Source organism: Aricia agestis, chromosome 19 (genome assembly GCF_905147365.1).
Source record: "Aricia agestis chromosome 19, ilAriAges1.1, whole genome shotgun sequence".
NCBI classification, from domain to species: Eukaryota; Metazoa; Arthropoda; class Insecta; order Lepidoptera; family Lycaenidae; genus Aricia; species Aricia agestis.
The window spans coordinates 4,882,349-5,025,195 of record NC_056424.1 but is presented as its reverse complement, the minus strand read 5'-3'; the positions used below and the strand labels follow the sequence as shown (position 1 = coordinate 5,025,195).

At 36.8% G+C, this 142,847-nt stretch overlaps 4 protein-coding genes across 5 annotated transcripts; 1 reads left to right on the top strand and 3 right to left on the bottom strand.

Annotated features, from left to right (window-relative positions):
* Positions 1-35,395: 35,395 nt before the first annotated feature.
* On the bottom strand, positions 35,396-43,065 carry LOC121736406 (collagenase-like). Its single transcript, XM_042127576.1, has 5 exons — positions 42,780-43,065; positions 41,765-42,032; positions 37,964-38,062; positions 36,438-36,634; positions 35,396-35,555 (listed from the first exon to the last, which is right to left on the bottom strand). Exons 1-5 carry the CDS (start codon positions 42,981-42,983, stop codon positions 35,451-35,453), a joined length of 873 nt encoding a protein of 290 aa, XP_041983510.1. The 5' UTR covers positions 42,984-43,065; the 3' UTR covers positions 35,396-35,450.
* Positions 43,066-51,853: 8,788 nt separating this feature from the next.
* Positions 51,854-54,517, top strand: LOC121736408 (collagenase-like). The gene is made up of 5 exons (XM_042127580.1): positions 51,854-52,176; positions 52,610-52,877; positions 53,413-53,511; positions 53,755-53,948; positions 54,350-54,517. Exons 1-5 carry the CDS (start codon positions 51,994-51,996, stop codon positions 54,452-54,454), a joined length of 849 nt encoding a protein of 282 aa, XP_041983514.1. The 5' UTR covers positions 51,854-51,993; the 3' UTR covers positions 54,455-54,517.
* LOC121736407 (Kv channel-interacting protein 4-like) lies at positions 52,684-113,222 on the bottom strand. 2 transcript variants are annotated; one of them, XM_042127579.1, is made up of 8 exons: positions 113,139-113,222; positions 69,167-69,303; positions 68,379-68,448; positions 67,092-67,162; positions 64,820-65,032; positions 64,046-64,410; positions 63,644-63,729; positions 52,684-52,694 (listed from the first exon to the last, which is right to left on the bottom strand). In XM_042127579.1, exons 1-6 carry the CDS (start codon positions 113,140-113,142, stop codon positions 64,300-64,302), a joined length of 606 nt encoding a protein of 201 aa, XP_041983513.1. In that variant the 5' UTR covers positions 113,143-113,222; the 3' UTR covers positions 52,684-52,694; positions 63,644-63,729; positions 64,046-64,299. The 2 variants fall into 2 exon arrangements, with proteins under 2 accessions (XP_041983513.1, XP_041983512.1); XM_042127578.1 differs by lacking the exon at positions 52,684-52,694 and adding an exon at positions 62,925-63,274 and having other exon boundaries at positions 63,648-63,729.
* On the bottom strand, positions 54,555-56,793 carry LOC121736405 (putative uncharacterized protein MYH16). Its single transcript, XM_042127575.1, has 4 exons — positions 56,753-56,793; positions 56,015-56,251; positions 55,047-55,830; positions 54,555-55,008 (listed from the first exon to the last, which is right to left on the bottom strand). The coding sequence occupies exons 1-4, from the start codon at positions 56,772-56,774 to the stop codon at positions 55,002-55,004; spliced, it is 1,050 nt and encodes a 349-aa protein (XP_041983509.1). The 5' UTR covers positions 56,775-56,793; the 3' UTR covers positions 54,555-55,001.
* Positions 113,223-142,847: the final 29,625 nt, after the last annotated feature.

The following is a 142,847-nucleotide window of genomic DNA, read 5'->3' as shown; positions in this document are numbered from 1 at the left end:
ATGCCCATTTTAGTTAGAGACTTTTGCGATTGTTGCAAGTGCTGGTTAGTCACAAATCAAGAAGTTGAAGGTTGAAAAGACACCCTATATATTTAGATTGTATAAAATAATGGTCCAAGAATAGAGCCTTGGGGTACTCCGATTGAAAAAACCCAATTTAGGGCCCGATTCGACCAAACTTGAAGTTACACGAGTATAACTATCACTTATAATACCACAAGAGCTTCAAAATTATCGGGTATTTCCCGATAGGGTAAAACTTGACGACTTTATTTGTTTGCAGGGAACCTTGAGGGAAATGCCAGATAATTTTGAAGCTCGTGTGGTATTCGGGGGATTATTTTTCCGTCCCAAATGTCGGCCAATAGAATTAGAATTTGTTTTTTATACATAGCAACTACCAGAGAAAATTTTCAAAAAATTATCAGTATAATACCATGTAGGTTGTACCACGTGACGTCGAATGGTGCAATTCTATTGGTCGATATTTGGGTCGGAAAAATAATCATGAGAATAATTTTACTCCTTTAATTTACTCTAGGATATTATCGTTTCCATTTTACCAAGTTACTCAAAGAGTATGAAATAAAATGACAATTATACGAGTAGTTCACAATGACACCGACCGTGACAGTTGACACCCTGTTGTGCAACTATTCTCAGTTTAATATTTACTCCACCAAAATAGCCCGTGTAAATATTACTCCCGTGTAATTACCTTATTCTTGGATTAGAAGTTGGAAAAACACAAAACCAGATTACTCTTAGATTAGGATAAAATTTTACTCCAGTTTGGTCGAATCCGCCCTTAATGAAAATGTTGTTTTATACCTTGGGATCACCCATGAAAGCAATGGCTATTATATGCTCAATTTTCTTATTAATCACCCCGTCTCTACTTACTAACAGGGAAGAAAAGAGAGGTGAAATGCAAAGAGAGTGTCACTGAGATAGACAGTTTGTCTGTCTGTTATGTGTTGGGTGTAAAAAGTCATGAATGTGTTAAGCAAGAAGATGTTGTAACGTATGGCAACAGAAATCGCGCGAAATGTGTTTCTACATACTGTAAATACTAGGGAAAATACTAGCTACGTAATAATACTGTTAATAATACTGTTTATTATAACTAGGTTTTGCCCGCCGCTTCGCCCGCGTGGAAATTGGAATTCTGAGAACGACATAGTTTTAGGAAAGAAAGATATATTTTTATCCATAAAATATAGCCTATGTCGCTCAGGAACATACTCAGCTATCGGTATTAAATTTTTTTTGGAATCGAACTGGGTAGTTTCAGAGATTACCTTCTACAAACAAAAAAAAAATATCTCTTTACTAGCTGTCCCTGCAAACGTTTCTTTGCCATATAAAGTATTTCGCCCGTATTATTTTATTGAAGTGACTAAATAAGTATGTCACCATGGCAACGTCCATCGCTATCCCGTCGCACAAACAATGGTCGCCGTCAGTCTCGAGTTGTAATAATTTACTATTATTTATTCAACAAATGCACTTATCAATATAAAAAGTACCCAGTAGCCGATTCTCAGACCCACTGAACATACATATAAAATTTGGTTAAAATTAAGAGTACGCGGCCTAACATTGTGATTTGTGACACGAGAATTTTATATATAAGATTATGTTAGTGTAGATAACTATGAAGTCCACATAATACAACGTTATTAACTGTGTCGATTCCCAATGTTGCTCTGTTGAATTTATAATATTTTAGTGTAATTTCCAAAATTTTCTAGCGACCATCCCTTTCTTCCTAAAATTTTAAGACCAAAAATCATTGAGACATCTTAAGGAGTACGGACCAAACACAGCACCAAAAGCACACACAACACCAAATTTATCATTTGGTGGCTAGTCACGACCGGAATTGACCGGTATTTTGAGCAGGAGCAGTTATATTTTGCTAATTGAACAAAACCAGGGATAATATCGATAATATAAATTTCATTAGAGCAGAATCGAAATGAAAATGGTCTTTTGGAAATTTATGTGTATGGCGTTTCTAACGAACAGGTTCACGGGGCAGCTGCCCCCCCCCCCCCCGCCTCCCTAGAAAATAAAATAAATGTCAATTTTCCTGGCAAGAGATCTTTTAAAGAGATAAGTACGCCAATGTTATATTGTCACTTTTATAAATATGTCTTAATTTTGTACCTACTTAAAGAGAATAAATAAATTAAATGAATAAAAACGTGTTACCTACTCAGCGCAAAATGAAGCATTGGAAACAAAATATCTTTTCAGTCAGATTAATAACAGTCAATTTTCAGAGTTTTTTTGTTTCAATAAGTATACCAGACCGACCATCTTCTCTAAACAGGTATGCTGCTATTCTTCGTTTAAATTCTACTGCACCCGCGTTCCCTCTTAATAAACTTCTAAAAGTAGGCATTTCATTGCTACCCAAAGCAATCCCACATACTTTTTTTTTTTTATGAAATAAAGGGGCAAACGAGCAAACGGGTCACCTGATGGAAAGCAACTTTCGTCGCCCATGGACACTCGCAGCATCAGAAGAGCTGCAGGTGCGTTGCCGGCCTTTTAGAGGGAATAGGGTAATAAAGGAGGGTAGGGATGGAAGGGAAGGGAAGGGAATAGGAGAGGGTAGGGAAGGGAATAGGGTAGTGGATTGGGCCTCCGGTAAACTCACTCACTCGGCGAAACACAGCGCAGGCGCTGTTTCACACCGGTTTTCTGTGAGAACGTGGTATTTCTCCGGTCGAGCCGGCCCATTCGTGCCGAAGCATGGCTCTCCCACGTATACTGAATGCAAACCATCATTTTTCCATATTACAGTCACTTTCCATCCCAACCGCTGGGTGAAATTAACAACTGAATGGGTACCCGAAGACGGACGACGCAGCCGTGGCCGGCCACAGGAGCTAGAGGCATACCAGCCGGGTAATGGCGGGCTGGCCAACGGTGGCGCAGGAGCGGGAAAAAAGACCCTAGGGGAGGCCTTTGCCCAGCAGTGGAACAGCATAGGCTAATTAAAAAAATCGGCCAAGTGCGAGTCGGACTCGCGCACGAAGAATTCCGTACTGTTATTGAGCAAAAGTTGGCAAAAAATTGAATTTTTGTATGGGACCCTTAAATATTTCTTGTATTTTAATTTTTTATTAATTATTAAAGTACAAATTAGTCTACTAGAATCAAAAACCGCAATATCCAATAAAATCATTATTGGACATTGCGGTTTTTGATCTAGTAGACTCAAATATACTTACTTAAAGAATATTGTGTGTATTTCAAGTACCTAGGTAACTAGTAACTACTACCATTATTAATTACGAGCAAAAAAGGCTTGACGCGGGAGAGCCATGCTTCGGCACGAATGCGCCGGCTCGCCCGGAGAAATACCACGTTTTCACAGAAAACCGGCGTGAAGCAGCGCTTGCACTGTGTTTCGCCGAGTGAGTGAGTTTACCGGAGGCCCAATCCCCTATCCTATTCCCTTCCCTACCCTCCCCTATTCCCTTCCCTTCCCATCTTCTATTACCCTATTCCCTCTTAAAAGGCCGGCGAAGCACCTGCAGCTCTTCTGATGCTGCGAGTGTCCATGGGCAACGGAAGTCGCTTTCCATCAGGTGACCCGTTTGCTCGTTTGCCCTTTTATGTCATTAAAAAAAAGCCAAAAAATCACTTTGCTTCACAAATTTGTTGTATGAGAGCCGCCTTTAAATATTTATTTTATTTTTAAGTATTTGTTGTTATAGCGGCTACAGAAATACACAATCTGTGAACATTTCAGAAGTCTAGCTATATCGGTTCTTGAGATACAGCCTGGATACGGACGGACGGACAGACGGACAGACATCGAAGTTTCAGTAATAGGGTCAGTAATAGGGTAGTAATAGGGTACCTTTGGGTACGGAACCCTAAAAACAGACACTTTCAATAACTCACGGCTCATTGATTTCACTACAGCGCGGTTGAAATATTAACGATTTAAACATGCGAAATGCACATAAAACAACAATTTGCGGCAAGGTTGCATCACAATGGGTACAGCCGTACAGGTAGGTTATCACGCTGGCCTTGGCCGGTGACTCATGAAATAGCGTTTACTCGTACGCCTGTGACACAATATAAATGTGCACAGTAGACCATCTGCATACTATCAGGCGCACGCACACATTAGCGTGATTTCAGACACCAAATTTATCATTTGGTGGCTAGTCACGACCGGAATTGACCGGTATTTTGAGCAGGAGCAGTTATATTTTGCTAATTGAACAAAACCAGGGATAATATCGATAATATAAATTTCATTAGAGCAGAATCGAAATGAAAATGGTCTTTTGGAAATTTATGTGTATGGCGTTTCTAACGAACAGGTTCACGGGGCAGCTGCCCCCCCCCCCCCCCCCGCCTCCCTAGAAAATAAAATAAATGTCAATTTTCCTGGCAAGAGATCTTTTAAAGAGATAAGTACGCCAATGTTATATTGTCACTTTTATAAATATGTCTTAATTTTGTACCTACTTAAAGAGAATAAATAAATTAAATGAATAAAAACGTGTTACCTACTCAGCGCAAAATGAAGCATTGGAAACAAAATATCTTTTCAGTCAGATTAATAACAGTCAATTTTCAGAGTTTTTTTGTTTCAATAAGTATACCAGACCGACCATCTTCTCTAAACAGGTATGCTGCTATTCTTCGTTTAAATTCTACTGCACCCGCGTTCCCTCTTAATAAACTTCTAAAAGTAGGCATTTCATTGCTACCCAAAGCAATCCCACATACTTTTTTTTTTTTATGAAATAAAGGGGCAAACGAGCAAACGGGTCACCTGATGGAAAGCAACTTTCGTCGCCCATGGACACTCGCAGCATCAGAAGAGCTGCAGGTGCGTTGCCGGCCTTTTAGAGGGAATAGGGTAATAAAGGAGGGTAGGGATGGAAGGGAAGGGAAGGGAATAGGAGAGGGTAGGGAAGGGAATAGGGTAGTGGATTGGGCCTCCGGTAAACTCACTCACTCGGCGAAACACAGCGCAGGCGCTGTTTCACACCGGTTTTCTGTGAGAACGTGGTATTTCTCCGGTCGAGCCGGCCCATTCGTGCCGAAGCATGGCTCTCCCACGTATACTGAATGCAAACCATCATTTTTCCATATTACAGTCACTTTCCATCCCAACCGCTGGGTGAAATTAACAACTGAATGGGTACCCGAAGACGGACGACGCAGCCGTGGCCGGCCACAGGAGCTAGAGGCATACCAGCCGGGTAATGGCGGGCTGGCCAACGGTGGCGCAGGAGCGGGAAAAAAGACCCTAGGGGAGGCCTTTGCCCAGCAGTGGAACAGCATAGGCTAATTAAAAAAATCGGCCAAGTGCGAGTCGGACTCGCGCACGAAGAATTCCGTACTGTTATTGAGCAAAAGTTGGCAAAAAATTGAATTTTTGTATGGGACCCTTAAATATTTCTTGTATTTTAATTTTTTATTAATTATTAAAGTACAAATTAGTCTACTAGAATCAAAAACCGCAATATCCAATAAAATCATTATTGGACATTGCGGTTTTTGATCTAGTAGACTCAAATATACTTACTTAAAGAATATTGTGTGTATTTCAAGTACCTAGGTAACTAGTAACTACTACCATTATTAATTACGAGCAAAAAAGGCTTGACGCGGGAGAGCCATGCTTCGGCACGAATGCGCCGGCTCGCCCGGAGAAATACCACGTTTTCACAGAAAACCGGCGTGAAGCAGCGCTTGCACTGTGTTTCGCCGAGTGAGTGAGTTTACCGGAGGCCCAATCCCCTATCCTATTCCCTTCCCTACCCTCCCCTATTCCCTTCCCTTCCCATCTTCTATTACCCTATTCCCTCTTAAAAGGCCGGCAAAGCACCTGCAGCTCTTCTGATGCTGCGAGTGTCCATGGGCAACGGAAGTCGCTTTCCATCAGGTGACCCGTTTGCTCGTTTGCCCTTTTATGTCATTAAAAAAAAGCCAAAAAATCACTTTGCTTCACAAATTTGTTGTATGAGAGCCGCCTTTAAATATTTATTTTATTTTTAAGTATTTGTTGTTATAGCGGCTACAGAAATACACAATCTGTGAACATTTCAGAAGTCTAGCTATATCGGTTCTTGAGATACAGCCTGGATACGGACGGACGGACAGACGGACAGACATCGAAGTTTCAGTAATAGGGTCAGTAATAGGGTAGTAATAGGGTACCTTTGGGTACGGAACCCTAAAAACAGACACTTTCAATAACTCACGGCTCATTGATTTCACTACAGCGCGGTTGAAATATTAACGATTTAAACATGCGAAATGCACATAAAACAACAATTTGCGGCAAGGTTGCATCACAATGGGTACAGCCGTACAGGTAGGTTATCACGCTGGCCTTGGCCGGTGACTCATGAAATAGCGTTTACTCGTACGCCTGTGACACAATATAAATGTGCACAGTAGACCATCTGCATACTATCAGGCGCACGCACACATTAGCGTGATTTCAGATAACTGAAAGGAGCAAAAAGTTTATCGTGACAACGCTCGCGTTAACTTTTATCAGAGTTGAGCGTATTTTATCTCCAACACACGTGTAAGTAACTAAACTGTATGGCATTATATTCCTTCAATCGGGGATTCTTGGAAATGCTATTGTATTATATTGTTGTCGCGATCACAGGTGCTCTTATGGGACTTGAAGGAATATTGTGGTGTAATTATCATCATCAGCTTTTCAGCGTATCGGAAGTGCCTCCAAGTATTTTTACTATGTCGTAATCTTAAAAAAGTCATTTCACGTTATTACAGCAGCTTTTACTATTAATGAGATCTAGGATACCACGAGATTAATAATTATTTGAGAAATAGTAGCTTAAATCGGGATTTTAGGCTCTGGACGTGAGGCTACTATGCTAAATTTGATTGATCTCCGTTCAGTGATTTGGGAGCTAAAAATTCTACTACGGGTGTGTTGCACCAGAGGCGTGGTTAAAGTTAGTTATGGTCAAATTTATGGTTATAGTTACGGCTAACTTTAACTTTAACCTTAACTTTGACCACAGATTTTGACAGATGACAGCTGGTCCTATAAATGAACGTAGGCGGGGGCGCTGCTGGCCTTTACCAGAACTGTCAAAAATGGCGTTTTTGTACGATAACAGCGTTAGTTCCTTTTATCGCCACGTGCATTTAAAGCCTTGTCAAGCTCTATGGTTATGGTTAAATATGTCGTCCATTTTTTACTTTAACCAAAGTTTTGATATTTTGCATTGTAGTTAAAGTTATAGTTAAAATTACAGTTATAGTTAAAATAAGTTGGTGCAATCCACTCTTAAACATTGAAATAATATATATATTGTTACCTCTTTTATAATGTTTCCTATAACAGGTCTACTGGAAGAAATTCTAATTTGGAATAAGTAGTACTTTTGTACTAAAATGTATCTCTAGTTTTAAGTTTTCTATGAAAAACTGGTGATGTGTACATAAATTGTTAAATAAATAAAATAAATAATATCCATAACATAATCAGCTTGATAATGCTGATCATGATGAAAAGTATACACTGATAACCCATTTAGATAAGCATCCCTTTATAACTATATACTTTTACTGTTGACTTGGGAACTACCTTAGGTAGTGATGCCCATGCAGGTATGAAGTGTCACTGGAAAGAGGAAAGAGTCTACATAAGTTTAAATACAGAAAACACAAGAAAATCTTTTGAAAAAAATGAAGTTACTAATATTACAATTTACAACGATTAGGTTGTTTACGTTTTACCTTTGATTTTTTTTATTGTAAGGATCACCTGTTGCTAAGCCAATGATTAGTCTCATAGTCACTTGATTGATGTGACGTGATGTGATTTAAACTCAAAGTTTAAAGTTTAAATGCTTGATCAAAATCAATTAAAAATGAATAATTTCATGAGTAGATATAATTGCTTATTGTTATTCTACCTAAAAGTCTAGTCATAATCACTTTAGGAATTCCAAATTAGATTACATACTAGTAATCTAATTTGGAATTACAAAACGTAGCTGCTATTCTGTACTCTGCAGCTAGTTGTCAACTGATAACAATGGATAATAGTGACTATAAAATGTTTGCTGTGGTAACTATTTGTTATCACCTCATGTATTTCTTAGCCTTTTTCAGTGTCATATTTTTCCGCAATTATCATTATCATTGACTGGATACAGATCCAGTCAATGATAAGAGACGTCTTCTGTCTTAAGTCTCAAGTACGAGTCGGACTCGAGCACGGAGGGTTTCGTACCGGTATAGAGTGAAAGTAGACAAAAAATTGTGTATTTTATATGGCCCCCCTTAAATGTTTACTTTATTTCAATTTTATTAAAGTACAAATATAATTAAGGATTTTGTGAAAATTTCAAGTGCCTAACTGTTACCATTATTGATTACGAGCAAAAAAGGCCAAAAAAATGACGTTTCTTGTATGGGAGCCCCTCTTAAATATTAACTTTATTTAATTTGTACTATTTGTTGTTATAGCGGCAACAGATATACCTACAAAATCTGCGAAAATTTTAGAAGTCTAGCTCTATAGCTTGGCTTCTGAAATTTTCACAGATTCTGAAAATTTCGCAGACCGCTATCGGTCCTTGAGATACAGCCTGATGACAGACAGACGGACAGACATCAAAGTCTTAGTAATAGGGTCCCGTTTTTACCCTTTGGGTACGGAACTCTAAAAATGTTTCAGAAATAAAAATCCCACAAAAACCAGTTCTTGTAAAATGTTGCCGAGACGACCACATAAGGTTTACCCTGTGAAAAAGATATTCGGAGCAAAGCTCGGTCAAATAGCTAATCAGATATTAACTGTCAACGAACTTCAGCTAAGCGCACGGTGGAGTACTATCACTCATCAAGGTGATGAAGATGATAGTAACGTTGGATGGATGGAACAGCAGAAAGATACATCAGGTAAGTATTTATGTAACCTGGAGGTATAAGTCCGAATAATTCCTCGGAGTAGGTACTCCCCAAATGTAGGTAATGTTTATTGGATAGTATCAACAAAATCACTTGATTTAATAAAATGCGTATACTTATATACGTGGGAGAGCCATGCTTCGGCACGAATGGGCCGGCTCGACCGGATAAATACCACGTTCTCACAGAAAACCGGCGTGAAACAGCGCTTGCGCTGTGTTTCGCCGAGTGAGTGAGTTCACCGGAGGCTCAATCCCCTAACCCCTACCCTATTCTCTTCCCTACCCTCAACTACTCCCTTCCCTTCCCTTCCCTACCCTCCCCTATTACCCTATTCCCTCTTAAAAGGCCGGCAACGCACCTGCAGCTCTTCTGATGCTGTGAGTGTCCATGGGCGACGGAAGTTGCTTTCCATCAGGTGACCCGTTTGCTCGTTTGCCCCCTTATTTCATAAAAAAAAAAAACTTATATATAACTATTCTTCATTACGCTTTAAGTCCTGAGTAGCTGAAATAGGAAATATAAGTTGCCAGTCGTTCACATTAACTAAATCCCTCTTTGGCCCGAATCTTCATAAGGTTGAGTAATTAATGAGCAGAATTGATATACAGGGTGTAAGAAAAACAAGTGATAATACTTTAGGGTGTGTACGTGTTCCTTGTAGAGAGTTCACTGTGAAAGTAGCAGCGCTGAAAGACCAAAATTTTTTTTCACTTTTGTATGGGGAAACTCGTGACGCTCGGGCCCTTGCCCATACAAAAGTGAAAAAAAATGTTCGTCTTTCAGAGCTGCTACTTTCACAGTAAACTCTCTACAAGGAACATGTACACACCCTAAAGTATTATCACTAGTTTTTGTTACACACTGTAGAATTTACTGAAAAAATAAAAAGTACGGTATCTTGAAAAGAGAGAGAAAAGAAATAGATGAATAGGGTTGAATAAAAGTGATAAAATGTTGCCCTAATAAAAAAAAAACATTTAATTCAGACTTTACATTAGTATTTCCTTCATTCATAGATATTACTGTGATATCATAATATAACATTGTTAATTGTGATATCATCAGCTAAAATAATATACAATATTATGTTTTGTTATGTTTTGCTAATTCGCAACTTGCGTACGGTACGTAGCTTTAAAGATTTTATGTTAAAAATAACATTTTAATATTTTTGCTGATTCCAACTGAATAGATAAACAACTAAATTCTGTTTTATTTTTATTGCAATGTTTATAAGTTCAGTTAAAATGTTTGTAATTTTGCTTACATTTTAAAGTATTGATAATTACAATGCAATAATAAAATATTTTATTCCTTTATCAGCCATTATAAATGTTAACAATAAATTGTGTTAACGATGCGGAAATATTAACAAAAGTAAACTGTTCCGTGAGAAACATTTTTTCTTTTTAAATATTTTATCTAGTCTAAAAGCCGAATTTAACGTTACTTTGATTAGAATGAAAAAGAGACAAGTCACTTTTTTATTATCTTAACTTAATTTTAGTAAGTGGTAGTAGTTGCATCTTTGTTTTCAATCAAATTATTTAGATTTTTACATTTATTTCTCGGTGTAGATCATAAAGTAATATATACCTATCGGAACCGGACCCGGAACCGGATTCCGATAGGTATATTAACTTTATGGTGTAGATAAAACGTCATGTCAACTCCACACTGAGCATAAATAGGAATTATTCGTCTATGTTTGCTCATGATCATCGATTGTACTGATTATACTATCATAGAAGTTGATTTATAAGCAGATGGTTTATGTAATTTGGTCGTGTTGTGTCAAACCCAGACGACAGATCACAGATTACATTGCTGCAGCGGCAGCGGCTCTAGAAACTAGTAAGGGCGCGTTCAGACGTGCGCGTTTTCTGCGCGTACTCGGTGTTTGTGAAAATGTATGAAAATAAGCCTTATGTAATTAGCATATAACCGCAAACTGCTATAACCTTTGGGACAACACGCGACGCCCGTTGAATCCGCGCGCCCAGTAAACGCGCAGACAACGCGTGCGTCTGAACGCGCGCTAAAGCACGGCCGCGCCGCGCCGCGGCGGTGCCGCTGCAATACTCATCCTTGTATTTCTATTTGCCCTTACACAAGGCGCCGCTGCCGCTGCGGCGTGTGTGTAAACAGCCTAACATTAATCGACCAAATTACGTAGTAAGGCCCGGGACACATAAACATGATACGACGTCGTGTCGCGCCACGATGCGGCGTCGTTTCACGATACGACGTCGCGTCGTGGGAATCTACGACGAGCATCGTAAAAAAACTACGTCGCGATATCGTGACGTGCCACGATACACGGCATGACGTCGCGTCGTAGAAACTCGTGATGCCTCAGGGTGAATTGTCGCAGTTTAATTTCTTTGAAATTGGAATAACAACTGTGGCACTGACACAGGAACGCATCGTGAGTTTCTACGACACGACGCCGTGCCGTGTATCGTGGCACGTTACTATGTCGCGACGTAGTTTTTATGATGCTCGTCTAAGATTCCCACGACGCGACGTCGCATCGTGAAACGACGCCGCATCGTGGCACGACACGACGTCGTATCGTGTTTTTGTGTTCCGGCCCTAACGTCAACTGCTTATGAATCAATTTATGCAATGCTGCATTCTATACGAAGCAGATTCATGTTGGGAATCATTCATGTGCACAGTGAATCAAATCCAACTTGAATCCTTTTATTTCTACAAGAAACCTTGTGAAGTCGGAACCCGCATTCATATAGCCAAAAGTCTGTATCTATAACGATACTAGACCCAATTTCACCAACCTCTGTTTGTTAAATCCTAACAAGGCATTACTTAACGGACCTTGGAAAATTAAACAGACTGTTAAAATACTTATGTCCCACAGTAAAAATTTAACAGCGGATTAGTAAATGCAATGTTAAGTGAACAACGAGTGAACAACTATCAATTCGTTCATTCTTGTTATAAGGCGACGAAATTGCAATGTACAAGATTAATACGACATGTTTGCTGCAATGTGTCACTTTCTTCCATAGTAGTATAATAGTAGATAATGCGACCAAATTAAAATATCACTGATCGCATACATTTGTTACACTACAATAGTTCTTTTTAATTTACCAGGTTAATAATTATGATCTGTCAAAGCTGAAAACATGAATCATTATACAAACTTTTATTTACTTATTTCGGTTTGGTACAAGTTAGTATATTTGCAATGTCAAGGAAAATCCGAAGGCTGAATTTTTGGCAAAGTGAAAATAAATAATTTCAGTACTTAAGGAGCGCCTCGGCCTCGAGGAACGTTTCAGGCTCTGTGATTGGTTGGCTGTCAAAATTTGGACCAATCACAGAGGCGAACCGCGTCTTGAGGCCGAGGCGCTTCTTAAGTACTGACTAAAAATACGGGCCTTAATCTACCAAGTGTTTCCTCCTATACCTTCCTACCCGGAATTTAGTTTTTTCTGTATTTTGTCTGTGACCTTTAGCTAACTGTAAGGTTAAATGGCGATTACTCATTGATGACGACAGTGGTACTCGGTAGCCAAGAGAGAAATCTTATAGCCAAATCAATAAAAATAGTAAAAAAACAAAAATAAAATTCTTACATTTTTTTTCGTCGGTGGTAAAAATTTACAGAATTTACTAGACATAGCTCTGTACCTAGTCTGTACTTTTACCAGCTATCAGACAGCACTAGGTCACAGGTGTCCTACAGCACGAATTAGCTGGACTGACTGTAGAGCTATTACGGGCTACGGCGTGAGGGAAACTCCTACCAAGCAAGCACAAGTGTACCAGCAATGCTCTTGTAATTCATCTGCAGGAGTAGCATGGTCACTATAGAAACGGTTTCTTTCTACGGATGAATAGACAAAGTGACAGTTAGATAGTGGAAATCCGCCATTTTGTCGTTTAAATCTGTCAGTATATCGATTCTTCCGTAGAAAGAAACCGTTTCTATGATGTCCATGCTACGCCTGCTGGTACTGCAAATGGTAAAGAAACTAGTTTGGTGCTTTCGAGGCATTCATTGAAGTGTTTATTACAGTGGTATATATTTTTAAAATAGTTTCTGTTTTATAAAATTGACACGGATGAAAACGAAAAATGTTTTATCTCTGAGTTAGAAACTTACTTTTGGCAACTAGCACGACGACGAGAACTTTACAAATGAAAAACGTTATTTTTCAGTGCGTTTACTTTTAATCTTAATCCTTAAATAAATTACAAAAAATCGTTTACCAACTACAATAAAAAATATTATAGACATTACAAAATACTTAATAATTCGCCAAGGCCTACTTATAATGTACTAGCATCCACACTAGTACAAATATACAACAGGTTTATTTGATATTTAACGCAGTCAGCAGTGAATTGTGACTTTACAAGGTCTAGCTTCATTCATAATATTACCGGTGTCATGATTTTATCGTGAATCATCATCATGTGGCATAATGGGCTTGTAGTCTAGAAGAATCAACCTTAAAGCACAGATCACTTATCTATTTCTACCACAGACATAGATCAAGATAGATACCGCATGTCGCTCCATTTGCATTAGTATGAAAACGAGCGTGCCACTTGTTTACTACTCACTGTGACGTACCGATGATAAGAAACGTGTCCATTATCAAGGTCAATGTTTCTATTTGAATTTCTATAGCTCAATGCAGCACTTTTAGACATTAAGCATTTTTAAAATTCCGATTGACGTCCGATAGCAGACTAAAGAACAGACTTTCGGAAGACGAGCATTGCTCGTCGTTTGGGAACGCGATATGGCACGCGAAGTACATACACATGCGGTTATATCTATCTTAATCTATGTCTGTGATTACTACGTAACTTATTGGTAAAAGTAACTGTTGATATGCTTCTTCAGCATATTTATATCAAAATTAATATTTTGACCTCTGCAACAGCTAACAGGTAACAACTTAAGGTCAATTCGAGATGATAGAGATGAAGGTAGATGCATTTCTTTTGCACTGAAGTAACATACTTCAATTGCGTGAGACGTCTTGCAAATCTGACAAATCCATACAAATTTCGAAATGCATCTACGCGTCGCGTTGCGGTCTGAATTGACCCTAAGAGCCAGTCTACGCGGCGCTGCCGTTGCGTTGTTTTACATACAAATAACCAAGCACAGCCTTGAACACACAGCGCGCTGCGTTGCCGCAACGCACACATGTAACATGACCGACAGCAGCCCCCGAGACGAAGCGGGAGGGGATGTTGACGTTAAGACTGCTTCGTAATAACGCTGCGATGACGCAGCGTCCGTGTGGCCGGCTACGCGTCTAACGGCAGCACTGCGTCGACGCAACGCCGTGTGGCCGTGGAGATTATTTACTCAACACGTGTTTATGCAGTTTTGTGCCTCACCTCGTGAGTTAGTGCCTGTTCAGACACAGCGGGAACCGCGCGGTTAAACCGCTCGCAGCTTGTTACAAAGGCGTTGTCTTACAGCGTTCACACTATTAGTACGGGAGCCCTAGAACATTTTTTTTTATTACTATCAAGCAAATTTTTTGTAAGTAGCATTTTGATAAGACGAAAAACATTTTTATTTGCGAAAAATCCCGAAAATCTACCACTAAACAAAAAAAAGTTCTAGGGCTCCCGTACTATATCCGTTCGGTTTCTAAACTGCAAACGCGCAGTTCCTGCGCTGTCGCTGCGCGCTGTCTGAACAAGCACTAAGACCATAATATTTTTTTACAAAATATCGTACACGCAGTGAAAAAAGTTTAATAATCAGCAGACAACACATGCAAACAATGATGAAATGAGTAGCGTCATCGCACTGTGTGCTCAGCTGATAAGAGAGCGCTGCTGAAGTGACTGATAACATTATATTTCAGCTTTTAATGGATTTTTTTTTTTATTTAACATAGTATTCTTTTTCATCACTTTGATATTAGCGTAAACTAAGCTGTTATAATGCTACCAAAATACTAATTGAGTAAATTAGAGTTTAATTATTGTATAACAATTACATAATTATTATTATTGTCGTCGAACATACAAACAAAATTCTGCAGCCGAACATAAAACCTCCTCCTTTTTTGGAAGTTGGCTAAAAAGCAATTAAAGTGAAATATAATATGTTCAAAACTAGTATGGTCTAAATCATTTTGTGAAAACTGACCAAGGAGGTTTTCAAAAGTTAGAATACATTTTTTGGTATTTTTTCACACTTGTACAGCTATGAATTGTATTGCGTATTAATTATTACTAGAGATCGCCCTATGGTCGAAATTCGACCTTAGTTTCAACGACATTAGGACTACTACCTATATTTTGTAAAAAATATTGACTTTATCATTTTTTTTTTCAACTTTTGTCTCTGGGACTTAGCTGATCTCAGACTGGCCGTGTAAGCATTGTCTAATAGTATCTTAGATTCGATAAAAAAAAACAATAATCCATTTTCAATTTGTCAACTTCAGTCAACTTGTTGTCAACAGCATAAACTTGAACAGACTTCAACCATAAATAAAAGAGTATAATTCGTATTTATAGGCTTGTCATTCAAAAATCTGTCATTTCTCATGTGTGTGTGTTGTTGTGTGTGTTATGTTTTATTTGTTAAAAAAATGTATGATAAAAGCTTAATTTCAAAATAATATTAGCTCGATGCACTCCTTCACCATATAAACTAATATTAATATTATGATGATGATAATAATAATTTAGCATTTCCGGACCAAAAAAAAAAGGTACTAGGTAAATAATAACTAGGTTTTTTCATTAATACGAAAACAGTAGAGTGTTATAAGTTCGAGCAAGCATATCACCTGATGGGAAGAAATTAACGTTGACTAACAATACTTCATATTCAGGTAATTGCTTTTTCAAATTACTCAACAGACGTGGAAGATTTATATTAAACATTAAAATAAACTAAGTTTTACAGTTAATAAACTATTTCACTACCGTGGGAGTCTCGCAACAATGGCGTTATTACAAGTATTCAGATCGTTACAAGCTAAGTGGTATCTTCCTATGTGACCGAGGTTTTATTAAATTCCGGGGTCTCTTAGGGTCTATACAGATGGATCGCATTTCAACTGCAATCCAACCGCAAATTGCAGTTCAAGTGTAGTTTGAGTGCAGTTGACACGACTGCAATAGATCTGCAAACCAAACGCGCAATCGGATTGCAGTTCAGTTTCACGCGTTGTTCGTCAATAGATAAAATAAATATGTCGAGATTTGATTCCATGCGCGGGAGAGCGGAGCGTGCGGGCGGGTGGGATGGTGCAGTTTGGATGCAGTCGGTATGCAGTTCACACGACTGCACGCTAACTGGAAATGAACTGCAACCCGACTGCGCGTTTGGTTTGCAGTTCACACAGATTTTGTTCTGAGCATAATATTAATGTATAGATTTTCAGGTTATCCTGCTTATTTTAGTTGACGCGTGCACTCAGTGATAATATATAGACCGAAGTTTAATATTATATTATATACTTACCAATATTAAGTATATATGCGGAAGTGTCTCTATCTGGGGGTCACAGCCAACATCTTTTCATTATCGCTTCGTTAAATAGAATCGCCGATCAAGATGTATGGAATTGACATAAGCGTTCGTCAATATGACATTGACGTTCGACTCGTCTATGTCAATTCCATACATTTTGTTCGGCGGTTCTATGTCGAAGCGAAAACGTAAAGATCCGCCACCCCACTGTTATCTTTACGCCAAAACCACTGAATCGATTTTGCTGAAATTTCGTATGGACATACTTTGAGCCCCGGGAATGGACATAGTGATACTTTTTATTCCCGGAATAAAAATGTACTGTTCCTACACGCTGAACAATTTTTGGTCCGTTGGTGGGCTGTTGGTAGTTCAAGTCGGGGGTCGCGGGTTCGAATCCCGCCGACGCGACGGAACAAAAAAGTTTTCAAAGTTCCTTGGTCGTGGATGTGTATTAAATATGTGTATCAACATCGACATCAATACAATTTTTGTGCTGCAGAAGCAAGCTATACGCTCAATTTATAAAATGTCAGCTTTTAAATCTCTGAGAGAAAAGTTTAAAGAAATTGGTATTCTAACTATTGCTTCTCAATACATTTTGGATAATGTATTGTATGTTAGAAAGAATTTAACTAAATTTAAAACTAAAAGTGATAGTCACGGTAGAAACACTAGAAATAGGCACAAGCTGGAAATACCAGTGATCAGACTTAGCAAAATAAGTAAATCTTTTAAAGGACAATGTATACGCCTTTACAATAAAATCCCGGAAAACGTTCAAAATCTATCAATTAATAAATTTAAAAAAGTAATTAAAGAACGTTTGTGTGCCAAAGCCTACTATACGGTCAAAGATTTCCTAAACGATAGCACATCTTGAGAGTAGGATGGCTGCTTGCAAGGCTGCTTCTACATTTATTATATGTGACTTACAATTGTGTATTCATATTGTATAGATTAAGTTATTTACATTGTAAATTTTATTTTTTTAAAAGACATATTTTCCACTTTTTTACTAAAAAGTGGCCCCGTGCGAGTTTCTTACGCCGGTTCTTCTCGCCGGGTTAGTCCCCGAACCGGTGGTAGGCAACAGCCTACCACCGGTTCGGGGACTTGGAGGACGGGGACTTGGGGACGGGGACTGTAGTTCAACGTTCTGAAAATATTTGATTCAAATTTATTCAGAAATAAAACAATTTTTATTTATTTATTTATTTTTATCATAATTATAATAAAAATCTTAAAAATATTATGTATTATGTATAATATAAAAGTATTAAATATATTTCCGTTGGTATCCGTAACACAAGTCCTTCAGGTACTTACCACGGGGCCAGACTGACGTGGTGTGAAGCGTTTAAAAAAACGAATGATAAAGATTTGTACTTGTTCTATTCCTATGAATTAACGCCTCCGTGGTCAGTGTAGTGGTACAGAGCGCGGCTCTTGACTCGGAGGTCGTGGGTTCGAATCCCGCGTTGGAAACATGTTATTTCCAAGTTTGGTTAGGACAATGTAGGCTGATCACCTGATTGTCTGACAAGTAAGATGATCCATGCGTCGGATGGGCATGTAAAAAATCGGTCCTGCGCCTGATCTCTCGCCGGTCGTGTCGGTCTTCCGTCCCACTGGGTTATGAGAGTAAAGGAATAGAGAGTGCTCTTGTGTACTGCGCACACACTTGGGCACTATAAAATTACTCTTGCGTAGCTGGCCTAGTATCAATGAAACCCACCGTCACCCAAATCGGTGTGGGAGCTATTATTATTATTCCTATTAATTAATAAAACGGGGCCGAGCTTTGTTGATACTGAAATATGTTAACAACTGCTCCCAGAACAGAAGTCAGTTGAAGTCTTTTATATGAGACATCATGCGCCTTAGAGTATCTTTAAGGAATGGGTTTTGATTTCAACAAGTACTTAGCAATAAAAATATTAGGCCCCATAACAATATCTGTATCTGTACCCGATTTCTTGAGAACTAGTCCCGTCGGTGTCATTTTTATAATGCGCAGGTGTGTACGCACTAAAACATTAAAGCTTTCTGATCCTTTACTCTCATATCCCTTATCTATACTATCTATACTTCTATACTATATAATATTATAAAGAGGTAAACTTTGTTTGTTTGTTTGTTTAATTGTAATGAATAGGCTCAAAAACTACGGGACCGATTTTAAAAATTCTTTCACCATTCGAAAGCTACATTATTTACGAGTAACATAGGCTACTTTTTATTTTGGAAAATATAGGGTTCCGTAAGATATTTTAGTTTTTCGGAAACAACCAGAAAATGTACTTATTTTGCGTACGCTGCCTAAACTATAGAAGATAGAACCATACAATGTTCTAAGTAAATGTAGATCTTATAAGTATCTACAAAAATGTCCGCGACACACTATACATATCTATGTCAAGTGAGGCACAACAATCCCTTTTTTAATTTAAAAATCTTGTTTTTTTTTGGACTACATTTAAACGCATTTATTTTACTCATGCTAATAATCCTTATTAAAATAAATTATTTCATCATTAAGTACATTTTATATAGATAATATTTGATCTTTAAATGATTAAAATTAGACGTTTGGTTTAGAAGTTATGGCGAAATTAAAATATTACGATAGTGGGCGTCACCAAGACGAGGGTGCGCGTGCGGGAGGAAGACAATCTGTACAGTGTGCAGCCTGGCGACCGTTATAATGAATATAAATCAAAACTGCCGATTGCTGAATCGATTTTAATCATTTTTTCAGTGGCTATTTATATTTTATACCCGTGCGAAGCCGGGGCGGGTCGCTAGTCTACATATATAAATGAGTAGCATAATCCAATAATCCTCACACATTATAATAACTACGATTTTTTTTTTTTTTTTTTTTTTTTTTTTCGAAAGGGTCTAAGCTACTGGTCTGGTTAAGACCATAGTAGTTTAATCGTGGCTATAACTAGTCTGTTGCTAGTTGGTTTGGAAATAAACAATGAGGGGGGCCTGGCCCCCTCCCCTAAAGTCACACGTGTGACATTCTAGACGGGCAATATTGGGGAAAGCTACGAAAATAAGCTATTTTTATCTGACGTGGGGACACGGGTCCCTCCTGCTCTTAAGGGGTCCGACCCCTTACTCACTCTCAGACGAGTGAGGCTGCTCGCGCGCGGTAGCACAAACTAGCTGCGTACGAGTTATCGCGGTAGATGAGCTCAAGTTATTAATGTTATTGCTTAAAAGAGGGCCGTCCCTCTCCCCTTCCGAGTCCGGTTGGGGTGACATACGCGTGTATGTTCTAATGTCAAAGTAATTGGTAGAGCTCTCTACGACAATGTCGCGGTCGCGGTCATGATTTAGGTGTGTTCCTATGCTATCCGCATGCGAACTCGAACCCGGGATCGAGCTCGGCATCGGATTTCGGTCGGTCTGTCTGTTTGTCATTCGGGTCGTGTTAAGTCCTCGGGGAAGGCGCCGGCGTCGTCCCCGGTGCAGTACTAACCACGCGGGTGAGTGTGATTTGTGTTTACGTAACTGTACACAGTACGTTACGTATTCTGTGATGGGGTCTACAGGGTCGGCTAAGATATGCTTAGGCCGTCTGAAGGGGTATCGGAATGATGCGTCATGTTCGTAGTCCACAGCCTTACGAATGAGCGGATTGGGATGTACTTTGCCTTTCTCAAAGAATCTCTCTGAGAGTTCTTTGATATAGGCTTTGATAGTGATAAGCTCGCAGTCTCTATGCAAGTCGATGTTTCGCATGTAGCGGGGGGCACCTGTTGCCATGCGCAAAAAACGGTTTTGTACTCGTTGCAATTGGTTCATCTGATTGTCACTTATGTGTGCGAAAGAGACGCACGCATAAGTGAGTATCGTTCTTATACATGTTTTGTATAAGGTGAGCTTATGCATTAAGGACATTTTGCTACTTGCGTTGAGTAAAGGATATAATTTGTATAATACAAATTTCGCTTTACGTACGGTATTCGATATATGGTTCGTGAATGACATCGACTTGTTTAGTACTACTCCTAAGTATTTGACAGCCGTGACTTCGGGAATTAATTTTCCGTGCAGACTAATAGGTTGCATTTTCTTACGTTTTAGTCCGTTAAATAATATAGCGTGACTTTTGTCGGGGTTTAGTTCAATTCTCCATTTAGCGAACCATTTACCGAGTTCGGTAACTGCTTCTTGGAGTTTTTTGGACGCGAAAGCTATTTGGCGATGAGCAAAGAAAAGGGCCGTGTCGTCCGCGAATAGCGCTTTTTGTACTCGAGGGTGGGTGGGCAAATCGGACGTGTAGAGATTGTAGAGGGTCGGGGAGAGAACCGAGCCCTGCGGTACTCCAGCTTCTAGATCTCTAAGTGAAGACAGAATGCCTTCGACTCTAAAACGAAATTTACGGTTTTTGAGGTAGTTACTTATTATTATAACAAGACTATCGGGAATGCCGAGTTTAAAAAGTTTATAGATTAGCCCATTGTGCCAAATTTTGTCGAATGCTTTTGCGACATCAAAGAAAACAGCGCAAGTCGGTTTCCTATTGTTCTTTTGTTCTAATATGTACTCCGTTAGGCGGTGTACCTGAGCGGGACAGCTGTGGAATTCGCGGAATGCGAATTGTTCATCAGGTAAGAGTTTTTTATCAACTATGACGTCTTTTAGGCGTCGTAGTATAACTCTTTCGTAAATTTTACCGAGGCAACTAATTAAACTAATTGGTCTGTAACTACTTGGTTCCGTCCGGAGTTTACCCGGTTTGTGGATACCTATTATTATAGCTACTTTCCAAATATCTGGGAATGAACATCCTAGTAAAAGGGCGTTAAAGATGCTCACGAGTAATTCAATTATAGTGGAAGGTAGTAATTTAAGGGTTTTATTTGAGATACCGTCCAGGCCTGGGGCCTTTCTGGAATTCAAATCTTTAATAATATCTTTGATTTCCTCCGCATCCACCGGCCTGAGGGGCTCTGAAGGTGGGGCCATGAGTCGGCTTTCTACCTCGGTATTGACTAGATTAACATGATCGGGGTCAGTTGGGAGAGTACTAGGTCGGCACTGATTTTCTATGGTGTCGGCCAAGCATTCGGCTTTTTCGATATCCTCCAGTGCAGGAGGACGATTTGATCTGTTTAATGGAGGCATATCGCTCTCCGTATCTTTTTTGAGGGACTTCGCGAGCGGCCAGTAGGCCGTGTGAGACGGTTCGAGTTCGCTAAGAAGTCGATCCCACCTCTCGGCTTTGTGTTGTTTGATTTTATATTTAACTTCCCTCTCGTAGTGACGGAGGGCCCTCCTCCAGTCTTCCGATGGGTAGCGATCGTATGTGCGTTTAGCCGCGTTACGGAGTCTGATGGACTCTTTTATATCATCTGGGAGAGGCCAGCGATTCTCATGAATCGTTGGCATTTCCCTAGAAGATTTTTCGATGTTCTCTACCAGATGATCAGTCAAGTGGAGAGAGGCCTCAAGCGCCACTTTAGAGTTTTCTATGAAATCGGGAATGAGATCGAGGTGACTCGATTGAAGGTTTTTTAGGTTATCTCCTAGTAATTTATAATCAATTATCTTTTTAGTACTAGCAGCGAGTTGGTTAGAATTGCCTAGCGCAATTTTAACTGGTCTGTGGTCCGAGTTAAGCTCGTGGATTGTTTCCAAAGAGATGTTGAGGTTAATGTTTTTAATTAATGCGATATCAATAACACTAGGGCTATGAGTAAGGTTGTTACTACGGCTAGCAGTGTCGTAGCGAGTGGGGTCGTTAGAGGCTAAAATTGCAAAATTTAAGGAGTCGCTTAAGGCGATTAATCTAATGCCATTCGTATTTGAGATGACATTGCCCCACTCTGTGTGTTTGCAGTTTAGGTCGCCGGCAATGATGACGGCGTTGCCTAAGTTAAATAGCGATCCTAATTCGCTAGAAGTTATGGGCATTTTGCTGGCTAAATAGGCAGATACTATTATGATGGGTTGATGGTCTGTCATGCTAATGTGACAAATAGAAGTTTCTAAATTAGTTAGGGATGGGGGTTCTAGGGGAACACAGTGCAATGATTTTTTGTAATAAATCATTGTGCCACCGAGTTGGGATCGGGTTCTGTCATTTCTAACTATTTTATAGTTAGCTATTTTGGGGCTTTTTCTACTAGGCTTAAGGAACGTCTCCTGAACTAGTAAAATATCGACATTGTGGTTTAAGACGAATTCGCGGATTTCGTCTATATTATTATGTATGCCGTTTGTATTAAACGTAACTACCTGTAGGGAGCGCGGTTTTAACCTTCCGGTGGAATCCATTAGTTAAACGATAGTGATAATTGGAGAGAATTGATCCTGCGGATCAAGTCGTTGTAAGTCGACAGACAGGCGGATAATTGTGAAATAGTCCTAGCCGTCCGTAGTCCGTAAGAGAAATCGGCTACCTCTGACGGGTTTATGAGGCTTAGGAAATCGGTCACGTAGCCTAGGTCGTCTCCGTAATTGGAGGTTATATTCGCGGGGGGAGTGGACTTTTTCGCGGGGGGCGCGGGTTTTGCCACGGGTGATGCTGGCTTTGTCGCAGGGGGCGCGGGTTTTCTCGCGGAGGGCGCGGGTTTTTGCGCGGCGGTGGGCTGGGCCCTGTTGGGGGGCACGGGAACGTTATTAGGGGTACTAGTGCTGTTCACCCAAGGTGATTTAGTGGGAAGCGGAGCAGGGATAAATCTCTGCTTTGTTTTATCCTTATTGTTTATCTTTGTTTGAGGCGCAATTCGTCTCTTTACTTTGGGTGCTTTTACACACCCTCTGTAATTAGCCGGATGGCCTTGTGTTTTGCATAGCACACAGCTGGGAGGTTCGGACTCCTCAGCTGGTGCTTTGCGTGGGCAGTCAGAGGTGCCGTGGTCTCCGAGGCACTTGACACAGCGCGGTCGGGCTTGGCAGTTTCGCGCGGAGTGCCCATAAAGTTGGCACCTGTGGCATTGGCCAGGGGTTCCTCTTTTACGGGGGGGTTCCACGCGTATGCCGGTTATGTTACATACGGCGCGTATGTTAAAAATTTCCTTACCCTCGGGGGTAAGGGGGAGAATCACTAGTACCATGTTGTACACGTGTTTTTTGACGGGGTGGTACATCCTGTGTACCTCAGTCGCGGGGTAACCTTGGGCTATTAGGTCTTCAAGTACATCCTTTTCGGTGATGAACTTGTCGACACCTACTATGACGACGCGGAGGACACGTTCGTCCTCTAAGGCATAGGTGTGGTAACCTATGTTTTTTCCGCGGAGGAACGCAGTAAGGAGGCGATGGTCCTGAGGTGTTTGGACCTGGACCTTTATCCCGGTCGGAGTTGTAGTAGCCGACGAGTAACGGAGCTTTTTCTCGTTTATCGCGGCGGAAATGATGTTCCATTTCTCTTTCTCCTGTACTATGACAGGAGGAGGCATTTTGGGCGCGGGTTCCGTCTCGGAAGACAGAGGGGCCTGAGACGGAACTATTTGCGAGGCCTGCGAGGCCTGTGATGCCTGAGGGGCGATCGGGGGGCGAGTGGGGGACGCGGCACTACTAGTCTGCACGGACGTCGCGGGTAGCTCGGGCCTAGGGGCCGGTTTAGTCTTTCTAGACTTTGGTTTTCCGGCCTGTTTAGTCGGGGAGGATAAGACTGGAGAGGAAGAGCCTTCGGCGCGCTTTCTCTTCTTCGTCTTTTTACTGATGACCGTTGTGAAGTCACCTTCACCAGGGTCAGTCTCTTGCTCCGAGCAAGACATCTCAGAAGGAGACGAGTAGGTAAGTCGGGGGACCGCTGACTCTACGGAAGTCACGGCAGTGTCACAGTTGGGAGACGCGGGGAAATCAGCATCGTGACTTCTCACGAAGTTGTCCCACCTTTTCGCGGCGTCGGGGTACTCTACTTTGAGGAATGATAAAAATTTATCAATCATGTCGGCCATGATGTCGGTCGGTCAGTCTGCTCTTAAAGGAGAATTTTCGAGAGGGTACAACCCCGCCCGGCGACCGGGAGGGGAGGTGTGTAAAGAGGTACGAACCTCGTATAGTGTACCTAGTTTTCGTGTCACCGAACTTACGATGTGTTCCAGGCGGTCGGGAAACACACACAAGAACACTCACAACACTAGCACTCGGGCGCTGGCGAGCAAGGCGCGACGCGACCTACGGCGGTAAGCGCGGGCGAGGGCCGACACTCGGGCGAGGCGAACTAGCGCCGGCGCAGAGTTCGCTCGATCGCGGACACACTAAAATCGAGAAAACTTCGTGGCGCGGACGTGATCGCGAAATCGCAACAAGCACAAAGTGTGCCGAGCGAGAGCGCGCTGTCTATAGAAAAAGACAGCACCACAGTCGCCTAGCAGCGTGCACTTGAGCGGGAAACGCGTGCTCATCGGACGGGATCCGAGAGCAGACTGAATAACTACGAGTATTATGTAAATAAGAAGGAAGTAATTTATTACTTACGGTAAGACTTGAGCTACCGCGAACGTAATCTTAGCTGGGATATACAGATTGATAAGATACAGCGTGATAAAAAATTACTAATTAGTCATATTTTATTATTATAATAATTGAAGACGTGAGTGGAAGAACCAGGTAAATATCAGTAAAAAAAATGCCGTTTTTTGCATAAATGGGGCCGGAAAATGATTTGAAGTAAAAAAATATGGCGAGCTGATGATGAAGTAGGTAAGATACAAGGTTTGTTCATATTATAAAGGAGAAAAATAAATGTCCGTATAATATAAAGTTGGGTTAGGCTAGGTTCGCCAAAGGTCGATAGAAGAACTTTTAACAAATGGATCAGGGGGGAGGACGCCAACTATTTCGTAGCTGAGAGATCATAAATAGGTTTAAAAAACATGTTAATAGGTAAGCAGCATGCGACCTAAGAGCCAGAAAGATACTGCAGCTTACGATGAAGTTATAAGGGGAGCTCCTAAGACTCTTATACTACACATATTGAGGAAACATAGGACAGGCTGGTTCTTTTGAACATTTAAAACAACCTATCTCGGGTACTACAGTGTGTGAAGTGTGATAACTTAGCTCGAGGAATCCATATTACTTATTAATATTATAAATGCGAAAGTGTGTCTGTCTGTCTGTTACCGCCTCGACCCAAACCGCTGAACCAATTTTGCTGAAATTTGACATGGGGATACTTTGAGTCCCGGGAAAGGACATGGGATACTTTTTATCCCGGAAAAATGTACGGTTCCCGCGCGATAAACGAGTTTTGGCGCAACGGAATTGCGGGCGTCATCCAATATTCTAATAAATCAACCACGATGGCTGGATTTTTTTTTCTTAGTTCTCTCAATACATTTTTACTAAGTATATCTTCTTGGACGTACTGAGAAAGCATCTAAATGCATCTTAGTCATTTAAGAACAATAATCTACCTTCTGATGCTGCAAGTGTCCATGGGCGACGGAAGTTGCTTTCCATCAGGTGACCCGTTTGCTCGTTTGCCCCCTTATTACATAAAAAAAAATTATATACTATAACCTAATAACTTTAACTCAGTAACTTAAGAACTTGAAAAAAAATTGTACACATGATGAAAATTCTAGCAACAGCATTTAAAAGAGCTAATATCTGATAGTTTACATAATAATTATATTAAACATTGTTTCGAAGAGTGAAAGTCGGAGAAACTTGTATTATGATAGAAAAATTTAAATCGGAATTTACCTACTTTCGATGTCTTTCGTACTTGAGGTCATATTGTACTCTTTTATTTGCATCAACTGCACTACTTAATTTTACTATTTTCAGTAAAATAACAGAGAAAGAAAATACAAAATAAAATATAAAAGGGATAGAAAAAATAGCAAGATAAACTAATTATTAAAAAAAAAAAAGATATGTAAACGTACCTCAGTTCTATTTATTTATGAAGATGATGAGGATATTATTAATTATTCTTATTCTTTAATTTTTTTTTGTTTTTTTTTATGAAATAAGGGGGCAAACGAGCAAACGGGTCACCTGATGGAAAGCAACTTCCGTCGCCCATGGACACTCGCAGCATCAGAAGAGCTGCAAGTACTTTTAAGAGGGAATAGGGTAATAGGGGAGGGTAGGGAAGGGAAGGGAAGGGAAGAGAATAGGGTAGGGGTTAGGGGATTGGGCCTCCGGTAAACTCACTCACTCGGCGAAACACAGCGCAAGCGCTGTTTCACGCCGGTTTTCTGTGAGAGCGTGGTATTTATCCGGATAAACCAGCTAAATACCACGTTCTGTGAGAACGTGGTATTTAGCCGGCTCGGCCGGCTCAACCGGTCGAGCCGGCCCATTCGTGCCGAAGCATGGCTCTCCCACGTATGAAATTTTATGAAATTTACTTGAACAAGAACAAACGCGTGCCATTAATCATTATCTAAGTGAATCTCTGTATATTGGAATTTGAAATGAAAAAAAAGGCATATCTGTCGCTCTATATCCTACGCTTCCTAGCAATAATGTATAAATATTAAATATATACCCTCGAAGAAATTGATTTATAGATAGATGGCAGACTTAATGTAAGCCATACACGCTACGGTCTACCGGAGAGGTCACGTATGCAGTTAAGCCTGGGCAAATGTTACTCGAAAGAATTGATTTTCGATTTTGCGCCAGTCGCCTGCGCAGGCTCAAAAAACTACACACACATACGTTCCGGTCTACTTGCGCAGGCATACCTGCACAGGTGGACCTCTCCGGTAGACCGTAGCGTTTATGACAGCCATAAGTCATTTAGTCAGGTTATGTCAATTCAATATTGGCCGTGATCTGCGCTGGGTTTGACATAACGCGACCAAATTACGCATATCCACAATCTGCCTATGAATCGGCTTCTCTGATAGTAATACTCCCCCACACCGATTTCAGTGACGGTGGCCAGTTTCATTGAAACCAGGCCAGGTATGCAGGAGTAATTTTATAGTGCTCAAGTGTGTGCGCAGTACACAAGAGCACTCTCTATTCCTTTACTCTCATAACCCAGTGGGACGGACGACCGACACGACTGGCGAGAGATCAGGCGCAGGACCGACTTTTTACATGCCCATCCGACGCATGGATCATCTTACTTGTCAGACAATCAGGTGATCAGCCTGCATTGTCCTAACCAAACTTGGAAATGATATGTTTCCAACGCGGGAATCGACCCCACGACCTCCGAGTCGAGAGCCACGCTCTTAACCACTAGACCACGGAGGCGTTCTGATATTACATAGTTTTTAACACAATTCATTCGTACAATAGAAACCGGCGGATTTGTATTCGGCACGAGGACGGCTCCCGGACGCGGGGGAAACCGCAGGACGCTATATGTTCGACACGCTTGTAGCAACTCTCTACGCGGTGTGCGCATGCGCATAGCAGTAGCGGACGCTGTAGCGGGCGCTGAAACAATTAGCGGAGAGAAAGAATAAATTATAGATTACTACGACGTATTAGGTGAGTAAATTGTGGAGAACACCCTGTTATTTAATGTTTTTTTGAAGCCAAAGCACTTCGCCTTTAATTTCATGCGAAGTAATTTACGCAAAGTCTATTAAGTATTTAAAATATTTTCCCTGAAGACTCGAAGAGTTCATTATGTAATATCAACTCTTAGAGGATCGCTAAAGTGGATCGTAGTTTATAGTTTATTGTCTTGCTAGCTACCATTTGAAATATTCTACACTATTTTTGGAAAGACAAAATGTTAATTGCATAGGAACCGTCGCATCGCTTTCGCTTTTTCGTCCGCGTCTCTTGTCCAAGAGACTACGGCCTTACAAATGTTTTGGTATGCACAAAACAAATTTCCTTAGCCAGTGAAATGTTTATTTACATTTTCTTCCAATTTAGCTTTATATTGGCTGTTTCTACGCCATTTAAAGTTGCTATAAGTACAGTAAATAACTTTTTGGCTGACTTGCGTCAGTTTAACAGGTTATATATAATTTGAACTATGTAGTTGAAACATTAATTTAAAATCGATTAAATGTGCAATCGTTAAGGTCGATTCAGTAATTAATATTGACGTAAAACTGCTATCAAACAATTAGGCACAGTAGTACAAAGTGCTACTCAAGGCACCTTGATTTGAATATGATAAAGTATTTTGTTTGATGTAATTCGTCATGACTAATGAGTCATGAGTTCATGAGTCATAATCACTAACACCAGTTTTAAACAACACGTCTTATAATACCTTTTAAAAATAAAACAATTTTGCGAATTGCACTTTTATCACAATAAAAATATGTAGTTGAGTAAAGCAGGGTAGAGTAAGAACAAATTCGCTTTATATTTATCTACTTTACTATATATTTTTTATTTTTTTATTTAAATCAGACTACGTAGGCCCATAAAATATATTCCTTAATGACTAACATACATAAAATTTATATATACTTAACAACTAAACTTTATCACGAATTAACGGCGACGTGACGGGCGCTTCATTCCGGAGTCTCCCCCGGAACCTTCGGTAGACCACACCAGTCGGCCCTCCTCATCGTGCCTCCTGCTCTCTTCCTGGCCAGGTTGAGAAGACTTAGCCTTGTGGCTCTTCGTAGCTTTGCGACTCTCCGAAGCCTTACGGATCTCATTCTCCCCATTTTTTATAATTATAAGGCTATATTATAGGCTGCTTTATCTTGCTCCAGCCTGCCCTGCTGATAGAGTAGATATACTCTTTTTTTTTATGAAATAAGGGGGCAAACGAGCAAACGGGTCACCTGATGGAAAGCAACTTCCGTCGCCCATGGACACTCGCAGCATCAGTAGAGCTGCAGGTGCGTTGCCGGCCTTTTAAGAGGGAATAGGGTAATAGGAGAGGGTAGGGATGGGAAGGGAATTGGGGAGGGTAGGGAAGGGAATAGGGTAGGGGATTGGGCCTCCGGTAAACTCACTCACTCGGCGAAACACAGCGCTAGCGCTGTTTCACGCCGGTTTTCTGTGAGAACGTGGTATTTCTCCGGTCGAGCCGACCCATTCGTGCCGAAGCATGGCTCTCCCACGTATAAAAATTCTGCTATATCCTGTTTTATCCTACTGTATAATGTTATACCCTAGGGGAGAACATGAAAGTAGACTACTGCCCTGCCCTACCGTGCAAGCCATGATCAAACTATTGTCTACTTTGGTGAATTGTTGAAATGTCTTGGCCGTGACACTACCGTACCGTACTAGCACACCGCACAGCAGCGCACGATAGCGTTCAAGGACCTCTAATTACTACTTTGACAAGTAAGGATGTAAAGAAACAAAATGTTGCACAAGATGGTGCACAGCTGATTTTGAGTTTGACCAAGATTTTTAAAGTGTAAAGAATTGAAGAACACGATAAGTAACAGTAAAAAATTGCCTTTTTTGTATAAAAGGAGGCTTTAGGGCCCTAAAAAGGGATTTGAAATTAAAAACTGTGCATTTTATGTGTAGCCAGATATATTATCCAGGTGATAAATTAGATCTGTGGTGTGGTGTGTGTGGTATCACGCATTTCCTGCAGTCCTACCTTCAGGAGCAGGAACACCGTTGGGGTTTTTAGTGGGTAGTCCCGGGTGCGCCTACCGTCCGCCCCGGGAGTCCCACATACCTCGGTGGTCTCCATTCCCCCAAAGCAAAAAAAAGGGATGAAAGAGATAAGTTACAAGCTTTGTTGAAATTATAAGGAAAAAAATGGGTATGTCTGTATTTTACAAAATGTTAGTTATCGTGTTGGCTCACGTCTTCAATAATTATGAATATCGGTCCACAAATGGTGAAGGCCAAGAAGATCGTTGAACACACACAAAAACAGACGAACACATAACCTCCTCCTTTTTGGAAATCGGTTAAAAACCTACTCTAGGAGTAGACGCTTGATGTGACAGTGTAGCCAGAAACGTACTATGTCTATACTTTTAATGTGTAATTGAGTAGTCCGTTGTGTTAGTACGGTGCGGTGATTATGTTAACGAGCGCACGGTTCCCATGGACATTATGCGGCACGTGACTAATTGCGGTACTGTCTATTTACAGTTATTTTACCTTTGACAGGACCTTTTTGCCGTAGATATATGAGTGACTATCGTAGAAGAGGCCGCCTCCGCTCTGCCGACGTAAATGTCCCGCCGCGCCCGCGTTGCAGACGCTCCCGTTTGGCCGAAGCTTTATTTAGCTAAGTTTCCACAGACCAGCAGCTTACGAGTTACGATACCATGCGATAATCGAAATTAAGTGATCACGATCTATGGTACACGGTACACCGTACGAGAAAAGGTTATATATAATATCTCTTTCAAAAATAGTCGATTCGTTAATTACGTGGGAGAGCCATGCTTCGGCACGAATGGGCCGGCTTGACCGGAGAAATACCACGTTCTCACAGAAAACCGGCGTGAAACAGCGCTTGCGCTGTGTTTCGCCGAGTGAGTGAGTTTACCGGAGGCCCAGTCCCCTACCCTATTCCCTTCCCTACCCTCCCCTATTCCCTTCCCTTCCCATCCCTACCCTCCCCTATTACCCTATTCCCTCTTAAAAGGCCGGCAACGCACCTGCAGCTCTTCTGATGCTGTGAGTGTCCATGGGCGACGGAAGTTGCTTTCCATCAGGTGACCCGTTTGCTCGTTTGCCCCCTTATTTCATTAAAAAATATATTATTATAATGATTAAGAAATGAAAAAACTAAAAAAATAGTTAGAAATTCAGCATAAGTTACTGACAAACCGAGGATCTCTGTGGTTCAGTTATCTAGCAGGTCGAGTCGAGGGTCGCGAGTTTAAATCCCGAGAGAATAAAAAGTTTGACAAATAATATGATAAAATCTTAAATATATAAAAATTGTGTAAAAGTAATAAACATAATATGCTCTTCGAGAATTTACCACGGAGCCAGACTGACTAGATTTAAAGTTACATAGATACCTGGCTCCTGGGTTTAAAGTGACACAGATATTATTATAAATCTACTAAGGACTCGTTTAGTAGTGATGGTACTGTAGTAGTCATAAATTGCTATTAGTTGGCCTTGTACAGCTTGTACAGTCGAGCACAAAGACGCACGCCGCCTACCCACACCGCAGTTCCCATCACTCAATACCAGCCTTTGTATAGCTTCGATGTACACCCAAATCACAGTATAACTTAAACTACAGTACTCCTACAAATAAAGTTATTTGTGCATCATAACCATACTTAGCATTATAAATGCGAAACTGACGACCTCTGTGACTCAGTGGGTGAGTGCGTTGGTAGCTCAAGCCAAGCTCAATCAGGTTCGAATCCCGCCGACGGAACAAAAAGTTTTCAATGTTCCCGGGTCTGGATGTGTATTAAATATGTGTATAATATAATAAAAATCTTAAATATACAGGGTGCAATTAAACCTACCTGCCAAATTTTTTTGGGGCTTATGTATCATTAGGTGAGTCCATTAAACCAAAAAAAATGGGGTGTTAATTTTTTTACAATAACATATTTTATCCCAAAAAAAAATCGATGCACAATGGTCACTTCATAAGTTCATAATAATTACGATATTGCGACCGAGCTAGTACATCGCGCCGCACAGATATCCAGTCGAGACCGGTTATGTAATGCGGGGGTGACGCGCGGGGTGGGAGGCGGGAGGCCCGCCGCGGTCGCCGGCGACCGTTTAGTACAACGCGCGTAGTTGTATAGCTAACACGTAATTATTTTGTTTGTCACGGCCCCCCCGGCCCCCGCGCTTTAATTAGTGTCTGTTACAATGTACCCTAACCACGATCGAGTGTTATGAAATGTGGAGGCATAGGTGGAGGTGCTACATTTTGAGTGGCGAAAGTTTACGCGGAACCTAGAGACTGTACGAGCAAGAAAGCGTTCCTCGTCTTCGTAACAGCTGATTGATGATTCTCGAATGCAGCAGCTGTACCCTGAATCTGAATCGCGAGACAATCAAATACTCGGATTATGGACAGTTCGCACTTCGCAACACCTGCACACGTATAGCCAGCCTCGAAGACATGCCTCTGACGAGGTTAAAAGTGACAAAGTTGTGCTTAACAAACTTTTAAAGTCTTAAAGACAATGTAAAAACGCGCTAGACTCTGCTTAGAGCAAAACGGATTGCAGTTTGAACTCGTTTGAACTATGTTAAGTGTGGACAAGATGGAAGTAAATAAGATTTAGAGGTGTTAGTATAATTAGTTGTACTGTGTACATAAGTTAATTGAATATTTTAAATACGCCTAAATGCAAAGGATGTGTTTTAGATTTATTATAAATTTCTAAAGTGCTTATTTTTCGTAATTAAAAAGTTGTAATTTTCGATTCTTTTAATGTGTATCAATTAATTTTATTCTAAACATACCTGTCTACGTCCTTTACATTTGACGGTCTTAAGTTCGTCAAAGTATGGAGGGAAAATTCGCAACTTATGATAATAACAAGAATGCAGTGACGGATTGGCCCTTAATCAAATTAAGCAATTGCCTAGAGCATCACGTCTGAGGGGGCACCAGAAGAGTAAAGGTTCAAAGACCGATTCTAGTTGAGATACGGATAGGGGGCCCCACAGGCATGGATTGCTTAGGGCATCAAGTAGTCTTAATCCGTCACTGCAAGAATGTCAATAGAAGGGCGGGGCAGGGCCGGGCCGCGCATGTGTCCATATTTTGTGGTGTTTGGTAGGATAACTTTCGGAGGCTATTTCTCAAAATTTTAGTGCTGAGTGATTATAAAAGAAGAAATACGTGTATTTTTATTTTTAACAAGGATCACTATATCCAAATTTGGCAGGAAGGTTAAATTGCACCCTGTATGTATAGTATAAAATTATTAAATATATTTCCGTTGTCTGGTACCTGTAACACAACTCCTTTAGGTACTTAGCACGGGCCAGACTGACGTGGTGTGAAGCGTCCAAAGATTTTATTATTATTATTATTATAGTGTGTCTGTCTGTCTGTCTGTTACCTCTTCATGCCTGAACCGCTGAACTGATTTGCTGGGTATGAAGATACTTAAGGTCCCGGGAAAGGACATAAGATACTTTTTTTTCCCGGAAAAATGTACGGTTCCCGCGCTATAAACGAATATTGGCGCAATGGAGTTGCAGGCGTCATCTAGTCATTTATATAGATCCAGTGTCTTAGTCTGTAATGTGACGTATCCAATATGCCGGACAAAGACAAGCATATATAAAAAGATATAAATATAATATACAATAGATCATAGAAATATTTACGCTGCCTTTATAAACATTGTAGAGGCGCGTATTTTCGTCCATGTCTGATATGCCGGAGAAGTTGCTTGACAGTCAGTTGCTTTTTGGTGGGGTCCGGATACTGTAGGAAAATTTTTACGAGGTCCAGAAAAATTATACTTGTCCTATCACCTGTGTAGCTTAAAATATTTACTATTTTAATTAATAAAAGTATACGTATACCTTATCTATATATTAATTGATACTTGGTTTACATTACAATATTTGGCGGTCCGAGATTCGCCCTTTCGCGGTCCGCATACGGACCGCGGTCCGCCTGTTGCCTACCGCTGCTCTAGGATCTTCTTATCAGTAGGGAGTAAAATATATTTTAATGTAAAATATAATTTTGTAACACTTAACACATTGAAATTGTAAAAGAATTTAACATAACTACATTATGAGAATCTCGAGAATCGAACAGTTCATTCAAATTAATTTATGAATTAGGTTGTATTTAAATTTCTTAACTCACATATTTTATTACCAACTAACTCAAATATTGCAGTAAGAAAAATATCAAATACACACACACATTCATAGTTAGGGCCGCACTACACCGGAATGGCAGCGGCGAGGCGAGCATTTTCAGTGTCATGTGATTTTAAACTTTATCTTCATTGTTATAATACATAGTATAGAGCGGCCACGGGCAGCAGCCAGACTTCTTAAGCGATACTATGTATTACACTAATGAAGATAAAGTTTTAAATCGTATGACACTGAAAGTGCTCGCCTCGCCGCCGCGCCGCTGCCATTCCGGTGTAGCGCGGCCCTTAGGCCCTTTTCACATGCATACGGTTGCGGCACTTGCGGCACGGTCGCCGTGCCGTACAAAGTAAAAATGTATGCGCTACTTAGCCGTGCCATGTGAAGGCTGTCTAAGTAGCTCATACATTTCAACTTTGTACGGCACGGCGACCGTGCCGCAACCGTATGCATATGAAAAGGGCCTTAGTGCCATAGTCGATAAAAGGTACCGTGCTCCTGGGAAAACTTTAAACACAATCTTGCATAATTTCAATATTGCGATTCTTATTTTACCACGACTTGATGTATTCAAATTAAATAATCGTTTTAACATTTACGATTATGTGTGCTTCTTATTGCCAGAATAATATCACATAAAATATAGGGAATTTAATGATGCACACAATCTATAATATAAAAATGAGTGCTGAATGTGTTGTTAAGCGCAAAACTCGAAAACGGTTGGACCGATTTCGCTAATTCTTTTTTAAAAATATTCCTTGAAGTACGATAATGGTTCTTACGGAGAGAAAAATTCTAAAAAAGAAAATTACCTGAAAAAGTCTAAAAACAACACTTTTCTATACTCCCATACAAAAGATTTTGTGATAATACTTAAAAGTCAAATATATAAAAATGGATGTTCAATTATGTTAGTAACGCTAAAACTCGAAAACGGCTGCACGGGTTGGGCTAATTTTAGTCTTAAAATATTCGTAGAAGTCCAGGGAAGGTTTTAAAGTGACACGAAGTTCACCGGGACAGCTAGTATTTAGATAAAATAAATATAAAATAACTAAATCATGACGCCGATCCATACCAAATTTCAGCAAAATCGGTTTAGCGATTTGGGCGTGAAGAGGTAACGTAACAGACAGATTTATAATATTAGTATGGATTAATTTAAGAAATGAAAGTTTCAGAAAGTAAAGAAAATATATTTTACGTATTATTACAGAAAGTTCCTGAAGTATAATATAAATAGTATAATATATTCCATTTACAGATCATAATAAATTAGTTGTCAGTGCCCAGTGGTGGTGATGATGATGGTTTAGATTCTCGCGTTGATCCAGGTGGCGAAGCTGCTGACCCTGGCGTAGCCGGCCGGTAAGCCCGTCTGACAACCTTGGGCTGCCACGAACGACGTTACTCCGATCTGGAAAAAAAATTAAATCAATATTATGTAGGTCTGACATCACTGACCTCCATTATACAAGTACCCTGGACATATTATGATACCCTTTGAAATGACAGCTATTTTTTGTGCCTATTTGAAGCGGAATCAGCGCCCCCAATGCAGGAGAAGAGAACTAAATCTGACGTAATTTACAAATGGCCGCTTAATCGCTATTGGTTGTAGAAACCACAGATTAGGGTTTGAAAAAGTTGGGTATCATAGGTCCAGCGTACTTGTTTATTGGAGGTCCGTGTCTTAACTTAAAAACTATCCAACGACACCCCACACGATGGGGTGGACGCGAAAAAAAAATCATCCCCGCTTGATGTGTAGGGAAGGTGCCTACCATAAAAAAAATATTTTTTAAGATTTCATGTAAGTACCATTTTGTCGGCATCATTAATATGTGCATTCATGCCAAATTACAGCTTTGTAGGTCCTATAGTTTCTGAGCAAAACCGCGGACAGATAGACAGACAGACAGATGGACAGACGGACGGACATACCGAAATTAGGGTTCCTTGTTGACTACGGAACCCTAAAAAATGGATTGTTGTTTTTTTTATTAAATCTGAAATAGTCAATACTTCAAACGGGGAGCCAAAAGAAGAAGAATTTCGACCATTGGGCGTTCTCTCTATCAATATGATTAACAGGACATTACGAGTTAATACTAATAAACTCCTGAAGTTCAAATAACTAGTTGCTCTACCTTATTCTCGACCTTTGAGGAAATAGTTGGCATCAGCCAATTAATTCCTCAAAGGTACCAAATACAGATGGTTTACTGGAATCACCTATTTCGCTACTACACAGGTTTAAGACGCAGCCTCCATGCTTCTCTCTCTCTCTCTTACTTACCAGGTATCTAACCCCGCTGAAGGTCAGCGCGAGCGGTCCACCAGAGTCGCCCGAGCAGGTGCCGGCACCAGCAAATCCGCTGGTGCAGAGAGTTGAGCCAATGACAACCTGCATGCCGTAGATGGCCTGGCACTCCCAGTTGGCGATCACCACCAGGTTCGCTTCCCTCAGCTCCTGGTTGTTGGCGCCAGCGGCGGCTGGAAATTGATAGGAAAATAATATTAGTCACAGTAACCGTATTAAGCTTGTTGTGAAATTGAATATCAACATCGTGCGATAAATATCTACTTAATACCAATCACAGTGACCAAGTAAGATTCTGGTAGAATGTAGAGTTGCCCAAAAAGGTATCGCTATTGAATACCAAATATGTAAATTGTAAAGCATAATATTATAAGATCAAATTAAGGCCCTGTATTCCCAAAACCGGACGATTTTCATCATTTAAAAGTGACAGTAGACACAAAAATATAGTACTTAATTTAAATTCTGAAAAAAATATATGTGTTAGTTAAGGATCTAACACAGTAGAATTTATATTCCATTACACAATATCATGAACTTCACTCGATAGAAAAAAATCCCAAACTTACCTCTTTTTTTAACGAATTTTCCATACTATGTCCAAATTATTTGGAATTTTCAGATTATTTTTGCACTGAATTAAAGACAAAGAATATATCTAGGGCGATTCGTTCTTTTGACTCGATTTGATTGATGTATAAAAAAACGACGATCAAAAAACTATAAAATAGCAGGCGCAAAGTGTGTGACTGAAAGCGTACCAGCCGAACCTTTGCGCCTGCTATTTTATAGTTTTTAGAATTTAAATACTATATTTTTGTGTCTACTGTCACTTTTAAATCTTGAAAATCGTCCGTTTTTGGGAATACAGGCCCTTAACATTGGTTCGTTGCGTTGCTGTTCTTCGCCGTAGTCTCATCACAACAGCGCTTTACATATTGTTTTTTCCTATGATAACATTGATGCCTTACATCGTTGGACGCGATGTTTTGACGAAACTTTGGTCATGGTACGGATGGGCAGCACTCCCAGTCATACAGCTCGTATGGTTGTGCTGTCACCGTCTAGTATTGTGTTTGCATCGTAAAGTTAATATACCTAGCGGAATAGAGAAACAAAGGCCTGAGCAAAAGAGATGTCACTATCAGTAACACTGCGTGGTAAAAAGAGACGTGTGATACATGACAGCAGCACTCTTTTTTTGACGTCCAGTCGGCACTTTACACAATTAACTATTTAATTAACAATTTAATCTCATAGAAATCATGTTCAATCATGCTTGTGTAAATGTATACGTACACATATTTTTACACACAGATGAAACCAATTTCGGTTACGTTACGGTTCGGTCGAGATTGTTGCTCTATTCCGCTAGGTATATTAACTTTATGGTTTGCGTCGTCAGATGCAGATGTTGCAAATCGGCGAACTGGTAGTTTGCTCTTAAATAAGCCCAGGCTTTAAGGATAATTTATTATTGTAATTGGCTGGGTGAACCATACCATCGCTGGTCCTGCCGAAGCCCGCAGCTTGCGCCCAGTTGCCTTCGAATGTCATGTACAGCAGCAAACCAGATGGCAGGTCAATTTTGTTGATTGTGTCTGTAATTTTATAATAAAGTTTTGTGGTTATAGTGTAAATGTGCCTGAGAATATAATAATAATAATATCTAATAATATAATAATATCTATGGACGCTTCACACCACGTCAGTCCGGCCCCGTGGTAAGTACCTGAAGGACTTGTGTTACGGGTACCAGACAGCGGAAATATATTTAATACTTTTATGTTAAACATATATTTAAGATTTTTATCATATGATACCTATGATACACATATTTAATACACATCCATGACCCAGGAACTTAGAAAAACTTTTTATTCCGTCGGCGGGATCCGCCGGCTTGAGCTACCAACAGCCCACCCACAGAGCCACAGAGGTCGTCGAAATAATATATTACAAGAAAAAGAACTACTTATACCAAAAGAGAACAAATTACAAAGGATTTAATACAGTTTATGCAATAAGTGGAAGCTGTCCACGTCATCATTATAATCATTACGCTAAGATTCGCATCCACACAATTTTTATGGATAAAAGTTATCCTTCGTCCTTTTTCGGTGCTTAAAGTATCTAATTTCGGTGCTTAAAGTATTCCAAATTTCATCAACACAGCCAAACAAACACTGTGTGGTTATTAATAGTCGTGACTGTACATCAGAGAAGTTGATTCCTATGCAAATCGGGGACCTAATAGACCTGGATCCCAGAAGGATAAGACATAACTTACTCTCTGATGGATGTAACCAAAGGTTATTAGTAGTGCCTCGTGTACTTAGAATACCTGCGAATTTGTGTAGCTCTAAGTGTGACACCTGGTCAGGTACCAGGAACCAAAGTGGACTAAAAATGAGTCTTACTTTACTTATTTTCAAATGGCTAATATTTATATATAATTTGTAGATTATTGTTCTGAACTAGTATCATGTAGTGTAAGACACTTTTCAATGACGAAAACTATTGCCAGACGTTTTAAAAATAACTTTGTTGCTATTTTTTTTTCAAAGGCATTATTTTTATTTTATAAATTAATATACTTAACACCTTAGAAAACAATACGATATTGCAAGAATGTATTTTCTACTAGCTGTTGCCCGCGACTTTGTCCGTGTCAGCATACTGCATAGTATAATAACAAAGATGGACAATTTTCCCCTGTTTCCTTACTCAAAGGGTAAAAACGGGACCCGATAATAAAGATATTTCAGCCTGTCCGTCTGTCTGTTTGTCCATATCCAGACTGTACCTCCCCTTTCTAACGTGTAGTAAATATTATTAAAGTATGGATACAATTGAGTATTTTTGGTCATATACCTAGTCAAGTGCCTACCTAGTACCATCGAGGAAGTTGATTCCTATGCAATTGACAGACCAACGTTATTTGGTCGAATATGTCATTTCAATGTTAATTGTGATCTGTCAGCTGGGTTTGACGTAACGCAACCAAATTGGATTTGCATAGGAATCAACTTCTCTGATAGTACCTAGTAGCCTAGTAAGTACAAAATATTAAATACACTAAGCTGTGCAGTGTACACACTGTCCAACATAAGTCGCGGACACGACCTTGAGCGGTCGGACTTCCGAACAGAATCTGACTGGATGTTTTTGCGTCTGCGAACGTCCGGCTGACGGATGCGGCTTAACAATGTGGTTAAGCCGCATCCGTTAGCCGCGAATCGCGACTCATGGATGCGTCCGATAATTTGTTTTTAGCTTAAGGCGACACCTTGATAATTTGGATGTAGGCTGTAGCGATATCGATTTTTCTCAGCAATGACTAAAGCTAAGAAATTAAAGTTCATTGTCAGTATTCATCATGTCTTTGTCTTTGAATTACCCATAGCATAACACGATTGGTCAACTTTTATAACACAGAATAATCAATCAAAAAGACCTCTGTAAAAAAAGGGATTCCTATTTTGCCAACAGAGGAGAGTGATTAAAGCTTCCAAAATTTTTACATATTATATTGGTTCAAGCATACACTTTAATTTACCCATAGCTTATATGAAATGTATTTATAGTTTTTAAATTACGCGACAAAAACCATTTTGTCACTTACGCCCTTTCCATTTTTTGCTGTTCCATTGCTTGTTTACTATGAGAGACCGGCCCAGCCGCAATACAAAACAAGCAATCTAAAACGTATCCAACACGGTTTTTTACTTTAACGCGGTGTTACCTTAGCTCAGGGTTTTTCAAACTTTCGGATCCACGAACCCCTGTTACAATTTCCAGGTAACAGCGAACCCCTTACTAACTAATGAGAACACATAAAGTGCCAAAAGAGTGCCGCGCGTGCCTGCTAGTTATCAAGCCAACATTACGTGAATCTTGTCGCGAACCCCCGCCGTCGAATGGCAAACCCCTAGGGGTTCACGAACCCCACTTTGAGAAACCTTGCCTTAGCTGATGACGACACGGATGATGACTGAAACAGGCAGTGTCGTGATTGGATGAACGATGAAAATTAAAATTATTTTCATCGTTCAGATTACGATGAATAAATACTTGCAGTTAATTATTATAATCATAGTAAAATATATTCTTTTATCTGATATATTTTATACAAAAAATAAAATGCCTTATAAAACGAAATAGCTCCAAATAGCTTTACTGTTATATAAATTTACTTCAATATTTATTAATTGAGAGATAACACCCGCAATTTCATTTCGCACGGGATAAAAGTATCATATTTCCTAAAACGTAAAGTATTTCCGTACCAAATTTCAGCAAAGTTGGTTAAGCGGTTTGTGCGTGAAGAGGTTACAAACAGACAGACAGACATTTTTACACAATTATGAGTGAGTGAGTGAGAGTGAGTATAGCTCCATGTAGAGCTTCACAAATTCGAAGGTATTCTAAGTACTTATGTACTACTGAGAATCTAAGGTTTCATCCATATTGTGATAGTAAGTTGTCTTATCGCTCTTGGATCTGGGTCTAACAGGTAGGCACTTGACTAGGTATATGACCAAAAAATACTCAATTGTATCCATAGTTTAATAATATTCACTACACGTTAGAAAGGGGAGGTACTATATGGACAGAGAGACAGACGGACAGGCTGAAATATCTTTGTTATCGGGTCCCGTTTTTACCCTTTGAGTAAGGAAACAGGGGAAAATTGTCCATCTTTGTTATTATACTATGCAGTATGCTGACACGGACAAAGTCGCGGGCAACAGCTAGTAGAAAATAAATTCTTGCAATATCGTATTGTTTTCTAAGGTGTTATATTAATTTATAAAATAAAAATAATGCCTTTGAAAAAAAAATAGCAACAAAGTTATTTTTAAAACGTCTGGCAATAGTTTTGGTCATTGAAAAGTGTCTTACACTACATGATACTAGTTCAGAACAATAATCTACATATATATATAAATATTAGCCATTTGAAAATAAGTAAAGTAAGACTCATTTTTAGTCCACTTTGGTTCCTGGTACCTGACCAGGTGTCACACTTGGAGCTACACAAATTCGCAGGTATTCTAAGTACACGAGGCACTACTAATAACCTATGGTTTCATCCATCAGAGAGTAAGTTATGTCTTATCCTTCTGGGATCCAGGTCTATAAGTAGTTTGGTCGCGTTACGTCAAACCCAGCTGACAGATCACAATGAACAGTGAATAGACATATTCGACCAAATAACGTTGGTCTGTCAATTGCATAGGAATCAACTTCCTCGATGGTACACTTTCGCATTACAATAGCATCAAAAAATATCAGCTTACTGGAATACGCCACCCATGGGATGGTAATGATGGCGACATCACTGTTCAAGTTGTTAGCGTTATAGCTGGCGTGCAACTCCACGTTAGTGGTAGTGACCCTGGTGCCACCGCTGAACAGGTTCAACGACCCCAGCACCACCTCCACCGATCGACCCTGGAAGCTGTTGGTCCTCCAGCAGTGGGCGGCCGTCACCAACTTCGTGTTGCTGAGCAGACTCGACCCACACATGGATACCTGGCCTGTCGTTAGAGTGACGAGTAGCCCCCCCTGGGAAAAGAAACACGTACCATTACATATTTTTACTATTTTGTTTTCTAAAGGAAGAATTTTGAGGTACGGATTCTTAAATGACGAATACGGATAACTTTCAGTAGCCACTTGTTTGCCATGTTTTCGATAAATTCTCAAGTATACTGAGTGCTAAATATTATGAGGGCCTGTTTCACCACTTCCTGATAAGTGCCGAATAGGCTATCCATCACCTAACTTGACATATGAAGTATGGAGAATCAGTCAAAAAAGCTATTAATAGCCTGTTCGCCACTTTATCAGAAAGTGGTGAAACAGGCCCTTAGTCTCTGTGTTGGTAAAAGAGTGGATACTTAGTCGAATACAGAAAGTTATTGAGGCCTTTTGTAGGGCTACTATCAGGTAATAATCATGAGTGTTGATCAATCACCAGCCTTAATTCGAAGGCTGACCATAGACAAGTGTATAGTTAGCCTAACAAATATAAAAAAAATTAGCTGACCCGGCGAACTTCGTATCGCCTAACAGTCGATTCTTTAACTTTTATGTGGGAGTATAGAAAAGTGTTGTTTTTAGACTTTTTCAGGATTTTTTTTTTAGAATTTTTCTCTCCGTAAGAACCATCCTCGTACTTCAAGGAATATTTAAAAAAAAATTAGCGAAATCGGTCCAACCGTTCTCGAGTTTTGCGCTTAGCAAGACATTCAGCGACTCGTTTTTATATTATAGATTATAGTGACATAATTTTTGATTGAATATACTTACAAGATGAGGATGAGCGCCTAGAGCAGATAGCTGGCCGCCAACAATCCTCGCTCCATCGAAGTCTCTCGCCTCCTCGGCTGCCTTGATCCTGGCCGCTTCAGGTATACCGATCAGCTCATGGTAGTTAGTCAAGATGGACTCCACAGCCAGCTGAGGAGCCGCGGCCACCACACCCATACAAACGAACAACAGCAGGCACTTCATTTTAGCAAGTTACTTGTATATGCACGTCGATTCTACTTATAATAAGTTTTATCGTAATGATTATATCGTGTAGATTATTGGATTAATTTATAATACTAATCAATAAAATTAATTAATGAGATTTGAGAATACGTAGAAAACTACTTAGTCTCAAATCCCATGATAGTGCCAATTTTGTTGCTGGTGTTTTTGTGTTTTATCACCAAGACTCTAGAGAGATTAGATTTATAATGCAGTATTTGTAATTAGCTTTGTCCACACTGTGCCTTTTTTTGTTTATCAGGGGCATGCGTTATAGTACTTGTACTATTATCTATTCTGTGGTTATAGCGCAGTCAACATCGCACGTGTAGTGAGGCGTGCCCGCGACGCTATGACACTTTTCTTTCCAACGCGGTTGGATTTTGACGCATTCAATTATTGAATATGCCAAACGAAAGTTGAATAAAAAGACGATGACGAAAATACAAATACAAATACAAATATTAATTGGCCAAAAAACAGAAATTAACATAATATGCGATAATGGATCCCCACACTAGGCGAGCCAAATTTAAGATGAAATTGCATAGTGTGGACATAACTATTGATCTTTAAAATATGATCTAACCAAACTAATCCTTAAAGACTTGTAAAAGTCCCGTAAGTATAGAATTATCGTAAAAACTAAAAGTAGCCGCGTTAAAAAGTTAAGTACTTTAGATTTCCATTTTTCTTTAAGAAATGCCCCAGCGTCATGAATTTGCCCATACAATTAAAAGAGGAACTCTTTCAGTGCTGCTATTTCAACAGTAAACTCTATACAAGGGAGGCAAGGGACATAATATTATATACGCACTGTATAATATTTATCTTAGTGCTGCCATCTAGCGTCATACAATATCCGCTGTGTGTTAGTGTATTATTAGACACTTTAGTTTTGCCATCTACCACTAGATGGCAGGCGAGTCGTTGTAGATCGCACTATAGAAGTTACTTTCATATTAATATAAGTATCCTCATTCATTTGAATAAACTTTAGTTTTGCCATCTACCACTAGATGGCAGGCGAGTCGTCGTAGATCGCACTATAGGAGTTACTTCTATATTAATATAAGTATTCTCATACATTTGAATAAAAAACTTGATCCGTACTCAAACCCGAGTTTCATTGACACACCTATAGGCACCTATACGAGTTTGTACATGGTCCTATCGGAGCCGGATGTCAATCGCGAAGTGCCGCGTAATTGTTTTTTGAGAAAACTACTTGCGGGCAGTGGATCGCTGTCGCAAACGCAAGTAACAGGAGCCAGCCGAGGCTAAGCGCAGCATCGGCGAGCTTCAGACCGTGTCTTCGGGTGGAAGGCGCTGGTCAGGTCACGGTGGGCGGAGCCTGCCCATCATCAACACAAGCTTCTGGCGCGGGAAGTGACCCGCGGAGGTGCCTCAGAACAACTGCTGCAGGAGCGGATCAGCGGGTACTGAGTTCCGAGGGAATTTAGGGCTTCCCTCCCTCGGTACATCACCAAGTGCGTGTGATTAGTGAGTGATAGTGTGTGTTCGCTATAATTGGATTGATCCCGTATCTGGACAACTGTAAGTACTTTCAACCTTATAACTTAAAGGAAAATAACTTTGAAGAATTTCAAGCAAAATAAGAAACTTATAAAAACTTTAATATCGTGGACTTAGAATATGTTGTGAATTTTGGACTTTAAAAATTTGTGTTAATTTTAACTTAGGTACTTAACTTTCACGTAGTATTTAGACTTAGAATAATTTTCAATAAAACGGAGGTACGGGGAACCTATGCCCGATTTTTAAAACAATAAAATTACTTAGAAAAATTTCGTGAAAATTTGTACAACAAGATAAAAACACTTAGAATATTTTTATAAAAATTTGTAATACTCTTGATAAAAGATCTAAAGTTAATTTTCACTTACCTTTTAATTTTTAAACATGGAAAACATTATTAGCTTTCAAGAAGACTTGTACCAACGCATGGTAAAGGCAAAAACTAATTTTAAGAAATCGCCGAAAGAGCGCATTACCAAAGAATATGTAGATGGTAGATTAGAAATTCTTGAACAGTTGTGGTTTGAATTTTTGTCTGGTCACAAAGACTTAATGAGAAATTATCCAGCCAAAGATGTCAAAAGCTCAATTTATGTTACCAATGATTTTTATGATAAGGCTGAAGAATTTTATTTAGAGTATAAGTGTGATCTCAAAACTTTATGCAAAAAATTTGAATCAAAGGTAACAGTTAAGGGTAATGAATCGATATCTTCAAATAAAACGCATGCAAACTATCCACAAATAAACATACCTTATTTTTCTGGAAATTACCAAGAGTGGACATCGTTCAAATCTCTCTTCAAGTCTCTTGTTATAAACAACGAATGTTTTGATGAGATTCAAAAGCTTCACTACCTCAAATGTTACCTCAAAGGAGAAGCTGAACAATTAATTAAACATGTAGCTATTGAAGAGGGAAGCTTTGAGCGTTGTTGGCTAATGGTGAATGAACGATACAACGACAAAAAGTGGATGTGTCATCACGTTCTTAAAAGACTTTTGAGTCAAGGAAACCTCACCACCGAGTCCAGTAGTGGGCTTAAGGAACTTGTAGACACTACAAATGAATGTATGGCTTCTCTGGCAAGTTTAGGTATTAAAGTTGACACGTGGGATGTAATTGTAATACATCTTATCAATCTGAAGTTAGACCCAGAAACGCGACGTCAGTGGGAGTTTTACTGTACCGCAAAAACTACTTCTGACGAATTGCCCACTTATAAACTTTTTGAAGGTTTCCTCAAAGAACGGTTTTCAGCTATTAACCGATTGTCACAATCAAGTAATAAACCTTCTAATATTACTACTAAAATAAAGTCTTTACATATTTCTAATACTGTAACTTGTGTCCTCTGTAAAGACTACCACAGAATTAACCAATGTACGCAGTTCCATAAAGCGTCAGTTGACACACGCCGCAAAATCGTCACTGACAATAACTTGTGCTTTAATTGCTTGGGTAATGGTCACTCTGTCAAAGAATGCCGCAGCAAGGTGAAATGTCGGGTGTGCAAACGAGCACATAACTCTCTTTTACACCCTAAGGGTGACAACAACGGAAACAATGAAGCAAGTGAGAGTGTTGCCGCGTCTAATGATACTTCCACGCAATTAGTCTCATGTGTTTCATCTAGCAAATGTACTTATCAGCAAGTATTACTTGCAACAGCTTTAGTTAAAGCATCTTCCCGAAGCGGAGAAAACTTTATATTACGAGCCTTAATCGATCAAGGATCGCAGTCTTCATTCATAACCGAATCGGCTGTACAATTCCTAGGACTGAAGAAGATATCAGCTGAGGGACAAATATCATGCTTGGGTGGCAGTGCAACCATCGTCTCCAAAGCAACAGTTAATATTCAGCTCCAGTCTCTATATGACCCCTATTTTACAATAACAGTACGGGCATACGTGATTAACAAATGTATCACGTCCTTTCTACCCAGCAAAAAGGTAGACACTATACAGTGGGATGAACTACATTCCCTTAATTTAGCTGATCCGGAGTATAATATTCCGAACAAGATCGACATCCTTTTGGGCGCAGAAGTGCATGCGCAGATAATTAAAGACGGCCTCAAAAAGGGACCGCTTGGCACACCTTTGGCTCAAGCAACAAGCTTGGGATGGATCTTATCAGGTGTAGTGAACGGTAATGCTAAACCGAGTGGGCAATTTACATCACTACATTGTTGTACTCGCTCGGACGATAACAACAATCTCTTAAAGAAATTTTGGGAAATTGAATCAGATATTCAAATGCCAAAGGAACGTCTATTTACTCACGATGAACAACGATGTGAAGAATACTTTGCGAAGACAACACGTAGAGATCCAGATGGTCGCTATGTCGTTCGTCTTCCGTTCAAGAACCAGAATCCTCAAGTAACATCTTCACTGGAAATTGCAGAGAAAAGGCTGAAATCACTAGAACACAAATTAAATAAAGATAAAACATTACAAACCAAATATAATGAAGTAATAAATGAATATCTCATTCTTAATCATATGGAACTTATACCTGAAACAGAAATCAACAATGAAAATGCCGTTTACTTACCACATCACGCGGTCGTGAGAGATGATAAAACGACTACAAAGGTGAGAGTTGTTTTCGACGCGTCCTGCAAAGGAAAAAATAACAAATCACTGAATGATCACCTCCTAGTAGGACCGACAATCCAACCAGAACTTAGACATATCATCATGAAGTGGCGCACGGCACCCATATGTCTTTCAGCTGACATTATTAAGATGTTTAGGCAAGTGAAGATGGATGAACGGGACAATAATTATCAAAGAATCCTATGGAGAAAAAATCCTTATGAGAAAATAAACCATTATAGACTTACCAGAGTTACTTTCGGTACAGCTTCTGCACCTTACCTGGCTGTAAAGGCACTCCAGCAAGTAGCGCGTGACCACGAAGAAGAATATCCTATAGCAGCTCAGAAAACATTAAATGATTTCTACGTAGACGATTTTATGAGTGGAGTTCAAAATGTGAACGAAGGTATTAAGCTGTTTAAGGAAATGAATGAGTTACTAGGTAAGGCGGGTTTCAAACTACAAAAATGGATAAGCAACAATGAAAAACTTAATGAACTAATGGAAGGAAAGGATGGGACGACAGGAAAGGGAAAGGATAAGGAAATAAAAGAAGATGAACTAGTAAAAATAATGGGACTTACCTTTGACCGAAGCGAAGACGCGTTCCGTTTCGTAGTAAACCTCCCGACGCTGCAGGAACCTGTAACAAAAAGAAAAATTATATCGGACATAGCACGTTTTTATGACCCGCTAGGGTGGGTTGGACCTAACATATTATTAGCCAAGATAATGATACAAAAGCTGTGGCTCGCAGGTATTGACTGGGACGAAGTCGCCCCAGACAATTTACTAAAAGAATGGTTAACTTACCGTAGTGAACAAATTAAATTGACTAAAATACGTGTACCAAGATGGTTGGGGACATCTAAAGCTGATCGCGAAGTTGAGCTGCATGGTTTTTGCGACGCATCTAAATCAGCGTACGCAGCAGTGGTGTACATTCGAACTTTGGATCCTGAAGGCAAGGTTAACGTCTCATTAGTTACAGCAAAATCGAGAGTCGCACCTGTGAAGCAAGTCTCAATACCGAGACTTGAATTATGCGGTGCAGTCATGGTAACTAGATTGTTAATCGAAGTAGCAACCATACTAAATATTGCAAAACCCAACTTGCACGCCTGGACGGACTCAAATGTCGTTCTGGCATGGTTAAATAAACATCCCAGCAAGTGGAGTGTGTTTGTAGCAAATAGGGTATCAGAAATTTTAACAAACTTAGACCCGCCCAATTGGTCGCACGTTAGCTCTAAACATAACCCAGCTGACTGCGCCTCTCGCGGTCTAAGCCCAGCTGAATTGATTAACAATTGGCCAATATGGTACAGCGGACCAGAATTTTTAACTAAACCAACCATTGCCTACAATAAACCTAACAAATTAGAAACTGATTTAGAGATTGTTCAAGCTCACTGTACTACGTTAGACGATAATGCTTTACTAAATAGATTCTCTACTTTAACAAAGGCAAAAAGAGTACTAGCCTATTGCATGCGGTTCATCAATAACACTAAGAAAACTACTACTAAAAACGCTACTACTTACCTTACAACTACAGAATTAAATGAAGCCTTAAACATTTACATTAAAAACTGTCAATTAAGCTACTTTAGTGAAGAAATAAAGAAAATTAAATTAAAACAAGACTTACCCAAAAGCTCCAATATAAAATCACTTACGCCATATTTGGATGAACACGGTATTTTGAGAGTAGGAGGACGATTACATCAATCAGATTTGTTAACATTCACGCGAAAACATCCCATCATTATACCTAAAAACTGTCGCCTTGCTCAACTCATTGTGACTGATGCCCACAAAAACTCTCTTCATGGAGGACCGCAAGCCACTTTATGTCTCGTTCAGACGAGATATTGGATCATTGGTGGCAAACAGATGGCAAAATCTCATTACCGTTCATGTGTCATATGTGTCAAAAACGCCGCCATCTCAAAAACACCTTTGATGGGTCAACTACCTACAGCTAGGATCACTCCATCTCGACCGTTCAGCCACAGTGGACTGGACTACGCAGGCCCAATCCAAATAAGAATGAGCAAAGGCAGAGGCAATCGATCGTACAAAGGATATATCGCTTTGTTTATTTGTATGGCAACAAGGGCCATTCATTTAGAAGTTGTAAGTGACCTAACATCAGAAGGCTTCTTACAGGCTTTCAAGAGATTTGTAGCCAGACGTGGCCATTGTTCAAATCTTTGGAGCGACAATGGCACGAATTTTATTGGAGCATCAACTGAGCTCAAAAAACATTATATAGCTGAGCAGAAGCAGCTGCTCACAGAAGTTGCCGAAGCATTAGCAGTCACTAATTGTGAATGGCATTTTATACCCCCCCATTCCCCCAACTTTGGAGGTTTGTGGGAGGCAGGTGTAAAATCGGTAAAGTACCACTTGAAAAGAATCGTTGGCAACTCCACCCTAACCTACGAGGAGATGGCAACGGTCCTTGCTCAAGTGGAAGCATGTCTGAACTCTCGTCCGTTGTCGGTGATCAAAGACGATCCAGACACCATTTTGACACCCGGACATTTTCTCATCGGAGAACCACTGGTAACAGTTCCTAATCAGAACCTAGAGACATTAAATGTAAGTTCATTAAGGAGGTGGCAACACGCTCAACGTATGCTTCAGGCTTTTTGGCGACAATGGTCGCAAGAATACCTCACCAAATTTTTAGTGCGATATAAAGCGAATTCAGCGTCCATTCACCAATTCAAAGTTGGTGACACTGTTATCATTAAGGAAGATAACATGCCTCCCTGTCGCTGGCTTTATGGCAGAGTGACTGTCACTCATCCTGGCAAAGACAATATAGTACGTGTAGTTACTCTTCGAACGAAGTCAGGTTATCTTAAGAGACCTACTTCAAAACTTTGTATACTTCCCATTGCGGAATAAATATTATGTACCCATAAAATTGTTCTCATGGTTTAAAATAAGAAAATGTAGATACCTACTTTTATACAGTCCATTTACTTGTTTGATATGTAACACTATGACAATCTAAAGTGTATTTTTAAAATAGACTTGTAATTTTTATTTCAAAATTTATAAGTCCAAAGGTCTTACTTAAAACTTTGGCCTTGGTGGGCGGCATGTATAATATTTATCTTAGTGCTGCCATCTAGCGTCATACAATATCCGCTGTGTGTTAGTGTATTATTAGACACTTTAGTTTTGCCATCTACCACTAGATGGCAGGCGAGTCGTTGTAGATCGCACTATAGAAGTTACTTTCATATTAATATAAGTATCCTCATTCATTTGAATAAACTTTAGTTTTGCCATCTACCACTAGATGGCAGGCGAGTCGTCGTAGATCGCACTATAGGAGTTACTTCTATATTAATATAAGTATTCTCATACATTTGAATAAAAAACTTGATCCGTACTCAAACCCGAGTTTCATTGACACACCTATAGGCACCTATACGAGTTTGTACACGCACCCTAAAGTATTGTCACTTAGTTTGGTTACACCCTATATAATGATTGTTATTACGGACAGTTTAACTACTATTTATTTAAAAAACAAGTATAGTAAACTGAGTATCAACATCAAGTAGCACGTGTAAAATTATTTACAACTACCGGAAAATTAATTGTTAAAATACTTAGATAATATTAAATTGATTATTGATTTTAGTAACAGATAAAGATAAGCCCTTAAGGTCAGTGCGTTATCACCTATGGTATTTGACCTTCAATATTATTATATAGGTGTACGGTAAATTTTTTTAAATAGGTACGGTATAATGATTTAATATTTATTGGTTCTGTAACAAATAATAATTTTAAGCAAAAAAAACTGACTTCAAACATTATTTCCTTTTCATGGGACCACCTGAGAAGTATCATCTTTTCAAGAAGAGAATAGGATACTAATTCTCAGAAGAATTATCAAAATCGGATCACAAAGGGTGAAGTTATCCGCGAACACAACAAACATAATATTAAGGTATATGGTCGAATATAGAAACTTCCTCCTTTTAATCAATCAATCAAAAATAATAATTGGGAAAAAAAAAATACTAAAAATCGGTTTAACCAAGTATATATCCAAGTATTTTTATAGTTATAGCACCGTAATATTTTTCAAAATATTATTATAATAATCTGTTACATAATATCGATAATATCAATATTTTGCAAGGATTAAATCGTTATTATCTTCATTATAAGAATGCATATTCGATTTCACTTTTAAAATCCAGCAGCTAAAATGTAATCAATCATTTTCAGTATTTATTAATCCACCATCCGTTGTTACGGAGGAATGCTATATTTACCTTAATTATAATTATTTGACGTCAATATTTATTATTATATTTTTTTAATTTTGCATGTCATATTTTGTCAACATAAAATGTATATAGAATGGGAGCCCTTTTTTGTGATTACTAACAAGCTGATTTTTTGTAAGTAGCTTCATTTTGATAAGACGAACAACATTTTTATTTTCGAAAAATCTTGAAAGTGGTAGCTAATAGAGATAAAAAGAATTTCATACTTTGACTTGATGGTCCTAAAATATGGATTGTTTTATTTGTAGGACAATGTTACTCTTAAATTATATTACTAATAACCTATCAATATACAAAAAATTAGCTTGTTAGAGTTCCGTTTTAGGGTTCAGTAGTCAACCAAGTTTTGTTGATTACAGAACCCTATAGATAGGAAAAGGGATCTCAAATCCTTCACCTTGGCCCACCTGCCCTTCGAATAGGGATTACATTAATTTATAACATCGATAAGTTTACTATTATAAATACTTAATCGAAAATGTTCTTCATAATCAATCTGAGATTTACCTAACAAGATGCTAAGGCTAGTAATTCTGCTTCCACTAGTTCTAGCTTACGAGCCTATTATAAGTAACTACCATGAAGAGGTAGGAATTAAAGAAGCAGAGAAGATCAGGGCATATGAAGAAGCAGTAGACTTCGATGGTGGAAGAATTGTGGGTGGCACTCCAGCGGCAGTCGGCACTTATCCACATTTGGTAAGGTTTTCAAACTATTTATAATCATAATCATCATAATCATCATCATCATCAAAAAAATCAAGAGCTGAAAGAACAAAAATTCCTGGCAAACATATTCTACCTTTGTTAACTTTGTTTGAATGGAGAATATTTAGTACTGCTAATGAGTACGACCGTCTTGAGACAGATTTAACATGAACAATTTTGAGATCCTATTAAAGTGTTTTTAAGATTAGTTACCTAGCGATGTCGATATTTTTGAAATAGGAAATGCAGTGCTAGGAATGTGGTGTGAACAAAATATGACAAAATAAGAATTTTGCTTTGTTAAAAAAGCTTAAAAAAAAAAGACTACAATTTTTTAAGAAAGAAAACCATTTAGTTATTTGCTGTTGCAATCAACTAAGCTTTAATTAATTTACATCATGATTAATTTTAAAATGATTTGCAGGGTGGTCTAGTAATAATCTTAACAAATGGGGCTACCTCAGTCTGCGGATCATCTCTGCTTTCCAACACGAAATTGGTGACAGCAGCTCACTGCTGGCGTGACTCGAGGAACCAGGCAAGGCAGTTCACAGTAGTCCTGGGTTCAGCCAGGTTGTTCAGTGGGGGACAGAGAATCACCACCAGCAATGTCCAGGTCCATGCAGGGTACAATACCAACACCCTTAACAATGATGTGGCTATGATCACTATATCCTGGGTTGCGTTTACTAGTAAGTTACATTTTATTTACATCTTTAGGGTGGAGTCAAACCAAACGAGCGTAATTTGTGAGTTGTGAGTCGCAGAATTTCGGCTGGCAGTATTTCTGCTGCATTCAGTTTCATACAAAAATCCTATTTCACACGAGCATAATTATTTGAGTCATTTGTATGAAAAGATATTATATTTACGGGACCGTAATTCTGCGACTCATGACTCACAAAATTACGCTCGTTTGGCTTCACCCTTAGATATTGGTAATTTTAGATCATAGAGTGCTGAAAATGAAATGAAAAAAGTTTTATTTCTACACAAAGTAGACTTTACTGAAAGAGTTTTCAGTAAAGTCTACGATGCCTACCATCGGATGCTTAAAATGTTACATTATACTTTATAGTAATTGATAAAAAACATTGATAATTATAACTGGTTTACATTCTTTTCAAGATATAATGGCGTTATTTATTTGTAGGCTTATTTCAGTCACGTTTTTAGGTATTATCATGATTCATGTTATCTTATTGATTTAATTGGAATTATTTTCAGATATTATCCAGTCAATCTCGTTGCCATCAGGCGCTTTACTGAGCAACAACTTTGTTGGATCTCGAGTACAAGCGGCTGGATATGGAAAAACAAGTGATGGTAAGGACTGACTACAGACAGAAGGTGTCCAAAAATATTTTGGGGCTTTAAATATTCACCACCGACTACACGTTTTGATATAAACTAAAAAATGCGTCATTACGTGATTAAACTTTAAATATAAAATCGTTTAAAGATATAAGATAAGATTTCTACGAAGTCTAGTAATTACCTGGTTGGGCTTAATTACCTGACTGCCAGGAGGGTTATTTATATTTTTGTATTTGAAACCTTGTTTTACAGCTGCAGGAATATCCAACAACCAAGTGCAGAGCCACGTGACCCTGCAGGTGATCACTAATGCCGCGTGCCAACAAACCTTCGGCTCCTCTATCGTGATTGGTTCCACTCTATGTACCAGTGGTGCTGGCGGCATGAGCACATGTAGCGGAGATTCTGGCGGACCTCTGTCTATTAATAGCGGCGGAAGAGTCTTGGTAAATAAAAAAAATATTTTTTATTGCTACAAGCAATCATTAATGATTGCTTGTAGCTTGCGGTCTGATATTGCCGCTTAAGCGGATATATCCATAAGGATACCTGGGCCTCTATCATGAGCTCTTAAATCCATTCTCTTTACGTCCTTATACTGACTATATAAGGACGTAAAGTGAATGGATTTAAGAGCTCATAATAGGCCCCCTGAATTAGGTACAGATGCATTGCTGGTTTTAGACGCTATATTGTTAAAGTTGTTGCTATTTTATTTTTAATATTAACAAACGTAACTTCTGTGCTATCGTGATTTCTCACTAGTCAGCCTAGTTCTTATTTGACTTTATAAACTAAAGAACCTCATAATATAGATAGATTTATAACTATGTTTGTGTGTATACAGGTTGGCATCACATCATTTGGATCACCCCGTGGCTGCCAGGCTGGTTTACCCGCAGGTTTTGCGAGAGTCACATCATTCGTCGATTGGATTAGATCTCGTTTATAGTTTGTAACCGTACATAATAAATTAGTTTTATTTTATTATGTGTTTAATTATTTGTTATGTCATTTGAAATTTATAGGTATATATAATTAAAAAGAAACAGTTTTAAGCATGATTTCTATTTATTAATGCAATCGTCTAGTAAATGGTCATGAAGGATACAGGTCATAAAGCGAAGTGGAAGAAGAGATTTCGAACTCCATCTTTATGTTTCTTATTATTGTCATATTTTTCGTAAAAATGCAAACTTTTGCCCACCCTTACCAAGCCTATATTTCCCATCAAACTATCGCCATCCTCAACACTGTCTTTTTGATCATATTTCGATTTTTTGTCTCTAGAATCCAATACATTTTTTAAACCATCTAAATATTTGACATTTGATTTAACTTCTTGTGATTTTTTTTGTTTCGTTTTTAATTCATGTAAATGATTATTTTCAACAAGACTTTCTTCGTTAGATTCTGACTCTTCATCATTGTGCTCTAATTTTTCTCTATGTTTTTCGTTTTCTGCAACATAATTGTCATGCAAATGTGACAAAACATTTTTATTCTTGACTTCATGAGAATTTTCATCGTGAGAGTCTTTAAGAGTATTTAAGCCACTTTTTTGTAAATTACTATTTTCACCACTAGCTTTATTAGATTCTGAACTTTCATTACTCGAATTCAGGTCCCTCGAATTATTGATATTTACTTCATGCTTTTGTTTCTCCATGTGTCCTCTGTGTGAAATACTTTTTTCTAGCGAGTCTTTGATTCCATCTTTATCTATGACCGTTTTATGAGAATTAACTTCGCCAGAATCTACATTCTTGGAATGAAGTCCACTTTTTTGTAATTTATTTTCTTCAACACTATCATTTACATCAGACTCCGAGCTTTTATCCTTTGAATCCAAAATATCTATCAAATCTTCTTCTAAACTTTTTTTATGCTTTACTTTATCTTTATGTACGACTAATTTTTTTCTCATTAGAAAATTGTTCTCATTAGAATCATCATATTTAGTATTTAAGACACTTTGTTGAATATCTTTTATTTCTTCCTTGTTTAGCGAGACTACATTACTGTTTTCTTCAGATATTTCGTCAGAGCTTGCGATGCTTAAGGATTCCAGATTTTTCAATTTGTTACTACTTGTTTGATTCAAATGTTTTTCTAAATCTTCAGAGTCTACATGCTTTAAATTTTTATCTTTCGCTAATCCTGAAGAGTGATGCTTAACGTGATTTAGTTTTTTGGTATCTTCTGAGCTTGCACTTGTCAAATACACGTTTTCTTGTTCATCAAAACTCAAGTGTTTTACATGCTTCTGATTTTTTACATCTTGAGAACTTATATGTTTTGAATGATGATGTTCCGGATGATTTTCACCTGTAAGAAATAAACATTTAGACAAAGCTTCAATGATATTTCTTAAAGCACCATCTAGATAAGAATAAAAGATCTAATATTAGAGAAAAATTACTGCGAAAAACTTCTTTGCCAGTCAGAATATAAAATTTTATGAAAATTTTATAGATTTTGTATGAAATTGTGAATTATATTATTCCCTTACCCTTATTATGTGACTTGGCAAGTATGATCGCAACATGTGACTTTTGTATTAATTTTTTCAAGGCGTGTATCTTTTCATCACTCTGGTTGTGAGCTTTAGATTCTAGTTCTTGTTTTCTCAGGATCGGAATGAGAATATCTGCCAGGTCCTCTCCAGCTAGTGTGTCCTGCACTTCCGGTGCGTCATGATGATGACGAACTCGAGACGCAGCTACTTGCAGCAGTATCGGTAGAAGATCTGGAAAAAAAACGTGTGGCACTCGGGGACTGCCGCGGTAAAGCAATTGCATAACAATTTTTATCAACTTATTCAATTATAATTCGCATACGTCAGTTACAGTGTGACTAGACGTATGCGAATTATCATACGCACACAAACACCGTGCCGAAGTCTTGCAATCCCGCACCGACCGTCACAGCGCTGTGGCAGCAGTCGGAGTGGGGTGTGTTAGGTTTTTTCGTAACGGAATTTCTAGATTCGGACGCCGTGCTCAAAGCCCGCGATAAAAGCTATGCAATAGCTTAAAATAACAAACTCAAGATGATAAGTAGTAGGAAATTATATAAATATTGTTACGCAACACGGTTTATAAATAAAGTTAAAGATAAATTAATGAATAAATTGATAATAAATGAATGAATTTAAATTAATGAATGAAAATTAATTATTTAATTAATTATTATATACTATATTTTGAGGAAAATTAAAAAATATAAGATTGACTAAGGAATAACTTACACAATGCCAGCGCCAGCGCCATGTTTTGTGGACATGATGACTTCCCGCCTATTTATACGTTAAGTTTTGTTCATTATAGAAAAGTTTAATCAAGGCATAACGAATATGCATTACAGATTAATCCAATCATCGCAAAATTGAAAATGATTTACAGATAAAGAACAGAATAAATAGTAAAATTTTAGCTTTGACTACAAGAAGATACCTACATCTTATATTTTTATATCTTTAGCTCTCGGGGTATTTTCTGTTTAGTAATAAGGCGGACGTTTGCTTTTTAACCGACTTCAAAAGAGGAGTAGGTTCTGTGTCCGGCTGCATATTATGATTTTATTGAGTTTAAGTAATTTTTTTTCAGGGAGCCCTAGAACAATTTTTTTTGATTACTAACAAGCAAATTCTTGTGAGTAGCTTCATTTTGATGAGACAAACAACTTTTTTATTTGCGAAAAATGTTGAAAGTGGTAGCTAACAGAGATAGATAGGATTTCATACTTTGATTTGATGGTCCTAAAATATGTATTGTTCTATTTGTAGGAGTATATGTGAGTAACAATTAATTATTATATTATAACTATTAACCTACCAATATACAAAAAATCTGCTGGTTAGGGTTCCGTTTTAGGGTACCGTAGTCAACCAAATTTTGTTGATTACAGAACCCAGATTGGTAGGTTAATAGTTATATAATTTAAAAGTTACATTGTCGTACAAATAGAACAATCCATATTTAAGGACCATCAAATCAAAGTATGAAATCCTTTCTATCTCTGTTAGAACTCACTTTCAAGATTTTTCGCGGATAAAAATGTTTTTGTCTTATCAAAATGAAGCTAGGTACTCACAAAAAATTTGCTTGTTAGTAATAAAAAAAAATGTTCTAGGGCTCCCGTACTATTATATTCTATTGTCCAAATTACGAGGTTAGTCAATCTTTGAAATCTTGACATGCATGTGACTCGCATCCTAGAGCCGTAGTATGTAACAGATTAGTATAATCTAATACAGTTCTACTGTATTAGATATTATATTATATACTCGACTAACCGATGAAGGCCAGATAATCGAGTTTTTACTATAGTTAGGGCCTCTTTCTCCACTTCCTGATAAGTGTCAGATAGGCTATCCACAACGTATTTGACAGGTTCTCCATACTCTGTCTGTTAAGTGGTGGATAGCCTATCCGGCACTTATCAGGAAGTGGTGAAACAGCCCTTAAGTTTAGGAAATCAAAACCCATTTCGGAAATAGAAGATTTTATTGACAATTCATACAGAGAATCTGACAATTCCTTAAGCTTAAACCACCACACTCCAATATTGAAATGGCGACTATAACACATTAGGTACGTATGAAGAATGAACACAATCGTTAAAAGACAAACTTTTAAAAGAAAGTATGGACTACAGACACTGGCCTCCATTATACAAGTACGCTGGACTTTGATACCCACTTTTTGTGCCTATTTGAAGCGGAATCAGCGCCCCCAATGCGGGGGAAGAGAACTAAATCAGACGTTACTTGCAAATGGCCGCTTAAACGCTATTGGTTGCAGAAACTAGTATTAGTTCCAAATACTCCCACTACTGCCATCAGCGCCAATATGGCGACTTTCAAACGTCAAACTAACGTCAGATTTAGTTCTCTTCCCCCGCATTGGGGGCGCTGATTTCGCTTCAAATAGGCACAAATAGCAGCTGGGTATCTTAGGTCCAGCGTACTTTTATAATGGAGGTCAGTGACTACAGAGTACTCGCATTTCGAAGGTAGACAATCTGATACTATGTGTGTCATATTTATTTCGCTTCAATACGCGAATAGACTATATTATATAATATAAATCATTATGTAACTGACATCAAGGATTATATCACTTTTTATGGTAATTGGCAATAGCTTTTCAGTAAGTGAAGCTCTATATTATAATTTGGTGATTAGCGCAACCTGACGTGCGTCGGGAGGCCGATTCGCATAAATCGAACATCGCTTCGAAAGTATAATACTTCCCAATTAAGCACACTATCACTTTGTCAACTTCGAGATTTGAAAATCAGACCCCAGTTAGCAACTGTATCTTACATGGGTTCATATGCAACCTTAGCTTAGGCTTGCCGCACTGGCACGTTTTCCGTATACGGAAAGCCGTGAGACTAGCGCAAAAGTTCCTTTATTTCACGCGCGAACGCGCGAACGGCTTGCATTTGAAACGTACGTGCGGAATTTGTTCCGTTCGGAAAAAAGCGAGCGAAATTTTCTACTGATTGTATACATTCGGATTTATGAATACGGAAAACGAATTCGGAAAACGTATACACTACAAAACGTGTGTGCGGCCAGCCTTAGTAAATTTTGAAGAATTAGGTTGCGCTATCACTCATCCTAGAGTTACGGTGGAGATTAAAATGTAAGGAAGTTTAACTTATTAACAGTGTTATTAAGTTATACATAAATTTTTAGGTGTAATAAAAATATTTAATTTAAATTTACCTATTTAATAGATTTAGGTAAAATAAATTAATCTTAAAATAACTACTAATTGTAGAAAATTCTTTTAACAAAGTATCTTTTAGAAAACGAAGGTTTGAGGTTCTGTTAGATATGCAACGTTAACCTTTAAATTATTTTTTTAAATATTAAAAAACATTCAATAAATTATTTTTAATTTTAAAAGATCCGTCCACCGAAAACTTCCTTCCATCGAAAAAGTATTTAAATTTTAAATTGAATTACAGTGTTACCCAGTAATACCTTTTTTATTCGTTTTCAGGAATTGTTGTTGAAAAACAAACTTTTCAAAAAGGAAGACATTTTTGTTTTTACATAAATAATAATCTGTCATTGCTAAACATTTGATTGTTGAAGTGCCTAATCTAGATATTCGTGTAACTGCACTGTAATTTAAATTAAAAGTACTACCGCTACATTAACAATTTAAAATATTTTATGGGGCGGTTTTCTTGATAAGCTCATGATTAAATTATAATATTATTTTAAAAACTTTTTGCATCGATGTATGTATGTGGTCCAGAAAATAATTTTTAGTTACTTACTTAGTAAAATCATGTTTTACACAACATTTACAATATAATTAGCACAAATTTAAATACATACGTGGGTACATATTATTTTGATGCAGCTCTGTCATACTTTTAGTATAATTTCTAAACGTTATTTTTTTTAACTGTTTTTAAATTAGTGTATTTTCTCAAAACTTCATGATTTCTTGAGTAACTCGATTTATCATTCATAATTTTATTATATTCCTTTGACATAAAATAAACATTTGGCTTTAAACCATTTTTAAATTTAATTTCAAGTTAATCTAAGTCACGGGAGAAGCCGCGAATAAGCTATAAGGTAATAAGAAATCGTGTCATACAAACGATCTTGGACTCAATTTACAACTATTTAAGTTAATTATTAATTATTGTCAAGGACTCGAAACCGCTAGAACATCCTGAAGTAAGGGCAGTCTGGTTTTTATAACGTTGTTAAAACACATAATACTCTTGAGATTCGAAGCGCAGGTGCATACAAATTTTAACAATATAGACATAGCTTCGTGTCTCCTCGATTTGCCGTTTGAATTTTAGTTCTTTTAAATATTTTGAAAGGACCCAAAAGCATTTTCCAATTTTATCAGCGTAAAATTTTTCTTAGCAGGACTATCGGACTGTCCACATCTCCACGTAACGACATTCGAATAGAAAATGTGTACGGTACCGTAAAACTGTACGTCACGTCGGCTGACGTGGCTCGATCCGTTGCGCTTACTCAGTTGCTCATGCACAATAGGTAGAATTTTACAAGGCACGGGGACGTGCAACGTTGCCGTTGCGTCGTCGTGACGTGTATTTTCACGTTACATTGACGTAAATTTGCACGTCGCGACAACGTAACGTGCCACGTTACCGCAGCGTTCAACGTTGACGACATCGTGACGTGGAGATGTCGACATGCCCTATATGGCCCATGATGCCAAAAGTTAAAAAGGTTTCGAAATAAACGCAATATTAACTTTTATCAAATCAATTTAGGACTCTCTCTAGCAGTTGAAATGGAGGGATGACTTCCTTTGAGACAGGGAGTTACTAAGCAACGCTTCTTAGGACTAACAATTGAGCAACGCCTTCCTCAAGAATAGAGAGTCGAGCAACGGCTTCCACTATGACTGGAATTTGAGCGAAGCCTTCTTCTAGTACTGGAAGTTTAGCAACGAGTTCCTCAAGGATAGGATTTTGAGTGAAGTCTTTTTCTAGGACTGAAAGTATAAAACAATGCCTTCGTCGAGGATTGGAATTTGAGCGAAGCGTTTTTCTAGGACTGGAAGCTTAGCAACACCTTCCTCAAGGATTGGATTTTGAGCGACGCCTTTTTCTAGGACTGGAAGCTTAGCAACGCCTTCCTCGAGGACTGGATTTTGAGCAAAGCCTTTTTCTGGGATTGAAAGTTTAGAAACGCCTTCCTCTAGGATTGGATTTTGAGCGACGCCTTTTTCTAGGACTGGAAGTTTAGCATCAACTTCCTCTACTTCTAGGGTTTAACCAACTCCTTTCTCCAGAATGACCAGGGTCACGGGCCTCGAGCTTAGTTATATTAAAGCACTCACAGAAGATCACTTTTGAGTTACATTATATAATGTTACGAAGGCTGTGTGGCCGTGATTGGTAGATTTCCTGAATTACATATTATAGAAAAGATAAAATACTTTATAGATTAACTAAATGTACCTACCTAATAGGTGCCATTTTTTTTAATTTACTCTCCGTAGTTCATGCGTGTACTACTGACACACACAATTTGAGTGTACCACCAAAAGAATATATATATTTTTTGTGACCGTCGCGTTGTCCACTGACATTATTTTAATTTCTTTATTGTTTATGTAGTGCCTTGATTATTTATGTATCTGGTTTGCTACGCGCAATATTTAACTTAATTGTTTTACTGAAAATATTTTTTCGCTTTCATAATATAACTAATTTTGGTCTAAAGTACCTAGGTACTATTGATTAAGTCTTATATTATGTGCAGTTAGTTACATACATATTTTTGAACAATGCAAAAGGCATGGGCCTTTTCTTGTTTTCTACGAATTTGACCAATCATTATTATTTATTTTATTCATCATCCAATCACAGCCAAGCAGTCATTCGTCGAACGTTGTACGTTAATTTCTAAGAGAGTAAGAGCAACTCTTTGGACCAAAACGTATTTAAAGTCTAATACTAGAGATCTAGGTATATAGAATAACTCTGCGAAGAACAATTATTTAGAAGATTCAAGAATATTTCTAGAAGAATAACGAGGATTTTTGTGAAGAAAGTTTGGTTTGGTCAAACTTTTACTTATAAATCTAAGTTACAAGTTTTGTTCAAACTGTTCAAAGTGCGGCAAAAGACTAAGAGTCTAAATAAGTAAGAGAAAAGACTCTTACTAATAAGTAAGAGTCCTTTGCCGCATTCAGAAATGAATATTAATTACTTAACTGTAAATAACTAAAGATTTTGACATCAGCCCCATACGTTATCTGTCAAACTCTTCATTAAATTACAATTAATTTCGTCTCTATACATTTTTTTAAATGAAAGTTTAGTTTTATAAAATATTCCTGTCAAGAAAGAAGTAATGTGGTGGTTTTAAGAAACGTATAAACAAAAACCGTGAAATTATAAATAAAAGTTTGACCAATCATTAATCTATTAAATTCTATTAGACATTGAGGAAGAACAGTGATTGTCATGCATGTGTGAGATGTCCAGACGACGAATACAAACTGTAAAGATGCGTCCACAATTGTACACTTCCGTTCTCTTATTTAGAAGACAATATTTATTTTGATTGATTATTAAAATAATGATAAAATATAAATACTTCGATAACAATAATTATATTTTTATATTATGTAGTCTAAAAATTGCATTGCTTTCTAGAAGAATATGATGTGAACGCATCTTTACGCACAGTAAAGTTCGGACTATGTCTGCGTTAAAAGTGTTGTTCAAATATTATTTTGGTTATAATAAAAAATATTTTTATATTACTTTGACACGTTGTTATTTATTGTAGTTTGGACATAATATTCAAAATAATCTTGTAATATCATAAGTTATAATATTATCTTCTATATTATTTGGTTTATTAGAATATATTTAGAACCAGAAACATTAACTAAAAAAACTAGAATACCAAATAAATATCTGAACTCTAAGGGCCTGTTTCACCACTTCCTGATAAGTGTCGGATATGCTATCCACCATTTAACTTGACAGATAGAGAATGGAGAATCTGTCAAAAAAGTTGTAGATAGCCCATCCGGCATTTTATCAGCAAGTGGTGAAATATGCCCTTAGAATAGAAGAACTAACAAGAAGGACAGCTTATTCTAACACCCTTGAAGAAGTATCATTCGATTTTGTTCCCTATGTGTATGGCGTTAGAACTCATTGTTCACCGTGGATGTGGTGGCGAGGCTCTGCTAGATCTTCTTTTGCTTCTTCTTGAAGGTACCTCTTCGGTGACCTGAAAATTTTATGGTACTCTTTGATAATAGTACTTTAACTAGACGTCAGCTGATAAGACGCAGTGTTTTCTACTATATAGAAACTTGAGGTAATATTGTGCTAGGTCCTAAAAATTGCTAAGTATACCTGTTAGGTAATTTTTTAAATCTATCTAGTAACTAAAATTTTCGAAAGAACTAGGTTAAATGTGAGTATCACAGTGTGTCCTTGTAATTATGTAGCGTCAATTTTAAGCACTAGGTATAAAAATGTTTTCTGCCACGTCCATTTTCACAACCGGCCATCGAGAGTCGAAACCGAAATTTGTATGGAGGTATGCTTATTATTACTATTATAAAAGTAATAAAGTAATGAGCTTAGGATATACTCACAGCAGCAGTAGTACGCACTGGCACGGGCGGGGCTGGACTGCCAGACATCATAGACGAGCTCGATGCTTGCGAGTCGACACTCCTGGAAACATGAGATATGGAAGTTAGCTAGATAAATAGAAGATTCCTCTGATAAATAATTAAAATATCAAACAAATTCTGCAAATAATCAAGAAAACTAATTGATACTTGAACGTGGGTTTTCTGTTAGGTGGCAAATTCGACTCATACGAGGCGCTACTTGGTGGACTCGTGTTATTATCACATTTCTGACACTTTGCTATCTACTTCCTGCCATAAGGCAGAGCTATGTAACAACGAGGGTTTTTATGTTATGAACATAAAAACCCTCGTTGTAATACCATACTATCAGAAGAAGATACAGAAGAATTACCAACCTTCTAGAAGATCGTGGTGGTGGTGGCGGTGGTGTAGACAACTTCCTGCCTCTGACAGGAGAAAACGTGGGCGTTTGAACGACAGATTTAGGAGCAGCATGGCGGATAGTCGCAGTCACAATTCTCCCAGACGAGGAAGACTTGATAGATGACCTAACAGACTCAGAGGATTTGGTGGAATCGGTGGATTTGATCGGCAAAGGTTCAGGATTAGTTGTGTTCACGTCGGCAGTATGGTCCGGCGTAAATTGGGATCACAAAATTGTGTCAAGCGTGTCCAGGGAGTGGAGCAGGGCGGGGTCTCGAGAGCACCAGCGAGCCAGCTCGTCTGGTGTCACCACTCCATCCGCGTTGGTGTCCATGAGCTGAAATGGTAACAATACGTGGTGATTAATAGAAAACCTAAAATATTAATGACAATGACAATACAATAATTTACGAGAACGACATTTTAATTTAGGTATTAATTAATTTTGATTGATTAAATAGTAATCAATTTAAAAATTAATTAAGTAACCCTTATCTTGTAATGTATGATAGATATTACATGATAAACGATAAGGAATGAGAATAAGCTAAAATTCCAACAACGAAGTTTTTACCCTTTGGGTACGGAACCCTAAAAATGAAACCAAATTCTTCGTAATTCCGCAGAAATAGGACAGTGCAATTTTATTTTTCTGGTACCTATGGCATTGGGTATCAAAACCACTTTATTTATTTCAATTCGGCTTGCTTTAACTCAAAATAACACTTATTTTATTCCTCACTCACATGGAAGATCCTATCCACATGGTCCTCCGCAGCCGCCTTGTGTACCGGCGGTGCAGCAGCTCGGCCAAGCAGCTCGTACACAGCTCGCACCACCGCCAGCATCTCGCTGCGGGAGATCCGCCCGTCACCGTCCACGTCGTACAGCGCAAACACCCAGGATAGCTTCTCCTGACGAGACCCGCGAGCCACGCGGGAGAGGGTCTCCAGGTATTCCTGAAAATGAGAAGTTGGTCTGATTAGATATATTATTATACTGTTGCAGCATGCAGGGATTTGGGAGCGTCCGTGGCCTAATGGGTAAACCTTTGGTAATTGGTTCGCACTCGCAGAAGGTGCAGGTCGATCCCGGGTGGAGATGTGTACCAATGAGACATTTTCTGATCTGAAGTATACAATACGGACACTGGTACGGTGAAGGAAAACATCGTGAGGAAACCCGCTCATAATTGGTCCTACGTATTGACCTGCTCTTTTCTCTGGACTAGACTATGTTTCGAGAATGCCGTATGTGCTTGGGCAATCATACGGACATTTAAATCTTGTCCAAGGCACTACAGTATTTGAAGAGTGCCTACTTCGCTCTGAAAATACTCTATAAATCATCCACAACGAATGAAATTTTTTCCAGGGATGCTTCGTACCTGTATATTGAGGAACAATTATGTTTGTATGTTGAGGAAGAAAAAGTGGATCATGGGCACTTATTGTGTTTAGAATCTTGTCAGAATCTAATTGACGATCCCTGTTGGAAGTTCCTCGAAAACGAGGTGGAATTTATTCGGAATATTCCGAAGGTTTCTGGCAATCAAGGTTTTGTATTGTTACCAATTTTGATTGTTCTTCTCTCTTTTGCGAAATTGTTGCCCTTGTAATGTTGTCAACCATTTCTCTATAATAATAGAAAATATTTAACCTCTGTATATTTTTTTCTGAAATGTATTTTATCGACACTATAATAAAGTGTAAAACAAAATGTTAGTGCATTTATACCGCTAAGCTATTGTCAACAATCTAATCGCAAAGCATAAATTCACGAAGATACCTTAAATTCAGTCGATTTGGATATTTCAGGGTTTATGTACATTATTTTATGTTGCAACTTCGTTAAAACATATTTAATAAACATTAGCTATGTCCACACTGTGCCTTTTTTTGTTCATCAAGGGCATGCGTTATAGCGCAGTCAACATCGCACGTGAGGCATGCCCGCGCGTTTTCTTTCAAACGCGGGTGGATTTTGACGCATTCAATTATTGAATATAATGCCAAACGAAAGTTGAATAAAAAGATGTTGACGAAAATTGAAGATGAAATTGCATAGTGTGGACATAGCTATTGATATATAGTGCCGATTTTATATGTATTTTGTTCTTTTTAACCCCCGACAAAAAAGAGGGGTGTTATAAGTTTGACGTGTCTGTCTGCCGGTCTGTCTGTCTGTCTGTCTGTCTGTCTGTCTGTCTGTCTCTCTGTCTCTCTGTCTGTGGCATCGTAGTATCCAAACGGGTGGAACGATTTTGAATTAGTTTTTTTTGTTTGAAAGCTGACTTAATTGAGAGTGTTCTTAGCTATAGCTCATCATCATCAGCCTGCTCCGTGCTGAAAAATCGCGGTTCATCTGGTTCGTGAAGGGCCGATTAGCAACTTGCAGTCGTTTGGTGGGCTTTATTGCATTCTAGGTCGTGACATTCATGAATATTTACACATTAATGGAAAGTTCACCTGGTGCTGCAGCATCACCTGGTAATCAATAGGATACCCAACTCCTCACCAAGAGCAATGGTTTCGTGTTTGGGCTCATTTTAATTGCGACAACTAGTAAGACGTAGATAACCAATAAATTTTTGCATGCTGCTGCTGCAGCTTCACCTGGATTCTATAGGAGCCGAGCTCCATATGACGCGTGACGGCCTCATCCAAAAGGACATTCCTAGATGGTATTCATTGGGATATAATATGATCCTGTTGATAGGAATTATTATTAGGGGGACCGCTAATGTAGATGTTTGATTTCACAAAACATTATGTATCGAGACAATCAGTGACATGGCGATACAAAATGCAAAATACACTGTTGGCGGTCCCCCGATACACCGTGACAACACGTTATGGACTAAAATATCACTTTACACTTAGGAATTATTTAAACTTAAAGTCAGTAAAATATATTATTTCATTACTATTTAAAGTTGTTTGGCGGGGTTTTTTTTTTATTTCTTAATAAATTTTAAGTGCTTAGAATATTAATTACCTAAGAATTAAGATCAAATACCTCGAAATTAAGTTTCCCTCTCTGCTTTGGCTTCATGGTGTTGAAAACGAAGTGAGCGTATTGAGTGGCATCTGAAAATTAAATTTTACTTTTGTCATTGACATTGTCTATCTTCTAATATATAATATTCTCGTGTCACAATGTTAAATAGCGTACTCCTCCGAAACGACTTTACTAGTGGGTCTGCGAATCGGCTACTGGCTACTTTTTATATTGATAAGTGCATTTGTTGAATAAATAATAGTAAATTATTACAACTCGAGACTGACGGCGACCATTGTTTGTGCGACGGGATAGCGATGGCCGTTGCCATGGTGACATACTTATTTAGTCACTTCAATAAAATAATACGGGTGCAATACTTTATACTATGGCAAAGAAACGTTTGCCGGGACAGCTAGTATTATATAGATTGATCAAGGAAAAACATTTTTTTATAAAAGACTACCAAATCATGCCAGTGAGGTTAAAAAATATGTCCACAGCCGAACATATACCGTAACCTCCTCCTTTTTGTAAGTCGGTTAATTACACTCCTGGAGTGTGGCAAAAGGGAACATTTTTGTAATAAAAAAAATATATCCACAGCCGAACATATTATATAACTTCCTCGTTTTTTGGAAGTCGGTTAAAAACAGGTTGCACTCTGCTCTCTCTTCGTTTTACAAATTTTGGATCAGGTCACGCGTGTCCTGATTCCTGAAGGGAGATTTACATTTTTAGCCATCCCATAAAAGTTCACAACATCGTCAAAGATGTTTTTACGGGAAACAACAATGGATCTAAAAAGTAAGTTTTAGAAAATGTAATAAATCCAACTACAAATAAACTTTATATCCCGAAATTCCCACAGCATCCTGAGATATCTCAGCCCCAATGTGCTAACAGCTGAAGTCTGTATAGTTTTGCGGGATTAAATCCAAGTTGGTCCAGAGATAAGTCTAAAGACGAGTTGCCAAGTTTGTTTTCGGCCGAGATTGTATTGTGCGCCGGCCTTTTGTTGCACTTCGGCAAATTAACTGACCGCTTATTGACGTTCCCTATTGAGGCAGAGTTGGTAAGTTAATAAAGTAATAATTTATTGTATCCTTATTATGTTGAGTCTTTTGTAAAGTATTTGACTAACAACACAATTATAACAAACTTATTTTAATAAACTTTTTTTTTTAATCTCTGCGTGGTTCCTAGTATGTTTTTACACTGCCGTACTTATAACTGTTGTAGTAGCCAGTAACCAATTTAAGATTTGAAAGTCTTAAAAAAACATTTTATTTGATAATAGCTTACCTCCTAAAGGAAAGAATTGACAGAAGATGTTCTTAAAGGATTCCTCGTCCACCACACCAGTCGGGCATTCCTGTTGAAAATCACAACAAAGTTCAGTAACCAACAACAATATTATTATTATTTTAGTTAGATATACTCTAATTAACCAGAAGTTCCATGGTATATTTACAGATTCAGCAAAATGAATCGGAATCAATTTTACTAACGCGAACGTTGAAAAAGCTTTATTTCAGCCTCAGAAGTATTTCTTTTTCTACTCCATGTGAGTAATTTTGTTCAGTCAAGTGTGTAACTATAGCCTTCACTTTTACAAAAGTATATCCGTATAGTTTGGGACTGGCCCATATTCTTTGGATTTATTTTTATATTCGATTGAGGGTTATTAAGCGCGTGAGCGGAACAGTTTTAGAAAGTTACGAAATTCGAGTTATGTGAATAAAGCCCTCGACGTTTCTCCTGACTGTGGACAGGGAACAGTACCTTTTTTCCGCCGATAAAATTTAAGCATTTGCATGTGGGTCCTATCCGCAAGTATGTGGGTCTCTGCTGCGTCCGAAGGTGGTGGACGCAGCCCTTCCTCACTAAAAACTCGGCGGTACTCCACGATCGCGTGAGCCTACACAACAGGAACAGTACGAACAGTGTTCCTGCTCCGGCAAGGTGCTACGGCAAACGCGTATTACACGACCGCAGCCCCACCACCTCTGCCTCTTCGGGCTATACTATGGAAACACCACATTCCACATTACTCCGCGACGATGCGCTGGAACACCTCACAGGGACATTACCTGCTTGAACCCCCGGTACATGAGCTTGATCTCGTGGGCGGTGAAGTGGCTGGCCTTGGCGAGGGTGTCGGGCGGCTCGGGCCGGTAGCGCGAGCCCGGACACCACGCCGTGCTGGCTGTGTCCTCGCAGTCATCGTCTGGGAATAAAAAAAAATGGATTGAAAGATCTACTACAATAGAGAAATTTTTACTATGGCGACATACTTCAAATACGTGGGTGGGGTTACAGTGCATTCCCATCAAACATGGCGCGGCATCGTCACCGTGCCACGAGGCCCCGACACGACGCCGCCGGTTTTTTGTAGCAAAGGTAGGGAATGTTATTATTCGACAAATTTACTATTCGAATAATTTGAATATTTTACAAAACTTTTCGAATAATTCGAATATTATTCGAATAATTAAAAAATATTGAAAAATGCTGAAAACTCTGAATAAAAGTAACAAAAAGTTTCGTACAACCATGTACAACCTATTTTGTTAATACTATAAAGTAAGCAATTCTTATTTTTACTTTTATCAACATAAATCTTTATAAATGACATAGTTAATTTTTATTGTTAAACACTTTAAAAATGTATATTTTAAGGTTACAGCTGGGCAATAAAAGAAAGGTTGTAAAGTGTAAACCGTTTTCGATCGTAGCACCTTTTACTTTTCTCATGTGATTATGCTTAAGTCTTGCTAGGCAGTAGTTGAGATTAAATAATAATATGATATTCGGCGCTATGATATCTGTTCATTAATCCACGTTCACCTAGTTCATCTAGTCGGCTTCACCTGTATCAATGTGGCTCGAAATTATAAAAAAGGGCCACTACAAAACCAACCCCACAACAATGAAAAAAATTGCAACGGAGCTCTAGGGGAGGGTGAAACAATCCTAGAGCTGGTGAATTTAGTAACTTGAAGTTTGATAACTCCAATAACATGATATTAAGGAGCCATCGACATTTTTTGATACTGTACTAACTTTTTCAATTATCAGTCGAGGACTGCCGTGATAAAGCTATTTAATAGCAAATTTTTATCAACTTGTCGAATCATAGATCACATCGCGAGCTTCAAGCCAGAAAGGCGTATAAAAAAATATCTTTCGTATTTTAACTGCATATTTTAAAAATCTCAATATTGCACTTACATTTATTACCTTCTTAAAAAACAAGTTTGTTTTATATACACCCTTCTGGCGTAATTAACATGAACAACAATGAACTAAAAACATGGTCAACGGCGACAATGAATGGTCGTATACTCATTAGTTAGACTAAAAACAGATATTTATATATATATCATTAAATATGTAGAATATTCATAAATAATATTATTTTTCTGAAATAAACTTAATTATGTTCTTAATTGTGTTATTCCATGTTAATTTTTTGTTTGATAGCATTTTAAACAAAAATAAAAAAATATTTTTAGTATTCGAATTATTCGAAAAATAACTTGGCGAATATTCGAATAAAACAAGTATTCGAATATTCAAATAACATACCCTAAGCAAAGGCCATGCAAGGGCAAATGTTTTAAAGTAATTATGCTGGGGCTCCCCATCCCAACGACATGGGGTTTTGGGTAGTGGAACCAGTTACCAGAGTACTACTACCAATTGAGTGCCCAGCTGGTAAGCTAAGTATATCAACGTATGATCGATTTGATGAAAAAAAGATTTTAATTTTGGAACTTGAAGTCTTTAAATATGTTATTGTAAAGTTGCATTTTCACACAACTATTTACGATCGCCATAATCGAAGTTTTTCGAACAGAGTGTTTGACGTTTTCATCCCCGAAATCACGAAGGCGGACAAGGGTCCGATATCTCCTAAATAACAAAAGTCGAATTTGAATGACTTTTGAGCGCAGCGACCGAATCAAGAAATTCGTATCGACAAAAACTCCGATCGGCTAAGCTGTGCCCATCGGTGCGGCATTGCCAGACTTCAGCACGCTGTTTGTGTCCGTGAGACTAGACGTATGCGAATTATAATTGCATATGCTGATAAAATATGCTATGCAATAGCATTCCCGCGTCAGTCGCCTAGTGCCACACGTATTTTTATCACTTTAGTACGCATCAATTGGTTGTGGGAACTACGAATGTGATCTCATAACTAAACTGATTCGCCACAGGCCACAGCGGGGTTATATATTATAATTATAATAATAATAATAATATAATAATATCTATGGACGCTTCACACCACGTCAGTCTGGCCCCGTGCTAAGTACCTAAAGGACTTGTGTTACAGGTACCAGACAACGGAAATATATTTAATACTTTTATACTATACATATATTTAAGATTTTTATTATATCTCACACATATTTAATACACATTTAGATCCGGGAACTTTGAAAACTCTTTGTTCCGTCGGCGGGATTCGAACCCGCGACCTCCGGCTTGAGCTACACAACTGTGTCCAATAACAGTTGTGACGACCTCTGTGGCTCAGTGGTGAGCGCGTCGGTAGCTCAAGCCGGAGGTCGCGGGTTCGAATCCCGCCGACGGAACAAAGAGTTTTCAAAGTTCTGAAACACTAGTTTAATTGCATCGTGTACGGTCAGCCGATATTGGATTCGATTATCTGCTTTGTTTTAAGACAATTTTTAGGCCCATATTCTATCGGAAAGATGGAGTTTGTGGATAATTATGCATTTAGTATGGAAACTGCAGATCGCCGTGCGGCAACCGCATCTTGCAGTCAGTCTCGACTACAAGATGCGGACGGAACTCGACTCGACACGTATACCTATATAATTATTACTTAACCAGCAAGTGATTTCAGAAACAATTCATTTAATTTCAAAATAATCAAGGTTTTTCTTACATGTAACTTGAATAATAGTAAAATAATAAAAAGCCGGATAGTCGGCGCTTTTTGCCGACTATCCGACGACTAGTCGGTACATCTCTACTATATATAGATATAGGTGTTACAGTGTATAAATTCAAAATATAATACAGTATTTATTAAAAAAATCCGTATACGATATCTTAACATAACCGTAACTTTTTATATTATGACGTAATCGTGGCACACCGCATATATTTTTTTATTATAATTATGTAATATACAAAAATAAACTTTTGTCATAACAAAACATCGTTGGCAGATTCTTTGTGTGAGAATTGTATAGAATGCGAAATTTTTAGGTAAATCGTTTACCTTGATAGTTGAATCAAGTTTTGGGGAAAATATATCGTACAATAGAGATTGTGTGGGTATTGTAGTGTGGAGTCTGTAGCACCTGCGAATATTTCAGCCCGTTTTTGTTCGCTTATTATGATGGTGTTTAAACACCCCGAGTCCGATACACACCACCCGAATACGACTATGCCTGAATTGGTATATTATTAGGTTTAGTGCCAAAATTTCTCAATATATAAAAAGCTATATTTATATATTACTAGCTGTCCCGGTGAACTTCGTGTCACTTTAAAACCATCCCTGGACTTCTACGAATATTTTAAGACTAAAATCAGCCCAATCCGTCCAGTCGTTTTCGAGTTTTAGCGCGACTAACACATTTGAGAATCCATTTTTATATATATAGATTTTTAAACTAGACGTTCCGCGCAGCTTCGCCCGCGTAAATCAGATATTTCACAGACAAATTAGTCCACAAAAAATAGCCTATGATCCTTCACGTGGTCTACACGTTCTTATCTGTGCCAAATAACATAAAAATTGCTCTAGTAGTTCGTGAGATAAGCTCTTTCAAATAATTTTCCATGTTTTTTCCACATTTTCCTATATTTCTTCGCTTCTTTTAGTCTTAGTGCGATAAAATATAGGCTATAGCCTTCCTCAATAAATGGAATCTAACACCGAAAGAATTTTTCAAATCGGACCAGTAGTTCCGTAGAGATAAGCGCGTTCAAACAAAGAAACAAACTCTTCACAATTATAATTTTAGTATAGATATTAGAAATACATATACCGCAATCTCTGTATTCTATTAAATATTGCCACAAAAGAATGTCGTTCGTAGCTTATCCCTAGACAGCTAAACAACTCATTCTATAAAACTGGTTGTTGATTTTACTATTATCGATATTCTATAGAACAGTTTGTCAGTTTTATCGTGTTATTAATAAAAAATATTAAAAATGTTCTAAAAGGATATTATGTATTGTTGTTCTAAAAGGATATAAGGATATATGTACAATGATTGTAATTAAATTTGTGCTGTAATTTTTAAGTTCCTATAAATATCTTCTGTATTGGGTTATCCTGTAATAGTAGATAAGTTTGTTTAATAAATAAATAAATAATAAATAAATAATAAATGTTGCAATTTTTACGCTAGGCCGCACCAGCACAGAAATAAAGTTTTTTTTTTATTTATTAATAACTTGAGGACGCCCGCAACTCCGTTGCGCCAAAATTTGTTTATCGCGCTCGAACCGTACATTTTCCGGGATAAAAAGTATCCTATGTCCTTTCCCAGGACTCAAAGTATATCCATGCCAAATTTCAGCAAAACCGGTTCAGCGGTTTAAGCGGGAAGAGGTAACAGACAGACACACTTTCGCATTTATAATATTAAGTATGGAAGTATGGATATAATTGACCCCCTTAGTTAATGACTAATCTAGCTTAGTATTTTAAACTACATTTTAAACTTCTAATTCTCAAAAACACGCTAAGTAAGCAAAAGTATCTTCATCGTTTTCCATATTCGTTTCATTCTTCATACTCTTTCAATAAATATGTTCGTAGTAGAAGTCAGTAATATATGATTTTCAGAATCAGCACAAGCTGGCAGACGGGCTGGCGACGACTCGATCTGATTATGCACGGTCAGGGGAATATGACGTTTAGCAACTTCGGATACTAACTTGCCTGATATTGTGGCATTTGTTGGGGCTACGGAAAACGAGTTGATGACAATGAATTATATTGGATATCTTAGACTGAAATCTGAGACCTTAGGTTAGTTAATCCAAAATCAAGAAAAAAAATGGCGCCCGGCCCCGCCCCCTTTTTACAAATAATGTAATATTTTTACATCCAACCCACATTTTATGTTTCTGTGAAAATCACTAACAGCTATGTTAAATTTTCATCTATCAAGCCATCATAATTATAGTATTTAGGCTGATTAAATATTCTTTTCACAATATGTACTTTGGAAACTATTTTTCTGACTCTTTTATTTCAAATAAAACAATATATATAATATAACAAGAGATTAACTCGATCAATTCTTATCCATTTGAGAGCTACCTACTGTTTTCAAAATTGTTTACTTTAATCTGTTGACAAGATCGCGTCATCCATAATATCTATACTAATATTACAAATTCCACGACTAATATTCATACAACACTAAAATTAAAATTGAAAGTGTATCTGTCTGTCTGTTTCTTCTTGACGCTTCTCGTATCTCTGAATTGATTTTGATAATATTTTGCATGGCGGAGATTTGTGTTCCGTGAAAGGACATAGATTATTATCGCGGAAGAATATGCGGGTTCTGCGCGACAAAAAAGACAACGAAGTTGCGACTTGCGAGTGACATCTTTTATTTTCCCAGGCCGTACCCTCTCATATTCAATGAAGTGTGCCTCGCCACTGATATCTTTGTGTGAATTCTTTTGTACGATGTTATATGAAGAACTATTGTTTCAGTATAGATAACAATAATTTCTACATAAGCTTTGTATAGGTATTACACCATAGTATTATAATTTATTTAATCGTACCTTACGATTAAAAGAAGCCGTAGAAAAATGACCCAGAAAGAAAAATAACATTATCTACATCACTAATAAGTGAAATAACTTAAAACCCTACTATTCTTCAGGGAACATAAATAACGAAGTACGTAATTTAGTTAATAGCTTAGTAATTTAGTAATTTAGTTATTAACGAGCTTAGTAAGCTAATAACGAGCAATATTTATAAAAACTTCATTGTAAGGTTTTGAAAACACAGTTATATAAATTACAAAATTATATTCTTTTCAACTTTCTGCAAACTGTACGCTATTTCTTGCAAGGAAATTATAAAAAAGTTGTAAAATACCACAAAGTTAACTAGGTATATTAACTTTATGTAAAATACAGATGTGAGTTGTAAATAGCTACAAAGAAACAAAAAATGTTTCACAGAACCAACTGTGTGCGAAAAAATCTAATTGAGCAAATGTCTTTGTCTAATTTATACTAATATGGAACATTACGCAAAGGTTGTAGTAGAGGGCGCTACTAGCACGTCATACAGTTAATAATCCGACTAAAGTCCGACATGTTGCACATGTCATATCAGAATAATAATATTGATAGTAACGTTGTCAAACGTCGAACAAAACCTTTTGTCTACTATTCCCACGTTCCACTTGAAGTTAAAAACGATCAAAACGCTCAAAATACCTCCTATTTTGGGCAAGCTACTGCTTTTTTACAAAAAAAGTCGGTGGTACGGACTAGTCGAGTCTTTTAAAAGTAGAGTTTATAAAAAAATACAAATGTTTCTATCACAAGGTATTCCACAATTCAATTAACAGCACACAAAGCGACCCCGCGCCGGCATAATGTACCTGGATGATCAATTTACACAGAGTTAAAAGTTTCTTTGTACGGTGCCAAGTTATGCCAACAGTTTTCTCTTGTCGTGATAACAGGTAAAGCCTATGTACAGTATACACTGTATACACTATAATAATGATAAAATAACGTACATACTTTACATAGGCATATAGTAATTTAGCTATATGAAGTGTGCCCAATTTGGCCATATAGACGCTATATAGAAGCTCCATATTATACCCTTATATTATCACTCCTTTCATAGCCAATGGCTGTGTAAAAAGGGTGCTCGCAGCGTTTATATTACCATTTTGTCCTACCTGGGCTGTTATCATGAGGAAGGATAACAGGAGCATATTTTCTTGTTATCGTACGAAATGGGATAAACAAATGCTTATAACCAAAATTCGTTTTATGGTGCGGAAATCGTGCATTTCCGCACGGGATAAAAACTACGCTACATCCTTTTTAAAACACAATTTTAAGTATCATTTGACATTAATTAATTAGAATTTTAATTCGATGCATAGGAATTCCATGATCGAGTTAGAAATTCTGTAAATTTTCTACTGCGTCCTTTTTAATTCAAGCAACGGTTTAGCCAGTACATCGACAATTTACATGCAACTTTTTAAACCCTTTCAGCCAAAGACCCTTTCACTATGCTTTCAGCCCTATTATCACATTAGAATCGTGCCTATGTCCTTTTTCAGGCAGACAGAGTTTATTAATTACTACGACTATTTAAAATTAAGGGCCTGCTTTACCTCTTCCTAATAAAGTGCTGGATAGGCTATCCACAACTTGTTTTACTTAACAGATTCTTTATACTCTATCTGTCAAGTTAAGTTGTGGATAGACTATCCTGATAAGTGTATCAGGAAGTGGTGAAACAGGCCCAAGTCAAATAAATAATGTGATGACGTAATTTTTATCAAATCTGTCGCGGTCGTAGCTAGAGGCACGTGTGACATCGTGAATCGTGATCGTTGTATCGCCAATGGATTTTTAATGTTTTATACACTAAAGTTTGTTATAAATAAATATTAAATTGACATAATTTTTGATTCATAATCTTTGAGGAATACAATAATAAAATACATACAAACAGTTTTATATTTGTAGAAAACAACCCTACCGACTTCTGTCATAATACGTCAAACGTATAAAAAATTAAAAACGTTTCTAAACCGCCGTACTCAGAGACATTAATTAATTACGATTAACCTTCAATTTAATAAAAAGTTGGACAGATAATGTATGGGGCTTAAGGTAAAACTTTTAATTAATTACATTTAATTACCTATCAAGCCCCATAAGCTCACCGGTGAGCGAGACAATAGAATAACAATAGATTTCCAAGAATCCACGATCGAAGGATTAATATCCTCTCTGAGTGCGGCAGTAAGTCGGCCTAGTTTATAATATTATTATGTTTAAGTTGAAAGCAGCGTCCATCTTGTAATTTCAATATTAATATGTCCAGCGTCCATCTTGAAATTTAATATCAATATAATATCACAAACATTCTATTTCGATTTAATCCAGATTCCTATAATATTATGCTCGGATTCCTAGAATCCACATTACTGTTACCTGAACATTTGTAATAAATCAAAGTGCCGATACTATATCCTTACTAACATAAATGCCAAAGTGTGTGTGTCTGTCTGTTACTGCCTGAGTGTGTGCGCAGTACACCAGAGCGCTATCGCTTCCTTTACTCTCATAACCCATAGGACGGATCATATTTCTAGTCAGGCAGATGATCAGCCTGCATTGTACTTGGAAACAAGCATCCTGACATCCTAATTCCTAACGTGGCAATCGAACCCACAATCGAACCTTCAAGTAAAGAGCCTAACGGCTACTTAAGGACATCCATACTAATATTATAAATGCGAAAGTGTGTCTGTCTGTCTGTTACCTCTGCACGCTCAAACCGCTGAACCGATTTTGCTGAAATTCGACATGGATATACTTTTCGTCCCGGGAAAGGACATAGGATACTTTTTATCCCGAAAATATGTACGGTTCCCGCGCGATAAACGAATTTTGGCGCAACGGAGTCGCGGGCGTCATCTAATTTTATTATATTTTCATAACTTTATTTTGACGGTTATTGTAATAATTAAAATGAAAGCTAAGCTATCAATGATATCAAAGGCGTTCGGTTAAGTACACTGTACACAGCGACTCCGCATTAATCTATGCAAACTAGAGTAACTCGTGCACACAATAATTGACTACTGAACTAACTGGCTGGTTAAGGAACAGTTAAACCGGGACTTAACTGGGGTTTAGGTACACAAACAAAGCTTACGTTGACAAAGTAAACTTTGTTAGCGCTGTACACGACTCACGAGAAATGGGGAGCATCGCATTTATAATATTAGTATGGATAGCTGTTTCCCGCGACTTTCTCTCTTTTTTATGGTCCCTTACTCAAATGGTAAAAAACGGAACCCGATTACAAAGATATAATATCAGCCTGTCCGTCTGTCCATATCCAGGCAAAGCCTCCCTCATATTAATTCAATGACACTCGAAATCTGTATGTTTCACTATTAATTAATAACTTAGTTTGTTCCTAAGGAATAAGAATTAAAACTCAACACTAACGACGCAACATGTTTTTGTTTGGCAACATTACCAGGAGGGGGAGGGGGGGTGCCAAGTACCGGCCGGGGGGCAAAGCTGCCGCATGTTAATCAAACGACACTCAAAATCTGTATGTTTAGTTTTGGTTAGATTAATTTCACTTTTAATAAATAACTTTGTTTGATCCTAAAGGAGAATTAAAACTCAACACTAACGATGCAACACGTTTTTGCTTGGCAACATTACCAGGTGGGGAGGGGGGGGGGGGGGGGTTTGGGGGGCGCAGCCCCCCGTAGTAAAGCCGGGGGCAAAGATCCCCGCTTATTAATCCAATGACACTCGAAAACTGTATCTTTAGTTTGGGATACAATTAATTCACTTTTAATTTATAACTTACTTTGTTCCTAAGAAAGGAGAATTAAAACTCAACACTAATGACCCGACGCCTTTTTGCTTAGCAACATTTCCAGGAAGGGGGGGAGGGGGTTTGGGGGGCGCAGCCCCCCAAGTAAGGGGCAAAGTTCCCCGCATACTAATCCAAAGACACTCGAAACTGAATGTTTAGTTTAGGTTAGAATAAGGAGCCCCCCCAAGGAAGGGCAGGGGTAAAGCCTCTTGCATATTATTCAAACGACACTCAAAATCTGTATGTTTAGTTTTGGTTAGATTAATTTCATTTTTAATAAAAAACTTAGTTTCTTTTAAAAGAAGAAGAACTAAAACTCAACACTAACGACGCAACACCATTTTGCTTAGCAACATTACCAGGAAGGGGGAGGGTTGAGGTAAAGTCCCCCGCATATTAATCCAATGACACTTGAAAACTGTATCTTTAGCTTAGGTTAGAATAAATTCACTTTTAATTAATAAGTTACTTTGTTCCTAAAAAAGGAGAATTAAAACTCAACACTGATTAATATGCGGGGAGGCTATTTGAAATTTGAATATGCGGGGGGGGGAAAAATTTTATAAACCAGATATGAAGTTGGAAGAAGACAAATATATCTGCGAAAACCATATTCAAATCGGATCAGTTTTCATGTTAAAAAAAAAGTTTGATACAATATCTGACCCCCTCTTGGGCCTCCTTTAAGGGGTGGGGGAAAAATTTTATACACCAGATGTTAAATTGGAAAATACAGTTAATAATATGAAGTTAGTCCATTGAAGAAAAAAGTTTGATACAAAATTTGACCCCCTCTTTGGCCCTCTTTTAGGGGTGGGGGGAAAAATTTATGCACCAAATGTTAAGTTGGAAGAAGATAAATATATCTGCGAAAACCGTATTCAAATCGGATCAGTAGTTTTCGTGTTAAAGAAAAAAGTTTGGTACAAAATCTTACCCCCTTTTTTGACCCCTTAGAGAGGTGGGGGAAAATTTTTTGTACACCAGATGTTAAGTTGGAAGAAGACAAATATATCTACGAAAACCGCATTCAAATCGGATCAGTAGTTTTCGTGTGATGCTGGAACAAACATACAGACAGACAGACAGACAGACAGACAGACAGACAAAAAACTAACCACAGTTTTGGCTTCTATAGCGATGTAGTAACAGCCCCCGCTTATTATTTTTTGGATATCTTTAATGTACAGAATTGTCATTTCTACAGTTTTATTATATGTATAGATATATAATTGGAATCTCGGAATCGGCTCCAACGATTTTCATGAAATTTAGTATATAGGGGGTTTCGGGGGCGATAAATCGATCTAGCTAGGAATCATTTTTAGAAAATGTCATTTTCATCGAATACCGAGCAAAGCTCGGTTAAATAGATAGTCTAGTTTTAAAAAGTGCTCATGGCTATATTTTTGAATTAAATTAACTTTAATAGATTTTTTTATCACTTCTTTCTTTTGATAACCAAATGATATTTTTTTTTATTAAATAAGGGGGCAAACGAGCAAACGGGTCACCTGATGGTAAGCAACTACCGTCGCCCATGGACACTCGCAACATCAGAAGACCTGCAGGTGCGTTGCCGGCCTTTTAAGAGGGAATGCGCTCTTTTCTTGAAGGTTTGCAGGTCGTATCGGTCCAGAAATACTGCTGGTGACAGTTCATTCCAGAGTTTTACAGTGCACGGCAGAAAGTAACGCGAAAAACGCACTGTGGAAGATTACACTGATTAGTTTTTAACACACAGAATATACCTCAGTAGGCTTGCCTACTCATTTATGTGTGTAGCTACCTGGCAAGCCGATGTGAACACTTGAACAGGTAAGTCAATATAGGTGACTCCATCGTTCTACTAACTTATCGAAAGTTATATCAAATTTTAGATTATTTTATTACAAAATCAGTCATATATAGATTTGCCTGCAAAAATCATACTTAAAGTTCTGTTGCCTAGCTAAAAAATAGCCATGAGCACTTTTAGATAGGAAAGTAATTATAGCCATATTTGTTTATAAATTATATTTGATAAAGAAATGTCTCATCTGGTTATCAGATCGGTGAAGGTCGACCTCCCACCGGCTCTTAGACCATTGGGAAACGCCGCACTGGTCTCGTGCGTTTCAATTCACCCATACATGAATAATTCAAAAAAAGTAACAATGGTCACAATAAAGAGCAGCCTTAAGGGGCGCCGTTTTGCAATGCCATGTTTAGTATTATGACACGCTTACAGTACAACCACGTAACATTTGCGTATAGACAAGCTTCAGCAATCGCCTATTGACTCGAGTGACCGCTTTGTATACACATTCAATACAAATGTGTAGCCTCGTTGGCGGCAAGTTACGGTTGTGCTGATGTATTTTGACGGGAGTTTATCCATGCAACAACGTCGTGCCTGTTTAAAAGTGTTGTATAAAATTTATTAAAATACAACACTTTCCTCAAGGTAATATGCGAATTCTTTCCAGAAATTATTGCATATCACTTATCAGCAACACTATAAATTGATGCAATATTTCAGGGTGGTTTTTTTTACCTTCTACCCTCGTTAACTTTTTTCTCCCATGGTTTAGAGATTTTACGCCTTACAATAAAATGTTCAGCTTTTCAAGCCCTTTCATTTGATATAATATGTGTGGATGTGCTACAGCTTGGGTACTTCTTTCATACAAAAATGCTCCTTGTTCTTTAACACAATATAATAATAACAATAGTAATAATTATAAAGAAAATATAATGTTGCTTACTTTTTTATATCAGGGATTTCCTACATTTTCAAGAAGCTTGAGATTTTCCGGGGAAACACAATTATGAACGACGTCCGGGAAGGCTTCGGAGAAAATGAATGAGAGAAATTAGAAATGTTCAGGCCTTTCTTTTATTTCTTGTTTCCTTTCTCATATATTTCTTACTAGATGACGCCCGCAATGCCTTTGCGCCAAAATTCATTTTAAATCTCGGGTGCTGTACATTTTCCGGGATAAAAGTATCCTATATCCTTTTCGAGGACTCAAAGTATATACCCATACTAAATTTTAGCAAAATCGGGTAAGCGGTTTGGGCGTGAAGAGGTTATTTATATGGCAGACAGATGGACATATACATAAAGATTTTCGCATTTATAATATTGGTAAGGAATAAGGATTTTCTCTTATTCGAAGTACTACTTCGAATATTCGAATGAAATAGTCATTTAGCATGCATGCATAGCTGTTGAACGCAACTTCTTTAAGTAGGAATATAGCGTCGTCAAAACAGACCCTTATATTTCTATTTTAAGCGTCAACTCCCAAAATCTCCAAAACAAATTTGAACTTAGAAAGAGCGGCGTGAAATTAAAAATTCCTGCGTGTAATAATTTTAATTGCGAATTATAATTAAAATAAAATATAACGTTCGTGGTTATTAAGATAAATAATGAGATCCGTCGACTCCGTACAAGGTGATGAGAGGAGCGGGAAGCGATTAATTTAATCTAAATTATACGGCGGATGAAACTATGTTTGATCATAAGAATACAGTTAAGTGTCGTATATTGCTGATTTTATTTGACCTTGAATCGTCAAGCAACATTATAACAGCGAATTATATTTTCATTTATTATATTATCCATTTCCAATATACTTACATATTTTTGTTAATGAAAAACTTGAAGAGTAATCTTAAAAGTCTACGAGTTATATAAAACGTTGCTATTCAATGATGTGCCTTAGCAGATATTTAATTTTTAATAGTAAGTTATGTATCATATAGATAGTTGATACTGACATTACTCAAAACTAAATAAAACATCCGTTTTGCAGGCCTTGCAAGTTGCATCTGAATGTGAAATGTAATTTCAGCCATACTTTTAGCACATTCAAGAAATTCACATCACAGAGTGCTCCAGACAATGGCTCACGTAAATAAAAGCGCTTTATTGCATACGAAATTGCTTTTCTTTCCAGACAAAGGCATTACCATATCTCGATCGCTTCCGCTAATGCTCTATCCAAATGAGCGGCCTTATCTCGCGCGACGTAATTGAAGACAAGAGTGGATGAAATGGGTAACTAACATTTTACGACATTAGAGCAATTATTAATTTTTTCTCATATACTCAATTTGAACCTTGCAACTCACCTACTTCACCATCTGGCTAACATATTATCTAGCTGTAGGTCAGTTAACTAAAGCTAGCACGTTCACAGTACTCACCCTTAAGCAATTTCACTATACAGTGTGTTTAAAAATATATATGTTTGCATCATAATATGATAAAAATTACCGTACAATCTACGCACGATAGCATATTATTATGCTATCGTACATCGTAATTAGGCACAAAATTATCATATGTGTATGATAATTATTATCGTACGGTTTCGAACGCTGCGCGAGTCGATTACACGTGACTGACTTGTAAAAATACATTTTCAAATTGTGAATTACCCACTTCATCCACTCATGTCTTCATTTGAAGGCGCAGGTAGTAAATCCATCCGACTGTCACGTGGATTGACACCCTAATCCCACGGGGGAGAGTCGACATTGCAATGGCACCCGTCCATCATACAGTGCAGCTCTGCATAGAGCTTTTTTCTTTTATTGACGGCGAGAAAATCACATCCAGATTCCAGACCTTAATTAGAAGCTTAGATTTGTAATGTAAAATACCGGATTTCCGTTTACGAAGAAAATTCTGTTTATATTTTTATGCAGAGATTTTGCGTTTTTTTTCATTTGAAATGATGGAATAAATTATAGGATTTGTTTTATCACGGTAAATATGTAAAACGAATTCATATACTAAAGTGTATTTATTACTAACCACTTGCTAAGCGACTGGGCCGATTACTATAATTTATAGTAGAGCTCGTCATTTCAAGTTAGAAAAGCTATACTAGCTAGTACCGCTTGTCTGACTTGAAATGACGTATCGTATCTCTTCATTAGTAATTGATATAAATGAGAAATTTTGTGTTGTAAATACGAGAAAGAGGCGCATAATTTTAGGGAACTTAAAATTTATTAGAAGGGCTTGTCTAACTTAAATAATTTAAGCTAGACAAGTCCTACTAAATTATCGTGTGTTGTATTTAATACTAGATGACGCCCGCAAAAATCGTTTATCGTGCGGGAACCGTACATTTTTCCGGCATAAAAATTATCTTATGTCCATTCCCGGGATTTTTAATAAATTTCAGCGGTTTAGGCGTGAAGAGTTAACAGACACACTTTCAAATTTATAATATTAGTAGGATTATGTCAATATGGAGTTAGCCGGGTCAGCTACTTCTAATACAATATCATGGGTCTCCGTGTCTGGCTACTCTGTGCTCTGTAACTATGTATGGGCACGTAATCTGGGCTGTGTCACGCTCCACTCCATACGAGACATTTTTTATTTAAGCACCTGATCATTTTATTTTTCAACACCCTCTAACTCTGTATAAATGTTTAAACACGCATTTTTTTCCGATAAAGCCTTTTTTGGCACGGTTTGAGCGAAGTGTGAAATGTGCTTTAAAAAAATATGAGCTTTATTTATGAAATAAGGGGGAAAACGAGCAAACGGGTCACCTGATAGAAAGCAACTTGCGTCGCACATGGACACTAGCAGCATCAGAAGAGCTGCAGGTGCGTTGCCGGCCTTTTAAGAGGGAATAGGGTAATAGGGGAGGGTAGGAAAGGGAATAAGGGAGGTAAGGAAGGAAATAGGAGAGGGTAGGGAAGGGAAAAGGGTAGGGGATTGGGCCTCCGGTAAACTCACTCACTCGGCGAAACACAGCGCAAGCGCTGTTTCACGCCGGTTTTCTGTGCCCGTTCGTGCCGAAGCATGGCTCCCCCACGTCATAATGACGTGTTGATTTGATTGTTGATTTAAAATAAACTCAAGCTTGTTAATAAAGTATAGACGTTATTTGGTCGGACTAAGACAAGACATCAATGTTAATCATAATTAATTTAATAATTCCTCTGTTAGTACAAATGTAGCACTCTTACTAGATTTTATTGATTGGTTCTTGAGTTTTATTATAAGTTAAAATATTAACTATAGTATATACAGGCTTCGAAAGTCAAACATGTAACTATTTTTTCAAGGGGTGACAGACGTGCGAGTAAGTACGCGGACTTATGGCTCGACGATCTTAATCGCCTGTGTGTCAGCAAAGAGCCGCGAGCCGCGAGCCGCGAGCCGCGAGCCTGGGGGCACGGTAATCCAGTGTGAGCGATTCTCGTGTGTCACCGACGCGAGCCGAGTAAGTTCGCGAACTTAAAACCCGCGTACTTTAAGTTCGTACGTCTATCAGGCACTTTATACTGCCAACTTTTATAAATTTCCCAAGCAACAGAACGAGGAATACCTGTTCTTTCATTCACTGCAAATAAAATGTAAATAATTGTGAGTTTCCCCGCAGACTGATCGCATTCATTCTGATTTATCACTTGAATCCGAATGAATGGAAAATAAAATTATTTCCGTTTAAATTTATACATGGATAAAACCATTGCAAAATAATGATCGTACAAATTTTACTTGATCTTTTATTATTAGAGAGAAATGTAAATCACCCTGATTTCATATTATCTTGCGACATCAATGCAAAAGGCAAAAATTGTACCATCGAAGATTCATTCACAGGTAGATGAAGACCTACGTCTATAGCTTTGTCCACACTGCGCCTTTTTCTGTTCGTCAAGGGCGTGCGTTATAGCGCAGTCAACAGCGAACGTGAGGCATGCCCGCGACGCATGCCCTCTGACCGTATCCAAAACTTAAAAAATTACAATATTGGCGTTGCGTTCTTTGACGCATTCAATTATTGAATGCGCCAATATGAACGTTGATGACGAAAATTGAAGATGAAAGTGCACAGTGTGGACATAGCTATATGGTCGGATTCAAATTCAATGTTAGGCTGTTTACCGATTAGTGAGTCGTGATCTGGGACGCGACCAAATTACGTAGGCCTGCTGCTATTACATTCTTTGATAGTTCAATATCTGCTATTGCATTGCTATTCTAACAAAAAGATTATAGTATGTGGTGATTTCAATATTAATTTACTAGACTTAAACTCCACCACTGTTAGATTCACATCATTGTTCAAATCGTATAACCTTATTCATTTATTCAACGAGCCGACAAGAATTTGTGATACAACTGCGACTTGCATAGATAATATTTTCACCAACATAACTCCCTAGAGGAAGGAAATAATTAATGTATTAAGCTCTGATCACTGTGAACAGTTAGCTTCATTTAATATAAATTGTGATACTAATTTAAAAGAAAAAATTGAATATATACCTATAAATACAAAACGTATTGAGAAATTTAGAAGTAAAATATCATCAAGTTTTGAGAAGTTGAATGTATCAAATGATCCAGATAAAGCGTTTAACAATATATTCAATAGAGTAAATCAGCAATATAACGCTGTATTTACTTCTAAAACGGTCAGTTTGAATAATAAAAGAAATAATTTCAAAAAATGGGCAACTGCAGGTATTATTGTAAGTAGACAAAAATTATATGATTTGTATAACGAGAAAACCAATTCGTTTCTAAAATACTAGAGTAGCAATGTCTTACAAAAGATTCTCAGAAATGCGTAACCACTTTTTTGTTCAAAAGACAATGTCAAGTCATATATTCGTTATGTCATTATGTATGTGAGATATGCCTGCAGGAATCTTCGAAGTGGCAACGCGTTGCTACCGTAAACTTCCAATCTAGTTACGTTAGTAACATAGAATATCATTGGAGAAAACTATAAACCGGAGTCACCCGGAGTGAAGCTTTTAAATTGTACGTTAAGAAATACTCAAAAACTTTTAAAAAGGCCTGTCAAGCAGCTAAGGCACTTCAAATTAAAGAGAAAATTAGAGACTCTAAAAATAAAGTGAAAACCACCTGGAAAATAATTGCGGATGAGACTGGAAAAGTCGCCTGTCGTAACTCGTAACTCTAAATTTGAACTTTTAATTAATAATAAAAAAATCAATTCTGATCTTGAGGTTGCGACAGTCTTTGAGAAGTTTTTTGCAGACATTCCAATCTCAACTACAAAGAACTTAAATTCATCACCTACAGTTGCAGAAAAAGTACTTAGAGAACATGTCAAGGAATGTGATGTCAATTTTATTTTTAGAGATATTGACTCCAGAGATATTATCAAGACTTCCAAATCAATCAATATTAAAAGTACCACTGATCTCTGGGGTATGTCCACAAAAATTATAAAATCAGTAATTGACATCATTGCCCCTTACCTAGCTTTAGTTTTTAATAATTGTATCAAAAGTGGTGTGTTCCCAGACTTAATGAAGCACAGCAAGGTGATGCCTCTATTTAAAGCTGGGAAGAAATCAGACCCAGCCAACTATAGACCAATATCCATATTGCCGACTTTAAGTAAAATCTTTGAAAAAATAATTCTAAATCAATTACTTGCCCATTTTAACTCAAATAATTTATTACATAATAATTAATTTGGTTTTACTAAAGGTCGGTCTACAACAGATGCAGGCATTAGTCTTCTGTGTAGTATTTTTGAAGCTTGGGAGGAGTCGCAGGATGCACTTGGTATTTTCTGCGATCTCTCTAAAGCATTTGACTGTGTGGAGTATGATACTCTAATAAGAAAACTACACCATTATGGTGTAAGGGGCACGGCACTTAAACTTCTAAAATCTTACCTTACAAATAGAACGCAGAGGGTGGAAGTTAACTCCATAAGGTCTAATGGAACCAAAATAAAACTAGGTGTGCCACAAGGGTCAATTTTAGGGCCTTTTCTTTTTCTCATCTATATAAATGATTTACCTTATCTTGTTAAAGATAAGCATGAGATAGTACTTTTTGCTGATGACACTTCACTAATTTTTAATGTGAAGAGGCGACAATTTAATTATGACGAGGTAAATAGTGCTCTCTCAAAAATAGTACATTGGTTTAATGCTAATAATTTACTTTTGAACTCTAATAAAACAAAATGTTTAAAATTTATCTTGCCAAATGTTAGGCAAGTACAAACCAATGTACTATTAAATGATGAGAAAATGAATTTAGTAGACACCACCGTATTCCTAGGCATAACGCTGGATTGTACTCGTAAGTTACAATGGGGTCCACATATTGCGAAACTGGCAGATAAGCTTAGTTCTGCAGCATATGCTGTTAAAAAAATTCGTGAAATCACTGATGTAGAGACCGCGCGATTAGTTTACTTTAGCTACTTTCATAGCATAATGTCTTACGGCATCCTCTTGTGGGGAAACGCGGCGGACATTAATACAATATTTGAGCTGCAGAAGCGAGCTATTCGTTCTATTTATAAGAAGTCATCTTTGGAATCTCTAAGAGAAAAATTTAAAGAAATAAGAATTCTGACCGTCACATCTCAATATATTTTGGAAAATCTCTTATATGTTAGAAAGAACATAAATATTTTCAAAAAGAAAAGTGATAATCATAATGTAAATACTAGAAATAAGAACAAGTTAGCAACACCAATGTTCAGACTAGCCAAAATAAGCAAATCCTTTAAAGGCCAATGTATACGCCTATACAATAAAATCCCAGAAAATGTTAAAAATCTACCTTTAAACAAATTTAAAAAAGCAGTTAAAGAACGTTTGTGTGCTAAAGCGTATTATAAAGTCAATGATTTCTTCGAGGACAGCACACCTTGGGAATAGGGTGGCTCCATGCAGGTTACTTTTCTTTTAATTTTGTTACATAGCTGTAAGCCATAACATTGTAATTTTCCATTTTTTTAGTAAAAGATGGCCCCGTGCGAGTTTCTTACGCCGGTTCTTCTCGGCGGGGTAGTTCCCGAACCGGTGGTAGGCAACGTAGTTTCTTCGTTCGACTTTCAAAAAGTGTATCATGATACCCATTTTGAATAAAAAGATATTTTATTTATTTATTTTTTTATTTATTGTAAAAAAATCGCCTTGCCGGTGAGTCGTGATCTGGGTTTGACTTAACGCGACCAAATTACGTAGGCCTGCTATTACATTCTTTGATAGTACAATATCTGCTATTGCATTGCTATTGAAAAAAAAATCGCCTTGCCGCTCTCATAATATGCAACCTGCAATCTTGGCTTGGGATGGTCTTAATTATAAGTAGCACTTAAGTCAAGGTTTAATGACACTTAATTTTTATTAATTTTTTTATTTATTTATTTAAATCAGGCTACGTAGGCCCATACAATATATACCTTAATGACTAACATACATAAAAAATTATATAAACTTAACAACTACACATTATCACGAATTAACGGCGACGTGACGCGCGCTTCATTCCGGAGTCTCCCCCGGAACCTTCGGTAAACCACATCAGTCGGCCAGAATTCCTCCGCTTCAAAGGTCGGGAGAAGATGCGTCGGTACTCTCACCACAAAGGAACTGAAGTTGACCTTGTGGCGAGACTGCAGACGCTCGACACTCAAGTGGAGGGATGTCTTCTTACTGATGTAGTCCACGACGTCTTCGACCTCCATGGACCAGTGCAGGCGGGATATGTACAGGGGCGTCGCGGGGACCTCGCTCCGCAGACGCAGCTCAGGTACATATGGCGCGGTGCCGCGATGGTTGCGGGCGGCGGGCTTCTTCTTCCTTCTCTCCACCAGTATGAAGCCCTCCTCATCGCACCTCCTGCTCTCGTCCTTGCCAGGTCTTAAGAAGCAGCCTTTCGTGTGGTACCTAGTTTAATAGCTAAGTGCTGAGTTCCGTTTATTAATACGTTCGAGCAGTGTTTAGAACGTGGGAGAGCCATGCTTCGGTACGAATGGGCCGGCTCGACCGAAGAAATACCACGGGCTCACAGAAAACCGGCGTGAAAAAGCGTTTGCGCTGTGTTTCGCCGAGTGAGTGAGTATACCGGAGGCCCAATCCCCTACCCTTTTCCCTTCCCTACCCTCCCCCATTACCGTATTCCCTCTTAAAAGGTCGGCAACGCACCTGCAGCTCTACTGATGCTGCTAGTGTCCATGGGCGACGGAAGTTGCTTTCCATCAGGTGACCCGTTTTGCTCGTTTGCCACCTTATTACATAAAAAAATACGCCAAAAGCACGGCACTTAAGTACGACACTTAAGTTCTACTTATTAAAACAGTATCCCAAGAAAGATCTTGAGCATAATCTTAGCGTTAAGAGCGATTTACTAATACGGATTACGGGCCTAAAGGCTAATATAAACAACCAGCCGCCCGCAACTCCGTCCAAAATTTGGTAACCGTATAGGAATCGTAATTTTTTCAGAGATAAAAATTAGTATTCTATCCTTTTCTGGGTATCAAAGTATCAATGGACCCAGCAAAATCGGTTCAGCTATTTGGGCGTAAAGAAGTAACAGACAGACAGATACACCACAGCAATTATGACATTACTAAGGACGTATATATATTCTACAGTGAACTCCACAGACATAGATCCATTTGTATGAATACGGCTCAATACGGCACTTTTGCCGGACTTGGAACCGACTTCCAAAAAATTGAGGAGATTATAAATGTTTGGCTGTGGATATTTTTTAGGCATTTAGGCATTTTCAAAATTCCAATTGACGTCCGATTCTGATAGCAGACTAAAGAACAGACTTTCAAAAGACGAGCATTGCTCGTCGTTTGGGAACGCGATATGGCACGCGAAGTAGCATACACATGCGGTATCTATATTGATTTATGTATGTGGTGAACTCATACTTTATTTTTTTTTAAATTAATTACAGTGACTTCATGCTTCTTTCACCTAGCTTCATTAATTGGCCATAGAATAGATAAAGAAATAGAAAAATAACTTTGAATGATCTACACCGTCGGCACATAGTAGGTAATTAAAACGTCACAAAAGGCGAGAACAAAGAACATTAAATGCTCTGAAATTACCTCTTAAGCCTTTGTAAACCTGAAAGTGACTAATGTTCAAAGGATTATAAGTAGGTAATGTACGAGTGAGTAGTTAGGAAACATACTCTACTTAGAGTATTTGAGAGCATTTCTTATGCGGGCTCTACACTCGCGGCGTGAATTGCGGCCGCGATTCACGGATACTACGCGCCGTGAACACGATGCGAACAAATACAAACACGAAGTGCGTACGCGATGCCACGAAACCCTCCACACTCGCGGTTCGCGGCCTTCACGGGCTTTCGCGCCGCGAGTGTGGTGCCCGCTTTAGAGTTCGACTATGTTTTCCACTTTGGGATTCAATTTCCAATGTTTTTTAGCTATTAAGTTTAAAATTTCAACAACTACGTGATACATTTAAGGATTTGTAAGGGTTTTTAAGTATCTGATTTCAAGATTAATAAATTTAAAAAAAGTAATTAAAAAAAAATCCTGATGACGATGATGACGATGATTATGATAAGACATTTTCGATCACGTTATCTTTTAAACGAAAAAAACTATATCAATTGTCACGGACAGAAACACAGACGGACAGACATGTGAAACTTCATCTTTCGTCTATTTTCATTATGGGTTAAGTATATGAAAACGGAATGATTAAAGTACCCTGTAAACAGAGACAACAACCGTTTTTTCCTAGAAACTTTTTTTGGTGTGGTTTTTGGTGACGCGAGAGTGAGACGTGATGCCCTAAGGACGATTTTTTTTGTGCTTCATCTGGTGCGCCCTCTCAGACGTGATGCCCTAGGCTATTACTTAATTTGATTAAGGGTTAATGCCTGTAATTGTTTGTCAAACTTTACGTGTTTGTCAAACAATTTGATAGTGTACAGCTTTGTTTGAAGCGTTTGTCAAACAATCTACGTGTTTGAGCTGTTTGAAGAAAATTTGGATTGTCGTGGCGTTTGACAAACGTGTTTAAACGTGTTCCACTGTATTTGTCAAACAAGATCTCATGATCTCAAATCGAATCTAGCTAATTGTTTGACAAACTTGTATGATGCACGTTTGTTCATCTGCGCTGCTGTTTGATGAAAACGTAAATTACATCAAACAAGTTTGTCAAACAAATTTGATCGTTAACAGGGTACTTATATTAACAAAAAACTCAAAATTTGCAAAGTAATAAAGTTTAAGAGATATCTTGAGCAAAGTCTTAGCCCCTAGACGATCAATTGTATTGTGCAATATCACACTTCAATTTTATTAAACAGTTTATTTGACAATTAGATTGAAGGCGCGCGATGTTCAATATCCACCCTATGCGGTCAATAATATTACGCAATACGTGAAATTGCTCGTCTAGGGGCTCGCTTAAGCGAACGTTAGAAGTCAATTTACCGGAAAAGAAGACTGTAAAATATAACTCGTAAAGTCTGTACTAATGTCTGATTTAACTGTCGACCGAGCCGTAAAGATAGCAAAGATAAGGGAGTTATGATCAAAAACATTTTAATTTCTAAAGTTTTCTCAAGGTTTTTATATTTATTTTTTTATTTTTCTAAGTGTAAGACGATAACTTTTTCATGAAAAAGAAAATTTCGCATTTTAATTATTTTTGTTTACTGATGAGTAAATAATATATTTATTTAATAACAGTACAGTTACAGTAACAGTAAGTAAATCGCCAATCAGTGCTTATGTAAAAAGACCTATCCGTAAAACTGCTGTATTGTATAATGTATTTTAGTATGAGTATTTTTTTTTAATAAAAAAAACATCTCTAGACTCTTAGGGTCAGTTCTACATTGCAACGTCACGAATCAATGCGATATGATAAATTTAGAAATGCTTCTCATCTTCTTGTCACGTTTTAATATCAACTGGCCTTTACTTTTTGTAATAAAAGTAGTCGCCATAAGATTAAGCACAATTTTTGACTTTTGTGACGCACCTCATAGTTTGAACTATAGTTTAATTAAACTGTGTTTTGGGCAATCGTCGATTACAGTTTATATTTGGCTCTGGTCCAGCTGTGATAACGGCGACGATAACCACTGTAATGTGGTGCCGGGGTAAACGTATGACAGTTTAAATTAACACGCTACCAAACTCTGCAATCTACAATGGGGTAGATAGTCAAACTGCATTCGGTTTCGGCTGTGAAGTTAAAAAATGTGTATGGGATTTAACATTAGGCATAACAAACACTATAATATTATGTTACTAGATAACACCCGCAACGTGGTTGCGCCAAAATTCGTTTATGGCGCGGGAACCGTGCATTTTTTCTGGGATAAAAGTATTCTATATCCTTTCCCGGGGCTTTATGTATCTCCATATAAAATTTCTGCAAAATCAGTTCAGCGGTTTGAGCTTGAAGAGGTAACAGACAGACAGACAGAGACACTGTAACACTTTCGCATTCATAATATTAGTAAGTATGGATGTCTCACTTTTGTTGGATTTGTCGATTGCCCTTAACTAAAGACCCAGATAAAGGCCCTTTTCTTTTCAAGTCAAAAACATTGGAATATCACCTGCTACTATAATATTATTTAATTTTGCATTAATCTATTCCTAACTTTATTAATAAAAGTATGGTAATACGATACTTAAATTGGTACTCTATAGTTCATATTATATAGTCCATAGTCCATATCACAGAAATAAATCAAGATAGAACGGCGACGCGCGTGCGTTGCTAAGGAATCGAACGTGTCAATTTTTGCTTTGCATTTAGTTAGAACAAATAACTTACCCGTGGAAAGTAATACCTCTTTTTGACCGATTCACTTTCGTACTTCTGTTTTTACAATTAGACACTGCACAATGAGGCATTTTTGCACATCCGCTCCGGTGTAATCAAGTCGAGACGTGCGCGCAGACTAAATGAACGTTCAACAAATCTTGCTCACTTGTGCAAGATTGAAACACGCGTATTCCACCCGCTTAGCCGTTCTATCTTGATTTATTTCTGTGGTCCATACTATCTGTTAACATTAAGACACACAGTAAATTGGAATAGAATATACATTATACATATGTTATATTCCATTACAGATATATCAAACATTTACACTGAAATTCCGCGGTGCCATATATTATAATGTATGTTCAACGTTTGTGATATCCTGTACAGTGTAGAGCATTTACGGAACTGTTGTAATTATTAGGATTTAGGCACCGATCATAATAATAGGTCATGTTAATATTGTAGCAGCAATGAGAAGTAGTTTTAATGGCTCTAATAATTATTGTAGGCCTAAGGCGGGCTACCTTAGGCCTACAATAATTAATTGGAGCCATTAATTAGGCCAATAATATTGCGCAATACGTGACATTGCGCAATAAAATTGATCGTCTAGCTGACCGCTAAAACGAGTATAATAATGATATACTCGTTAATATTGTATATTGGTATAATGTAATATTTAATAGAAGAGGTTGCGAATCATTATTAATAACTAAAATAATTAATATATTGCACTGAAATTTGTTCACCCTACATTTCACATCCAACAACATCCTAAGTACTTACCTTACCGGGACTCTTTACATACCAAGTATCATTCAAACCAAAAGTTTAAGTATAAAGACTGGAGAGGTACAGAGAAAAACACAATTTCGCTGTAATATTATTATATTAATAGTATGGATATTTATTTAATATTTACTGAATAACCCTTAGTTACAAATCAGAATACAACCACTAACCGACCGCTACAACCTCTAGTAAATCACAGCTGTTAAAGCTTAATATAGGCTTAACCACAAGCTGCGACAAGCTAACTGTACGGCCATCTTGGATCATCATCACCATCACCAACAATTGCTAGTTAACAACTAAGTGAAACTATGTACATAATATAGATATTTTAATAATATATTAACAGTATAGAATATATCTTAGGAGGTACAATCAAAATAAGAGACACGGAACAAATAACATTTATAGGAAATCTTGCGCCTTAAGTTGTAACCTAACTTTACTTGTGTATTGTCCAAAATACAACACACAGAATGTCCTAAAACTAAATAATAAGCTCCTTTTTAAAGTCGGTTAAATTATTGTTGACTAGACGACGCCCGCAACTCCGTTGCGCCAAACTTTATCGAGCGGGATCCGTAGACCGTACATTTCTCGGGACTCATTATCTTCATTCCATATTTCAGCAATAAGTATCGGTTCAGCGGTTTGGGCGTGAAGAGGTAACAGACAGACAGATACACATTCGCATTTATACTTAATATTAGTATGGATGATTGACAAATGGATTCCCTTGAACTCTACACCAGTAGAATTGAAAGGGATTTCTTAAGTGATATTCCGAACCCTTCCCTTTCAATGGCCGTCAAAACCGTTCCTCGTTTGTCGTGCCAGGTTCCCGAATATCAGTAACTCACTGGAGCAAGGAAATTGATTCTAATCTCTGTTATGGCAATCTGCATGCTATCAGCTTGACTGATTTCAATGAAATTTACGCATTATTATGGTATTTTAGAAGCGTAATTTTTTTAAGAAAGTAGCTTGTGTCTCAATTTACACCGCCGCAGATTGGAATGGAAGCGACTTTTTGCAACGACACCAAACATAGCATAATGAACAAATGAAATAGGAGCCATAAAATTGGACGCGCATCTAGTCAAATAAAAGATACAGACTAAACAATGAGTTGTCCCCATGACGCGGGAATACGCTGGAATTCTCGAACATTCCCGCAAAATTCCCTCGTCATGAAGCGAAATTGACGCTTCCATTCCGCTTCCATTCCGAAGTAAATTCAGCCTTAGTTTTAAAATTTTAAGTCTCTGCATCTCCTATGTACCATGTGAGAAATAGATTCAATATGCACATTATTAGGTTGCTTTTAACTTGACAAAATCCGCCATCTGTCTTTATATTCGTCCAATTCTATTAAGGTGAATAGTAAAGCAAAATGCGTTTTAGACGTCTTTTTGGCGATGTTTTACAGCTAAATTACAGATCGGGAAATACAGAAGTTTTGTGTAATTAGAAAGTGTATCTTGAAATATATTGTCGTGAACGATATTTTTGGTGATCTTTATTCAGTTATCAGAAAATATATTTTTAAATCGCGTAAGATGTATATTTTAGGATGGGTTTTTTTTTTGGTTTAGCTAATCCGTTTATAATGAATCTTTGCATACATGTTTCTTTATTTTTTATCTTGTTGATCGCGAACCATTTGCGATAAACAGTATTGCAAAATAGAAGTTTTATCATCAAACTCTTTAGTGCCTACTGTAAATCAAACTCCACTAGTAAATGTAGTAAAGCATTTGCTCATAAAATTTAACAGGCGTAAATTAGTTACAGAATGCGTCGTTGTCAACTCGAGATATGTACAACGGAGCGCGGCGTTGCCGTTCCGCGCACACGGCACAAGCAGTGCGTGCTCTTCTTTTGATTAGTCTCACTTTGACAATTTACCGGCTTTAAGTTTTAACAGTTTGCACTTTTCGATTTTGTAAAAGTGAAAAATAATATTATGATCATGTGATCATCAGATGCATTTACAACAGTCTATTATTTATCGGACATTGTAATGTAAATTGTTACGTAAATGTATAGCATACAGAATAGTTTATCACAGAGACTTCAAACAATTATTTTTTACTGTTACACTATTATACCTACATAACTATAGGATGTTTAAAAAATGTTTGCCATACATGGAGATAATATGCCATAGCTTCAGGGAAGGTTCAGTATTGTTAAAGGAAGCCGTAAAATTTAAAAAAAATACTTTTAATGAAATTTTTAGGGTTCTGTAGTCAACAAGGAACCCTTATAATTTCGGTCTGTCCGTCTGTCTGTCTGTCTGTCCGCAGTCTTGCTCAAAGACTATAGGACTTACAAAGCTGTAATTTGGCATTAAGACCGAGCTCCCTTTTTTTGCTGTGTTTTCTAATAAGTATTACGATCCCGGAAGACGATGAAACACAAATGAAATTGAGATTTATTTAATGATTGTATATTTATCTGATACTTGCCTAACGGAAAACACGATTCATTTATTTTGACTCTATAGTTTAATTTTTCGAAATTATGAATTTTTCTGGGTTTTTCAACAAATATCTGTTACACTTATTGAGTTACTATCATTCAATAACTTGCACTACTACAATCACACACTATATAAAAGATTAACTAAAGGAAATATTAGAATTGTATTAATTTTTAAGTAATCAATAATCATCAAAAACATTTTTGGGACTAGCGAAATTTACTTTCGTGCTATAATGCGCCGGACCGTTGTTACGCGATATTGTTCACTATTAGCTACAGCGCAAAATACATTTCATCATCATTTAATATACCTTCATGTGTATACGCATCAGACAATGCATTGATTTTCAAATTGTTTTTATTCACAAAATTTTTATTTTTGTAATCCTGTAGGATCCAAGGTAGGATAGTTGAAATTAATGCAACCGAAGGACAAAATTTAGAAGAGTCATTACATCAGATTAATGATAACACGGATTCAAATGTCCAGTAAGAAATATTATTATTATCTTTTAACGTAAATATTAATTATTGATTATATTAAAAACAAAAAGCCAGACTGGAGGGAGTAGTAGTATTTTTTTTTTGTCAGCACAATCAGCTGCCTGAATTAGTGGATCCTAGATATCCGAGAAAAATACCTATTAGGGACCCACAGTATATAACAGAGACTGTTACAAGAAAAAATGAAAAAAAGTCAGAAAAAAGAAAATTAGTCCCCCACCATTCAAGCCAACAAGCCCCATTGCCCAAAAGGAAAAAAAAAATAACTTAATAATTCTCAAATTTACTCGAATACAAAAATTCCTGTCCTGTCCAATATCCGGAAGTCCAATATTTTGGAGCAACCCCAGATGGCACTGTAGATGACGACACTATAGTAGAAATAAAGTGCCCAAAATGTTGTTACAATGTTGGTGTAGAAAAAGCCATAAATGATAAACAATAATTAACGTTTTATAAAAAAAACCAAAGGCGGGTTACAAATGAATAAAAACCACGCATGGTTCTACCAAATACAGGGCCAGCTTCATGTAACCAGAAGCAAAAAATGCATTTTTGGTATATGGTCTTCCAAAAACATTCCAGTTAAAACGGAAATAATCTATCGTGATGAGGAATTCTGGGAAACAAAAATGGAGAAAAAGCTGAAAGACTTCTATATGGATTGCACTTCTATATGGTTTTTATTTTTTTGTAACAAATAAAAACCACGCATGGTTCTACCAAATAAAGGGCCAGCTTCATGTAACCAGAAGCAAAAAATGCATTTTTGGTATATGGTCTTCCAAAAACATTCCAGTTACAACGGAAATAATCTATCGTGATGAGGAATTCTTGGAAACAAAAATGGAGAAAAAGCTGAAAGACTTCTATATGGATTGCACTTCTATATGGTTTTTTTTTTGTAATAAATAAAAACCACGCATGGTTCTACCAAATAAAGGGCCAGCTTCATGTAACCAGAAGCAAAAAATGCATTTTTGGTATATAGTCTGGCAAAAACTTTCCAGTTAAAACGGAAATAATCCATCGTGATGAGGAATTCTGGGAAACAAAAATGTAGAAAAAGCTGAAAGACTTCTATTTCAGTGGCAAAAAATGAAACATTCATCTCCGCGTCTTCTCCCCTGAAACCTCCCCCGCTCCAAATATCATGAAAATCGTTTGAGCCGTATTCGAGATACATATAATACGGGACATACATAAAATACGGGTTAAAAGGGGATAAAATAAAAAAGTATTCTATGTACATATTTATTTTATTTAATTAATTCGAAAAGAAAAACAAGTAGTCTCTGTTTATTATTACTCTGCCCACCTCTGCAAAATAAATTGCTAAATGCTAGATCTAGCGGAAATATTATGTAACTTACCGTAGCTTGGCAACCTACATTGATTCATAAACAGATGGCGCTCCGCGTCAAACGTCCAAGGTCATTTGCTTAGATATTCGTCTTAACAAAGTCTGATATATAAATACTATATTGCCTGGGAATGGTTATTTTTGCCCAAGCACATACTGCTTTCTCGTAAATTATTGAGAGTATGAGTTTTCAAAACAGCAATATTTCACCTTACTGAATCGAGATTATAACACGCGAGGCGAAGACAAAATGATGGATTGGTGTGAAGTGAATCCCAACGTTCATCCTTACTTAAAAATTAACCTTACGCCGTGTAAAATCCGCACAAAATTAACCTTACGCTAAGGGGTAAAATTTACCCCATCCGGCCGCCAAGTGAAATCCGTACAGGTCCAAGAGCCAGCGACAGTCAGACTTTTATCATTTTATAAAAGCTCTCCACCTACAATTCTAATACTTTAGACCCAGTGACGGATTAACCCTTAATCAAATTAAGCAGTTGCCTAGGGCATCACGTCTGAGGGGGCACCAAAAGAAGCACAAAAAATCCGTAATAGGGCTTCACGTCTCACTCGCACATCACCAAAAACCAAACCAAAAAAGTTTCTAGAAAAAAACTAATGTTTTAGGCAGTAAAGGTTTAAAGACCGATTCAAGTTGTCACTTGTCATACGGATAGAGGGGCCCACAAGCGTGGATTGCTTAGGGCATCAAGTAGTCTTAATCCTTCACTGTTTAGACCCCTTTTGTCTGACAATGGGAAGCAGAGGGCAAAAATGGCCTGCAGTGGGAGACAAGACTCCTACAGTTATCCCGGCGAAAATACGATAAAAAATGAGCTTTATACTTTATCGAAGATTAGGTAGACCTTCAGAACTGGATATCGCAACCGAAACTCCATAGTTCTTGGTCGTTCCTATCACTATAAGGGCTCATAATATATCTACAGCAGAATTTTCAGCTTTTTTGAAATAATCTATACATATAAATAAAATTGGAGTGTCTGTTTGTAATATTGAAAGAACCGTTTTTTACTACATGCATATGAAATATGCGCTACATACACCAAAACAAAATTTTTTACAATTTTTGTCTGTATGTCTGTCTGTCTGTTTGTTCCAGCTAATCTCCGAAATGGCTGGAGCGATTTTGACGGAACTTTTTTTGGCAGAATATAGCTGCTGTAGTAAGGAATAACTTAGGCCACTCTTTAACCGACTTCCGAAAAGGAGAATGATATATTTTAATTTTTTTGTATGCAGTTTACGCGGACGAAGTCGCGGGCAACAGCTAGTAATAATAATAAAATGACAAAAGTCTGGCTGTCGTTGGCTCTTACGCTATACGAAATTTAATACACTCGCAAAACCATTGCCGTTATTACGAACACATAAAAAATGAGAATTATCTCATATTCGCGAGTATCGCAAAATATATTATTTGCTTTATGTAGCACAGGTCAATGATTCCATTTTTAATTTATAAATTATTGTATCTCTTAAATTATATCCATCCGAGAATAAGCTTAAGGTAAGATCACATTGCATGCGCTAGCTAGAGTGAAATAGTGTTGACATACAAAGTTTTTCAAAGTTTACTATTAAAGTCCTAGGCATTAGAAAAATCGTTATTTTAAATTGTGTTTTTTTTTTGTGGTTGATAACGCAACCAATTAAAAATAATCGGCCAAGTGCATGTCGGGCTCGCGCACGAAGGGTTCCGTAGTGTAATACAGCAAAAGTAGGCCAAAAATTGTGTTTTTTGTATAAGAGCCTCCCTTGAATTTGTATGTTATTTAAATATTTATTATATAGTTTAATATTTATTGTATAGTTTTATTATATATATATATATATATATATATATATATATATATATATATATATATATATACAAGAATTGCTCGTTTGAAGATATAGGCTTTTGTGAAAATTTCAACTGCCTACCTGTTGTAATCATTGTTACCGAGTAAAAAATGTTTGGAAAATCAGGTTTGTTGTATATAATATTAAATATTTAATTTATTTTGTTTTTAGTATTTTTTATTATAGCGGCAACAGAAATACATAATCTGTGAAAATTTTTACTCTCTAGCTATTACCGTTCTTGAGTTACAGCCTGGAGACAGACGGATAGACGGACAGACGGACAGACGGACAGACGGATAGACGGATAGACAGACAGACAGACAGACGGACAGACGGACAGACATCGTAGTCTCAGTAATAGGGTCCCGTTTTTACCCTTTGGGTATGGAACCCTAAAAATACCAATAAGAGCCGTATTCACTTTTACAAAATACAGCTGTAATAATTATAATTATTAAAGTAAGCCAATTTTAAATATATAAATTATGCTCGAATAAACTCAATTTTTTTCTACCCGAGTGACTGTTGATTATTTTACACCCATTATGGTATATTAAAAACTTAATTAAGCCATCATCTGAAGCGTATGATGAGCTTAATATATCGATGAACCTCAGACTCGACCAATTTACTGAATAATAAATCTGAGTCTCTATAAATAACTGCTCTGTGCATCATTATGTATGTATGAGCGCGTTAGCTACCGTCACGTCGCTCAAACAAATATACCCATATTTTATGGTCCCAGATCCCAGAGCGATTAGACATAACTTACTCTCTGATTAATGAAACCATAGGTTATCAGTAGTGCCTCATGTACTAAGAATACCTATAGTAGTGTTTGTGAAGCTCTACGTGTGACATCTGGGCAGGTACCAGGTGAGAAAGGTAACTAAAAATTATTCTTATTTAACTTAAATTCTCATGGCTGATATATATTTTATGGAATATTATTCTGAACCAGTATCATGAAGTGTCAGACACTTTTTATGGATCAAAACTTTGTTCAGACGCTTTAAAGCTCTACAAAAAATAAAATTGTTTCAAAAGGCGTCATTTTTATTATATAAAATCTTACACTATTATATTCATCATCCAAATAACTTTATTGTTTCATAGATTAATATTTTATCACATACGATATGAAGAAGTGTTATAGTATACATTAAATAAAACTGTGGGATAAATGCGTGGTATCCCCAAAGGAAGATCTTCCGACCGAGCGAGGTGTTATACGTCAGACTGAAGCCCTACGTGATCGATTTCGGCTGTCGTATAGATACCGGCGTACTTAGGAAACTTCGATAGCGCGATGCAGGATCGCAACGCTAATTGTGGGTACCGCCACAAAATAAGGAATAATTTTTAAGTAATTTTGCTTCTATTGTGTGATTCGTAGCACCCTCTACGGCGTAGACGAGCTACGAATGATTTATGATATTGGATATTTTAGCTATACAGTACACGTTGTGGAATGAGGGTTGTATGTCGTGTCAGACATACATTAGACAGCTATATCGTGACATGTGGAAGCTATTTCGTGACATATGACAGCAGTTTGACACGACAATTTACACGATAGGCTACATAGCGCCATACAACCCTCATTCACTAGAAAGCCTGAAAGAAATTCGATAAATCTTTTGACCTGAAAACTAAATGAAAACTGCTTTCAGAGCCTACAACTTTTCTAATAAACCTATCATTTATGGATACACAACTTTTAGACAAAAGATATCATTTTTGGACAGACAAACTGATTAAACAGCGCACAATCCTATTTAGGCATTGTTTGATTCAGTGCATTATTTCAGGTAAGAAAAAGAGACGTTAGCCAATTCTCAGATCTAGCCATAAGCACACAATGATTTCATCTAAATTTTTAGTCGTTTTGGAGGAGTTAGGCGCGACGCAAAAACTTACTACGGTATTAATTTAAAAACGTTTTGCTACTAACTATATATTTATTATTAAAGATCATACTTGTTAACAGCAGAAATATAAACTATGGAACTATAAGATAGCTATAATATAGAAATACATACACAGTATATTTTTGCAAGTCAGTAAAATTTTTAAATTCCAATAAAAATCCGTCAGGTGTATCCGAACGTGTTAAAAGCTGTCCTCGTCGTGTTCCCGTATCCATCATTTTGACGAGGGCTGTCCACTCGTCGAAGCGGACATAAATAATGCACACGCAGCCTCTGCCAGCTCCACTGGGCCATAATCCAAAAGGTTTTCACGTAAGTCTTAGCAAAAATGCACGGTGTACCTCATAGATAATACAATATTATATAAGTCTACCAGAATCTGATGGCGATTTTCGACAGCAGATTTTCAAAAAATATCCTTTCAGATCATTGGATAAATTTTTATATTTGCATGTTTCACACACAAAATAAACAGCTAAAGGAATAAAAAAGGTTGAATATGTTTTATTCCTATTACCCCGGTATTGCTAGAGTTAATTTATTTTCTCACTTTTTGCCATCAGATTCTGGTAGGGCTATATATGTATAGCGTACCCGTAAGAGCAGAAGGCGCTACAAGCACATTGTGAAACAAAACTTTTTGTTTACTGTCTGTGCTGTGTACTGTGTACTGTAGGATGGCTTCTTGCAAGGCTACTTCTACATTATTATATTATGACTTACAATTATGTATGTTGACATTATATATATTAATATTAAGTTACAAAATTGTAAATTTTATTTTAAAAAGAACAATTTTTCTCTCACTTTTTTGGTAAAAAGTGGGACCCGTGCGAATTTCTTAAGCCGGTTCTTCTCGCCGGGGTAGTTCCCGAACCGGTGGTAGGCATGGTTTAAGACATTTATTTTCTCAAAAGAACTTACACAATTCACTTAACTGAGAAAATATACAATAATTATCAGCTAACTAGCTCTAAGCGTACCGCGTGTACAGGCTTACAATAATACATTATAATATTATAAACTTTGCTCAAAACATTACAATTCACAACACTTATTCATAACTAATTAGTAATTAATTTTTGTTTTCGTTTTGGGGGTGGACAGTAAAAACTTACGTAAACACAGAATAACATCATGGATCTCATATAACTGGATGTGGCAATATACATGTTAAATTATTATTTTGTTTATTATTTTTTAGTTTATGTAATTATAAATAAGTATAGCAAGTATTTTTTAGTTACATTAATTATGTGCATAGTTAATTATGAAATCTATAATAAAATACATAAAATACATAATTTTTATAATATTATTTATTTAATTTTAGAGTTTTAACATGTTGCTTAATTAGACTTTTAAATTTAGACATTGTTTTTGAATCTTTAATGTTTTTTGGCAGGTGATTATATATCTGTACTCTCTCAAATAGTAGATTCTTTTTACCATAGTTCGTTCTTGGTAAGCTGAGTACGATGTCATTCGAATTTCTTAATTTTATTCTTTGTATCTGCTGTTTTTTGGTTAATTCTATTTCGGAATGGATTTCCTTGTTAATAATTTTTCTAATGAGTATAGCTGTGTAGTAAGTATATGTTTGTATGATATTCATTTTATTAGTTTCTGTATATATCTTATCACTTGGCGTTAGGTAATCATAATTAAACAATATTTTTAGTAATTTATTTTGAGCGGTCTGTATTATTTTTAAGTTTGATTTGGCAGCAGTACCCCAAACTTCTATAAGGAAATCAATATGTGGTTTAATTAGTGAATTATATATTGTATGGCGTACTTTTATAGGCAAACTTTGGGCAACACCGTGTAGTAGTCCAGTTAAAGATGTTATTTTGGATTTCACCTTTTCTATATGAGGTCGCCGGGTTAAATGTTTGTCCAAAACTAGACCCAAGTACTTTTCATTATCTACTCTTTTAATTATTTGCTCATCGATTTTCAGTGGTTCAAAGTCATGTATTTTTTGTTTTTAGCTGTAAATATTATGTAATTAGTTTTATTTATATTGATCGTCAATAAGTTTGAGCGAAATCATGTATTTAAGACATTTAAATCATGTTGTGCGTCCGCAATGACACTATGTATTGTTTGACCAAAATAAAATAAGCAGGTGTCATCTGCGTAAAGTCTAGCATCTCCTTTGAGCCCTTGATGTAGGCTTTTTACGTATAGAATGAACAGTAGTGGCCCCAAGATTGATCCCTAAGGGACTCCGCATGTGATTTTCACAAGACTACTTTCATATTCATCAATTTTTACGATTTGGTAACGATTTTCCAAGTAAGATTTAAACATTTTGTGCGAAACGTTACTAAATCCGAGATTTTTCAGTTTGTCTAAAAGAAGTTTATGGCTAACCGTATCGAAAGCTTTCTTCAGATTAATAAATGTACCTAAAGCTATTTGCTTATTGTCTAAACTGTTTTTAATTTTTGTGACAAGGACGATTGTAGCAGTTCGAACGTTGCCTGAAACCATATTGTTTTTTATATAAAATTTTATTTGTAATCAAAATAGTTTTCTAAGCGATTATACAATACCTTTTCGAAAATTTTTGATAGAACGGGGAGTACAGATATCGGTCGATAGTTCTCTGGGTCAGTTCTTTTACCACTTTTATAGATAGGGGTAACCTTTGCTACTTTAAGACTATCAGGGAAAATGCCATCCAACATACAACAACATATTAATGCAATTAGTTAAGTCCTCTAGTATAATGGGTTTTAAACATTTTATAGATTTAGTAGTTATGTTATCGGTTCCCTTACTTGTATTACATTTAAGATTGTCTATTATTTTACCTATTTCTTCTGTAGTAGCTGGGTTAAGATTGAATTTTTGGTTTGTATCAGTTATGGTATTGAATTTTTCTGTAGTATATACTTTATTGTTATGATATTTTTTAGGAATTTTGTTTGGCCCTTGATTGGGCCAATTGTAGAAAAATAGTTATTAAAAGATTCTCAAATCATTGTTTTATCGGTAATTATGTTATTCTGTATTTGTAAGTAAGTTGGACTCGAGTTAGTTTTATTTTTATTGTGGCACAAACTATTGATAATATTCCACATTTTCGCTGGCTTATCTTTACATTTCAGAAAAAGGTTATCATAATATGCAGATTTAGCTTTTTTAATAGCAATAGTAACGGCATTTCTTTTCCTAATAAAATCATCTTTAACCTGTTTGTCCTTAGGATTCCTTTTTAGTTTTCGCCATAAATAGTTCCTTTGATTTATCTCTTTGATTATATGATTGTTAATCCATTCTTGTTTTGGCGCATTGGCTATCTTAGATTTACTAATTTTACTTTCATTGATTGCAGCTACAATGCTATTCTCTAATTCACTAAATTCTGCATAAGTGTAATTTTTATTTGTTACTTTCATTATTGTATATAGTTTCTTATAATCAATGGCTTGATAAGAAATCTTTTTTTTGGACTGAGTCGGGAATTTTCTCATTTCCAAATATAATTGTAGTAGTGCGTATATCCCGAAAATTGAAGATTTTTAGCCTCCACCTCTGACTTGATCCACGTTTCCGTTAAAACAATAATATGCGCAAAGTGAGGAAGCGAGTGCAATATACATTTTAGCTCGTCAAGTTTACAAGTTTAATAATACTGCGCATATTAGAGTAAAAAAGTATTAAAGAGTGCTTGTTGGCTTCAATTTCATGGTAGTTTGCAGCAATTTGGTGGGTAAAACGGTGTTTATAGGGATTATTATTTGTAATGTTACATAACATTCAAAGAAGACAAAAAACTAATATTATCTAGTGCACATGCACTAGATAATATTAGTTTTTTGTCTTCTTTGTATATTTTACTACCTTTGGAGTACCTTTGATGTATTGAATTCGTAGATTTGTTTCCCCGTTTTCCACTCATTTGTTAAGTTCTTCTCTAGCTTTTATATAACATGATTGTTGCAGTGGAGTTTGATCGGGGTAAATTTTGTAATTTTTATTTTATTTAGTTCAGAAACTTGATAACGTATGTCTGTTAATTCCAGTCTCATACACTCATCGCTATCGGGTAGTTTCCGTTTGTTACGGAATGAAATACCTGAATTTTTTGGTGTTTCTGAGATACTTCTATTTATAGATGTAAGTTCGGGGTACGAACCGCTTCGTCCGGATCCGATGCCGCATCCAGTAGGTGAGCGTAGTGGATTCATGTTGTTCGTAACGTTAGCGCGCCGCTAGATTGAAAAAATATAAGCCCGTCTCTTTTACTCGAGGTGGTGAAGGGCGGTTACGGCGATGCAAGTTATCAGTGCGAGCTAGTTTTCAATAAGTAAACGACACAAGCGCCACTTTTTGTTTAAATCACTTTAAGACTTGAGTAACTGACACATAAGATAAATTTTTGAAAAGCTATAATTTAATGCAATTAAATATTATCCGTAGCCACGTCTACTCTGTATGCTTGCGAGCGGGTTAAAGGCATCAGGTAGACATTCTGAAAAAATTTGATTCACTCAGAATTAAAACATTTTTTATTTATTTATTTTATTATGTGCTGGTGCTGCTGTCTAGCGTGAAAAATTGCAGTTATATATCCTATGTCAACTAGATTTTTCCTGATCGCAAGGAATGAATCGCGGCAAAAGATATGACAGCATCATGAATCATGATTGTACGCTTTTAAGATTTTAAGAATATATGGAGGACTTCTATAGGTATTTCTGTCAATACCGTGCGTTGACTATGACATTTAAAAGCACTGTATATTATTATACGCATGTAGTAACAAATTTTCTTTAAATTAAAACAAAAACTTTAAATAAATATATCATTGTAAAAGTTACAAGTATAAAATATTTCATGCCATAATATTTGATTTTAAACCATTCTTGCTTTAATATTTTACAAAAACTTAGTCAAGAAACATCTATTAATCAAGCAGATAATTTAAATAACGACTTAATAATTTCACTTGAATTGCCAAGTTTTAATTTGAAAGAAGCGAGCACAAAGTTTTTTGCTGACATCTTAGTATATTTAAATTACACTTCTGCAACCTCTGTTATTAATTACACTGCGAAATAAATTAAACTGCACAATCTTAATGCTAAAATAGTGTCTCTGACGGTTACTTAGATTATGAAAAGTTTAATAGACCACTCCTGAAAAAGGTTTTATCGCGGGCTTTGAGCGCGGCGACCGAATCAAAAAATTTCGTAACGAAAAAAACCTTAACACTTCCAACCGGCACGTCGTCCAGCGTTGCTAGACTTCGGCACGGTGTTTATGTGTTCAACTTAGACGTATGTGCATTATAATTGCGTAAATTGATTAAAAATGCTATGCAATAGCTTTACCGCTGCAGTCCCATAGTACCAGACGTATTTTTTAAATATTTATTTCTTTGACACACTCTATATGCTCTAGAATCTAGATAATATCCAAACAACTTTTTGTTTCAATTCAAAACAAAAATTTTATGGCTATTGGCTAATAAATTCCAAATTATATTTCAAGAAAATTAACTCTGGACTTCATTAATAAAATTTATGATCCCATTACGAAGTTTTCGATTTTGAAAGCTATTAAAATTAAATAGTTTGGTAATAAATCAAAATTATCGACAAAAGACAATTATCAAAATATTAGTCGAATAGCAAATTAATAATTTACAAGCGAAATTTAAAATTATTGAAAAAGCAAGTCCACGCGTTTAAAAACAAACAAATAAAACATAATATTACCCGTCTCTTTCTTGCTAGATAATATTTGACGTAGCTACCACAATCTGTTTTCATTAGATAATGATATGTATGGAGTAGCCCAATGTATGCTCACACTATATTATGTCGCTCTCATTAATACTGCAAACTTGTCTTATCTTTTCTCATATTGATCAGATAAATAATTGTCAATATGCCTATAATTTAAAATCTATTTTTTTCACAGGATCATCTTTTAAACCCTCGAAGCCTATGTAATTGGACAGAACGATAAAACTATTCGTATATTTCAGTAATAACAATATTCGTAAAAGTCTGCTCAGTGTCGGATTAACCATATTATAGCACGTGCTAGGGGCCCCGCCCTCCATCGTCTATATCCTTTGAACGTGGTCTGCGGCAGATTCAGACATGCCAAAACATTTTCATTTGCTATTGTAAAAACAGTGTGATGTAGATTTCGATTTCCGTGTTAAGTTTCATAGTAAAACTAGTAAAGTTACGTTTTTCGCATGGTTTCTGAGGTTTTATGACAGGATAAAACTTAGGGTACGTTAAATGCCCTTTTGATTTTACGCACTGCGGACGTTTTGTACGGTTCAGAAGAGTGTAGACGTCGTGATGTCTAACGTGTACGTTAAAAAGTTATCGTCGACGGAAATTTAAAGCGTCTTTATATATTATTTTCATACATTTTACTTCCCTAAATTATCGTTTAACCGCGGACGTCCACGATTTTATCGCCACGTCCAAAATTATAAAAGCGCACAATTAATTTATAATAATAGCTTCAAAAAACTGTTATTATATTAAATAGCTACAGAAACCGAGCGTTTGCACATGCAAGTGTAAACCAAAATCAAAAGTAAACCTACATTATTCCAATATGTGTTATGGGTCCCTCACTACCTGAATACGCCACTGAGTCTTCTTGCTTTTGATGGAAAAATGTCCACCCAACTGTGTGCTTGGGTTTACGGTTATTATTATAGTTTGGGTTTAAGAAGTTACGTCTTACATATGTTTCTAATGGCAAATTTTTAGGGTTGTCAGCTTCGAGTTGTCAGCTAGTTAAGTAGTTATAGCAAAGGTTTAAGCTGTAAGTTATCAGTGATTTTTAGAAAGAGCACAACCACCTTTCGTATGCAATATATTATCACTTATTTTTGTTACACCCTGTATATATTATACAGGCTGTAACAAAAATAAGTGATAATACTTTAGGGTGTGTACGTATTCCTTATAGAGAGTTCACTGTGAAAGTAGCAGCGCTGAAAGACCAATTTTTTTTCACTTTTGTATGGACAAGTGCCCGAACGTCACGAGTTTCCCCATACAAAAGTGAAAAAAAAAATGTTTTTCAGCACTGCTACTTTCACAGAGAACTTTCTATAAGGAATACATACACACCCTGAAGTATTATCACTTATTTTTGTTACACCTTGTATAAGCATCGATAACAAGTTGATTCAGAGATATAACATTTTAAAGATTACCCAAGGATTATAAAGTTATATACCTAATACCGAGATAATAAGTCTGAAAAATAACGTAATCAGATAAATTTTTGTTAGTAAAATAGTAAATAAAGACGTACTGTATAATCAAATTGAATGTATTTAACATTCAATTTGATTATACAGTAGGTATTCTTTAAAATTTTGTATGCATTCGATTTTTAAACGCATGTGTTCCATTTTTTAAGCTCGAACATATTGAATACGATATTTTAACTCGGAGCCGCTTTTTAAAACCGCAACACATTTTTCGCACTTGTGAATGTACCGCCGTTTATATTATTGTCACACCCTGTACACGTTTATTAACGAAGCCTTACAAAGGGCATTAAAAACAAACGTACAATTTTTTTTTTATCTCGGTTGAAACAACTGTGCAGTTTTTTCGTAATGTTAGGGTTTTAAGGATAAATCAATTTTCAATTCAAACTGTAACGTTATATGACGCTGCTTTTAGAGTGCGGTCAATGAGACATAAGTGTTACAAGTTCTTGATATCAAACTATTTTGAATACCTTACAAATATAATTTCCTTAAAGCTATTGTATGGCTAGTGAGTTAATACAAAAATTATCGTAAAAGGTACTTAAATAAAAAAAAATATCGATGAGGTCTCTGTGTGCAGCTACTCTATGCATGAACTTGTAACCTGTCACCGATCGATCACGTGACCCGCTGAGTTGGAAACGGAGTGCTGACGTCATCATTAATATGCCGACTCTGTGCGCGCTTCGTCTGTGGAATATTGGCGGGAAACGTGTACCAATATGGCCGATATTATGTATTTTACATGATTGGCTATTTGATTAATATCAAATTCGATTATTGAACATGACATAAATCAAAATACACTGTGTGCTAATTAGTGGATGTATAATATACAGTGCTTTCACCCCCTATTTTTGATCTTTCAGACGTTTCAACACAAAATTAAACACGTCGCGTCGTCGCCATCAAGATTTTAAAATACAAATTAAGTAATTAATAAATAATTTAAAAAATTGGCCAAGTGCGAGTCGGGCTAGCGCACGAAGAGTTCTGTGCCATTATAAAGCAAAAAAATTTTAGTCTAGTAAATAAGTTTCATTGTTTTATATTCCATCAATATCTATACTTCCACAATAATATTATAGATGTATTACCTGTCTGTTACCTCTTCTCGTCCAACCCGCTAAAACCTTTCTACTGAAATTTAGTATGGAGATACTTTGAGTCCAGGGCGAGGACATACGATACCTTTTATCCCGGAAAGATGAACGGTTCCGGCGATAAACGATTTTTGTCGCAACGGAGTTGCGAGTTTTCTCATAACCCCAAAAAAGGACGGGCCCTGAGGTCACTTAACTTATACAAGTTTTTCATTCACAGGGTAAAAAATTTAAAAACTTTCTTACTCAGTGCGAGTAACAACAAGTGCCCAAAAGTTTGTTTCGTATATTCTCCAATATTAACTTGCAAAACTATTCAAATGCTCTTGTGCTTATCAATCTTCGTTTTTCTATTGGATTGGCGACCACTATTAAACTAAAATATAATCCGTATTTATAAATGCGAAAGTGCGTCTGTCTATTTGCTTGTCTCTACTACATCTCCACGCGGGGTCAATTCAGACCGCAACGCGACGTCTCGCGAATCTGTCAAATCCATACTTTAGAAATGCATCTACGCGTCGCGTTGCTGTCTGAATCAACCCTAAGCTGATGATCCGATTTGGCGTTGGAATTACTTATAGTTCTCCTAAAAAGGATCTTAGATGCCCGAGCAATCGCGTATTGAGGCGATATCTATAAGCGTCCGCCCTAACGCGCGATTTGGCGGATACATTGCGAGATGACAAACAAATATATTTTATACGTGGGAGAGCCATGCTTCGGCACGAATGGGCCGGCTCGACCGGAGAAATACCACGTTCTCACAGAAAACCGGCGTGAAACAGCGCTTGCGCTGTGTTTCGCCGAGTGAGTGAGTTTACCGGAGGCCCAATTCCCTTCAATATCATCCCCTATTCCCTTCCCTTCCCTTCCCATCCCTACCCTCCCCTATTACCCTATTCCCTCTTAAAAGGCCGGCAACGCACCTGCAGCTCTTCTGATGCTGCGAGTGTCCATGGGCGACGGAAGTTGCTTTCCATCAGGTGACCCGTTTGCTCGTTTGCCCCCTTCTTTCATTAAAAAAAATGTATGTGAATGACAGCGCGCTATAAATCGCATACATTTGCTTGTAATCTCGCGATGTAACCGCGGCAAAACCGCGCGTTCGTGCCGCCGCATATAAATCCAGCCTGAATGTTGTGCTGACTCTATTCGATCATTTTAACACCTTCAGCGTATGTATCGCAGACACAATAGCTTTTCAATTGTGATGCGGCAGCCGGCTGCCGCTTGGGGATTGATGGGTTAAACCATTTGTAACTTTCCTTACTAGACAACCTATTATCCGTTAGTATAATATCTTATTAATCCCACCGAATAAGTCAACTATCTGCAGAACTATTTGCCCAGTGCAAACTCGGTTGGGACCAACTTTGACCAATCGCAGCTAATCTAAATTCTGGACCAATCCAATTTCACGTCAACCAGATTGAACTGGTTTCAGGCGGATGTTCGTTTGATCACTGTCTATAGTTCGAGTTCTAGTATATTCTGTTTGTTATCAAATTGAGGTATGGTCCGCTTGGGAGCTTCAAGGAATAATAAGAAATCAGGCCATTTAGCCAAAACTTTTTCGTTATCGCTTCGTTATAGAATCGCCAACCAAAATGTATGGAATTGATATGCGTTCATGACGTTGACGACGTCCGACTCGTCTTATGTCAATTCCATACATTTTGATCGGCGATTCTATAAAGAAGGGATAAAGAAAAGATCTTGGCTCACCCCCAAGATGTTGACGACAGCGACCAGCGATGGTCAGAAATCTGTTTATCACAAAGGAACCGTATACTTTGCAATGATAAAAACTACCTTTCCCTCCTACCTCGGCACATAAAGTGTCTCCGTAGGTCGTACTAACTTCCATCAAAGTTGGTTCTGTGATTGGTCTGCGAATCTGTCTGTCTGGTTGTTACATTAGAAGGTAACAAACAGACAGATTCGCAGTTATTATATCGCAGTACAAAGTTATTGTCCTTTGCCTGATACCATACATTTTTCTATTTATTGGCTTTAATTTAATTAAATTTTAGGGTTCCGTACCCAAAGAGGACCCCAACGGGACCCTATTACTATGACTTCCTTGTCTGTCTGTCCGTCTGTCCGTCCGTCCGGCTGTGTGTCTCCAGGTTGTATCTCAACAAAATAAAAATAATATCTCCATACAACAAACGTGTTTTTTTAAGCTTTTTTGTTCGTTTTCAATAACGGCAATAGGTAGGCACTTGGAATTTTCACAAAGGCTTTAATTATATGTGTACTTTAATAATGAATAATAATATTAAAATAAAATAAAAATTCCCTAACAAAAATTACATTCTTTGGCCTATCTTTGCGGTTAATGGTACGGAATCGTTCGTGCGCCAGTCCGACTCGCACTTGGCCGATTGTTAAAATAGCCACCTTTACAACACTGTTTAAAAAAGTAAAATTAATCATATATTAACTCTATCACAAATAGATTCTTAACTTTATGAAATTAAAAAACTTACCCATTGCGTAAGAGTCCGCCAGCTTTTCGCCTTTATTTAACTTTCTTGTATATCTTCCGCCCCTTTGAGGCTGTGTACACTATTTCCACAACTAAAATAAAACATCCAGTAAAATAGAAAAGGAATAAAATATTTGATGAAAAGAATGTACGAAATTAAACATACATTAAAAAATAAAAGAAACATAAAACTTTAGTAAAGGCATTTTGAAGAGCTTCAATTTTTTTTTCAGACCGCGTCAGAGTGAGGAATTTGAAATTAAGGTTCTTGAGTTTCTGTTGCTACTTATTTTTAGGGTTCCGTACCCAAAGGGTAAAAACGGGACCCTATTAATGAGACTTCAATGTCTGTCCGTCTGTCCATCTGTCTCCAGGCTGTAACTCAATAACGGTAATAGCTAGAGAGTTGAAATTTCACAGGTTATGTATATCTGTTGCCGCTATAACAACAAATACTAAAAACAAAATAAAATTAATATTTAAGGGAGGCTCCCATACAACGAACGTGATTTTTTTGGCCTTTTTTGCTCTATATCAATAATGGCAACAGGTAGGTACTTGAATTTTACTCAAAGTCCTTAGTTATATGTGTACTTTAATATTTCATAATAATATTAAAATAAAATAAAAGGGGGCTCCCATACAAAAAACATATTTTTTGGGCTAATTTTGCTCTATAATGGTACGGAACCCTTCGTGCGCGAGTCTGACTCGCACTTGGCCGATTATTTTAAAGTGCATGTATGTTTGCTATAGAGCCTAAAATGTACTAACGTTGCATATTTTGTTCACCCTCTAGTGTAACCGAGTAAATTATACAAATCAGAATGGCGTAAGCAGTTTTTCGTTTTTTTTCTTTTCAACAAAATGAAATCAGTTACTTTTATTTTTAACCCCCGACAAAAAAGAGGAGTGTTATAAGTTTGTCATCAATCGACTAGCTGTCCCGGTGAACTTCGTGTCACTTTAAAACTTTCCCTGGACTTCTACGAATATTTTAAGACTAAAATTAGCCCAATCCGTTCAGCCGTTTTCGAGTTTTAGCGTTACTAACACAATTGAAAATCCATGTAATAAATCGCCTAATGGACTTAGGTAACCTCCATTAAAGTTAGCTCCGATCATAAGACTTCGGTAAACATTTGCAGGAACTTATATACTATATCGGGTATTCTAACGTTTTTCAAAGTTGGGTACTTACTCAACTTGCATTCTATTATTTTATTCACATTTTGGATATAATATTACTTCACTTTCAAAATAATTATTGATTGCACTTTTACTAAGCATACAGTTTCTTAAGTTTATAATATACAATACAGAGTCAATGTTTGCCGTTCATTTATTTTAAAATACAAAACTTATTAAAAATATAATTGTTATAATTTGCTTTTACTGTGCTCGAGAAATAAGCGTAAAGAAGTACACATAAGTGTGCTTCCATTTTTCCACGCGAACAAGCAAAATTAGTTAAAGTGCGCTATTTCGTGCATTAATATGGGGAAATTCTGAAAAAAGGCAACACTCAGAGTTCCCGCGCTGCGTCGAGAACTCTTCAACAATCATACACCCCTAGTATTTCAACTTGTTACTTTTGAATTTAAATTGGCTACATTCGATTCAGTACGTTCTCAAAACCGCCGAAAAAAGAGTTGAACATTGAAGCAGAAAAATCTATCAGAAGTGCATTGGTAGGTAAATTATACAGATGCACAAGGATTGCGCTTGGATGACACCTACACGGTGCAGGCATGATAGCTGTATCGCATTCACATCCTTATGACATTGTCATCCAATGCACGCACACGGCACAGAACACCAGAGATCATTAATAACAGGGAATATTAGACAAAGATCCTAGCAGAGGACACTACTAGTACATACATACAGTAAATAATCCTACTAAAATCCGACGAGTTGCATACGTTAGGTATGTATGAATAATATGGACAGAAACGTTGTCAAACGTTGAACAAAAATTTTTGTTTACGATCTTTGCTGGTGCTGCATCTAGCGTGAAAACATTGCAGTATGTCCTATTCGGTCAAATGCATAATATTAAGATACTTAATAGATGACATTGACAAGATGACACGTGGCTTGTAAAACAGTTGTCTCTCAAGTGATACAAAATGACGGATCTACCCTTTTAGCATTGTAATCAAGTACTATTTGTCAAATGGGAAAGATTTTTAACGGCTACTTAAATTAATTTAAGTAAGGTATTGACCTACTCCAGATATATCCTACCTACTCCAGGATACATCTTTTGACAAATTTTTGAACTACAAAAAACAAACTCTTTAAACTAAACGTATAATCGTCAAAAGTCTTAAAATCAAGACTGTGTTATTTTCGTCGGAGCTAAAAGAGCTAGCCCATTAGCTTAGAACTAGTTACTAATTGGGTCATTAAGTATTTTCGTCGCGATATGAGCGATATATAATTCACGCGGGCGGGCTATTGATCTGCACAAATATAGACCGCCGGCGCACAGTCACTATGTTCTTAGAACTTATAGGCTCGATTTATATGCGTCCGCCCAAACGCGCGGTTTGGCTACACCGCGAGATCACAAGCAATTGTCTGCAATAGTATGTAACTATGCAGACAATTGCTACCTATGTAAGTTTATTTAAATAACCTCGCGGTTTTACAATTATTGCTTGTGAACTCGTGATGCAGCGGCCATGCTGCGCGTTCAGGCAGACGCACATGTAAATTCAGCCTTAGAACTTCTATTGCACAAACGAGCGACTTTTCAACGAATTTAGTGATGACATAAAAAATCTTAAATTAAAAGTAATTTCAGAGAAGTCAAGGTACTCCTTCTATTCTGTCTACTCTGGTTATTTTTTGTCATATTATGTCTTGTTGTTGTTGTACATTGGCATGTATTGCTTAGTTCAGTCACAGTTTTATAGTTATCTGCAGAGGGCATAAACCACGCTATTGATTCTCAATAAAAAGTAATAATCTGAAGTTGTAATCTAGATTTTAGGTCCACAAACGCGAGGCAATATGGGGGCGACAACGCCAACGGAAATTGAGCGCCAACGGCACCTCCGATTGTCAGCGACAAATTGTTTTTTTTTTTACATTTTCCCGCCACAGTCGTGTATGCTTCTTGTAAAATGTAGCATGATATTTGAATTTGAATACATAAATTTCTTATGTCAATGGAAAACATGTAAAGGTTATTTGTAATGCTGGCTGCTTTTGTTAGGGTTCCGTAGCCAAATGGCAAAAAACGGAACCCTTATATTATTAGATTTGTCATGTCTGTCTGTCTGTCCGTCCGTATGTCACAGCCACTTTTCTCCGAAACTATAAGAGCTATACTATTGAAACTTGGTACGTAGATGTAGTCTGGAAACCGCATTAAGATTTTGATACAAATATGGAAAAATTATTAAAAATTTTAGGGCATAGGTACAACTGAAACAAAAAAAATTTTTTTTCATCTAACCTATACGTGTGGGGTATTTATGGATAGGTCTTCAAAAATCGTATTCAGGTTTCTAATATCATTTTTTTCTAACCTGAATAGTTTGCGAGAGAGACTCTTCCAAAGTGGTAAAATGTGTGTTACCCCCCCCCCCCCTCTAACTTCTAAAGTAGGGACATTATAAGTCGAAAAAAAAAAGATGTACATTACTATAAAAACTACCAACGAAAATTGGTTTGAACGAGATCTAGCAAGTAGTTTTTTGTACTTCATAAATGGTAAACCTAAAATTAACTTTCATTAATTTAACTGAAATATGAAAATAAATCAAAAACCTTTTAATTTCATAATAAAAAACCTTATTACTGCTGCGGAAACCTTCATGGGCGAGTTCAACTCGAACTTGGGCGGTTTTTTTTTTTCCTGCCTTACTTTTATTAAAGACTTAATATATTCTTTGATCTCATTGTCATCGAAATATAATACAATAGGTACGTCTGGTACAGTAGTAATTACTCAGTCAATAGTACTTTCTTAGAGATAAAAAAGGGGATACTTTAATTTGTAATGTTTTATTCTATCTCATGTTTAACTTAGCAATTAATTTTAACTAAATCTCATCCACTTATATAGAGCGTTATAAATTAAGACGTAAAATTTTAATGAGGCCAGGAAGGAGTAATTAAAAAAGTTAAGCAACTTAAGATAACCTCTGCATTACGTAATTAAATGAAAATTCTAGATCAGGGCAGACGAGCCACAGGGTGCGCGAACGCGCGTTTTGGCCGTACACAACCAATAGTTATGTTACGATTTATTTAAATAGAAGCACGGCGTGCTGTTATTAAGGTGACGCCGCGTTAAAGTAAAAAACCGTGTTGGATATGTTTTAGATTGCTTGTTTTCTATGAGAGGCTGGGCCGGCCTCTCATAGAAAACAAGCAATGGAACAGCAAAAATTGGAAAGGGCGTAAGCGCTAAAATGGTTTTTGTCGCGTTATTCAAAAACCATAAATACATTTCATATAAGCTATGGGCAAATTAAAGTGTATGCTTGAACCAATTTATGTACAAATTTTGGATGCTTAAATCACTCTCCTCTGTTGGCAAAATTGGAATCCCTTTTTTTACAGAGGTCTTTTTGATTGATTGTTCTGTGTTACAAAAGTTGACCAATCGTGTTATGCTATGGGTAATTTAAAGACAAAGACATTATGAATACTGACAATTAACTATAATTTCTTAGCTTTAGTCATTGCTGAGAAAAATCGATATCGCTACAGCCAAATTATCAAGGCGTCGCGACGAGTTAATCTAGAATCCTTCTCATAAACAGAAGATGAGCGAGCCAATGACGAAATTAATATTGCTAGGAACGCTCACGATCATGTTAGATTTCAAACATGATAATATAATATATCAAAATCGAAACCCCTTTGGATGCTGCTGCTATGATAGCACATATAGACACACACATAGACGGACAGACAGATAAGACTGTACCGTTACGTACCGTTACCGTATACCGTTTTCGTTGTAATAACGAAATTTTTACTTTCCTTTGAATCTAATCGCTGCTATTTGCGCTACGAGACAAATTTGAAAATGTAAAGCGATATGAGTTTATTTATAATTTCTCTATCTCTCTCTCTTTTCCTTTTTTTATTTTTGGGATAAAAGGAGATAGACAAAATTATTAAAGTGCATTGACGCTGTTAAGCATTCGTGCCCTAACCCAAAATTACGTACTAAGTTATGAATTCAATTATGTTCTTCAGATAATTTAGAACAATCTTAGTGCATTCAAAACGTACCAAAAACATTTTTGTGGGTAAGGACACAAAATCAGCGACCATATTTTTGTACCTATCAAATATCCATACTAACATTACGACGATACGTACAACGACAACGACAACCTTCTGAACCGATTTAGATTAATAATTTTGTTACTACTTCAAATGTATAGCAAAATGTACTGCGTATACCAATTTGCAGGCAACATTTAGTTGCTAATAAATTAAACCTAAAAACCGGTTTGTGGTATGTTCAATTCTAGTTGGTAAAACTAATATAGTAGAACTAATTCCTAGAACTAGGGTAACTAGTGTCGCCCCTATATTTTGTAACCGAGCTCCGACCGAACCTTTTAGGTATATCGAAGCGTTGTTTAGTTATCAATTTATTTGTTGTTATGTAACATAATGTATATTTGTGTCCTTGTATATATCTCGTTTTCGTCCCTTATATCTATAATAATTATATCTTTATAATAATATAGTATAAAATATTTAAAAAAAACTTCAAAATTGTATGTAATTGAGAATTAAAATTCCCTATCTTAAAAGTTACTAAACTGATTTTGATGCAACTTGCAGAATTCCCACACTTTTGTTTGGCACATTTGTTCAGACGTAGATACAGATGAAAACTGGTTAGTTCTGGAAATAGGACAACGTACGGGTCGAATTGTAAACCCCCTTTTTTGAAGTCGGTTAAAAGCTAAACTTTTAAATACCCTAAAACATAGTTAAAAATTAGAATTTTACTATCACAGTTAAATATAACTGAAGTAACCTGGCAACCCGGGATTCGGGTTCCCGTCCAAGTGAGATACCGGCGAAATCCTCTTACGTGCATAACTCGCTAGTGCTGCTCTAAATTTACCGATAAAATTATCGATAGGGTAAACAAATTTAATTTATGACGTTATTTTAACGATAGTGACAAGAGTTTCTCGAGAAATTAATTGCAAAATTTTGGCCACATTAGTGCAGCAATGTAGTCTTATCGATACATAATACACTTTTGTATTTTCTACATAATATGCTTACTTACTAATTATATGTTGCCACGAGTTTTTTGCCCGCGGCTTCGCTCGCGTTAGCAAGTATTATTATATACAAACTTTCATCCCCTGCCTTGGCATGCCTTGGTAGATATTATGCCTACGTCATAATATCTACCTGCATGCCAAATTTCAGCCCGATCGGTCCAGTGGTTTGGGCTGTACGTTGATAGATCACCATATCAGTCAGTCACCTTTGAGTTTTATATACAATGTGTCCCGACACCGGTGTCCGATCCTTTAATGTGAGAGCCAATTTGTCGATAAAATATGCCATGATCTATGGCATATTTTATCGACAAATTGGCTATTAAATTTTTTCTCTCCCTCACGGTTGTTAAATGGCAGCCATTTTAGTTTTTCTCGGGTGCTCACTGGCATATTTAAGTGACAAATTGGCTTTCAAATACTTTTTTTCTTCAACTTTTGAAAAAAAAAAATTCTCTAACTTCATACTAATCTGACCTATACTTCATAGGAAAATCGTTATAACTTCTAAACTATCTGACTTAGAGCATTGAAATAAAGAATTTATGTAAGATGAAAACCTCTTATATCTTTTTAAAACAAAAAAGAACCAGTTTAATGCGCTAGATTTTTCACAAAAAGCCATAAAATAAAAAATACACGATTTTTTTCCTCAAACTTTGGTATTTTTATGTTTAATTCCACGAAATTTATAACATATTGCCTGTGTAAGCGTAGTCCACAAGTTTAGCTATCAAATGAGATCTTTTTTATCTTCATAGGATATTTACATGAGAAGTACTGGTCAGATTAGTGTGAAAGCCTGGGAAAAACAAAACTGGCTGCCATTTTACAACCGTGAGAGAGAGAAAAAATTTGAGAGCCAATTTGTCGATAAAATATGCCATAGATTATGACATTAAAGGATCGGACACCGGTGTCGGCACACATTGTAGATATATATTACTAAAATATGTTACCTGATGACGCCCGCAACTCCGTTGCGCCAAAATTCGTTTATCGCGCGGGAACCGTACATTTTTCCGGGACAAAAAGTATCCTATGTCCTTTCCCGGGACTCAAAGTTTTCATGGCAAATTTCAGCGAAATCGGTTCAGCGCTTTGTGCGTGAAGAGGTAACAGACAGACAAACACACTTTCGCATTTATATAGGTATAAGTAATAAGTATGGATTAGGTTTTTTCAATTTTACCACATAATATGTTTACTAATAATTAATGTTATAGTTACACAATGAATACGCTACACAATTTTGTCCTTTCCTATCAAAAGTATTTACAATTCTACACTTTTCAAATATTGTTATATAAGAGTAAAAAATAATGGACTAAACACTAAAAACACAGTAAAATATTTTATTTTCAAACAAAATATTACCCCTGGAAGCTTTCAAATTACAAGTGATGAAATCCGACTAAAGAAATTAAATTTAGACCTCCATTTGAAAAAGTAATTTAGTTAAACGTTCCGACTGTGTAAAATTTTATAAAATTAATGGAGAAATATGAAATTGAAAACAAAATGATATCCATTATATTCTAAACAATGGACTTTAATCAGGTCGGATGTTTCTGTATTTATATTTAAAATGAATATTATTTGAGGCCGACTGTTATTTTTCTTCGTTTTTCGAATTGAATTTCAATCGGCTTTTAATGTCTTAAATTTTATTTGGAACGTGTGTTCTATACTTAAACTAATTCAAATCCATTTTAATTACTTACAATTTTAAAAATAATATGATAAAAGTAATAATCTCAATTATAATTAAAGTGAAAAAAAAAACAAGCGACTCCCTCAGATGCACGTTTTTTTTTTGCTATGAAAAGAAAAGTTGCTTTCTCTATAACTATGTATAATATTTGTATATCTATATTTGTTTTAATTAAAGTGTATACGGAAAGCTAAATGATATTGTACGTGTACCAATGTTCGCCTACTAACAAATGAACAGACGCAAAATTACTAAACCACAATATGTCATCAAACATTTAACATTGAATTAAATTGTATGACTTTATCAAGGAAACGCCAACACCGCTTCTGCACAAAATACGCTTTTTATAAAGACAAACATAATTGCCTTTTCAACTTCATAATGGTATTCAAAATTATTACACGCTTTTGATTGAATATAATTTTAATTAGTTATAATTACTAAAGGCGCCTTTATGCATTGACGGATTTAAGATAAAATATATCTTTATAAATAAAAACTAATTTTAATATGTATTAGTTTCGCTAAAACTCGAGAATGGCTGAGCCGAAGCCGAGAAGGAAGGTTTTTATTAGGAGGAAAGTCAATGTTATTTTTTATAATATAATATCATTGAGGAAAGTGATACGAAATTAATCGTGTTATAATATAGTTAAGTACATACATTTAAAAACATATTTGATATTTTAAACATGATAATATCGATATTGTCGATAGGATGCAAAGTGAATATATCGATAAATATAATGTGTAACCCCATCCCTACTTATTACCCAATTATCTTACCCAAGAGGAAATAAAAATCTAATAAAAGTTTGCAAGAAATCCGACCGAGCTCCGTATGGAGCAATATTATTTAAAAGATACTGCGTAGTCCTTAGTGTAAATAGTTTTAGCTGAAAGGGGGTATAGAGATTAATATGTAACAAAAAGATGAACACACACACGTCATTTAATAGTTACTAGATGACGCCCGCAACTCCGTTGCGCCAAAATTCGTTTATTTCGAACCGTACATTTTTTCGGGATAAAAAATAGCCTTGGAAAAAAGATTATTTCCCAAGACTCAAAGTATCTACTTACCTTTCAGCGGTTTGGGCATAAAGAGGTAGAGAGCTAGAACAGACAGACTTTTTTTGCATTTATAAAAGTTTTAAGACAGTTATTTGACCGACGACCTCTGTGGCTCAGTTGGTGGGCTGTTGGTAGCTCAAACCGGGGGTCGCGGGTTCGAATCCTGCCGACGGAACAAAAAGTTTTCAAAGTTCCTGGGTCATGGATGTGTAATGTGTATTAAATAATATGTATCATATAATAAAAATCTAAAATATATGTATAGTATAAAAGTATTAAATATTATAATATTTCCGTTGTCTGGTACCCGTAACAAAAGTCCTTCAGGTACTTACCACGGGGCCAGACTGACGTAGTGTGAAGCGTCCATAGATATATTATATTTATTAAAATAAAATCTTATTTTAAAAATTCGTTAAAAACTGAAACTGCGCTTTTTTACGCCCAAAACATATTTTCATTATGTAAAAAATCAAAAACTTACTATTCTCCGTAAAATAGGTAGGCATATAGAAGAAGATAGATATACCAATGTTAACATCTGTGTTATTAAAAGTTTAACAATAACTCTACGTTAAAAACACAAGTTTACTTCTGCACATAAACTTCGGATATATATTTCAAAGCATATCACGCTCTTATAACGAACGTGTTTGTACTATGGACGGATGTGACACACATTCAAAGAAAAGTATCATGGCAAACTTGTGGCTATGTAGGCTACGTGTTGCCATGTTTTTGTCTTCGTATCTTTAAAATATTGCTAACATTAGTATTTACGTAAGCAAGTATTTTGTTAGGGAAAAGCCCGACTTTTCGCGACATGGACTCTAATGAAAACATAAGTTATAGAAAACCACACTTCCATATGCATATGCGAAAGTGTGTATGTCGGTCTGTCTGTCTGTCTGTTACCTCTTCACGCCCAAACCGCTGAACCAATTTTGCTGAAATTCGATATGGAGATACTTTGAGTCCCGGAAAAGGAGACACATTTTATACAAGAAAAATGTACAGTTCCCACGCGATAAACTAATTTTGGCGCAACGGAGTTGTGGGCGTCATCTAGTAATTTGAAACTATTTTTTGGAGATTTTGTATTGTTTTATACTGAGATTTTTGGAGCCGTCTTGAAATTTTCTACACTTGTTCCTAATATAATAATAATGATGTAGATATAAAGAAATGATTTTCAAAATTCCACCCCTAATCATATTTACGCGGGCAAAGCAGATTTTATCAACAAACTAGCCGTTGCCAGCGACTTCGTCCGCGTTAGCATAGTAGACCACGTCCCAAGTATTATTGTACAAAAATATTCAATATACAGAATTGACCTTCCTTATAATATTTAGATGTTCCGCGCGGCTTCACCCGCGTAATTTAGGAATTTCACGCAACCATTTGCAAAACATTTTTCCGCAAAAAATAGCCTATGTCCCTTCACGTAGTCTATTCTTCATGTTTGCCAAATAACATAAAAATTGTTCCAGTAGTTCTTAAGATAATAAGCAATTTCATATAATTTTCCCCGTTTTTTCCACATTTTCCTCTATTTCTTCACTCTTATTAGTCTTAGCGTAATAAAATATAGCCTATAGCCTTCTTCGATAAATGGGCTATCTAACACTGAAAGAATTTTTCAAATCGGACCAGTAGTTCCTGAGATTAGCACGTTCAAATAAGCCCTTTCAAATAATTTCTCCCCGTTTTTTTCCACATTTTCCTCTATTTCTTCGCTCCTATTAGTCTTAGCGTGATAAAATAAAACCCTTAAGCCTTTCTCGATAAATAAGCTATCTATCACTGAAATAATTTTTCAAATCGGATCAGTAGTTCTTGAGATTAGCGCGTTCAAACAAACAAACTCTTCCGCTTTATAATATTAGTATAGATTTTTCCACATTTTCCTCTATTTCTTCGCTCCTACTAGTCTTAGCGTGATAAAATATAGCCTATAGCCTTCCTCGATAAATGGGCTAACTAACATTGAAATAATTTTTGAAATCGGACCAGTAGTTCCTGAGATTAGCGCGTCCAAACAAACAAACAAACAAACTCTTCCGCTTTATATTAGTATAGATATTTTTCTGTGTACAGATAAAGTTTGTATAGAATGAACAATATCACTGGTTCTTTTAGGGAAGTTATTCTGATATAGCCGGATAAGCCGTTGGGAGTCTGCCAAGTGTATGCCATTAGGACTATTGGCCTATGGAGATCGGTGGGATCTGCCAAACCCAGCATTGATTATTGAATATATTCCGTTTTTTATTTCTTTCCGATTTTTCCTGTTTTTTATAGCTTAGGGACAGTTTACATTGCAACATTGTATGACATCTATATATTAATACGTGAGCCAAAAAATTTGTATCCCTTTTGACGAAAAATGGGGTAACGTAGGTGAATGAAATTTTGCACAGTTATAGTTTATATGGTGAAAGAGTGCATCGAGCTAATATTATTTTGAAATTATGCTTTTATCATACATTTTTTTTAACAAATAAAACATTACACACACACACACACACTAGGAGAAATGACAGATTTTTGAGTGACAAGCCTATACATACGAATTAAACTCTTTTATATATGTTTCAAGTCTGACTGTTTTTCTTTTTTTATGCTTCAATCATCATCATCATCATTATCATCATCTATTTTCATATCAAAGTTCGGCGGTAAGCTGGTTGAATTTCTTTCGGACTTGGGCTAATTATTTAATTTTGATAGCTACATCTACGCATCTAGAGAAATAAAAATCAGTTTTTTTTTATGAGATAAGGGGGCAAACGAGCAAACGGGTCACCTGATGGAAAGCAACTTCCGTCGCCCATGGACACTCGCAGCATCAGAAGAGCTGCAGGTGCGTTGCCGGCCTTTTAAGAGGGAATAGGGTAATAGGGGAAGGTAGGGATGGAAAGGGAACGGAATAAGGGAGGGTAGGGAAGGGAATAGGGTAGGGGATTGGGCCTCCGGTAAACTCACTCACTCGGCGAAACACAGCGCAAGCGCTGTTTCACGCCGGTTTTCTGTGAGGACGAGGAGGGAAATACTCCCCGGTCGAGCCGGCCCATTCGTGCCGAAGCATGGCTCTTCCACGTCTAGAGAATACTTATAAAAAACACAAAAACAATTAATACTACTATTACCTTCTTTTTTCACATCATTTTGTATACGTTCGTAGTTATTATAGCTTTGTAAAGAACTCTAACAGTCTCTGAGGATTTATAAGGACTCAGGAGGACGTAAACGGGCTCCAAGCTCAACCCTAATAAAACCCTCTGATGGCGGCATCCCTTATTCTTTTATATCACCTTATATGTAGTTAGCGGGTTTATGGCATACAATGTATAAGTGATATTGGTATGAAACGGGGCTTTCGCAAAATGTTTTTTTTTTTCAGAATTACATTGTTTAATATAAAAACACATTGCAACTTTTTAAATCTTACACAAAATCGTTTTGTATGCAAATAAATTAGAGGAAATTAACGAATTGAAAGTGATATTTTAATATAAAAAATAGAATACCAGTTTTTCTTACGCAACAAAAAACAAGTAAACAATGAAAGAAAATCTAGAGTAAATCGATAACTACAAAGAAAAATATATTCAACTCAAATAAATTGGGGCAAAGTCCTTCAAAGTCCAGTCTTTTGTTTGTCAACTTCCAAAGTTATATTTCGATTTGTATTTTTATCGATAGAGAATATTATTATGTTCATAAATTACTGACCTCCTTGATTAATAATAGTAAAATGAAAAAAAATTGGAGGCGTGCTTTACAATCAGTACACACATACATACAGTCATATCCATACTAAAATAATAAATGCGAAATTGTGTCTGTCTATCTGCATCTACACGCCCAAACCGCTGAACCGATTTTACTTAAATTTGGTATGGAGATACTTTTGAGTCCTGGGAAACTGTGGTTTGTTGTTTGTATCAATTGACATAAATGAATAAAAACGACATAGGATACTTTTAACCCCGAAAAATGTACGGTTCACGCGCGATAAACGCATTTGGAATGGAGTTCCCTTGCGCAGAAACAAGTGCAACTCCAACAAGTGCAACTCTGCAACTCTCTCTCTCTGGTTTCTAGTTGATGCCCTCAACTAGCATATTATCTTATCTTCTTATCTTATCTTAAATATAAAATTCTCGTGTCACAATGTTAGTTACCGTACTCCTCCGAAACGGCTTTACTGATTTTTACCAAATTTTATATGCATATTCAGTAGGTCTGAGAATCGGCTACTGGCTACTTTTATATTGATGAGTGCATTGTTGAATAAATAATAGTAAATTATTACAACTTGAGAGTTGAGACTGACGGCGACCATTGATTGTGCGAACTGCTACGGGATAGCGATGGACGTTGCCATGGTGACATACTTATTAAGTCACTTCAATGAAATAATGTGGGCGAAATACTTTATATGGCAAAACAATATTTGCCGGGACAGCTAGTAATATTATAACATTTAGATGTACACAATATTTTTAAGGTACCTTAAACTCAAGAGAAAAATGGAACATCCAATTTTCAACAACTCATTCCAAAGCAAAAAGTCCTGGGGGATAAAAAACGCGGATTATTGAAAGATCTAATTAGTTAGCTAAAGCACTGGAAACCTCTGCTGTCGAGCTATAGCTTACTTTTCTCATTAATCGCATTTTCAAGTGAAGTTTTACTTTTTAGCGGTTTTTTATTCACTTTGATAAAATGGAGCTTGTCGATTCTATTTCATCGATATTTAGAAACTATTTCTAAATTCTATAGTATTTTCATATACTAGACTAAATTTATTATTGTATATTTTGACAAATAAATATGGATTATATTTCTTAAGCTGAAATTGAGCTAGCATTGCGCATACAGAGGAAAGAGATGGGCTAAATTATCAGATAAAAAGTAAACTTCATGAGTTATTGTGTTTGATGGGTAAAAAGACTGACGTATTTTTTAATAATGCTGGGGCTCGATTCATATGGCCGCTCAAACGGGCGGTTTTGCGGTTACACCATGAGATGACAAACAAATGTAATTATGTAAATGACAGTGCTACCCATTTGACGACCTCTGTGGCTCAGTGGTGAGCGCGTTGGTAGCTCAAGCCGGGGGTCGCGGGTTCGAATCCCGCCGACGGAACAAAAAGTTTTCAAAGTTCCTGGGTCAAGGATGTGTATTAAATATGTGTATCATATAATAAAAATCTTAAATATATGTATAGTATAAAAGTATTAAATATATTTCCGTTGTCTGGTACCTGTAACACAAGTCCTTCAGGTACTTAACAGTGGATCGAAAAACGAGTATCATACACATAGGAACTTGAGTTTCCAGATGCCATTTTTTAGGCTGAAATATGTTCTCCTAGTTGTATTACATAACAAAATGTAAAAAGACTCAACTACGTGTATATAAAGGAGTTATAATTTTTCAAAGAAATTTTTGTATGGAGCCGACAGGAAAAATGAGCATATCTCTGGAATCGCATGGTTGGCCGTTATATCCTCACACACTATTATAGTACTAATTATAACTCACATTTTGGCATATTTTATATTACGGCAACATTTGCGATTTTTTTTCTAAAATTCATCAAAATTAAAAATATTTATTCTATTTGTATTTGTTGTAAAAGTTTATGCTGTGGTTAAATGAGGTCTTTTTAATAATATTTTAATACCATAGGATCACATAATTGACCAAGTGCGAGTTGGACTTAACGATCAATGTAAATGCTTTGAGAGTGAAATTAAGAAAAAAAATGAATATTTTTGCTATTTGCTATTTTTTTAATAACCTCATGGTTATTAAAAAAATAGCAAAAGTAAAGGAGAAATTATTTAAATTTAATTAAATCAATAAATGGCATTCTAGATTATTATAATGTCGACTTTAATAGCTATACTTCGGACCTTAGTCGTCAGTTGCGCAATCTAATGAGCAAAAAAACGGTAGCCCCCATTACAGCTCTGTAGGTCTCTGAGCAAAACCGCGGATATACAGACAGACAAACGGACAGACAGACAGACGGACAGACAGACCGGACAGACGGACTGACAGACCGAAACTATAAGGGTTCCTTGTTGATTACGGAACCCTAAAAACAAAATAAAATTAATATTTAAGGGAGGCTCCCATACAACAAACGTGATTTTTTGGGCTTTTTTGCTCTTAGATATCAATAATGGCAACAGATAGGCTCTTGAATTTTTTGCACAATCCTTAGTTATGTGTACTTTAATATTTAACTATAATATTACACTAAAATATAAAATTAAGTGGGACTCTCATAGAAAAAACACAATTTATGGCCTTATTTTGCTCTATAATAGTACGGAACCCTTCGTGCGCGAGTCCGACTCGCACTTGGCCAATTATGTGATCCTATGGTATTAAAATATTATTAAAAAGACCTCATTTAACCACAGCATAAACTTTTACAACAAATACAAATAGAATAAATATTTTTAATTTTGATGAATTTTAGAAAAAAAATCGCAAATGGTGCCGTAATATAAAATATGCCAAAATGTGAGTTATAATTAGTACTATAATAGTGTGTGAGGATATAACGGCCAACCATGCGATTCCAGAGATATGCTCATTTTTCCTGTTGGCTCCATACAAAAATTTCTTAAAAAAATTATAACTCCCTTATTATTACACGCAGCTGAGTCTTTTTACATTTTTTTATGTAATAACAACTAGGAGACCATATTTCAGCCCAAAAAAATTACATCTGGAAACTCAAGTTTCTATGTCTATGAAACTCGATTTTCGATCCACTGTGAGTCGGCACTTATCGCCACGTTGACAATTTAATCTCATAGAGTTCATGTTCGATCATGCTTGTGTAAGTGTATAGCATAGCTAACTCCAAAGCTATTAATACAAACTATTTCGAATGTTTCAATTCTAACAACTAGTTTTGAAATCTAATTACGAATATTCCTAACATACTAATGAATGTCCAATGATTAATAGTTGGGTCGAATGTTAAACGCCAAAGTTGCGAGTCGAGCGATAGCAAATGGACGTAACTTGCGATAAGTTCTGACACGAGATTAATATATCAACTAACAAGCATAAAGTTTAACCTTATTAGGGTCAGTTCGTATTGCAGCGTGACGAGGCGACGCGATTCAAAATTAAAAGCTTTTAAGCTATTGCATAGCTTTTATTGTAGGCTTTGAGCGCGGCGACCAAATCGAGAAATTCCGTAACGAAGAACATCTAACATTCGTCTAACGTCGTTTTAGTTTGGCAAACTTCGGCTCGATGTGGCTCGGAGTATGGTGCTCGCCGCACCGACCGCGGGACCGACACAGTGTTGCGACGTTGCCAGACTTTGGCACGCTGTTTGTGTGCATGCGACTAGACGTATGTGAATTTTAATTATTGCATAAATTGATAAAAATGCTATGTAATAGCATTAATAATGCCACACTTTTTTTTAAGTCAATCCGCCTGCAATCATTCATAACATCGCTTTGTTACTCGTATGCTAACGAATCACGTGGAAAAGTTATTAAAGACTATCCTTTAAGCCCTCTCCCAAACTCACAGTATCTGCACACATAACTTCATTAAATCAGTTTAGCGACGAACTGCCAAATATCAATTCAATCTAACGGCTTCAAGCTTGAAAGTATGTGAAGGGGTAACAGAGACCTTAAAGGTGCCGGTTGGCAGCGGGCGACATGAAGCATCGGCAGACGACGTGTCGTCGCGACACTACTGGTTTCTATGTATTTCTATGAAACACCCTCCGCAGCTAGCGACACAAAGCTAGCGACACTTTTCATAGAAATACATAGAAATCTGCCTGCCTAGCATACGCCAACGAGATATCTCACTCTCGAGATAATTAAAAACTACTCGTCTTAAAATATCAAAATCTCGACATTATCTCGACAAAACTCTATAAAATGTGTTATTTCGATGACAGATCTACGCGAGAAAAATGTTTGTCATGCTAGGGTCAATAGAGATGGAGAGACAAACCATCAAACATCGAGAAAACATGTAGAGTGAGATATCTCGTTGGCGTATGCTAGGCAGGCTGTAGTGTTGCCACGACTGCGTTTGCTTCATGTAGCTTCCAACTTGTACTTAAGACTTGTTTACTTTATTTTACGAAAATCCCTAAAACTCAAAAGAAAATGACCGTCCACTGAGTTCACGTACTTAATTCAGGGACGTAATGCATTACTGATGATGTGGGTCCTTAATGAGTAATTAATTAATAAGTACTTTGAATGTTGGGATAAACCTTTTTTGTGCCGAGAAAATTATTTCCAAGCATTTTGAGGTAGGGGTGTCGTATACAAACATTTTGTGGTCGCTTTTTATTATAGAACGAGCTTTTGCCCGCGGCTTCGCTCGCATTAAGAAGTATTATTATATACAAATTTTCACCCTCTATTTTAACAAATCCTTTCTTAGCGGATGCCTACGTCATAAAATCTACCTGCATGCCAAATTTCAGCCCGATTTGTCCAGTGGTTTGGGCTGTGCGTTGATAGATCACCATATCAGTCAGTCACCTTTGAGTTTTATATATATACTAGATGTCCCGCGCGGCTTCGCCCGCGTAAATTAGAAATGTTACAGAATCCGTAGCTACATTTTCCCATAAAAAATATTTCCCCCGTTTTTCCCACATTTTCCTGAGTTTCTTCTGTCGTATTAGTCTTAGAGTAATAATATAATATAACCTTCTCGATAAATGATGAGTCTTACTCGATAAATGATCTATCTAACACTGAGATAAGTTTTTAAATCGGACCTGTAGTTTCTGAGATTGACGCGTTCAAGCAAACATACTCTTCAGGTTTATAATATTAGGTAGATATAGATTTTTTTTAATTATCGCTTGACAAACTCGAGTCTCGATCTAAAAGACTATGAAATGGTATAATATGGTAGTGATGATGATGATGATGATGATGAAGAATGTAATTTGCATAGTAGCATATGCTTTCTGTTCTTAAAACAACGCCGAAACTCCCAAACTTGTATCTATAAAGAATCAGGAATTCTCTCAGCACCTTCCGAACCACGGTATACCAGGTATATCTCGGTGCAAAATCTTACTTGTTGGTAGCATATGCTTAGAATACTTCTCACGAAACCGAAGTCACCATATGTTTCCCTATAAGTTTTGAGGAGTTCCCTCGATTACTTATGGATCCTTCATCAGATCACCACTTTTCTGAATATAATACCAAATTGGGATGATAGCCTATATACCAAAAGAACAATTTTGAAAATCGGTTAACAAACGGCGGAGTAATCGTTGAATATAAGAAAACGAACATAACACCCATTTTGAAAGTCGGTTAAAATTGTAGCCTATGTGTTATTTATTTAATATTTTAATCAGCACATGAATTGAATAACAAATTTTTTTTCAAATTAATCGTAGCACCATCTGTCAGGACAAACTAAAATTGAAATAGAATAATATTGAATGCGATGATAGCGCCGTCCGCCGGATCTAATGTAAAACATTCCAAAATCAACAACTCCTTATAAATAAGAAATTAATTGAAAAAACATTTTCCAGTAGACGAAACTGTAAATCTAAACCATTCTCGAATCTCCACGAACACACACAAAAAATTTCATCAAAATTGGTCCAGTCGTTTAGGAGGAGTTCAGTCACATACACACGCACACAAGAAATATATATATTAAGATATAGATTTCTTTGCATCGAGATTGCCGGTAACATAAATTATAATACCAGATGTCGCCCGCAACTCGCTTGCGCCAAAATTCAAATATCGCGCGGGAACCGTACATTTTTCCAGAATCAAAAGTATGTCTTATGTCCTTTTTCGGGACTTAAAGTATTTCCATATCAAATTTCAGCTAAAATAAATCGGTTCAGGGGTTTGGGCGTGAAGGTGTAACAGACAGACACACTGTCACATTTATAATATTAGTATGGATATAGATAATATTTTGTGTGAGTATCATGTTTACCGGGAATTAGATTTAAAACTATCACGGATTTTTTTATCGTTCATAGGCAGGCCTCGTAATGGCCTGATTATAAAAAATGGTCGGATTATGTCAAGCCTAACAGGCAGCAGCTCACGACTAATAGAGACTTGACATAACGTGACCAAATAACGTAGGCCCGTCATCTGCCTATGTATAGCTATGTCCACACTGTGCACTTTCATCTTCAATTTTCGTCATCAACTTTCATATTGGCGCATTCAATAATTGAATGCGTCAAGGAACGCAACGCCAATATTGTCATTTTTGAAGTTTTGGATACGGTCAGAGGGCATGCGTCGCGGGCATGCCTCACGTTCGCTGTTGACTGCGAACAGAAAAAGGCACAGTGTGGACAAAGTTTATCAATATCACTAATGTATATCCCAAACTTAGTGATTAAAATTTTGTACCAATCACAAACATTTCTAATTGATCTTATAATACGTTTGCTGTATCCTTAATTGTGATCAAGATTGATCAAGATCTCAGGTAAATCTATTACACACTATAATTACTGACATAAATTACAACACCAAATGCTTGATCGATCTTAACTACAGTGATGATCTATGTGTGGCATATGTCACATGTCAATTATCTGTTAGTAACATAATACTTCCTAATAAGTATTTAGTCAAAAATATAAGGGCACTCGGCGACTGCCGCGGTAAAGTTATTGCATAGCAATAGCACGCACACAAACACCGTGCAGAAGTGTGCCGAACTAAAACGACATTAGACGATGTGTTAGGTTTATTTTCGTTACGGAATTGTGGTCGCCGCGCTCAAAGCCCGCAATAAAAGCTATGCAATAACTAAAAAATTGTTACAAAGTGCGATTCATTTTGCGTATTTATCTTAAAATCGTATAAGGAAATTAGGCGCTGTCACAACATTTGCATCATGATAAGCTACATGGTAGGCTAACTTTGTGCATTTAAAATGTCACATAACATGACAGAGAGAGACTAGATAATTGTAGATAATCTCGTCTTGTCGTATCCGGCTAAATACTGCTGCACTTAGAGACGAGTATCCATACTAATATTATAAATGTGAAAATGTGTCTTTGCGTCCTCGGAAAGGGCATAGGGCATATTTTTAAGATAAAATATTGTAACTAACAAAACTAACACTACCACTAACACTACTAACTTAGTCTAAGAAAAATTGTTACTAACTTAATAACTAATACTTATGGATGTGTTGTCAGAAATAAATGATTATTATTATTATTATTATAGGATATTTTTTATCCCGGAAAAATGTACGGTTCGGAGTAAGAGCAGTAACGCAGTTGTGGACGTAACTTGTCCATACTAATAATATCAGTCTGTCTGTCTGTTACCACTTCACGCCCGAACCGCTGAACCGATTCTACTGAAATTTCGTATGGAGATACTTTGAGTTCCGTGAAAGGAAATGGGATACTTTTTATCCCGGAAAAATGTACGGTTTCCGCGCGATTAACGAATTTTGGGGCAACGGAGTTGTGGGCGTCATCTAGTTAATTATAATTTTGACATATTAAGCCCCATATCCGCTACGAAAGTGCTACGCGCTACGAATTCGCTACGAATGTGCTACGCGCTACGAATCTGCTACGAAAGTGCTACGCGCTACGAATGTGCTACGCGCTACGAAACCGCTACGCGCTACGAAAGTGCTACGCTCGTAGACATTCCCTCCCTTTTAACATGAACTGTTAAAGGGAGGAATTTAAAACCCTTTTTCGAACACAAAGAATATAAATATTATTTTAAGGTTCCTTTATTACTTAGAATTGTAAATATGATATTGAATGAACTGTCACTTCTTGGTGGAAATTCATCTTCCATAACTTTGTTTTTTTATCAATTTATTATTTTGTGACATTATTGACTAATTTAAAGATTGACGTATTTTTATGAATTGTTATTATTATTATATTAATAATTATGGTTATAGGACATTTAATTGATTTGCTGATATATTTAATGTAATTATTGTTTTTAGTTTATCAATGTTATAGATTCCATTACATTTAAATTTTAATTTGTGATTTTTGGTAGAAAATATTGTTTATGGTATAAAATTGTACTGAATGGTAGAAAAATTTTGTGAACCCATTTTTTGTTTACAATTTTTTTTTAAATTTTAAATTACCTGCAGTACACTTGATGATGATTTTTTTCGAAACCGGTTGTGTATTTAACAATTTTGTAATAAATTGGAAAAATAAATTGGAAAGTGTATAATTATTTAATAGAATTGTAAAGGCTGAGAAATAAATGTATATTAATAAAAATGAATTTTAAATTTTGTTTCGTAAATTTAGTCTCGGAAGTTTATTATTAGGATGGTTTATATGAGGAGTGATACAAAGTTCACCGGGTCATCCAGTTACGAAACAAAATTTTGCGTGTTTGTTGTAAAAATTTTCCGAAACGACTGGAGTCTGGACCGATTTGGTTGAAATGTTGTGTGCTTATCCTGTAGGTTTTTAATACTTTTCAGACGTGAACAGTGTTTATTTTAATTTAAAAACACACTTTCGCTTTTATAATATTAAAAAGTATGGATATCTTACAACTGTATGAAATGTTGACTATATGTCATAACATTAAAGGATCAGACATTGGTGTTAGGACACATTTTTTAAACATACCACAAAAAGAAAAAATATTTTATTTACTACGAAATTTATACAGAGCTTTGCAACATTTTTTTGTTTTTTTTTTTCAATAAAATCGTATCGTTCAATACATCAATATTTGATCGTATCAGAACCAAATCCTCTCGGCATAATCCGGCGGAGCTTCCGCCGTGTTACGATGTGAACAATGGATACAAATCTCACGTTCGCATATCAATTTTTCGGAAAAATTCCGGAAAAGTCGAAAAATATAGTCAACATTTCATACAGTTGTAAGATATCCATACTTTTTAATATTATAAAAGCGAAAGTGTGTTTTTATATTACCTCTTCACGTCGAAACCGCTGAACCGATTTTGCTGATATTTGGTGTGGGGATAGTTTGAGTCCCGGTAAAGGACATAGGATAATTTTTATCCCGGAAAAATGTACGGTTCCCGCGCGATAAACGGCTTTTGGCGCAACGGAGTTGCGGGCGTCATGTATAATATTAGTATGGATATTAATTTAACAAGACAGAAGTTTAGTGATAAGAACAGAAGGATAAATTAATAAATTCGTGATAATTGTTATATTAATATACCGTTAGTAAATAGCATTTTATGTCCCGATATTTTCGACCAGTTAAGATCAAGAACATATTCGGAAAATAGCCAAATCTTACCTAACTAGTCAATAGTCATAAGCTTATTAATTTATTTTCGTATTGTGTTTTTATCCCCGTTAATTTGTATTTCGTTAAACTAAGAATGGATTCTAATTAAATGACTTTCTTAGACGTTTTAAAATGTTTGGACCAATTTCGCTAATTTTTTATCTCAAAATTATTTGAATTGATTTATTTTTTAACAAATTTAATACAAAATGAAGAAAATAGCTAGTTATAATATGATGTGTAAATGTTTTGTCTCATAAAGCTCTCATAATAGCCTAGTATTGATCTCTCCTATATTTAAGACCGAGTGATCGGTTTTGTAATTCTAATAGGATCAGTTAGAAGCTACCAAAACTACCTGTGATTTTTCTAATGAGCAAAAAAGATGTTGTGTAATATGTTATACGAATATTGACAAACAATCATCAGATTTTTAGTTTATTCTTAAAAATCGAAGTATAACTGAAGTAAAATCAATAATAATAACCGAAAATTCAAAATCATTCAACAAAAACGAGACAAAACATAATCGAAATAGGACAATCTAATTTGGAGGACTGGCCTGTGTTTATTTTTGTCCGGAACAGGTGGTTGGCGTATGAGGCCAGGCGCGTCCTCTCGCGACCACGGCTCGCGGGAGACTGACAGGACTAGGCCGAGGCCTTGCCTGGCCTGCACGCATGCGCTAGTCCAAGGAACTCCTGGCAGAGGTGCCCAACTTTTTATGCCTTTGTTTATAACTGTTGTTAGAACAGATGTAGTAAGCTTTTTGAGTTCCTTTTCTCCCTCATAATACGATTGAAGATGGTGACCTACGTCATTTGGTTGGGTTATGTCCAGCCAAACACAATATTAATGTAACATAGCTCTACCAAATGACGTTGGACCGCCATCTGCGTATTAATCAATTTATCTGATAGTACATTTTTCGACTATGATAAAAAACGAATGAATGATTGACTTGGTTGAGTATACTCAGTTTATAATGATTATGTATATATTAATACGTGAGCCAAAAACTTTGTATCCCTTTTGACGAAAAATGGGGAAACGTAGGTGAATGAAATTTTGCACAGTTATAGTTTATATGGTGAAGGAGTGCATCGAGCTAACATTATTTTGAAATTATGCTTTTATCATAATTCTTTTTAACAAATAAAACATTACACACACTACAACACACACACTAGGAAAGATGACAGATTTTTGAGTCACAAGCCTATATACATACGAATTATACTCTTTTATTTATGGTTGAAGTCTGTTACCAGTAAGGTGACAAATTAAAAATGGATTTTAGTTTTTTTTTATTGAATCTTAGATACTATTAGACAATGCTTACACTGCCAGCCTGAGATCGGCTGAGTCGCAGAGACAAGAGTTGAAAAAAAATGATAAAGTAAATATTTTTGTACAAAATATAGGTAGTAGTCCTAATGTCGTTAAAACTAAGGTCGAATTTCGACCATTGGGCGATTTCTAGTTCCAAACAGAAACTTAAAAATAAAACTATGTAAATCTTTCCCTTAAAAACACTTAATATTTCTATGTACTACGGAAGACTTAGTAACGCATCAAAACATAGTATTTCCGTGTACCAGGAACTGCTTTTAGTAAGAACAACAATAGCAATGCCAGTTTGAAAGGGCAAACGCTCCAGGCTGTCCCCAAAGAGGTCGAAATTCAATTCCTTAAGTGGAAAGGGAAACCTGTCACCAGTTATATCCTCAATACCAATATTTTACAAGGAAAATGTGTGTTCATACGTCATAGAGCAGAAAACTTATAATACCAAAAAAGATATATATTATTCACAGAGGAATATACAGAGTGTAAAAAAATAAGTGATAATACTTTAGGGTGTGTACGTGTTCCTTGTAAGTTCACTGTGAAAGTAGCAGTACTGAAAGACCAATTTTTTTTTTCACTTCTATACAGAAGTGAAAAAAAAATGGTCTTGCCCATACGGGCAAGCGTCCTAGCGTCACGAGTTTCCCCATACAAAAGTGAAAAAAAATTTTGGTCTTTCAGCGCTGCTACTTTCACAGTGAACTCTCTACAAGGAACACGTACACACCCTAAAGTATTATCACTTAGTTTTGTTACACCCTGTAGAACCACTTGATTTTAGATGGCGGTAATAAATTTTGTTTATTCTGGTTAACAAAGATAAAGTAGAAATAACATTGTCATCGGACAATGTTATTTCTACTTTATCTTTGTTAAACGTTTTTCAAAGACTACTTTTTTCACGCAATTTCGTCCGTATTACAATACAACTTTCATTTAGATTTAGATTGAAATAGAATAATTACCCATTTTGTAATAAGATATATTACTGCAATGTTGCCACGATAGAGGCAGCACCAACATAGACCGATGCCATGCTTCGGCACGAATGGGCCGGCTCGACCGGAGAAATACAACGTTCTCTCAGAAAACCGGCGTGAAACAGCGCTTGCGCTGTGTTTCGCCGACTGCGTGAGTTTACCGAAGGCCCAATCCCCTACCCTATTCTTTTCCCTTCCCATCCCTACCCTCCCCTATTACCCTATTTCCTCTTAATAGGCCGTCAACGCACCTGCAGCTCTTCTGATGCTGCGAGTGTCCATGGGCGACGGAAGTTGCTTTCCATCAGATGACCCGTTTGCTCGTTTGCCCCCACTTATTTCATAAAAAAATTACGTGTGCAACATGTTACATGTCGGTTATTTGTCGGAAAACTTACTGTAGATGCTAGTAGCGTCCTCTGCGTGATAAATAATAATATATTCTATTCCTACTAGTTGTCCCGGCAAACGTTTCTTTACCATAATATAAAGCAGGTATTTCGCCCGTATTATTTTATTGAAATTACTAAATTAGTATGTCACCATGGCAACGTCGATCGCTATCCCGTCGCACAAACAATGGACGCCGTCAGTCTCGAGTTGTTATAATTTACTATTATTTATTCAACAAAATATGCACTTATCAATATAACTTTACCCAGTAGCCGATTCTCAGACCCACTGAATATGCATATAAAATTTTGTTAAAATTAGTAAAGCCGTTTCGGAGAAGTACGCGGCCTAATATTGTGACACGAGAATTTTATATATAAGATAATAAAAACTTACGTAAAACGTTATTTTATCATATTTAAAACATTTCCATCGGTATCGGTTATCACAATGGGCTTAGCGGGGATTACGCTTAAATTAATCTATCATATAATTTTAAATTAAAAGCTTTACACTAACGGCAAATCATCAATTATGCCAAATACCAACAATTTCACAACTTAGTTCAAACTTTAAGTCACAGATATAAGGTTCATTTCACAACAACAAACATTGCTTAGAAATTCTAAATGGTGAATAACAATAACATTTTCGCTGCAATATTTAATTTTTGTGGGGAGCATTCATTTGAATATATCCTTTAATAGAAGGGAATAGAATTGGAATTCTAATTACGTAATAATACAAACATTTCTAATAAAAGCCTCCTTACTTGATGGTTAAGGTTAAAGGTTGTAAGGTTAAGCGAATATCGTCCCTATTTAATTGAATTTGGGTTCAGTTTACGATAGCGAGAGAGTAACATTCGCATTCGCATGGAGACGCAAAGGCGCCAATCACGAGCAAAACAAAATAATCATTTAGACTGTTCGTAGCAGAGGCCTACACAATAATATATTATTAAATTAATCATTAACATCGAGTTGCATGTGACTATGACAGAAAACTATTAAGATTATTTTTTTTTGTCTTTTGTTAGTTTGTCAGATTTTAAGGACTTGAGTCGTCCTTGGCCGGCAGGATGTTAACGTTAGTTTTTACATGCATTACGACAGTTAAACTATTGTCTTACGGATTAAAAAAAAAAGTCAATGTCACTTTTTCACAACATCTGTTTTTTTTAGGTTAATTTTTATTGTAAAAGTTGTGATTCGATTTTCAATAATTGTGCAAAAGTGTTCTTCTATAGTAATAAAATAGTGTATTACAGAGTGTGAGTTTCAATCAACCAAATAATATTACGGTCGTCTTAATTGTGTGTCCGAGTTGGTAGTAAACTATTGCTACTTGCTAGTTGATTAGGGGCCAAACGAGCAAACGGGTCACCTGCTAGCAACTTCTGTCGCCCATAGACACTCGCAACATCAGAAGAGTTGCAATCGTTGCCGACCTTTTAAGAAGGATTACGCTCTCTTATTAAAGATTTGCAGGTTGTGATGGTCCATATTATACAACGTGACATTTAAGTGGTTGTTTTCCCGCAGCAAAATGATTTACCTATAGTAGTACTATCGAATCATGCAAGTTATTTTTTAAAAATTAAAAATGTTTTGTATGACGTACCTGTGCCTGGCAGAAAATTACACGAAAAACGCACGGTGGACGATTGTCACTCACCAAGGTGATGAGGATGGTATTTTTTCGCATAAAAAGATAGCGAAAAGTTGCAGGAGAAATGATTCCGGACAACTCTGCAGAGCACTCCCCGTGAAACCAATAAAGGATGCTAAAAGTAAGCTTTCTTTGAGGCTGTTGTATCCGGATAGCTTTCCCATGGCAAAAATATGAGCTGTTCTTGAGAAATTTGTCTTAAAATAAGTTTTGCAAACATCATTTTATACTTACAGAAAAAATGACTCATTGGCAGATGACGGATAAATGTATTTAGTCGCATTGTCGATATTTAGACCGTAGTCAAACATTGACTACGGTCTGAACCTACGTTATTTAGTCGTGTTATACCTATCATAATGTCAAATAACGTAGATCCAGTAACTGCCGCAGTCCGCACCCAGAGACGAATATTAATTACTTAATTTTGAAATAAGCCCTATATACATTATCCGTCAATCTCTTCATTAAATTTATGTTTAATAACCATTAAATGTCTCTACTTAACTCTCTGAGTAGTGAGTGCGGCCGAAAAGTCAATTTTTAAGTACATAACTGGGAACAAACCATAAAGTTAATATACGTAGCGGAATAGAGCAACAATCTCGAGCTGTCAAACGAAACCGAAAATGATTTACGTCTGTGTGTAAAAATTTGTTCACGTATACACTTACACAAGATCTTTTTAAGAGATTAAATTGTCAACGTGCCGATAAGTGCCGACTGGGCGACAATTACAGATGAAAAAATTGGTTCTGCTGTCTCTTTTTACCACGCAGTGTTACTGATGGTGACATCTCGCTTGCTCAAGCCTTTGTTTCTCTATTCCGCTAGGTATATTAACTATGGTCTTAACTCTCTGAGTATTGAGTGCGGCCGTAAGGCTGGCCTCACACAGCCGGAATTTCATAATCTGAAATTCATATTCTTACAGATCGATTTATGAAATTCATAATCTGAAAAAAACAAAATGTGTGTGGAGCGTACTGATATTGTATGGTATTCCGGTCTTTCTGAATTAATAATATGAATTTCCGATTATGAAATTCCGGCTGTGTGAGGCTAGCCTAGGAGTCAATATTTTTTAAATGTGCATAACTGGGAACAAACAAATAATTATAAAATATTACTCACAACATCTAAATTTATATTTAAAATAAATTAATATTGTTAAGGTTTTCATGCATGTTCATAATTTATCAGGGTTATGACACTGAGAGTATAAGGTACGTGAGATGGAAACAAAAGTGATTTCATAAGGAGTAAGGACTATGATCTAATAGACAACATTTTTTATGATCTTAGCAATGTCCTACATTTATTCATGGTACATGAGACGCGTGTGTAACGAGGATACAGAATATTTTTAAAAATTAAATACGTTTATTCTTAATTCTAATACTAGATTCAGGGTCCCCGTAAGGGCTACTGGCGCCTGTGTGCAAAAAAAGGATTTTGGCACCCCTTTAGGCAAATTTTTTTGGGACCATGGTTTTGGCGCCCCTAAGATGGCAATTTGGCGCCCCTAGAGGATGGCGCTCGTGTGCATTGCACACATTGCACATATGGTAGATTACACGGCGAACATTCATATCATTTTCCTCCTAACATAAATCTTCCTCAGACTTTCACGAATATTTCAAAACAAAAATTAGCCAAATCCGTCCAGGCGTTCTTGAGTTTTAGTGAGACTAACAAAATCAAAAATTAGATAAAAAAGTGGTAAGGTTTGTTTGCTAGCATGGAAAAGACTTGAAAAGTTATTTTTTGTTTGTCACAGATATCAAGCTCATAGCATTGAAGGTCATTTAAAGCTTTTTATCGCGAAAATTTTACCGTTCCCGTGCGTACAGTATCATCGAAGCATAGAGAAAGAATTGAAATAAAATTAAACACAAAATTCTTCCAATATAAAGTTTACTTGAACAGTAACTATGTATTAAAATATTTAGAATTTTGAAACCTGTCCGTCTCTTTGCAGTCCAGTACTTGGTCGTTATGTCTATTGTGGTCTTGACGAGTTGTCCTTTAGTCATTCGATTGAATACTGTCATTCATTAAATGCGCTAGTCATTCAATCGAATCGCAGATTAAACCAGATGACTGCAACAGAAATCTGCGATTGAATGACTAGCGCATTCATTAAATAACACCATTCAATTGAATGACCTAGCCGAACAACGATTGAACGATCGTCACTCAACGTCCAACTAGTTAGCGATTTGTAACATAGCAATTTGAAGATAGCGGACATGAAATCAGTCAGGTAATTGAAAGTTTTTAATTTTTTTCCCACTGCGGCGCTAATAGTCACTAAAACAAATATGGCGTCAAACAGCTCGCACAGCTGATAGCACTGTGTTGATATTTTGTCGATTAAATTTACCTTATAGTTTGTAATACTTTATTTGTAATAAAATATTATGACAGCGTGAATTTACCCACAACTACCCCGTCAAAGGCTACTTAAAAAAATTATAGCATCCCATCTAACGACTTCACTATATGACTTTTAGTCAAGACGTTAAGAGGATTCCACACCGCCATTTTTTCCATACAAACGTTGTCCCCTGTTTCCTCCCTGGATAATGCTAGTAGAGTTATAATTTTTTTCCTGAATATCTGCGGCCACTAATACAATGTCCCTATGTTTTCTTTTTTTTCATAATTTAATTATTAAATAAGATATGAACGTTCAAAAACCTAAAAAAATGGCCAGATTTTCCGCTGTGTTCAAACGTCCAGAAAACAGATTTGGCTAGATTATACAAAAAAAAGCAAAACATAGGAACACAGCTCAAGCCTTTTCTTAATCTTTAATGAAAAAAGTACTTAAATCGGTTAAGTTTTGGAGAAGGAATCAGGGGACAACGAATCGTTGATTTTCTGGATTTTCTGCAGTTGTCTCTATCGCGTTCT

Coding starts and splice junctions, on each gene's coding strand:
- LOC121736408 (XM_042127580.1), top strand. CDS start 51,994: ATGCTAAGGCTAGTAATTCTGCTTCCACTAGTTCTAGCTTACGAGCCT. Junction 52,177..52,609: donor TCGGCACTTATCCACATTTG/GTAAGGTTTTCA, acceptor AATGATTTGCAG/GGTGGTCTAGTAATAATCTT. Junction 53,512..53,754: donor ATATGGAAAAACAAGTGATG/GTAAGGACTGAC, acceptor CTTGTTTTACAG/CTGCAGGAATATCCAACAAC.
- LOC121736406 (XM_042127576.1), bottom strand. CDS start 42,983: ATGAAGTGCCTGCTGTTGTTCGTTTGTATGGGTGTGGTGGCCGCGGCT. Junction 42,033..42,779: donor TAGGCGCTCATCCTCATCTT/GTAAGTATATTC, acceptor TTCTTTTCCCAG/GGGGGGCTACTCGTCACTCT. Junction 38,063..41,764: donor CCCATGGGTGGCGTATTCCA/GTAAGCTGATAT, acceptor ATAAAATTACAG/ACACAATCAACAAAATTGAC.
- LOC121736407 (XM_042127579.1), bottom strand. Junction 65,033..67,091: donor GAGGGAAACTTAATTTCGAG/GTATTTGATCTT, acceptor TCTCATTTTCAG/GAATACCTGGAGACCCTCTC. Junction 64,411..64,819: donor ATGTGGATAGGATCTTCCAT/GTGAGTGAGGAA, acceptor TTACCATTTCAG/CTCATGGACACCAACGCGGA.
- LOC121736405 (XM_042127575.1), bottom strand. CDS start 56,774: ATGGCGCTGGCGCTGGCATTGT. Junction 56,252..56,752: donor GGCGCTGGCGCTGGCATTGT/GTAAGTTATTCC, acceptor TTTTTTTTCCAG/ATCTTCTACCGATACTGCTG. Junction 55,831..56,014: donor TGCCAAGTCACATAATAAGG/GTAAGGGAATAA, acceptor TATTTCTTACAG/GTGAAAATCATCCGGAACAT.